At 41.8% G+C, this 144,179-nt stretch overlaps 1 protein-coding gene across 4 annotated transcripts; it reads left to right on the forward strand.

The window, feature by feature from the left end:
- Positions 1–33,883: 33,883 nt before the first annotated feature.
- On the forward strand, positions 33,884–119,940 carry ELAVL4 (ELAV like RNA binding protein 4). 4 transcript variants are annotated; one of them, XM_067726074.1, is made up of 7 exons: positions 33,884–34,158; positions 68,291–68,531; positions 92,877–92,980; positions 109,764–109,917; positions 111,849–112,074; positions 113,944–113,982; positions 116,969–119,940. In XM_067726074.1, the coding sequence occupies exons 1-7, from the start codon at positions 34,150–34,152 to the stop codon at positions 117,336–117,338; spliced, it is 1,143 nt and encodes a 380-aa protein (XP_067582175.1). In that variant the 5' UTR covers positions 33,884–34,149; the 3' UTR covers positions 117,339–119,940. The 4 variants fall into 4 exon arrangements, with proteins under 4 accessions (XP_067582175.1, XP_067582174.1, XP_067582177.1 ...); XM_067726073.1 differs by lacking the exon at positions 33,884–34,158 and adding an exon at positions 34,654–34,930; XM_067726076.1 differs by lacking the exon at positions 33,884–34,158 and adding an exon at positions 34,664–34,930 and having other exon boundaries at positions 117,011–119,940.
- The last annotated feature ends 24,239 nt before the right edge of the window (positions 119,941–144,179 follow it).

Raw genomic sequence — 144,179 nt, forward strand, 5'->3', positions numbered from 1 at the left:
AGACATGCCTCAAACTGAATTCAGTTTGTCTCTGGTGGATCAGATGGTTCCTCAAGAATGTTAGAATACCCAGCATGAAGGTTAATGAACAGCACAGGGAGAAAGAGAGGTTAAGAGAAATCTCTTAAGCTGAAGTGTAGATGCACACCAGTTTTCACTACCACATCTTCACAAGCTGAAGGAAGTACTATTAAGCAAGAACACTAAGTTCTGTTTCCCCTAGACCAGTGGCTCTAGCCATGCCCAAGAATCATCTGCTGAGCTAGGTTAAAACACTGATTTCTGAACCTCTAATCCAGATTCTGATTCAGTGAATCTGGGCCGGAACCCAGGAATATGAATTTTAATAAGTACCCTACATCTTTCAGTGGAGATGGGTTTTACACAGCCATTTACATGCTTTTCCACAACTAGGACAACTTTCTGTATAAGTCATGATCACATATTCTGACCCATTATTCCATATAGTGCGCTTTTTAGACCTTGTGCCCAGACTTTTGGCTTGAAAGACATGGTGGTATTCATTTCCATACATGGGGTTGCTAGTTAGAATTAGTATTTGATCTATGACTATAGGACAGATTTCCTATCTCCTTTCCTCTCTTCCTCCCTTCCTTTGTACCTACTTGCCTGTCTACCGGACTACCTATTTGCCTTTGTACCTGCCTACTCGTATTTATGAATCAACCTATTCTCTGTGCCTTGAAACAACATGAACCACAGAAAGAGTCAGCCTTTTGGAACAAGGGTTACCCTAGGATTTGGGCTTTTTTTTTTTGGGGGGGGCATTTTTGATAAGAAGAGGTAAAAGGAACTGGCCAGGAAATAACCTCCCCTGGAGAATAATACCAACTACCATTTCTTGAGCACCTACCTGGTGCCAAGCATTCTACAAGTCTTCTTAGGTACATTGTTACTAACCCTGCAAAGTGTTTCACAGGTGAGCAAACCAGAAACTTAAAAGAGATTATGTAACCATTTAAGTCATTCGGAGTCATGAAGGTTGAACTGTAACTTGAACCCAGGTGTGTCCTACTCCAAATCTCCCTGCTTGCTTTTTCTGGATGAACATATCTCTGGCTACCTGCAGGTGGGCACCAAAGCTCATCAGCCTTTTCTAGGTCCATCAGTCAGTTTATTTCTCATTAAACATAGAATTTTAGGTGAAAACTCCATTTTCAAGGAAGTAAATTATCAAATCAAGAATTTCTTCAGGGCACTGCTACTAACATCTTCCCAGTTTCTGGGAAATCTAAAAATCAGTTGTATTTAAGCAAAAAGAAGAATGCTTACTGTGATTTTTTAAAGAGGTTTCTGAAGGTTGTTTTAGGACCAAACTGGGCAGCCATGTTTCTTAATTTTGTATTTTGTAGAGAACCTGAGGCATTGTTGACACTCCTAAAAGGTCAGTAACAACTTGTTTGATATTTCAAGTTAATTGTGAGTCTCTGCATGTTTGCATAGCTGAAACTTTATTGCTAAAGGTCCCTTATAAATGTTGCATTGCTCTTAATGTTTGGGGTTGCCTTGAATGCCTTTTACGCCAATGGAAATGCATTTGTTGCAGTGGAAAGGCATTTGATTTAACACAGTGTAGTTCATTTTCCTTTAGCCTTCAGAACATTAAAAAAATAAAGTTTATATTTTTCTGATTATGAAAGAAACATGTTCAGGTGTTTAAAATCAGGAAAATATAAAACAGTATAAAAGATGAATCACCCATAATCCTCTTATCCAAGAGTAATGGTAGTAATAATAAAAATGCTCTTTAAGTAAGATATGCTTATTGTGTGTCAGCCACTGTTGTGAGATAGGTGAGATAATCCTAACTTTGTAGACTTGCTAACTAAGGCTTCGAAAAGTTAAATAACTGTCCCCCTAAGTGGTAAGTAGTGAAGCCTGGATATAACATTCTTTTTTTTCCTAGTTCCAAAGCCAGTACTCTTTTTGTGCCTCTCCCACATAACCACTGTTAACATTCTAGTATGTTTCTTCCAAGTCTTTTTTGGGCACATTTTTTTGTGGCTAAGATCATACTGTGAACACAATTTTCGACCCTCCCGATTTCACTTAACATAACGGCATAAGAATTTTTCCTACGTGGTCTGGCTGTGCCTTCCTCTCTGACTCCATCTCATACCTCCTTCCACCTTGAGTGTCATACTCCAGCCACACTGGCCTGTCTGTTCCTGGAAAAAGTCCAGAATGTTCTTGCCTCAGGGCCTTTGCACTGGCCACTCCCTCTGGATCAGCTGCTCACGTATCAGCTCTCAAATGGTTAGTTTTCTCTCATCCTTTAGGTCCCAGCTTAAATGTGTAGGCTTTTCCTGAATGTCTGTCTCAAGTAGGTCCTGTTCGCTTTCTTAGCCCCTTGTGGGTTTTCTTCATAGCACCTGTTACAACTTACTATTAGTTTATTTTATTTGCCTTTTTATTGTATCCTCATGTCACCTTCATCTTTGTAGGTCTAGCCTAGCATGGGCCTATACATGATTCTATACTGAACATGTTTGTATATAAAACAATTTATTATCCTGATGGTTTCATAGAAGTTCAAATACTGTGTCAAAATGTAGGAACAGGGGCTTCCCTGGTGGCGCAGTGGTTGAGAGTCCACCTGCCGATGCAGGGGACATGGGTTCGTGCCCCGGTCCGGGAAGATCCCACATGCCGCAGAGTGGCTGTGTCCGTGAGCCATGGCCGCTGAGCCTGCGCGTCCGGAGCCTGTGCTCCGCAACGGGAGAGGCCACAACAGTGAGAGGCCCGCGTACCGCAAAAAAAAAAAAAAAAAAAAGAAAGAAAAAAGAATGTAGGAACATTTTTAAGGCTCTTGCTTCATATTACTGCAAAAATTTCATCCCCACATTCCAAAACGTATATAACTGCAAGTTCTGTGTGAGGGTACCCTTGCTAGTGTGATCAGTTTCAAAAGTTTTAGCTAAGTATACATCTATAAAACGATCACCTCAATAAACTGGTTTTAAAATAAAGTGAAATAGACAAAAAAAAGAAAGCATTAGCTATTTTGATAGCTGACTCAAATGATGCCTGTACATTGTAGATGCCCAGAACATTTTTGTTGAATGAATAAAGGAATCTCACTTGATAAGGGGATAATATAAAGTTGACACATGGCCAGAGTTCCAAGAACACCTGAATCCTCTTCTGGGCCCATTTTCCTATAAGGTCACACAGAGACATGTAAGTGCGGAGGATGACGGCAAGCAGAGGTGCACAGCTAGGATCCACCTTCAGCCCTTGTAACCTGGGCTAGACCTTGAAAAGGATTACTTTTGCTGGGCCTAGAAGCAGCCAGAGCCTAAAAATAAGGTTGCCCCCTACCCCTTTTCCCTACATCTGCATCAGAATGGTGAGCAAAGACCTGTTCAGAGCAAAAGAAGAATATTTGCCCTATCAATTTGCCCTATCATTGCTGCTATAGACCTGTCCAAATGTCATTTCAATATCATCTCCTTAACAGATGAGGTTACATTTGTATTCACATGTATCAAATGAACAAAGACTTTAAAAACTGATAATATTTAATGCATGGCATAGTAAAAAATTTACCCTCTGAGACTGTGAGCCAATAAAAAGCTCTTGAACCTGACTGGATTTATTCCTGCAAGCCTCTTTTTCAAGAGAACAGTGAAGGGGGAGATAGATACTGAGACCTCCCCTTATCAGTGTTGTTTTCATGTGCATGCTTTTTAAACTAGTCATGAGGTTAGATATTTTTCAAATGTTTGTTAGCCAGTTTTATTTATTTTTTTTCTTTTCTTTATTTATTTAGGCTGCACTCGGTCTTAGTTGTGGCACACAAGACCTTCGCTGCGGCATGTGGGATCTTTAGTTGCGGCAATGCAGTCTTCTTAGTTGTGGCATGCAGACTCTTAGTTGTGACATGCATGCGGGATCTAGTTCCCTGACTAGGGATTGAACCCAGGCCCCCTACATTGGGAGCTCAGAGTCTCACCCACTGAACCATCAGGGAAGTCCCCTTGTTAGCCAGTTTTAAGTCCTCTTACGGGTAACTGTTCATGTGTTTTTTTCTGAGTCTATATTGATGTCTTTTGTAATATATTTATGTGAGTGCTTTAAATAGTAAAAGCAGTAATCCATTTTTATATCTGTGGCAAATGTTTGTCCAGCTTAACTTTCTTATAATTTTTACTGTTTTAGTCTTACTAAAGTTTTAAATTTACATGTAGTCCATTGTATCAATATTTTTTCCTGTTGGTTGCTTTTAAGCTTAGAAAAGTCCCAGATAAATGGTTACTCATATTTTTTTCTTATTTTACTGTTTGATAAGCATGTCTAGTTTAGAAGGTGCTTTTGGGTTGTATAAGGGAACGTTGACATTGTTTGAGTTGTAAATACCTGGTTCTGTAGTACCTTCCCCAAAACTGGTATAAACTTTTGTTCCAATTTGGCTTTGAAAAAAATAGATTTCAAAGAGAGGTATAACTAGATAAGCTTTAAAGGTATTTCTTTGTTTAGTTCCTGGGAGTCATTCAGCTTTTTTATGCTCTCCCTGCTATCTCCTGGAATAGTATATGCAGGGGAACCCTTTAGCATACTAACGTAATAAGGATGCTTTTCATGGCTCAGGAGATCTTGGGAATCCTTGGGAAATTGTTCATTGACTCTCTGCAATGGAATTAATGTTTTCAAGCCTGCATTCTGTGTAAGAGATACATTTTCAGAGCTGGTCTTGCTGTGAGCTCTCCCAGCCCCTCCCTCCTGCTGTCCTGGGAGTGGTGCACCCCCCAGATAATTGGATTGCGATCAGTGTTCCTTTGTTGCTTGCTTTTCAGAGAGGGGAGATTGTGTATTATCCCAGAGGGCTGGGGGCTGCTGTAGCGTGAGTGCATTGTCTCAGGGGCTCTGCAGATCCAAGGCCAGTCCTTCATTCTGGAGCCCTCAGATCACTCCTTGGTCTTGGCTGTTTGTCAGCTGAAAGGAGAGATTCCCCAATGCTACCGATTGTTCTTATCTATTTCTCCAAAGGGAGAATGCTAGTACCAAGGAAGAGGGTGGGTATAGAGGGGCAATCAATTATCGTATCAGCTTAAAACTAAAGAAAATGAGCCCACAATTTAAGGATATTTATTAATTTCTGCTTTATAACAAAGTGAATCAGTTATACATATACATATGTTCCCATATCTCTTCCCTCTTGCATCTCCCTCCCTCCCACCCTCCCTATCCCATCCCTCTAGGTGGTCACAAACCACCTAGCTGATGTCCCTGTGCTATGCGGCTGCTTCCCACTAGCTATCTATTTTACGTTTGGTAATGTATATATGTCCATGCCACTCTCTCACTTTGTCACAGCTTACCCTTCCCCCTCCCCATATCCTCAAGTCCATTCTCTAGTAGGTCTCTGTCTTTATTCCCGTCTTGCCCCTAGGTTCTTCATGACCTTTTTTTTTTTCTTAGATTCCATATATATGTGTTAGCATACGGTATTTCTTTTTCTCTTTCTGACTTACTTCACTCTGTATGACAGAATCTAGGCCCATCCACCTCACTACCAATAACTCAATTTCATTTCTTTTTATGGCTGAGTAACATTCCATTGTATATATGTGCCACATCTACTTTATCCATTCATCTGCTGATGGACATTTAGGTTGCTTCCATGTCCTGGCTATTGTAAATAGAGCTGCAATGAATATTTTGGTACATGACTTTTTTTGAATTATGGTTTTCTCAGGGTATATGCCCAGTAGTGGGATTGCTGGGTCATATGTTAGCTCTATTTGTAGTTTTTTAAGGAACCTCCATATTGTTCTCCATAGTGGCTATATCAATTTGCATTCCCACCAACAGTGCAAGAATGTTCCCTTTTCTCCACACCCTCTCCAGCATTTATTGTTTCTAGACTTTGTGATGATGGCCATTCTGACCGGTGTGAGATGATATCTCATTGTAGTTTTGATTTGCATTTCTCTAATGACTAATGATGTTGAGCATTCTTTCATGTGTTTGTTAGCAATCTGTATATCTTCTTTGGAGAAATGTCTATTTAGGTCTTCTGCCCATTTTTGGATTGGGTTGTTTGGTTTTTTGATATTGAGCTGCATGAGCTGCTTATAAATTTTGGAGATTAATCCTTTGTCAGTTGCTTCATTTGCAAATATTTTCTCCCATTCTGAGGGTTGTCTTTTGGTCTTGTTTATAGTTTCCTTTGCTGTGCAAAAGCTTTTAAGTTGCATTAGGTCCCATTTGTTTACTTTTGTTTTTATTTCCATTTCTCTAGGAGGTGGGTCAAAAAGGATCTTGCTGCGATTTATGTCATAGAGTGTTCTGCCTATGTTTTCCTCTAAGAGTTTGATAGTGTCTGGCCTTACATTTAGGTCTTTATTCCATTTTGAGTTTATTTTTCTGTATGGTGTTAGGTAATGTTCTAATTTCATTCTTTTACATGTACCTGTCCAGTTTTCCCAGCACCACTTATTGAAGAGGCTGTCTTTTCTCCACTGTATATTCTTGCCTACTTTGTCAAAGATAAGGTGACCATATGTGCGTGGGTTTATCTCTGGGCTTTCTATCCTGTTCCATTGATCTATATTTCTGTTTTTGTGCCAGTACCATACTGTCTTGATTACTGTAGCTTTGTAGTATAGTCTGAAGTCAGGGAGCATGATTCTTCCAGCTCCATTTTTCGTTCTCAAGATTGCTTTGGCTATTCGGGGTCTTTTGTGTTTCCACACAAATAGTGAAATTTTTTGTTCTAGTTCTGTGAAAAATACCAGTGGTATTTTGATAGGGATTGCATTAAATCTGTAGATTGCTTTGGGTAGTAGAGTCATTTTCACAATATAGATTCTTCCAGTCCAAGAACATGCTATATCTCTCCATCTATTTGTATCATCTTTAATTTCTTTCATCAGTATCTTATAGTCTTCTGCATACAGGTCTTTTGTGTCCTTAGGTTGGTTTGTTCCTAGATATTTTAATCTTTTTGTTGCAGTGGTAAATGGGAGTGTTTTCTTGATTTCACTTTCAGATTTTTCATCATTAGTATATAGGAATGCTGGAGATTTCTGTGCATTAATTTTGTATCCTGGTACTTTACCAAATTCATTGATTAGCTCTAGTAGTTTTCTGGTAGCATCTTTAGGATTCTCTATGTATAGTATCATGTCATCTGCAAACAGTGACAGCTTTACTTCTCTTTTCCAAATTGGATTCCTTTTACTTCTTTTTCTTCTCTGATTGCTGTGGCTAAAACTTCCAAAACTATGTTGAATAATAGTGGTGAGAGTGGGCAACCTTGGCTTGTTCCTAATCTTAGTGGAAATGGTTCCAGTTTTTCACCATTGAGGACGATGTTGGCTGTGGGTTTGTCATATATGGCCTTTATTATGTTGAGGAAAGTTCCATCTATGCCTACTTTCTGCAGGGTTTTTATCATAAATGGGTGTTGAATTTTGTTGAAAGCTTTCTCTGCATCGATTGAGATGATCATATGGTTTTTCTCCTTCAGTTTGTAAATATGGTGTATCACATTGATTGATTTGCATATATTGAAGAATCCTTGCATTCCTGGAATAAACCCCACTTGATCATGGTGTATGATCCTTTTAATGTGCTGTTGGATTCTGTTTGCTAGTATTTTATTGAGGATTTTTGCATCTATGTTCATCAGTGATATTGGCCTGTAGTTTTCTTTCTTTGTGACATCCTTGTCTGGTTTTGGTATCAGGGTGATGGTGGCCTCGTAGAATGAGTTTGGGAGTTTTCCTCCCTCTGCTATATTTTGGAAGAGTTTGAGAAGGATAGGTGTTAGCTCTTCTCTAAATGTTTGATAGAATTCGCCTGTGAAGCCATCTGGTCCTGGGCTTTTGTTTGTTGGAAGACTTTTAATCACAGTATCAATTTCAGTGCTTGTGATTGGTCTGTTCGTATTTTCTATTTCTTCCTGGTTCAATCTTGGAAGGTTGTGCATTTCTAAGAATTTGTCCATTTCTTCCAGGTTGTCCATTTTATTGGCATAGAGTTGCTTGTAGTAATCTCTCATAATCCTTTGTATTTCTGCAGTGTCAGTTGTTACTTCTTGTTTTTCATTTCTAATTCTATTGATTTGAGTGTTCTCCCTTTTTTTCTTGATGAGGCTGGCTAATGGTTTATCAATTTTGTTTATCTTCTCAAAGAACCAGCTTTTAGTTTTATTGATCTTTGCTATTGTTTCCTTCATTTCTTTTTCATTTATTTCTGATCTGATATTTATGATTTCTTTCCTTCTGCTAACTTTGGAGTTTTTTTGTTCTTCTTTCTCTAGTTGCTTTAGGTGCAAAGTTAGGTTGTTCATTTGAGATGTTTCCTGTTTCTTAAGGTAGGATTGTGTTGCTATAAACTTCCCTCTTAGAACTGCTTTTGTTGCATCCCATAGGTTTTGGGTTGTCGTGTCTCCATTGTCACTTGTTTCTAGGTATTTTTGGATTTCCTCTTTGATTTCTTCAGTGATCTCTTGGTTATTGAGTAGTGTATTGTTTAGCCTCCATGTGTTTGTATTTTTTACAGATCTTTTCCTGTAATTGATATCTAGTCTCATAGCATTGTGGTCAGAAAAGATACTTGAAACAACTTCAATTTTCTTAAATTCACCAAGGCTTGTCTTGTGACCCAAGGTATGATCTATCCTGGAGAATGTCCCATGAGCACTTGAGAAAAATGTGTATTCTGATGTTTTTGGATGGAATGTCCTATACATATCAATTAAGTCCATCTTGATTAATGTATCATTTAAATCTTGTGTTTCCCTATTTATTTTCATTTTGGATGATCTGTCCATTGGTGAAAGTGGGGTGTTAAAGTCCCCTACTATGAATGTATTACTGTCGATTTCCCCTTTTATGGCTGTTAGTATTTGCCTTATGTATTGTGGTGCTCCTATGTTGGGTGCATAAATATTTACAATTGTTATATATTCTTCTTGGATTGATCCCTTGATCATTATGTAGTGTCCTTCTTTGTCTCTTGTAATAGTCTTTATTTTAAAGTCTATTTTGTCTGATATGAGAATTGCTACTCCAGCTTTCTTTTGGTTTCTATTTTCATGAAATATCTTTTTCCATCCCCTTACTTTCAGTCTGTATGTGTCTCTAGGTCTGAAGTGGGTCTCTTGTAGACAGCATATATATGGGTCTTGTTTTTGTATCCATTCAGCCAATATGTGTCTTTTTTTGGGAGCATTTAGTCCATTTACATTTAAGGTGATTATCAATATGTATGTTCCGATTCCCATTTTCTTAATTGTTTTGGGTTTGTTATTGTACGTCTTTTCCTTCTCTTGTGTTTCCTGCCTAGAGAAGTTCCTTTAGCATTTGTTGTAAAGCTGGTTTGGTGGTGCTGAACTCTCTCAGCTTTTGCTTGTCTGTAAAGGTTTTAATTTCTCCATCAAATCTGAATGAGATCCTTGCTGGGTAGAGTAATCTTGGTTGTAGGTTTTTCTCCTTCATCATTTTAAATATGTCCTGCTATTCCTTTCTGACTTGCAGAGTTTCTGCTGAAAGATCAGCTGTTAACCTTATGGGGATTCCCTTGTGTGTTTTTTGTTGTTTTTCCCTTGCTGCTTTTAATATGTTTTCTTTGTATTTAATTTTTGACAGCTTGATTAATATGTGTCTTGGCGTGTTTCTCCTTGGATTTATCCTGTATGGGACTCTCTGTGCTTCCTGGACTTGATTAACTATTTCCTTTCCCATATTAGGGAAGTTTTCAACTATAATCTCTTCAAATATTTTCTCAGTCCCTTTCTTTTTCTCTTCTTCTTCTGGAACCCCTATAATTCGAATGTTGGTGCATTTAATGTTGTCCCAGAAGTCTCTGAAACTGTCCTCAGTTGTTTTCATTCTTTTTTCTTTATTCTGCTCTGCAGTAGTTATTTCCACGATTTTATCTTCCAGGTCACTTATCCATTCTTCTGCCTCAGTTATTCTGCTATTGATCCCATCTAGAGTATTTTTAATTTCATTTATTGTGCGGTTCATTGTTGTTTGTTTCATCTTTAGTTCTTCTAGGTCCTTGTTAAATGTTTCTTGCAGTTTGTCTGTTCTATTTCCAAGATTTTGGATCATCTTTACTGTCATTATTCTGAATTATTTTTCAGGTAGACTGCCTATTTCCTCTTCGTTTGTTAGGACTGGTGGGTTTTTATCTTGCTCCTTCATCTGCTATGTGTTATTCTGTCTTCTCATTTTGCTGAACTTACTGTGTTTGGGGTCTCCTTTTCACAGGCTGCAGGTTCGTAGTTCCCATTGTTTTTGGTGTCTGTCCCCAGTGGCTAAGGTTGGTTCTGTGGGTTGTGTAGGCTTCCTGGTGGAGGGGACTAGTGCCTGTGTTCTGGTGCATGAGGCTGGATCTTGTCTTTCTGGTGGGCAGGTCCACGTCTGGTGGTGTGTTTTGGGGTATCTGTGGCCTTATTATGATTTTAGGCAGCCTCTCTGCTAATGGATGGGGCTCTGTTCCTGTCTTGCTAGCTGTTTGGCATAGGATGTCCAGCACAGTAGATTGCTGGTCATTGCGTGAAGCTGGGTCTTGGCGTTGAGATGGAGATCTCTGGGAGATTTTTGCCGTTTGATGTCACGTGGAGCTGGGAGGTCTCTGGTGGACCAGTGTTCTGAAGTTGGCTCTCCCACTTCAGAGGCACAGCACTGACTCCTGGCTGGAGCACCAAGAGCCTTTCGTCCACACGGCTCAGAATAAAAGGGGGAAAAAATAGAAAGAAAGCAAGAAGGAAAGAAAGAACGAAAGAACGAAAGAATGAAAGAAAGAAAGAAAGAAGATAAAATAAAATAAAGTTATTAAAATAAAAAATAATTATTAAGAAAAAAAACTTTTTAAGTAAAAGCAAATGGACAGACCCCTAGGACAAATGTTGAAAGCAAAGCTATACAGACAAAATCACACACAGAAGCATACACATACACACTCACAAAAAGAGAAAAAAGGGAAAAAAGAATATATTTTTGCTTCCAGAGTCCACCTCCTCAATTTGGGATGATTCATTGCCTATTCAGTTATTCCACAGATGCAGGGTACATCAAGTTGATTGTGGAGATTTAATCTGCTGCTCCTGAGGCTACTGGGGGATTTTTCCCTTTCTCTTCTTCCTTCGCACAGCTCCGGGTGTTCAACTTTGGATTTGGCCCCACCTCTGCGTGTAGGTCACCTGAGGGCATCTGTTCTTTGCTCAGACAGGACGGGGTTAAAGGAGCCATTGATTCGGGGCCCCTGGGGGGAGGGAGGGGCACAGTGTGCGGGACGGGCCTGCGGCGGCAGAGGCCAGCCTGATGTTGCAGCAGCCTGAGGCGCGCCGTGCGTTCTCCCGGGGTAGTTGTCCCTGGATTACGGGACCCTGGCAGTGCGGGCTGCACAGGCTCTCGGGAGGGGTGGTTTGGATAGTGACCTGTACTCACACACAGGCTTCTTGGTGGTGGCAGCAGCAGCCTCAGCGTTTCATGCCTGTCTCTGGGGTGTGCGCTGATAGCCACGGCTCCTGCCCGTCTCTGGAGCTCCTTTAAGCGACGCCCTTAATCCCCTCTCCTCGCGCACCAGGAAACAAAGAGGGAAGAAAAAGTCTCTTGCCTCTTCGGCAGCTCCAGACTTTTTCCCGGACTCCCTCCCGGCTAGCTGTGGCGCACTAGCCCCCTTCAGGCTGTGTTCACGCAGCCAACCCCAGTCCTCTCCCTGGTATCTGACCAAAGCCTGAGCCTCAGCTCCCATCCCCTGCCCGCCCCGGCGGGTGAGGAGACAAGCCTCTCAGGCTGGTGAGTGCTGGTCGGCACCGATTCTCTGTGTGGGAATCTCTCCACTTTGCCCTCCACACCCCTGTTGCTGCGCTCTCCTCCGTGGCTCCAAAGCTTCCCCACTCCACCACCCGCAGTCTCCGCCCGTGAAGGGGCTTCCTACTGTGTGGAAACCTTTCCTCCTTCACAGCTCCCTCCCACTGGTCCAGGTCCCATCCCTATTCTTTGTCTCTGTTTTTTCTTTTTTCTTTTGCCCTACCCAGGTACGTGGGGAGTTTCTTTCGTTTGGGGAGGTCTGAGGTCTTCTGCCAGCATTCAGTAGGTGTTCTGTAGGAGCAGTTCCACCTGTAGATGTATTTCTTATGTATCTGTGGGGAGGAAGATGATCTCTGCGTCTTACTCTTCTGCCATCTTGAAGCTTCAAGGATATTTATTTTATCATCCATTATTTTCCTTATGTAGACCCCCCCTTTGGGGCAGGAGATTCTTTTCCTGATCACTATACTGATTTGAATCTCCAAAACAGCCACCCAGAAATGGAGCTCTGAAGCATGGTTTATTTTATTATTTATTTATTTATTATTATTTTTTTTTTGCGGTATGTGGGCCTCTCATTGTTATGGCCTCTCCCATTGTGGAGCACAGGCTCCGGATGCACAGGCTCAGCGGCCATGGCCCACAGGCCCAGCCACTCTGCAGCATGTGGGATCTTCCTGGACTGGGGCACAAACCCGTGTCCCATGCATCGGCATGCGGACTCTCAACCACTGCGTCACCAGGGAAGCCCAACATGGTTTATTTCAAATGAATGTGTTTTCTTATTTAAACCAGCTTGGTGTAATGAGGAAACAGGCACAGAGAGGGCTAGGGACTTAGCCAAGATGTAACTAACTAGACACAGATAGTTATGGAGTAAAGATGCTTGGTGTTCATGCCTTCCACTCCAATACTTTCCATTGCTTCTTTTCTCACAATCTCCAAAGAAGTATATTTTACAACTTTGGCTATGAACAACAAACAGAATACATCTCCTAGATTCTACTTTTAAAAATTCTTTGCTAAAATAACCCATTGAGGACAAATATATTTTTATTTTTGTGAATTTCACCTTAGTGATGTGACATAAATTGTAACCACCTGAGGTAGACGCTGAATTTTCTACATGAAAGTTGCTATGGACTGAATTGTGTCCCTCCAAAATTCATATGTTGAAGCTCTAACACCCAATGCGACTCTATTTATTTATTTATTTATTTATTTTCTTTCACATCTTTATTGGAGTATAATTGCTTTACAATGTTGTGTTATTTTCTGCTGTATAACAAAGTGAATCAGCTATATGTGTTCATATATCCCCATATCTCTTCCCTCTTGCATCTCCCTCCCACCCTCCCTATCCCACCCCTCTAGGTGGTCACAAAGCACTGAGCTGATCTCCCTGTGCTATGCGGCTGCTTCCCACTAGCTATCTATTTGACATTTGGTAGTGTATATATGTCAATGCTACTCTCTCACTTCATCCCAGCTTACCATTCCCTGTCCCCATGTCCTCAAGTCCTGTGACTCTATTTAGAGATGGGGGTTTTAGGAGGTAATTGAGGTTAAATGAGGTCATAAGGGTAGGGTCCTAATCCAATAGGATTGGTGACCTTATAAGAAGAGGAAGAGAGAGATTTTTCTCTCTCTGCCATGTGAGTCCACAGCCAACATGAAGGTGATCACATCTGCAAGCCAGGAAAATCACCCTCACCAGAACCCATGGCACCCTGATCTCAGGCTTCCAACCTCCAAACTGTGAGAAAATAAATTTCTGTTGTTTAAGTCACGCAGTCTATGGTATTTTGTTATGATAGTCCAAGCTGACTAATATAGTAAATTACTGTCTTACTAAATCCTGGTTCCTAGAGCCAGTAGACATGCAAATTACAAGATCATTGAAGATGATCCATGATTGATTGATTGAGTTTTATTTATTTTTTTGACCACACCACGTGGCATACGGGATCTTAGTTCCCTGACCAGGGATGGAACCCACACCCTCTGCAATGGAAGCACGGAGTCTCAACCACTGGACCTCCAGGGAAGTCCCATGATCCATGTTTTAGAAAAATTGTTCTGATTGTTCCTTTGTTGCTCTGGGTACCTTTTGTGGGTTTGACTTGTGAGTGCTTCAGAGCACTTGCTTTAATTGTAAGAAATAGCTTTTTGTTGACTGGAAATATCCTCACAAATGGGACTGGTGGGTAGAAGGTGGCCTATCCTCCACTAAACCAGGAGTAAAGGATACATTAGCATTGTGATGTCACTGCAGCCAGAGGTCTTTGCTACGCTGGGAACTCACTTCTGGGCTCCTGAAATCACTTAATTAAAGGCAAAAGCACATAATACCTGAACAGCATTACTGTGCTAGTTTTGTCTTTCCTGCCATGCTGAATTATTCGTTAACATTTGTATAAAATATCTGAATCATAGAATCCTTTCAGGAGGTCATTGCTTCTCTCTGTAGACCAACTCTAACTCAAGCATCTCTAACGAAATTCTGAGCCTCAATCTTCCCCACCGCAGATCTGGTGCCCTCACACAAATGGATCCAGCTAATGTCAAAATTGGAAACAAATATTTAACAATGCAACCTCGGACAAAGTATGAGATCTAAAAATGTACAACCTTATACCTCATAAAGTTCTTGAAATAAAAGAAAGCCAGCTCCTGGTCTGCAGGTCTTAGCAGAGTGGTAATGCTACTTTCATAATGTTAATCACCAAATGTCCTCCACCTCTGAGGACGGACAGGCTCCTTGGATCACTCAGGGTACTAGAAACCAGGGAACAAGAAAGAGCACCCACCCACATAGCCAGCGAGCACCTCGCACATTCTCCTACAGACCCTGTTCTCCAAATGCTAGATGGTAGAATAATCAGTTAAACCTTGGCGAGCAGCAGTGACACTTCAGATCCATTCAAATGACTGTATTTGGTTCCTACGCAGGGTTGGCAGTTACTCTGTGAAGCAGGCAGGGTGCAGCCATAGCCCTATTTAACAGCTGATGATGCTGACCCAAAGTGGGCTTGAGGACTCCATAGCAAAGCCACCCTGAAAACCAACTAGCTCCTCAAGGATTATCTGGCACTCTTCTGGGCACTGGGATAAACAGGAGAATTAGACATGGTCCCTGGCCTTGCAGAGCTCTCAACGTAGCGAGAAAGAAAGACCTATAAACCCATCATTACAGCATGAAAAGTGCTGTAATGGAGGAAAGGAAACGGGAGGCCATAGGAGCGGAGAGGAGGGTACCTAATGCAGGTTTTTAAAAACTGGCCAAATTAAGTTAAAGAGATAAGGCGTTTTTACCTTGGAAGGTTTTCCTTTTAGATTCCAAGATAACCTTCATAGTTTCTAATTGTGATTTTAAAAACACAAACTTTTGATATATGGTTTTTTAACTTTGATTTAATTTCAGCATTGTCTCAAGTGTTGGCTTCTTAAAAACATCTTTCTCACCCTTTCTGTAGTTAGAATGAACTGGAAGCGTGGGTGTGTGTTTTCAGTGGATGCTACCCTGGATGGGAAGGATGAAGCCAGGTGCAGGAGAACACAGCTGCTGGCTAAGGCCACCTGTGGAAGAACAGCCAAGTGGGGAATCCCAGTGTCCAAGGAACTCGGTTATTTGTTTTAAGAGTTATGTAAAAACCTGTCATTTGGGGTCCCAGCATGGAAAGCATGGCAACAAGGATTCTGAGGTTGGTGTTTGGGCATTAGAGAGGCAGGTGGAGATTGTGAGAAGGTCTGTCCACAGGAGGCAGTTGGAAGATTATGGTGCTGAGATCAGTGGAAAATGGCAGAGGCCAAGCAGGCTCAGTCAGAGGTTCTGTACATCAATCTGCATGAGTCTCCTTTTCCTCCTGTTTAAAATGGTGATAGTTCTGTCTGTCTCATTAGGATGTTATAAGCCAGGGGTCCCCAACCCCCAGGCCATGGACCGGTACTGGTCCACGGCCTGTTAGGAACCGGGCTGCACAGCAGGAGGTGAGTGGTGGACGAGCCAGCTAAGCTTCATCTGCCACTCCCCATCGCTCCCATCACCCCCTGAACCAACCCCCCAGCCCTGGTTCATGGAAAAATTGTCTTCCACGAAACCGGTCCCTGGTGCCAAAAAGGTTGGGGACCACTTTTATAAGGGATAAATGAAACTCACGTGCATAAGGACACTGGTCCTTGAAAAAAAATGTAGCCTTCCCCACCCCTCCTTCCTTCCCATACCCCCTTCCCCTGCCTTCCTGTGCTACTCCTTTTCACTTTTCAGGAGATAGTAGTACATGGAGCTATACTAAAATGTTATATACAAAATGTGCCACTCAGGCTTCTAAGGGAGGTGGCGATACAATAACTTCTGAGACACTTAGTGTGGTTCTGCCATTTGAAAAATGGAAGGGACAGTCTGTATTAGTCAGAATAGGTGAATTATTGTAGCAAACAACCCTCAACTCTTAGAGACTTAGCAAGGTTACTTCTTACTCATACCAGAGTTCAACATGGGTTTGCAGGAGGCTGTGCTGCTGTCATTCAGGGACCCAACCCCTCCCATTTAGTGGCTCTACTTTCCTTCAGGGCCTCGGAGTTCTCCCTTGTACCCTCTGCATCTACTGAGTAGGCAGGAAAGAATGAGAAGATAAAACATCATACAGAAGTTGTTTAGGGACCAGGTGTAGAAGTGATCATTTCTACCCACATTCCATAACTCAAGTTACTCAGCCCCACTATAGCCTAGCTGGGTGGCCAGGCAGAAAAGGAGACAGGATTTGGTGGACATATGATAGTCCCTGCCCCATGGCCAGAACATTGGGCAAATTATTGGATAAAAAGTGAATAAGATCCTCTCATTTAAGCTATATAAACAGAGCCCTGTGACCCTTTGTTTGGAATGTCCTGTTGGGGTGTGGTGGGGGGCATTCAAGCTAGAAGAATGAGAGGACATTTCTCTTTCTGAGCTTCTCTGATGCAGTAAAGCAGCAGAGAATTGGAGCTGAATTACCCAGCTGAATTTCTGGTGCCTTAAACTGAGTTCTTGGAGTAGAAATAGAACGTTGAATTTCATTTCATAGATTGTTCTTCCAGTTTGACGTATTGGAGATTTTTAGCACGCACGCTCACACCTGGCTGCCCGCCACCTTCTGCCATTGCAGATACGCTTACAGGAAGCCGTGAGTGGATCTGCTTTCGATGCTGGCAGCATCTTACTAAAATGCTTTTGCTGGCATCATGGAACAGGAGCAGAATTCAGCTGGGACCAATAATGAGGCTATTTAGAAAGTTCTTTCCTCTACCACCTGACAAGGCAGATGTGGTGGGGATTTTTCCACTCCCATTCTGTCGATGGTGGCCGAAATTAGTTCAAGGCCATCAAAAATGTTTAGACCTTGAGACCTGAAACCCCCAACCCATAAAAAGGATAAATCCTCTTTTTCCTATCCAGCAAGAGAAAAAGAAACTCACCCCAGAGACTGCCAACACAGAGGTTTGTCACCTATTTGTTCTCTTAACAGCCTAGAAAAAGCACAGCCATGTGTTAGTTTGGAAGGAAAAAAAGTATTGGCCTTCGTTAAAAATATCTCTAGATAACATTACTATGGTTGATGCTTTTTCCCCCGAAGTCATGTTAAATTGAAATAATATTTTTTTCTAAGCACTTTCACTTCTATAAGTGAAAGTTATATAATTGTGTCTATAATCTCATTTAAAACTCCCAGTCATTATTGTGTGAGGTAGGGATTTCATGATGTAACCCCATTTAATAGATAAGACTACTTAAGTTCCAGAGAGATTATTAAGTGACTTGCTTAAGGTCTGTGAGATATGAATTCAAGATTAGTACCCAATTATCTACACTTCCAAACTCTTTCACTAGACCACATGAGGTTATATCAGCTGATGCTTTTTCTTGGGGAGGGCGGTGTGCTCCAGCCCTTTATAACTGACTCCGTCTGTATGTTGACTCATTCATCCATCTGTCCATCCACAAACTCTGTACCAGGCATTGTGCCTGAGCTACAAAGATGAATGAGGGTCTTTGCCTTCAACAAGTTCACAGCTTAGTAGGGGAGATGGACACATAGATAAATGTGATGGATACAATTATATGTGAAGACCCCAGAGTATGATGGGTATGTATGTGGGAGAAGGAGCAGGATTGGACACACAGTGAAAGCATGGTTAGTTCTTCCTGGGAAGGTCAGGGATGGTGTCACAAGGGGAGTGACATTTGAGCTGAATCTTAATGACTGTCAGACACATTAGGGGTATTGGGGCATCCCAACCCAGGGCACCAGCTTGTGCAAAAGCATAAAAGTTTGAGAGGATATGGCCCGTGTAAGGATATTCTGGCATATTTGGGGATGGTTTTGGAGAGTGGCGAACCCCAGGGAGCACCTGGAAGCATTGCTGGGCTAAAAATGAAGGATGATATTCTGTAATGCTGTGTTCACCCTTGTCCCTGGACCCATAGCGACATCTCAATTCTCTGAACTTAGGGAATATTTTGGATCTGACCCACATGATCTAGTCCTTGATTATGTACTCTCTTGTCTTATTCTGTTCTTATTCTCATCAGTAAACCTGGACTCCTTAGTCTGATTGTAAATGTTCAAAGATCCTGAACCATGTCACATTCTTGCTGCATCCCATATCCCAGCACCAAGAACAGTACATTGTGGTGCCAAGGAACTGATTAGTGATTTTTAAATATTCAGAAATCAAGCAGTGAACTCTAGGGAATGTTCTCAGGGTGTAACATCATGAGAGGGGAGGCAAGTGGCCTTCAGTTCAATCAGGTAACCCCACACTGTGCCAGTCACGGGGACATAGATGAAGACTGGTTCTTGCCCTAAAAGAGCTAAAAGAGCTCACAGTCTTGAGTGGAAGGTGGACATGGAAGGCAGTAATTGCAATTCCATGGGGAATGGAATAATCTGAGGAACAAGTTCTGTGAGATGTCAAATAGGGAACTGTTAATTCTGTCTGGGGGAAATTGGGAGTCTTTACTGTCTGTTCCCAGTCCGACGTAAACTCTCAAGGCAGGGGATTTGTGTGCCTTGTTTAGTGTTGAATCCCTAGTGTCTGGCACGTAGCAGGTGGTCAATAAATATATGCTGCATGAATTTATGGAAATTAACACTTGAACTTGATTTTGTGGGGTGAGTACGTGTTCACCAAGCAGAAGAAGCAGGGGAAGTTATGATCCAGGCAGAGAGAATAGTTTGTATGAAGACACATACACAAGAATACGTTTTTATTTACCTAAATGTTTCCTTGAATGTAGTTCCAGAGAGTGTTCTTGTATAGCTTTCTGGACAATGGCCTGTCTTTTTTTTCAGTTTTTGACCAAATGCTCCTCACATATTGCTGTGCTAAGTATCATACCAAGGTTGACCATATTAGCACATATTCACCAGGAACTTTGTCAACATCATAAATAGGTATCAGGTTAAGTTGGTTATAGTAATGTGACCATGTAACCTGATTAACCTTGGACAGTACTGGTTTATGCCTGTTGTCTACATATAATTATTAATAGAGCCTCCTTGCACTCTCAAAAGTGTCTGGGTTTGACCAAGAGAAGGTGGGGTCCCTTCTCTCAAGCATCAGTCAAGGAAAGTGGTTGATGTAGAAAACCCCATTACCAGATTTCAGGAGTGCTAATTCAACACTTATTCAACAGATATTCACTGAATGTGATTCTATTCTGGATACTCCAGGAATCTCCAAGGATGACCAAGACATGGTTTCTCCTTGGCCCTTATTTCAAAGTGATGATTGTATATATCCTGTCTTTCTCATGGTTGGTTGTGTGAATATCAAAATAAATACTCTGAAAATGTTTGTTGAATGATTATAATGAGTTAATGTATGTGTACTTCACCTCTCTCTGCCTTAGCTGTCCTCATCTGTCAATGCAGGGATAGCAATAATAGTACCTACCTTATAGGATTATTGTGATATTAAGTGAGTTAATGCATGCAAAGAGCTAAGACTGGGGCTTCCCTGGTGGCGCTGTGGTTGAGAGTCTGTTTGCCGATGCGGCGGATGCGGGTTCGTGCCCCGGTCCGGGAGGATCCCACATGCTGCGGAGCGGCTGGGCCCGTGAGCCATGGCCGCTGAGCCTGCGCGTCCGGAGCCTGTGCTCCGTAACGGGAGAGGCCACAACAGTGAGAGGCCCGCGTACTGCAAAAAAAAAAAAAAAAAAAAGAGCTAAGACTGGTACCTGACACATTATTTATTGAGCATTTATGCTCAATAGAAAGTAGTTATTATGTGAAAGCACTTTGCAAATGAAACGGAGCTACCTATAGCTTTCTACAGCTTAAAAATGAGAAAAACAGCCAGTTGGAAGCTTTGCTTAAGGAAGGTTACATTTTTAAATTTATTCAACCATTTGATTATGAATCAGATATGACCCCACCCTTAAGGAGCTCAAACCTAGTAAGAGAAACAGATATGCAAAAGACTATGAACTTACCTGTATTTGTGTCATGAAACAATGTCCTATAAATTTGTGGAGTTTGTTAGAGGTCTGCTGGGTACCCCTTCGTAGACCACTCACTGAAAATCTCAGTAGAGAAGGGGATGGGCACAGTAGAAGAGGAGATGGACATTGATATTAATCAAGGAAGCAATGTGGTTAGATTGAAATTTTAGAAAGGTCACCGTGGTTGGTAAATGGGATTCAGTCAAAATTGGAGGTAAGAATATGTGGATAATAATCCAGGAAAGAGATGCAGAGACTTGAACCAAGACAGTAGCAGTGGGTATAAGAAAAGTTAAGGAGATATAATCTACACAACTAAGCAGTTGGCAGGACTCTTGAGAAACTTACAGACAGCTTTTCTCAACTAAAAGAGGTATAGCTTAAATGATAAGATCAAAACACCAGGTTTCTGTGACAAAGTGAGAAAGTGGCATGGACATATATACACTACCAAACGTAAAATAGAAAGCTAGTGGGAAGCAGCCGCATAGCACAGGGAGATCAGCTCGGTGCTTTGTGACCACCTGGAGGGGTGGGATAGGGAGGGTGGGAGGGAGGGAGACACAAGACGGAAGTGATATGGGAACATATGTATATGTATAACTGATTCACTTTGTTGTAAAGCAGAAACTAACACACCATTGTAAAGCAATTATACTCCAATAAAGATGTTTTTAAAAAAAAAAGACACCAGGTTTATTTTCCAAGCCCTCACTGGGTTCTTGTGAAACCTGTGTTGTCCCACTATTAATTGTTAAAGTTTGTGTCTCTGTAAGTGAAGAATAATTGGGAAGTGGATTAATTGTGAAGCTTTAATATAGGTAGATAGTATGAGAGGAGTAAGCACTATTAACCTGTGTGGTTGGGAAGCCTCAGAAGCTGAGACATTCCATTTGGAATCTTGGATAGCAATTACCAAAGGCTTTAAATTAGATATAATAGACGAGGAGGCTTGGGCCTAAGGGTGGTAGCATTGGTGTTGGAACCCAAGTCTTTTGACTCTCAATTCACCATTTACCCACTGCAGTATCATTCAGACTAGACTAGATTTGTTTCCTCACTGGTTGCTGAGTTCCTCAGAGTGCCCCAGGAAGTATGTGAGGGTGGGGTAAATGTTTAGTGGGGCCCACTCTTCCCCCCACCAGGAAACCATCATTATTTTATTTGTTTATACGTTAGAGGTTTGTCTAAGATTTTACTTCGAAAAATCACCTGCTGGAAAAAAAGTTTGAAAGTACATCCTCTGGAGTTACAAACTGGCTATAAATAGCATGATATTCCTATAGTGCAGAACTGTTTCTCTCCTTTTAAACTAATTATATATCTACCTATATGCAATTGTATAATGATTTAACTTTACACATACGTACATACACATATTAAATATTAACTAATGTTACTGCCTATATAGCTAGTAACATTAGTTAGATAATATTTAGAATACAGTATTAATTCTCTTAAGCACTTGCATTTCCTAGAGTTCTTCCAGAGTCGTGGTTTCATGGAGCGTGGGAATGTGGGCAGGTGATGAATTCATGCTCTAAGCTGCAACATCAGCAACACCCTCCTCTTTTCCATACCTTCCACATCATCCAGGCCTTATTGGAGTTCTCTGTGACTGAAGACCTCTCCAGCTACAGAAGCACGAATTCGGTGTGCAGACCCTCACATTATATTCACTAAAGAAGGTTGCAGCCAGAGCATTCCCCCCTCTAGCAATAAAACAATGTCTCTGTTGAAAGCTCATGGCTTCAGCTTGTGGGTTTGTTCTAAAGAGCGACTTCCACTTTAGAGTTTCTGATTTTAGTCACTTGAACATTTCTTAGAGGGAAAAAGACTGTCCTTTAGCAGAAATTTCTTACATCAGAAAAAATAATTCTGTGGAAGGGTGGATTCCAAAAGATTTTTCTTTTTGGAGTCAACTTTGGGATTCATCTATTTATCATTTATTTCTAAGAGAGGCCATATATTAACCTGCCATGTGAATGTATTCATTTTACTTGAACAAATATTTACTGAGTGCCAACTGTGAGACAGCCACTGTGCTCACCTGGAGGGAAACAAAGACAGACAATCCTTGCCCTGGAGTACCTTGAAAACACTCTGGGAGACAGACCTGTAAACAACTGTGGTAATACTCTGGCATGAATTCTGTGGATGCAGGAAGAACAAGCTGCTATAAAAGCTCAGATAATGAAGCAGCTAATTTTTCCTAGTGAGGTTGAAGCCTTGAAGGATGGGTATATTTTCCAGGGAGAGAAGTCATTCCAAGTGGAATGAAACTACAGGAACAAAGGCACGGGGTAGAAGGGCCATGTAGGAGAATAGAGTGGCATGTTTAGAGCAGTGTATATAAAAGGGAATATCCCAGAGAAGTCAGGAAGCTTAAGCGAAGGTCGGATTATAAGGAGGCTTGAACGCCATACTGCATAGTTGGATTTGATTTAAGCAGTGAGGATCATGAAGGTTTTTCCTGTAAAAAGTAACAGAACATAGATTGAATCATATGAAATTGACAGTATTTGACTGCTTTTGACCTGTAAAAACAATTTCATGTGTTCAACCTAATATAAAACATAGTTAACATTTTTGAGTACTTAACCGTATGCCATATACCCTGCAATACATGCCTTACATGCATTATCTCATTTAATCTTCACAACCCTAGGCATTATTGCTGTCTGCATTTTAAGTATGATGACACTTGAGAGCATCTTTGGACTTAATCAAGGTCCTAGTCAAAACTGTTGGTTTTATGATTTTAACCTACCATTTCCAGTTCTGTATTTTATTAAAATAACTCTAGTGACCAGGGTGGACATTGGAGGAACATTATACTAATCTGGCTCTTCATTTGTGGCAGATTTTAAAATTTCCTTCAAAAGCTTGATTTCCCTTTAGCCAGCATTCTTATACTGGAATGTCAGTTGAAAATCTGAGTTAGCCTTACCAAAAATTTTGTTTGCTAATTGAAAACTATTTATATATAGACCCTGACATATTAGAGCTGGCATCCAGTTTCATTTCTCCTTTACTCAAGAAGATTCTGGCCCAAAGAGAAGTGATTTGCCCAAAGTCATAGAATTATTAGCAGTAGAGATGGAACTGACTTTGAGATCTCCTGGCTCCTCTCTGTTTCCTTGTGATTTAAAATGGATCTTACTTTCAAGAACACACATTGAACACCTCCTGTGTATAAGAGCCATTGTTCTCGGAATGTTCTTCAGTAATACCCTTATACATGGACACGTGTAAAATTTCATGTTAGGTGGATGGCACAGTTTGGCTATATACTGATACCAAATAAAAGATATAGGGGAAAAATCTGTCCTTTACCTATCTGTGTCTTGTAACTGGCACACATAGTTTGTGTGGTCTTACTTGATAACAAATTTTAACAGTGAAGAATTCCATTGAAATTACTGTTCCATGCCCTTGTGGGGTTTGTTTCCCTGTACCCCAAGGTACCCATAATGCTGATAGACAATAAAGAACAAATTTCAAGCAGTAGCTTGTATATTATCTGAGTTGTGAAATCTTTAAGATGACAAGAGTTTCAAAATTCTTGAATAAGGTGGAAGTTTTAATAATATACATCACATATATGACCCACACAGTTTACATTCCTAGGGTTTTTGAAGGCTAGCAAAACCTTCTGCAAGCATTCTCATTTTATTGACAGTGTAAAAAAAAATCAAATGTGATGATTACTTGAGTATCCCATGATCCATTTTATGGATAATAAAGTAGGCAAGGTAAGTATTGAATAACAAAATCAGTAAATACCAGTTTTGGGGTAAAATTGGAATTCTTTTTTATATTTTTCTTGAAACTGTCCACAGAACCATAAGTTACATGTAACATAGTTTGTAAAATCCTGATGTGGGTTTTAAAACTGTGATTTTAGTTATTCACTCTTCTCAGGGAGAAAACTGAATAGTGAGGTCAATAACAATAACCCTTTTAAAAGAACTTAAGTATAATTTTCTGTAATTACCTAGAATTAATGGTGCCTTGATAAAATAAAAGTTATGTATTTGTGAATAATTTCAGAGTAGGACCAGGGCTTTTCCAGGCACTGAAATTTCACAGGAGCCCAGAATCTTTATGGTTACCACATAATATCATAGAGGAAGGTTAGCATGAAATAGGTATTTGTTAACCTACAAGGCTTTGGGGGTTATAATGTTACAACTTCTGTTCAAAAATCTTACATTAAAAAAAATACTCATCCTCGTTAAAGATGTGATCCTTTTCAAGGTGGTATTTTGAACTTGAAGCTGCTGTTGCTAAGGCGTTGCTACGGGAAATGAGCTACTCAGCACTAATGTGTAACTTTACTCTTCTGCCTAAAAGTAGTTAAATCATTCCTCCAGCTTCAGAGTCAGAGAGGGAAAGGACTAAAAAGGGTCAAGTGGAGAGTTGCCTTTTTCTGACAGTTATATAGCATGCCTCTCTTGTTTTTCACATTTTTTTCCTTCACCTTTTGTAGAGAAAGGAAATGACCTTCCTAGGCATAAGAGGGTTGAAAAGGTAAACTAGGCTACCGAGCAGGGCAAGGCTTATAATGAATGTAGACTGTGCCTGACTAAGGCAGAAAGAAGTGCCTGACCACTGAGAGAAATGCTTCTGCTGATGACCAGCCTCAGAAAAGGGCTTTTTACAATAACCCAGCGAACAGTAAGGGTGACTTGAAAAAGAAAATTATGTATTAATGAATGAAGTACCAAATCATTGTGCCCTAAGCATTTGGTTCAAAAGTTCTAAAATATTTGGAATCAATTATTTATGTTCTCTTATTGTGTGCCCATTATGTTCAAGGTACTGATATTCTACATGCTGGGGATATAAGGCAAATAACATACAATTTCTACCCTGCAAGCTCACAATACAGTGTGAGAGTAACAAAGAACTATAATTCATTGAGTACAATCTGTTATAGAATTGTTTGAAAATTGTTGAAGTTCAGAATTATGCTCACAGTTGAATTTTTGATAAATAAAATTTGGAAAATATTTGGAAAGTTTAATGTCTTGGGGTTTTAGTAGATGATTCCATCTGAAGATCAGGCACTCTTACCTTTACTTTCAGAGATGTAGGAGGGAATAGCACACACACAAAATAATAGCAGACAAAAGCATGACCCTTGTAATTTTCACAGGACCAGGATTCTATCATCACCTGGTGGCAAAATACTAAAATTACAGGTGTAAGTTAGGTGGATGTTTTTTTCTTTTTTTTTTATTTAAAATTATTGTTATTGTTTTAAGTGTCAGCAGATGGCAACAGCATTACTCTGAATGTTAGTTTCTGATTACAGACTAACAGAGAATAAGATTTAAGTTTTTTAGATCTACACTTTTCTATATAAGGTAGAATTTATAGCGAAAAGAGTGTGGACTGAGGTTAAACATATATAAGTTTGAAACTTAAATTTGCCTCTTACTAGCTGTGTGATCTTGAGCAAATCACTTAAATTCTCTAATCTTTAGTTTTCTTATTGGGAATCTCAGAGTTGTGAGATTAAATGAGATTTATAGGCAAAGCATCTAATGCAATGTTTGACACATAGTGGATGCTCAATAAATGCTAATTCTTGTTCTTTTCATAAAAGTACTTACTGTATAAGAGGTCCTCTTTCCCACAGTCATCATATCATAATATTCCTCTCTTTACAACTTTTAAAAATGGAATAGGTTGGGATAGATTCAGAGGAGACCTCAGAGGGCATCTAGCTAGAAGGAGCTGGCTGCCAGTATCCCCTTCCTGCCCCCCTCCCCGATCTTTGTTCCTGTATGAAATACCCTCCACTGTCCAAAACAAATCCTATCATTCTTTAAGCCTAGCTTCAGTTCCAGCTTCTCTCATGAAGCCTTCCCCATCACTCAGGTGGTATCCTCAGCATTGACTGCCTGTCAGTATTTCATTTTGATACTATTCTCTTTACGTTCTTCCTTATACTGTTAGGATTTATGCATAAAAATGAAGCTCCTTTCCTAGACAGATCGTAAGCTCCTTGGTGAGCACTATGACTTTTATTTCTTTTATTCTTCATGTTAAGATTTTAGCACTGAACTTTGCACATAGGACTAAGTAAATGTTTATCTGCAGCAGACATTTTTCATTAGAACGGGAACAGACCTTTTAGCCTTTCTTAGTTATTATTGTCTTTTTATGCTCTAATCGTTTAGAGAGGCTTTGAATTGTACTTTCTTCAACAAGATTGACTTATCTTGTAGCCAGGTACTAATTCATACAGTTTTTCCCTATTTTCCACGTTAATAATAATAGCTACCATTTAGAGTGCTGCCTCCACCAAGCCTATATCTACTTAATTCTGGCAACAAACCTTAAGAGAAGTATTACTGTGTCCATTTTACAGATGGGGAAACTGAAGATTAAGGAGCCTAGCATATCATTTCCCCCTGAGAAGGTGTTCAGCAACTGCTAGTTGAATCAAAACAAATAGGCCTTGGGATAGTATTTGAGGTGATGAGGGCAACTATTGATCTTCATTCATTCCCCATGACTGGAGTGCTGCCTGGAGCCATGCTCTGTATTATAAAGGGCGGAGGACAAAGAAGTTAAATGAATCAGTGTTTGCTGAGCAGATACTCTATGTAAGGAGTTTTGCCAGTTTTGGAAGAGGAAGTAGGGGATAGGGCTGGGGACTTAATCCTGCCTTCTAAGATTTTGTGCTTTGTAGTTTTAATTCTTTGCTTCTCTCTCACTTTGTTTGTTTTGAGAAAAGTCAAACACACCTTCCATCTTCCCTCTGCTTTCTCTTCTAGTCTGTGCCCATCTTTCTCATTTATTCAACACATATTTACTAAGCATATTCTTCTGTGGTATGAGGAGGGGAGATCTTACTTTTAGATGAGTCAAACACCTTTCTAGAAGAATTCTTAGTTATAACAATTGTCACTTGAGTGAGATTGTGCATGTCAAGTGCCTAGTACAGTGTTTGATGTACAGTAGACTCCTAGTAAAAGAGCAGTTTTTATTCACTCTGTAAGTCCTACTATTTTTCTTTCTTCTTGTCCTCGCTCTCCTCTCCTCCCCTTTACCTTTACCTTTCCTTCTTCCTTCTACTCCTCCTCTTCCTCCTTCTTCCACAAATTACCTTCCTTGCCTATACAGTACATCTGTTTATTTGTAGTTACAGAATTATAAATGAGTCCAGAGTTTTAAAAGGCCCTACATTGAATTATTTTCGGTACTGTATTAATCTCGTTAAACACTGCATCCTTTAGTGGTATGAGTAGCTACTCCATATTTCATTTATTCAGTGGCCTTTGATTTGTGAAGATTTATATCTATACTAAGGAGTTTTTTTGTTTGTTTCTTTGTTTTTTATTTTATTTATCTTATTTTTAGTAAAGCGCATCTGAACTGAAATGAGAAGGCCTCAAATCCCTTAATATAGAGATCTTCAGAAATCTCTGTGTGTTTGCACATTGACCCTGCTGAGTTTTCTTAAGCTATGCTGAAGAATATATCAGTGAAAAGTCCAGACAGGGACTCCCTTCAATTAGATTTCTTTGATAAATATGTACTTACCGGTTTTTAGAATTTTGTAAGTAAGGCAGTTTTCCTGTCCTTTAAATTTTCTTTCCCAGAAAGACACCCTAGTGCTTTAAGCGTGCGAGCAAAGGCACATTTGAAAAATCATGCATTGATTCTGGAAAGAAGCCTCTGCTTTCAACTGCTGTTCTAGCATAGGCTTAGGAGTATGGAAAGAAAACAGTCAGATCAAGTGTGGATCTACCCTTAAGTTAGTTTACCTGCCTAGGTGAACTCTTGGTCATATAAGTTGACTATACATCCATTTGTCATATTTCTCCACACAGTAGCACTCTTCTAGCCCTTTCCAACAATCCAGAGTAGACAAAACTACTTAGGAAAGAGAAAGGCGTGACACAGTCAGGTCATGTACCTCTAATAGCACATCAACAGTGAATTCCTGATCCAACTGACAGACGCCATGTCAGTCGGGCACATCGTTCTTTCCTCTGTGGTATGTTTGCATTTTCTTACAACATTTGATTTAATGTTTCTGCAGGAAAAAAAAAAAAAGGCAAAACCAACACCACAATTCATCAAAGGAAAATTAGGCTTTAAATTTTATCAGAAGCTCTTAAATATAGTATACCATTGTCTGGGCATACTGACTGTATTTTCCCTAAAAGAAGAAATGCCAGCAGCTCAGGTTTATTTTTCAAGGGAAGAGAGAGAGGATAAAAAGAAATTGAACCACAGGAAAATGTCAGGTCATAGTCACTGATGACGCTATTTAAATGGTGTGCAATAATCACATTAGGGCAGAGCACATGGAATTCCCGATTTCTGCATGACAGTGAAGAAGGGCCAGCAATTATCTGTGTGTGTGTGTGGATATGTGAGTGTCTGCTCACTCTACCTTCCCACCCCATTTTGATAATTCAATTGAGGGGCAAGAAGAGGTAATCCAGACACCCGGAACAGGAGGAAAAGGTCTGCAGCTGTGCTCGGAGGGACTGGTGTGAAGAGAGAGGCTCAGTCTGACTTGGAGTTTTGTGCTATTGCATGTGAATGCTCTGGAACTGCTCTAATCGACTGAAAATGAGCCGGCTACGGTCATATGGAACAGGTCTGTTTAGCCACATCGCTGGGTAGCATGGCAGATGGTAGACCGTCAATGGGTGGTATTGATTGGCTGGATTTGCCTTAGGGTAGCAAGACTATGGGTCCTTAAAAACCCGCTTCATCTTATTTTCCTTTGTGCAGCTACGTACAGTTGTGGTTTCTCTTCTCACTCCCCCAGTCCCCAATATCTCCTTTTTTCCCTTTACAAATCAAAAGCCTTCCTTGGTAACCAAAATAGAGAGGTTACCTTGAGATAAACACTCTTTAAATTATCACCAAGGCAAGAAAACTCGAGAATATTTTATTTACTAGGCTGATTACATTTTAATGTTTGAAGAAAGTGACATTTTAAAATTAGTGTTTAAGACATATGGTGAGTGTACAAATTAGCTTATTTCACACAACCAGAATTTGATGAGAGCAACTCCTCCTTCTCACTCCCCAGTTAAAAATTGTCACTTGGAACTTAATATATTTGAGGAGGTTAAATGGTATTAAGTGATGCAGACTGGACTTAAAGATGAAGGAGACAGTCACTGTTGTATATGGCTAAATGTTGCCGGATGGGCTGGACAAATACTAGTATCAAGATCCGTGTTTGCAAGAGGATGTGGAAGTTTCAGGGCTTTAATTTTGTCCAGCCAAGAAAACAAAATCCCAGGTATCTGTGTACGTTGGTTTCTCTTTTAGATACGAGGGAACATAGAATGGTGCATGCATACTCTGTGAGTAGTAAAAGCCTCCTTAAAAACAGGTCATATAATGATATGAGTGATGAGGTTTATTTTTGTCCAGGTGGTTCTTTATCCTTTTAACATCATCACTTGGGGCTTTCAACTTGAGACATTCTATTTATTCCTGGCAGAGGAGCAGATTAATTGGAATAGAACTGTACAAAGGAGACACCAAGTTAACTATACAGACAAAATTGTACACAACAGAAACGTTCCACTTTGAGGCAGATCTTAGGGAAAAAGAACAGCACTGGGGAAGTATATATCATTAGTTTGCTAGTAATAATTGTGTTTTAAAAAGAGGTGCTCAAGGCTTTTTTGTTTTTTTGTTTTTTGTTTGTTTGTCTTTTTCAGTGTCTCTACTTTTAAGCTTTTGGTTATTTCGTATCATGAAAGATCATATCAAATATCACTATGAAGAAAAGTTACACCCTTAAACTCTTGCCTCCATCTTGTGTGTGCTTCATTCATATGCCTACTTTTGAACTGGGTGTTTATCACACTTGTCAATATTTCTCTCCTTTTGCTAAAAGAAAATATCTCCATGAAGTTTTTGGTTTTCCCCCTTGCTCTGCGTTGATTGGATTTTCCTTTTGCATCCTTTGCTGAATGAAACAAAGCTTGTTTGTGTTTCATTCTTCACAGTTCTTATTAGAATTGGTGATGGTGTTTTGTTTTGTTTCCTCACTGTAAGTCAGGAGAGGGAATTTTATTTATTTATTTTGACAAGATACAGAGAGAGATACAAGACAGATGCCTGTTAGGATGCTGGCGTTTCTCATGTCACACCCTACACCCAAAAGCTGTTCCAAGGGAAAAAAAAAAGTCTTTTAAGATGGTTCATTTGAATCTGTGCACTCTACCCACCTGGTGGTTATACAGTGAACTGTTACTTTAAAGAGTAGTTGAAACACCAGCCATGTTTGGGGCAGGCTGCTCTTGCAAAGAGAGCAGTACATATAACAGGCGTCTACTGTGTGTGAGATAAGGGGAAAATTCAGCTCACTGACTAGAGGTTTTAATGTGCGAACTCTAGGGAAATAATATATTGACTGTTCCGTGGCACGCAAGAAAATTGAAGAACCCTTTGCAGACGGAGTGATTTGCAAAGGATTCTGTCTGTTTCTCTTAAAACAAAATCTGTGGCAAGATGTTTGAAATCAGCAGGACGCTTAATGCTGCTTTGTTAAATAATGAGGTAATATTTTGTCACTTTTTTCTGGGCAGCATCTGTTTCCCTCCCCCTTCATTTTTTTCCTGTGTTTATGAAGGATTCTATTTCTTTCTTTTCTTTCTTTCTTTCTTTCTTTCTTCCTTTCTTTTTTTCTTTCTTTCTTTCTTTCTTTTTCTTCTCACTGAAGTCAAGGAAATAGAATTCACGCTTCCATTTGTGTTCCTTCCTTTCGGTGCTTTTGGAGAATTTGGTTGTCTTTTTTTATTTGCAGTTTCAGCCGGCTGCTGTTTCCTAGCCCATTGTGCCACGTAAGGCTTCTCCACTGCGCGGAGTAGGTAGTTATTAACGCTGAATTGGCTTCTGGTACAGTCCATCTGGACTCTGTGTGGGAAAGCTGGCTGCCGGCGACTGATGCTGAGATATCTGCAACCTTTGGGATGTGTGCATGGTGGCGAGGGGCTGACTGATATGAGATTACTTCTTTTAAGGGAAATTGTTTTTAATGAGTCAAGAAACTGCTCATTTATGGTAAGAAGGATACAGCGGCACTGGCAGCCCCACAGCTCTGGGATATCATTTTTAGGTTGCCTTAGCTGCTTGAGTGAGACAAGTTTCTTTCTGTGGTGGTGGAGGATTGTGGCGGAAAAAAAATATCATGCATGACTGGGAGACTCGCCTGCCTGATTCTTGAGATAATATGTTAAGAATCTGTTGCTTTACAAATGTCACACCACTAATGTAGCGGTCAGCCCCTCACTCTGAAAGATGAATGGTACTACTGGAAACGCAATAATAAGGTTGACTTTTCCCAACAATAGGATTCTGCCTTTGTCTTTAGAGAAAAGGCCTCTGAGGACATTTGTGCATTTGTTTGAGGATTCCGTTGAAAGGCTTTAGAGTGGAGGTTTTTGGAAAAGTGATCAATATACAAACTGCATGGATTTTTAGCCTAGCAAAACCAGCTAATTGTTTATACTGTAATATACAGTTACTATTTTGGAAAACTGGCCAGAATACCTTTTGACATCCCTAATGTTAATTTATGGCTCACTAAGTGTGCTGAAATTAGTATGGATGGAAGAAAGGGGTTTTAAGAAATTCCGACTTTTAAAACCTCCAGAGAAATACACAGTAAATATTTTTGTTCCCAGTGAGCTGTTTTTATTTGTGTGTTAGTCAGCATTGTGTTCATGTTTACTTTTCACAGTATTTTGATATTGGTGAGATCGTACTCAGAGTTTCTGTTGTTGATTTGGGGCACCTGTACCTGACCTGTGTACGTATGTTGAGCTCTTTAGAGCACTTAACCTGTGAATTTGTCCTTCATACACAGTTCAAGGGATACTGTAGTACTATTGTGACTTGTAGGACTCTTTATACATTTGTTCAAGAAATTATTTTAAAAGTTTACTTAATTCAGTAGTGTTCCACTTGATGGGATCATAGTTTTAACATTTCTACTTTTCTATTTCACGTACTTTCATTTCTAATAGCTGAATTTATTTATATTCAAGTCTAAAAGCTCATGTTGTATACCCAACAGATACTGTTTTATGGTGTATCTGTATTTTTAAAGTGTGTATATATATGTATATTTGTATGTGTCTTCATGAAATAGTAGCTTGGAGAAAATAGCTTTAATTTTCTAATGTAAAGGTTGTTTTCTTTTATAATAATTTTTCACAGACCCATTTATTCTTAGACTTTGAAGCCTAGAGCATAGCATGATTTTCGGCCTATATTTCCACTTGGCCCAATCCCATCCCGCTGTCGACTCCAGCCAAAGATGAAAAATTATGATAAATTATGTCTTTAGTAATATGTGTTACCTCTGTGTATTTATTGAGGAACAAATTGACTAAATTATGAATTAAATAAATCGTGATAAATTAGCCTTTGGGGTTAAAGTAAAACATAAACTCCTCAGATAAGCCACTTCAAAACCCAAACTAGAACAAAAAACTATACTACTGAAGCCTTGGTAACATAGCGGTTATGAAATGTATAAAATGGGCAGACAAACTGTATACATCACCACACACTTGCTAAATGTCTCTTTGCAAGTCTTTTAAGAGGCCAAAGAAAAAAGACATCCTTGGAAGGAGAGAAGCAAAATCACGTGTTCAGTTAAGCAAGATGAGCACCCTGTACCGGTTATGAAATGAGGCTGTTGTCAAAAGTATGTTTTACCTTTCTCTGAAGCAGTAGAGAAAGCAAAGAAAGAATGTATTTTAGTGGATTTTTAAAAATTCAGATCATGCTCCTATCCAAGTTGAGAAATAAATTCATTTAAATAAATCATTCATCATTCTCTGTTTTGAAAAGCTCAGGCAGAAGGCAGAAAGGTAGAGGCTGACAGCTGCCCCCCTTCTCCCCCACAGCTTTTTTTCTTTTTTGTTTATTAGGAAGTAGTTTTCTGAAGCAAACTTGTATGAACCTAGTTAACAGAGCAAGCCTGATCTCAAACTTGCTTTCTTTTGAAACGCTGGCCATATTAGCTGCAGAAGGAGCATTGCTCACTAAAAATCAGCAATATTGGGGAATAATAAAGTTAAAATGTAGATATATTAGCACATTAAAGTGCTTTTGTTGTATCTTTAAGCCCAGAGGCAGGTCATTAAATATGCATTTTGCTAGAAAGCAACTGTCGAAAAAGATAAGGTGGTTGAAAACATTCTATAAGGGAAAAGCGCTCAGTCAGAGGGGTGGGGTGACACAGCCCTCAGGACAGGGGAAAGGGAGAACACTCCCACTGTTAAGGTTTGCAAGCCGCCAGTGACCTGCAGTTGTTACAGTACTTTTGAGCTGGGAGGAAGGAAAAGGTAAATATACAAGTATGGCTGTGTTGCTTCAGCCTGGCCTTAATTACCAGACACAAGAAGCAGTTCAGAAATCTGGTCTCTGTTGTTGTAGAGGTCACCAAATCATTAACATCGTCAATCTGGCAGTAGCTAATTTAAATAGCACCTGATGTTGCAACGCCTCCCTTCGTTTCCCCAGCCAATCAGATCCTGGCTTCAGCTGACAGATGGTCCCATAAATGGATGTAAAAAGGGGAAGCTTCGAGCCAATTTCAGCAAGGCTCTGTTCAGTTGTTCTTATCTACATCCTAGAATCAGGGGTTTCAGCTCACTGCTCCTTTTATTTCTTTTATTTTTCTTTCTCTCCCCCTACCCCCCCAAAATAATTGATTTACTTTACAGTCATCCACACTGTGTTTTGTGGATCTTTAAAAATATATAACAATAGTAGTCATTTTAAAAATATATTCTGAAATCTTTGCAAATTTTAACAGAAGAGTCGAAGCTCTGCGAGACCCAATATTTGCCAATAAGAATGGTTATGGTAGGTATGACTAGATTTATAATCTGTTGTTTGTGCCGCTGGAGGGGAGAAAAGCATATCCACCTTGACCAGTCTTATGCTTGCACAAGACTTCAGTTCTCTGCTGCTGTTTGGTTCCTACATTTACTATCTCTTTTGTGTAGAGAGTGCGGGTAGGTCCTTTTATTGAAAAGCAGTTGGGAAATAGATTGTCATTTTTAACAGGTCATTGTCAATTTTCCCTTCAACATAAAGGTGGGGGTGGGGAAGGGGAGGTGGGCTGAAATAATTGCTGGTTTGTTGAAATAGGTTATATTACCTGAGACCATAATGGCAAAAGAAGGATTTTCTTTTTGTAAGGGAGAGGGGGTTTGTCTATGTGCCTCCTCGGTTTTGTGGGGCTCGAGGTGGCTGCCGCGGGCTTAGGAATCTCTCCATTTCCGTGCTGGAAATTTAAACCTTGAGAGGCAGCTCCTGAATACTGAACGTTGACATGGGCAGTTGTGTTTCGGGGGGCTGCGCATTCAAAACGGCAAAGAGAGTGATTTATTTGGGCTTCAGTAAATGCTGCATCTTGTATTTCAAAGAGTTTCCTGTCATGACCTCATAAAAAAGAGGAGGCGGCTTGTATGTGTAGCGGTGCCTGGCGTGTTGAGTTGTTGCTTCCTTCTCTGGGCAGCAGCTCTGTAAGAAGGAATGTCAGCTTTTACATAACGTTTCTTTCCGCTTTTGACACACTGTGTGAGGGTCCATCTTCTTCTGATCACAGATGGAGTGGAATGGCTTGAAGATGGTAAGTGAAAAGAGGAAGACAGCTTGGAGGTTCCAGCCGTGTGTGTGTGTGTGTGTGTGTGTGTGTGTGTGTGTTCGTGCGCGCGCATAAGGATGGTGGACTGTGCATCGTAAATCACTGTGCAGATCGTTTGTGTGTGTATGCGTGTGTTTATTAGTGTCTCTCTTTTCTGAAAACCAGAATCCATCTCCAAGTATAATGGCACTGCACGCACACAAGGCACACACACTGCCTCTTTTATCGAACACACATTTTAGCCAAGCAAGGTTGGTGTCTTTTTTGACAATCACAGTGTCACCATCGCTGTTGGCTGGCGTGTCCACCGCCTCTGTGAGCTTTCAACAGAATTGCACGACTGTTAAAGTTAAAGGCACATTTCTTTTTTCAGTCTCCTACTCGGAGTGATGGGGAAGGCTGGGAATGAGGGGTGGAGGAGGTGAGGTTCAGTACCAGCAGATGCAATTGTGGAACAGGACTTTTGGATGTAGAAGGGGAAGTAGAAAACCTTTCTGCCAAAGTAGTAAATCTATTTTTAGCATCATCTTTTTCTGGAAAAAAAAAAGAAGCAGGGAAACTCCTTGAGTGCCGCTCCTGTTGCCTGATGTTGACCCTGAAGATATGGCACAAAATGGCACGATCAGATGCCACGAGTGCCCACTTTGACTTTGAATTTCACTAGCCATAGCTTTCACAGGGTTTCAAAGCTTGGTATGGGGGGAGGCTGTAAATTCATATCCATCTCACTTATTTTTTGCTAGAAAAGCCTGGGGAGGACTTTTCGCTCTGCATAGATGTTATAACAAAGCTGTGGTCTTTTTCCCATTCTTAGCGGATTGCCTTTGTCTGGCTGCTTGTTTTGATGGGTGTAAAACAAATAAGATTAGACCGAGCAGCCCAACTGAAAGCGATAGCTGGGAGGAAAACCCAATGAAAGGTTGCCGGGGAAACGAACAGAGGAAAAGCCGGGTAGGGAGCAGGTGGCTATCATGAGAACACACTGCAAACAGTGTAAAAAAGGCGGGGGGGTGGGGGGGACAGGACCTTGATTATCTTTGCTGTTCTTTGTGGCCGGCCCAACTTTAATTATTCTTTATAAATAGGTGTTAATTACATTTCTAACTCTGGTTTACAGTGATTTTTAGAAATCTATTTTTAAGCATCTGTTCTGTCTCCCCTGTTGTGTGTGTGTGTGTGTGTGTGTGTGTGTGTGTGTGTGTTTGGTTTAAAAAACAGAGCGAGAAGGAGAGGGGGAAGGGAGGTAGGGAATCTTGCTTTTTTTTCTCTCTCTCCCTCTCTCTCTTTCCCCCTTTTCCCTGCTGTGAAATTGTGCTGCAAAAATCGCAAGGAATCCTGTGAGGCCATTTGAAAAAAATGTAAATTATATTGAATGAAGTTGACGGAAGCATAATAGTGAACTCCCACAGCTGATACGTTCTGCAAATGATTTCTTAGAAATTTCCAGCAAATATCCATAGGAGAAATGTAGGTAGAATATATTTACCCTAAGCAATGATCGTGTGCTAGGTGGTATTGGTGTTTTTCCTAAATCAGATATTGATACTACAGTTCCGGGGAGTTCATTGTATTTCTCATTTTATACCCCGAGTAGAAATTACTTTTTAAAATAATAAATGGAAAGCTCTATTCTAGTCTTCTGCTTCGCCTCCCTCTCCATGCCTCCAGCCACAAGATCCATCAGGCTGCACCCTTGCAACCACTGCCTTCCATTCAGCATTTGGTCCTGGTCTTGGCATAAACTGAGTGAAAAGCTGATTTTTTTTCCAGCGTCTCTGAACGTCTGGGACCCATGTGTGCACGGGTGACAGGCATCTCTTGCTTTTTCTCTCTCAAAGTGTGCTTTGCTAGTAGTCTCTTTTTCTTATGATGGTGGGTACCAGAAGGACTGAAAGGTATATTACTTAGGTGAATAGGAGGTAGCATAGAAACAACTGAAACGATGATCTATTACGGTTTCTTCTGGAGAGACACATTAAGTATGTGATAATTTTAAGCCCCAGAATGAGAAATTAAAAGACACTGAAATATGCTAAAAGGTTAGGAAATATAATTGGCTTTATTGAAAGTACTCTTAATTTTTACTCTCTCCATTGCAAATCTCTGCACCCCTCCCGTTCTTTCTTCCTTGCAGATGCTTCTTTTTGTTTTGTCTTCTTATTGGGGGATTTTAAAAATTTGTTTTGACTATTGAAGTATTAAAAAAAAAATAAACTTATATTTTTTGTCATACGCTTGAACCTCTTACTCTCATATCTTGAGTGTGTAAACATATGTTGTTATTAAAAAATAGAATAGTTTTCTGATTATCTAAAATTTATTTTTTTCTGAGAATTTTTCTGCATATTTTAGTTAAGGGGAAAATAATTTCTGTAGGAACTGTCACCTTGGCTTGGGTTGTAAAAAAGACACGTGGTTCTACTGCTGACCTTTCTCGCTTCTTTGTCTTGAAAATATTAATACCTACTACCTGCATGTGGAGGTGTGTCTTTACGGAAGCACAAGGCTGAGTGTGCATTTATTAAGAAATGAAATCTGATTGGAAATATTTCTGCGAAAAACACCTGACTACATCGCAGTTTTAATGATCAGAATATTCTTGTATCTCATTGAAATATAATAGTTAAATCATTTAATATTTAAAATTTTGAATGAACATAGGTGGGGAAATAGCTGAAAAATTTCTTTGAAAATCATTGATTTATAGGACAATTTTAATATCCCGTTTAAAAAAACTAACAAGCAACTTAACCATTCATTTGTGATCTCAGTTCCATTCATTCCTAACTGCCATTCATTCAAGTCATCCTCCTGGCCAGGTATAGATGAACTTGCTTCTGTTTGATAGTTTTCCAAAGCCTTAAAACTTTTTTCTCTCCCTATAGCCCTTCCTTGGTCCTTTGAATATTCAAGGATTTTGTTATAAGAGGACGTCCAGATTGTTGTGAGGTAATAACAATAGAATTTTTTTTAAAGAAAGAGAAAGAAAATGAGCTACACACTTTAGTATTAAAACTCTTGAAATAGGGTTTGAGACATGTTAGACTTCACATATTTTAAACTTAGCATTTCTACTGGGGATAATCTATTTGAAATTTTAAATCTGGAAATCATTGCATGAATGGTGCTTTGTGTGTGTGTGTTTAATATCTCTAAAAGAATTTGTAAGTGAATCAAGGTGTTTTACTCAAATAAGAGTTACCACTGACAATGAAAAGGGTTTCCTCAGGGCAAGTTCTTTTCTTTGGTTTGATTTCTTCCCTTTGCTCTTATTTCCTTATTGTGGGTGGATTCTCCTCCTATATGTAGACCAAAAACTACTCCGTCTATGAGGAGATATGTTGATATGCTGCTTCAGTTAGCCCTTGGCTTCTTAATGCCTTATTTTAATTAAAAAAAGGCTGAAGCAAATTATCAGTGTGTGCCGCAAGTAAGGAATGGCGGTCTTGATAGAGGTCATTGTACATAGACAGAAGTCCTTTGGCCTTGACAAATTTCTTCATCAGTTTCAATGATCTGTGGCCACCAGGCACTTAATTTATATGCCTGGACACTTAATATGTACATTTGTTGGTGAGCTGGCCAGCGGATGCTAGACACATGAGTATGCACTGGCAAATGCTGCAATGCAGTATTTTTTCCCAATGTCATTGGGAATTTGGGGGGTATGAGGGGACATAAACAGTCTCAAGCTTTTATCTTACTATTTTCCAGTAGATGAGCTGTGTTGTACAGAGCTGGCCAATTCCCCTTTTGAAAGTGAAGTCAACCTTTCATTGCCCACTATCCATCTCCTATCCTTTTGATAGATACGTGTATGTGAGAGAGAGGGACTGTGTGTGTGTGTGTGTGTGTGTGTGTGTGTATCATTGTAAGCATTTGTGTTTCTGGAATCCTGCACCTGTCTTAGGTTTTCCTCTTTTGGTATTACCAAATGTGTATACGTACTTGCAAGTATATGCGCATCTAAAAATGGAAAGAAAACCAAACTGGGCTGTTTTCCCCTGAGAAGTGCCTTCTCCTCCTCACAAATTCCAAGTTCCTTTATTAGAAAAATACAAAAATTCATGAAAAAGATATATCTAGACCCCACAGACCATTAGACCAAACACCTTTCTTTAGTTGCCACTTGAGAAACCATAATGTGTAAATTCATAACAATATTTGTGAACTAGAAGCTACCCTTTCAATCAAGGGGTTGGGTTAAAATTAAAATATATGTATATGTGAAATGAGAATTTTGTTTTCTTTGGGAGCATTTGCACCTAATCGTTAACCATTGGTAAAAACAAGGAGGAGGGAGCGTGGCTGTGTTAGCTTCTCGTACTTCATTTTGTGAGTGTGTGTGTGTGTTTTAGGAACATCCTTGTATTTTTTAAGTCTCAGTGTGTTTTAAGGGTAGAGGGCTTTTTATAGGTCAGCAGCTTTTTAAGTGTACAAAGAAAGGTGATCTGTGGGTGGGTGGGAGTTGTCACAAGCAGTAATTGTCATAAGTTAGCCATCTAGAAGTGGAAAGAAGAAAGAAAGCTGGAGGACAAGAGTGGAGAGGGGTACCAACATGTGGACCTGCACCTTGCCGGTATAAGAGATAATAAGTGATAAATCTGAACTGGTGCAGTGTAGGTTGCCCAATAATTTCTCAGAACCTTGACTTTGCAGGTTCATTACTTCTTTGCTTGCTTGTTCACACCTTTAATTATATCCAGTTTGGGATGCTAGCTGGGGGCACCAAAGATGAGCCATTTTGTTGTTTAGTTCATTAAGCATTCAGGCAGTGTCTCACAATAGCTTTGGAGCATCAGCCATAGAAATCAAGCACTTTGGAAATGAAATTGTTACAAAAGAACAAAAAATGAGGAAGCAATCAGCCAGCTAGCTTGCTTTGGATGTTCACATCCACTCTGCTTAGTGGTAATATTTATGCTGTTCCTTGTACATTCATTAAGAAATAACTTATGCAGGGTCAGTGCTCCTAATAGGCTGCTGGCTTTCTCTCTCTCTCTCTCTCTCTCTCTCTCTCTCTCTCTCTCTCTCTCTTTCTCTTTCTCTCTCCCTTCCCCGTCTCTTTATCTCTGTCTCTCCCCGTGCCCTCTCCCAACTCCTGAGATTTTCACCTTTTGCCAGACCATTTTAGCACTGACCATTTTTGCTTTGGCCAAGAATGTTATTCACATCTTCATTGTATTAAACACCAGAAATATTTTCCCCCCAATGTGGATCCCCCTGTACAAGGATCAAGAAATGCTGAATGCCATAAAGGAATTCTTAAATAAATTTTGGTTGAAAAAGCAGTGAAATGTTGAAGAAATAAGGTCAGTGTAATTGTTGTACTTGAATTTTTGTTTTTTGTTGTTCTTGGAAAGCCTTATTTTTAACCACAGAAGTAAAACACAAAAATAGCATATGTGATTATTTTTTTTAATGGACAAAAATTACAAGTCATAGGTCTCTCCTGAAAATAACTTTCCTTGGACTCTCGGTTTGAAAATAACATTTAAAATCAAAGTTCACTTCTTAATTATTCATTTTGAAGCTATAAAAATGTAGTAATTCATAAGTATTTTTTCTATAAGAGGTTTAGTTCTTTTTGCAGGATATGAGGAAGCAGAGAAACAATTCCAGTCAAGATGGCGAATTCTGAAAAACACACCACAGCGTGGAGGTTTCCTCTGTTTTGCACTTTGTGGCATTGAATCTACTCCTGCTCATTCTGAGTCAGTTAAACCTTCTATTGTCTACTTTCTTGGAACAACTAGCCCTTGACGTTATTTTGCCAACTGTGTTCATAGTGGAGGCTGGCTATCATTTGTTGTTGGATGAAGAAATATTTGTTGAAGACTTACTATGTGCATTTCTTTGAAACACGGAACTCAAGTCACCATTTCTTCTGACACTAATCAAAAGATATATTAGAGGCTAAATCTCTGTAGGGATAAAATTGGGTGAGGGATTTTAAGGTTGGACGTCGTTCAATGAGGTTTATGTCAAATTATGGGAAAAGATCTGTTGAAGCATTCAAGTACATTAGTGTTTTTCCTTTTGTATTTATAAGAGTCTATGCATGACTCTAAAAGATAGAAATAAAAGCTATTCTGGGCATTTCTGTCTATAAGGTTCCATGTATCCAGATTTCACTCTTAGGAAAAGGTAAAGTTTGGACAGTTGAAAAGAACTTGTCTATCCGCCATCAGCTGCCCATGGAGCTTGGCTAGATAACCTGTTAATTTTACAGAAATAAGAATGCCTTGCTTCTGACAGAGATGACTCTTAGAATAACTTTTCCCATGTTACTCTCCAGGGACAATTTGAGAAGATAGCGACCTCCTTGGCATACCCCTGTGCAAACTTTTTTTAGTTGTGTGGAAGTACAGTTGATATAACCCCTGTGCAAACTTGACATTTGCTAGTGGAGAGTTACTTTGTCATACATACCTAGATACTGTGTGCAGTGTGTATACGTGTGTGGTATAGATAGACAGCCATGACCCCCGATGTGCCCTGGGAAGTAAGTATCAGTAATGGCTTCTCAAGTAACCTGTGCTTTCCTAAGCTGCCAGTCTAAACCCTTTAGAGTTTTGCTTTCTAATTTGTACATGAAAAATAACTGAGTTGAACTTTTTTTTCTAGTGCCCCCTTTGAAGATACAACAGTAGTAAATACAGCTTTAATGATAAACTTTAGCTCTAAGTGCTATTTAAAAGTCTGTAGTGGAAAGCCTGAGAACTTTCAATCTTTACTAATGAAACTTTCGTTAGGAAAGTGCTCACTTAAAATGGAGTAACCGACTAAGTCCCTGTAATTTGTGATTATGACCAGATTTGACTCATCTTTTCTTATGTTACTTTTTGTAATACAGCCAACCACACATCTAAAATTCTGGATATTGTACATGTCTTCAATATTAATTATCTCTGTTGATGCACTGGGTACAGACAGTACAATTCCCACAAGTCCAGATTCTTACTGTAACACTAAAACAAAAGTGATATTTATGAACAGTATTGGGAAAGTTGTCCTATAGTAACTGTTCCCCAAAGGAAGCTTTACATAAATATTCATTTATTATTCAGGATATTAAAAGGGAATCCTTAGCTTTTACTTTTTAATTTGGGCTAAAATATGTAAATTGGTTTTATTTTGGAGTTGCTCTGTTTTAGGTGGCTTTGGGGAAGGATAACTTTTTAGCTTGATTATATTTTAATTGTCTCTGTGGTAGAAAAGATTCCAGACCTGAAACCAACCTGGTTATTGTGATTAGAAACCAGAGGGCCAGTGTACAGATGGGACTAAAAACATATTACATCAACTGGTGCACGTGTAGAAAAATTAGATTTGTTTCTAACTAGATACCACTATTCCCATGTTCTTGTTAGCAGAGGCCAGGGAACCACAGTCTGCCTTGGGCTCGGAGGACCTTCACAGGGCGCCTGTACAGGCAAGCCTCTGGAAAGATTGCTCTTTGTCTTAAGAAACCAGGACGTGCAAAGGACTTGAGTCAGGTGAACTTGGGTTAGAATCCTGACTTTTCCGAATAGTAAGAGGGTGATCTCGGATGAGGTACTTGAGCTTCCTGAGCCTCCGTTACCTCATCTTTAAGATGGGAATGATAATGCCTGACTCACAGGGGTTCTGTGAAGATCAGATGAGAAACAGAATTTGAAGGCACCAGTCACATACAGGAGTTGAAAATTAAAGGTGCCTAGAGGACGTTCACTCTCTTTCAGTCTGTAGTCATTCTATCCTCCGTGCCAGATGTCCTGGGGAGAAGTGACATTGCATGCTACCCTCACGGTCTCCATCCTCTCCCCAGAGCTCATGGGGATGGGGGTTGTGTTTGACACACAGTGGTTTTTAAACATAGACAAGCCCTCAGTTCTTCCCTGGAATTGTGTGACTTTATTAAGTTTTCTATATTCTCCTAGGTTTTTGCAAGGTAATCCATGATCTCCTTTGGAGTTCGAATTAACTCGGGATTTAGTCATTAGAAAAAAGGTGAACATAAAATTAATTTTAATTGATGCTGTTTTCCCATTTCTTGATAGAGTCTGTTAGGAAATTCATAACTCATCCAGAAAGAAAATAAAAAGAAGTTAAGGTTAATTGATATGATCTCATCTTTGTTGTCTAAGATAGATAGATAGAGTGAGTGAGTGAGTTATTTGACTTTGGCACCGAAACCAACTTACTTTGGACCTATTTTTCCCCCTTCACCACATCAGCTTTTTTTCCTCTATCCCTCTTTTCCCCAGTAGGCTGAATTCTGAAGTTCTGTTTCTCAAGGAGTGGGGAAGAGGTTGAGGTAGAAACCGGCTTAATGAGGTTTTTCTAACTTGCCATCAGTTTTTCTTCTCCTGCTTGGTGAGGCAAGATGATGGATGGCTTTGGCAGTATAAACAGCTCTAGAAGTGATCGGATTGACTGAGAGGTGTGGGAGATGGGAGCGGAATGCTGGCCCTCAATTGATTAGCCTCCCATTTAAAGGAAGAAAAGAGAAAGGAGGAAAATCACCCCGAAGGCCTTGACATAGTTGTTGATCACACACACATGGGAAGGGGTATGGGCGGTGTCAGGACTGGTGTTAGGCCAAGCCTAATTTAGTTTATACCTTTCCCAAGGTTCTGAAGGGGGAAATAAATAGGCACATAATAAATTCACAAACTGTTTTAAATTGGGACCTGTTGCTGTCACCAGTGAGGATGAAGAAATAACACAAGTAGTCCCTTCCGAGGATTCAAGAATTAAACTGAAAACATAACCTTAGACTACTGTTTTAGTGTCGTGGATTTTGAATTCCACTTCATATGATCATAGGAAGGATGTGAAGGGAGCAATTTTCTTTCCTTCAATTTAATACTTAAAACTAGGGGAAGGGATTATAAATTGATCTGATCCCCCAGGTGCCATTTTGCAGGTCCTGTGTTTCTATGAAAAAGACCCTTTACTGTGAAACAGACAGACAGTTGAACTTTTTCTCTTTCCACATGTATCTATTTCAAGGCTTCAGCAAGATTCATCAAAGGATTTTGTAAGCAGCCTTGTATGTGGTATGCAAGCTCTCTGGAAGAATTCAGTTGATTTTTAGACTGTGTTTATATGGGCAGAAATATATCTGTGGAAGAAAGGGGCTTAAATTTGAGAAGGTAGAAGACATTTTCACATATTTTGTCCTAGGGAAATCTCATACCTATTAATGAAAGACCAAAAAGAGATGATTGGGTGAGTGATTTGAGCAGGTGAATGGGCAGGGAAGTAGCAGGTAGATATTCTTAGGATCTCCTTGCCAGATAAGGGTTTGCATTATTTAAAAGTGACCCATATTTAAGCCCATATTTGAATCTCAGTTCCTTCTTGCTTTACACCTCTGGCTTAAGGTTATCTGCAAGAAGATAAAAAAAGACTTCTAGCTTAGAAGAGCTTTAATAAGAACTCTTGAACAGGTGAACTTTGGAGACACGGGCTTGCAGTTGGTATAATCTTAACAGTACTGCTCCTGAACTATCAGTTGTTCAAGAATAGAGGAGCAAGTTTGCATTTCTAGAACGTCAGCTGTTCTCAGCACAGTTTTGCTGTAATGGATCTGTGACTATGGAGATCATTTCTCATATTCACTTAACATTGCATAATTTTGACCCTGTGATGGCCGCTTAATCTCTTTCATGTAGTTAGGGCAGGGACTGTTAACCCCTTTTTATAGAAAATAAAGCTCGGCCGCCTGCCTTAGGTTACATAGTTAGCAATATCAGCAGTCCTAGATCCAGAGTGTTTGGGAATACATCCAGCTTGGCCAAAGTTTACTTCTCGGGGAGCGAGGGGGAGCAATTCCTTTTTCAGATCAAGTTTTTCAGTGTGGAATCAGCAAACACAATTGTGTGTCTATTGCATATAAACCACACTCTAGGTGCCTCCTGGAATGTCACAGTATTTTAAATATACTCTAATATAATGGGTAAGGACATGACAGAATGTGAAAATTGTCTCAGCAGAGGAGGTACAATGTGCACAAGAGGGAGACATTCACTGTTGTTGGAGGAAATGCCATTGGAGTGGAGCCTGGAAAGATGGCTAGGCAGAAGAATTAGGACAAAGGGGATTCCGTGTGGAGGGAAGAGTATGAGTAAAAGCAAGAGGTGGGAAATTACTTAAGGAATAAGTAGTCTGGTATGAGTGCAGCATAGGATGTGTAAAGGTGAAGCTAGAGAGATGGGTAAAAGCTATGGTTTAAGGTGGTTCGGGTGTTTTGACTTGGTTTTGACTTTAATTGGTAGCTATGCAATGTCTTAGATCAGAAAACTAGAGTTTCCTGATGGTTTAGCAGGGTCAAGACCTGTCTTTATTTAATCATGATTTCTTAGAGGTTGAAGTCACCATAAAGATGCTTCTAAAATTGATATTTGTTATTTAGAGGGAATCGGCGTTAAAGCACTCTTCTGGTCATGGTGTGATGTTATGATGATACTACTCATTGGTACAGTCACGCTGAGAATTGCTTTTAGGGTTACAATGCCAAAGAGCAGTAGGAGGGAAAATATCGACTTTATTTCAGATCATAAAGAAATGTGCCATTAGAGGAGTTTGCTGCATTCTCTCATCAACAGGTACCAGTGCTCATTTTGTGGGATGTGTGGCCAGAGAGAGGATGGTGGTGGTTTTGGAATAAACTGATTTCCTCCAGAATAGAAAAGTACCCGCTTCAGACTTCCAAGTGCATGTGCCGAGGCATGCTTGTCTCCTCTGGTAGTCTGGGAGCCCTGGAGGGTGGAGATCACGTCAAATGCTCTCTTATTTCAATGTTGGGCACGTGATAGGTACAATAAATGTTTGTTGAATTATCATAATATTTTTAAAGAGTCTGAATTGCAGAGTTGGAAAACTTGTGAATCTTGGATCTGTCATCAATTTGTGGGAGTCTATTTAGTCCAAGTCACCTGACCTTTCTGTGTTTCAGTTTCTTAATATGTAAAATAGAATTACTACAACTTCATAGCTTGATGGGAGGATTAGTTAAGCTATATCCTTAATACACTTGAACAGACAGGATAACAATATTAGTTAAATTACGAAGTTCTACTTTGCCTAAAATTGTTTTACTGAGTCTTGACCAGAATTTTTAAAACTTAAAACAACAAATGAAATAGAAATGAAAATTTCAGTGGCCGGTACTTAGCAAGGGCATTATTTCATGAAACTTTTGTTTCAGTTACCTGTGTTCTGAGTTGTGATATGAAGTTGCTGTGTTTAATATACTACTTAATTTTTTTTACTTTGTTGGATCATGGTTAGTAAAACACTGTTCTAGATGATAACGATCTCTGAATTATCCAAAGGGAAAAAAACCAGTCAACTTTTTTCAGAGCTATGCAATGCAAATTCTCTAGTATTTTCCAAATTATTAAAGAAAGGATGACTTCTGATTATTTTAGATTTAATGTGGAACATTGTATTCTAAATCTTTGAAAGTTAATGTCTGCATGATGTATGTTGGGGCTTTCTATTAATTACAATATTTATTAAGTAGCAAATCTCATTCCTTTGTCGAGCTATTTTAGCTGAACCTGCAAAGTAATGATAATAATGACAGTAATAAGTAGTGGAGGTGACCTAGATGTGAGACTAGAAATAACGAAATAAGCTTTCATTTGTTGAGCTCTTACTATGAGTCAGGCACTGTCAGACAGCATCCCTTTTAATCCTTAGAACAACCTTAAAAGGTAAATGTTAATTTTCCTGTTTTATGGATGAGCTAACTGAGGTTTTGGAAAGTAAATTAAAGTTATATAGCCAATAATTGATTGGGCAAGGATTCGATTTGAACCCAGGTCTACTTCCAGAGCAAAATTTTAAAGTTCCATGAAGATGTATTAAGATGCCTGCTATGTATTAGCACTGTACTCCTCTACAAAGATAGGTGGTTCAATTGGTCTTTACCCTTGAGGGTTTGCTACCTGCCCTTGAGATTTTTCTGTGCATGAAAGTAAGTAAAATGTGATTTAATCATAAGAGGACAGGCATAAAGACTCTCATACTAAGTATTTTATTTTTGGAAGTACTGAGAAAAGTGCCTGGAAAATAGTAGGCATTCAGTAAAGATTTATTAAACTGAATTGAAATTGGATTAATTCTTACCTGGTGACTGGGGAGAGAATGGGAAAATACTGGGGAAGCTTTGTGCTAAAGAGTGTCTTTACCTGCAAAGTGGCAGATCTATCTGTCCTAGAGCCATTCAGTGCCTTTTGGAATTCCTAGAATGGCAGCAAGGAAAGCCAACTGGAGTTCAAGAACTCAAATTATAAACTTCAAGTTTCATTCAGGCAGAGAGAACTTTTTCCATTTTAGTATAAAAAGAGAATCCTGTGACAGAGACATTTGGAGAATGATAAGTGAAGGGTAGCCTTCCTTAGAATTTAAAATACCAATAATAATTGTTGTTGTTAATTTTACTATACCACTTACTAACCTTATAACCTCAAGCAAGTCACATTACCTCTTTGAGCCTCAGTTTCCACATCTGCAAAATATTTATCCCTCTCAGCGTTGTTGTGAGGATTAAATAGATCCATTTGATAAATATTTACTAAGCACTTACCATTTGGTGGTCTCTGAGGACTTAGTAAAGGAGACATAGCCCACTGCCCTCAAAGAACTGAGTATCTGGTGAAAGTGCTGTGAGAGTAGGATTCGGACTCCCACCATGTGAATAGGCCACCACTGAAAGAACGCAACACCCTGCAGTCTGCTTTTGCGTGCATGTTATGGTCATGCATGCCTCATTTGCATCATTAGAAGTTCAAGTTTATTGAGGGTGCTGTGACAGTCATCTTCTTATCCCCTCCTCCCCCTGGGATCCAGCCTTGCCCAGTGGTACAATGTTACCTTCTAGAGTTGTCACTCAATGAATCCAGCCCAATTCAGCAAATATTTACCAAGTTGTTCGGGTACTGTGCTGGGGAAGGGAGAGTAACATTTGCTGAACAGAGTTGAGTTTAAAATGACTTTAGAGCACAAAGGGGGAACAGTATCATGAGGTGGTGATAAACTACACTAGTGCTAAAAATGCCTGTGATCTATTCAGGAAGAAAATAGGGCCCCAAAGAAAATTCAGCAGGGAGCCTAAAAAAATAATGTATTCTTTCTGTTTCTCAGTGCTGTTTTGTTCGCATTTCACGGGGAACCAGTGTACTGCTACCGGCACAGAGTTGAGATGCGATCGCAGAGATGGCTACTTTAGATTAATGGCTCAGGAGCAAGCCCTGCCACCTTCACCAGGCCCAGAAGACCCTCCATGGCCTGGCCCCTGCCCTCCTTTCCAGCCTCCCATCCTGCAGCTCTCTGCCTTCCATTCATTCTCCACTGTGGAACTGTGCCATGCTCTTCTGTACTTATGCCCAGACGATCCCTGGGTCTCAAACATACTTCTGCTTTTCTGTACCTGACTTCATGAGACAAATCGGAGGTGACTTCTCACCCAGGAAAGATTGTCTGAGTGATGCAGGGTTAGAGCTCCTCTGTTAGCACTGTGGCATCCTTCCGTCATTGGTCTTCCGCATGGTATAATCAGTTGTTGATTTGTCTGTCTTACCACCACCTCAACAGTCAGGACTGGGTTTATCTCTCTTCCTGGCTCAGTAGGTGCTCAGTAATTAATTGTTAACTGAGTGATATAGTTGGATGTCTGTTAGATTGTCCATAAATGGGTCTCACCAGGTGCGCTGTTAACCTCTAGCCTATGAGAGATGTGTTGGACCCAAAGCCCCCTTATCAAGAAGACTGATTTTGACACTCCTGTTGCTTACCAACCACAGTCTGTGACTTTTAAGTTGAAGGTCTTGAGTATGTCTGTTTACGTGAAACTTTTCCTGAGCACCGTGACTCACCTGTGATTCCTCAGTAATTCTTCTTTCCTCTAGATTCCTTTGTCACTTGCTCTCTGTACCACGCAGTTAACAATGATATATCACAATAATGGCAGCCCTTTATTGTGTACGTGTCAGACTTTGCAAAAGAACTTTACTTAGGTTATCTCATTAAACCTCATAACAATTCTAGGAAGCAGGTATTTTTATTCCCATTTTGAAGAAAGAGCACCATGTAGCTTACATAACTTACACAAGGTCACATGGCTAGGAAATGTCAGACTTGGAATTCCAAGCCTACTCTGATTCCAAAGCCCATGTTCTGTCTCCCTGTATCTATTACTCACCTCTTAAAAGGTGGGGACTAAAAAGAGGCATTTAGCCTAGTGGTTATTAACATTAATAAGGACCATTTAGCCTAGTGGGACTTCTGATCAAGATTGCCAGGGTTCAAATCCTGGCTTTACCAGCTGTGACCTTGGGCAAGTCACTTACCCTCCCTGTGCCTCCATTTCTTCATCTTTTTTTTTTTTTGCGGTATGCGGGCTTCTCACTGTTGTGGCCTCTCCCGTTGCGGAGCACAGGCTCCGGACGCGCAGGCTCAGTGGCCAGGGCTCACGGGCCCAGCCGCTCCGCGGCATGTGGGATCTTCCCGGATCGGGGCACGAACCCGTGTCCCCTGCACCAGCAGGCTGACTCTCAACCACTGTGCCACCAGGGAAGCCCCATTTCTTCATCTTTAAACTAGGGTTCTTGTGAGGATTTGATGGACCAATGTATATTAAGGATTAAAAACATATAAAGTGTTAATATAAAGCATATAAAGTGTTAATGATCATTATTATTATCATACAATATTAATTTTTGTCCCATTCTTCAAATATTTGTTTAGTGCCTGCTCTAGGCCAGATACTGGTCTAGGTGCTGGAGATACAGTGGTGACTAAGACATGCCATCATGGAGCTTTCGTCTTACAGAGGGAAGACAGACTAACAGAGTAAATAAATAAGTGGATAGTACTAGATAATACATATTTTGTGATATCTTAGTTCACATAATGAAATGCTATTCTAGTATATGTGCTGCTGAAGCGAGCACTGGAATGCTATTTTAAAAATACAGGTAATGGAGAGTGGCACTAATGAGCACGTGTTTGTGGACACACAGGGAGAACACAACAGTTCAGCCGATGTCTTGCTTCTGCTTGGTGAGGTGGAGCAGTCCATGCCCTGCTCTGAAAGGCTGGGCTTTACATGTCCAGCTGATGATTCTTGGGATGACAGGCTCACCTTACCTGCACTCAGTGTGGGGTGGTCATCCCTGGAGTGGCAGGAAATTAAATGATTAGGTTGAGGTGTCTGGGCCTCAGGAAAACCCAACATAGAGAACTCATAAATAGGCCAGGGGTCTCCAGTCTATAGGGGAGAGACTCCACTCTCTTTCCCTACAGTTGAGGCTGTGAAATGGAATAAATGTCCTGAAATGATCAGAAGGAAATTTTGGCCAATCATTCAGCTAAAGACAGGGTCAGCTGGGATGTTTTGTCAAATAATTTTGTAAGATCTCCTGATAGCTCTTTGCAGGAGCCTGGACCTAAAAAGTGCAGTAGTCATTGACACTATCATAGGATTCTTCATGTTCGTAAGAGCATTATAGTGGTCAAGAGCATGAGCTTGGGAGTCAGAGAAATCAAGGGTTTTTTCCTTCCCTGCTTACTTGTAGTGGGGTCTTGTAAAGTCACTAACTTGTCTGAGCCTCAGTTTATCTATAAAATGGGGTTAATAATACCTACTTAAGTGGCTTGTTCAGAGGATGAATTGTTAGCATATGTAAAGAGCCTGGTTCAGGGCCTGGCTATGTAGTGGGCTTTTGATAAAGAAGAATTTTTTTTATTAAGTTCAGTCCCCTCAGGGTGTGCATTTTATGTATCGGCCGTTTATTGCGGGGCTCACAGGGGGAGATTTAGACTAAAATATGTGAGCTCCTTCCCATTGTATAACCTTCAAAAACGAGAGCAGGTAACCTCAAAACCGAGGATATATCATCTCAGAAGGATTGTGGACACCAGAGGAAAATAAGATTTGATTTGCTCCAAATCAGTATGGTGGAGACTGGAACAGCCAGTCTCTGTCACAAAGCTGTGTTGGCTGCATCCTCCTGGAGTCACAGGCCCTTAGAGGCCTGAGGCTCTGTGAAGAAAGGCACTTGATAAAGGGCTTTGGGATCTGAAATCCTGAGTCCAGTTCTTGATTCTGCTACTTTCTAGTTTTAAGTTTAAGTACTTACAAATGTGTGTTGTCGTAGGTCAAACACGTTCAGGCAAAGGATCCTATTCTAACAGGAATTATAAATAAATCTACTGGATGCTCCAGTGTGAGCAACTGAAGAATATTAGTTCTACAATATAGATAGACCCCTCTATATATTTTTATTTGCTCTCTCCATCGTGTATACTATTGCATAAAATAAGATTAAAATCTTAAGATTAAAAAAGAGAGAGATACAGCTTATTCTTATCCCAAAGCGCCTTTGTTTTTGTTAGCAATGTGTAGACTTAAAATTACTTAAAGCAAACTCTCCGTTAAAGACTTTTAACAGTAGAAAAATCCTTGTCTGCGCATCTGATAGCACACCTTTTGTGCAGAGCACCGGATGAAGCCCTAAATATTTTCCTCCTCTTGTGGTTAGTGGCATGTTAGTATCGTGATTCTCAGAGAATTTATTTGACCCCCCTGGCCATTAGTTCACATTTGTTTTGAGTTTGATGCCTGCACTCATCTAAAATAAACAGAGCAGGAAGAGTGAAGAAAAGGCTTAAGAAAAGGATTTAAAAATATAGAACTACACGTTCCTCTTACGGTTTTCTCAGCACACTGCAGTCTGGTGAGTCGGGGAAAAGGAAGTCTCTTCTGACGTCCTTGTGCTGTCTCCCTCTAAACTCTCCTAACACCCTACCCCTGCTTCTGATTACCGATTCATTTAGTGGGCTTTGGTTGAATTCTTTCTCTGTACTGCATGCTGGGAGCAGGAAGTCAAGCAAAATTCAGGCCCTGCTCTCAAGAAGCTCCTAGTCCGTGGAGAGACAGGCAGGTAGACTGTGACTGAAGGCAGGGTGGTGAGTATCACAACAGAGGACAGAGAGGAGGTTCCTGAGATTGTGTGGGTCAGGGAGTCTGGCTTCAACTGAATTTTGCAAAATGGCAGGGTTATTTAGATGGTGGTGGAAGAAGCATTTTAGCTGGGGGGAGAGAGAGCACACATGCAAAGACATGGAGGGGACATAACACGGAAGGGACATACAGCAGGAGGCATTCAGAGTAGGGCACTTGCCTTATTGCATTTTGGAACTTTGTTTACAGATCTATCTGCTAATCGCTCAAGACCTGAATTCCTAGAGGGCAGGTATCAAATGCCCTGGAACTCAATTATCTAATAATAATAAAATATTTAATCTTTGCCACATTCCTGTGAACTCTACCAATATTGAGAAAACTGAGACATAGGACTGTTAAGTAACATGCCCAAGGTCACACAGCACAAGAGGGATTTGAACCTGGGCATTCAGGCTCTGGTGCCTGTGTTCTTAACCATTATGCTATGCAATAGGTAAGTATTTGAATTGATTTGATTTGAATGGATGTAGAAGTAATTACATGATAATGTAGTCTCTCATTTGTTTAAAAAAAATAACGTGGCCGGCATGCCAGCCTCTGACAGTTGTTGCAGCAAAATGTTAAGAAGCCCCCTTGGCTTTGGCTTTGGCTTGTGTGACATGTGGAAACTCTCACAGGTGGAAATGTTCTCTGGGCTCTTAATCGCCAGACTTTAGCCAGATTCAAACCCAAAGTGAAAATGAAATATGAGTTTAGGCCTGAAACAGAGGAAATCAGAGGTCAAAGGAATCTGGAGGCGAAGAAACAGAGGCTGTAAAGATGGCCTTACACAGAAAATGGAAGATCCCTGGCCTTAAAAATACAGTCTTTTGAGACAGTTTGAAAGAAGGTGAGGGAAACAATAATGATAAGTACATATAGCTTTAGAAGATGAAAGTGCTCCTACTTTTAAATTGATTTTGAAGAGGAGAGAAAGAGAGATGAGAGAGGTTTATGATAAGAGCTGAATTGTGGGGAACAGAGCAAGGAAAGCAGATTTCACTATGGAGAGCAGAGAGCCATCCATTCACTTGTTTATCCTACCAACAAAACCTGGAGCTGGTCCCTGGGGTTACAAATGAATCAAACACAGTCCCTGTCCTCAAGGAGCTCACAGTCCAGTGATAGAGATAGGAAAATGGAGGGTCCCGATGCTATGTGCTAAATGTCCATGTTAGAAATGTGTACAAGGGAGAGAGGAGGGAGCCGTGATGGGGTGCTAAGGAAGGTTGTGTTAGGCCTGTTGATGAGAGAGGAGGGCCTTCCGGGCCAGCAAGAGTGTTTTGCAGAGTGTGGCATGAGAGAGAACACTGTGTGCTCTGGTTTGTCATTGCTGGCCGCAGAGTGAGCTTTCTAAGGGCTTGTGGAGGTTATGGTGGGTAAGAGAGGAAGATGGGAGTCAGTAACAGGAAGACCCCAGTTCCAATCCCAGCTCTGAACACTGTGAGCAGGGGCTAGTCATTCTACCCTCCGTCTTCTCCTTAACTCTTAGTTTGCTCACCTATAAAATGCAAGTGGTGGGTGGAAGGAGGACATATCCCATCCATCTCTGAGGATCTTCATGAAGATTAAAAGGGGTGTTGGGTGTGAATGTGCTTACCAACTCCCCTGCGTCTAGCATGTGATTTAATGAATTCTTTCCAGTGGCTTTGTAAGGGTTCGTCTCGTTTCTGCAGGGAGATGATACTTGCTGTGTTATCTCTGCACTTGCCACCACGCCTTTCCGACGGTGGCCTGGAAAATCCTCCTGAAGGGCATTTGGTCCATGTAGCTGCCCCTTGGGGTCCACAGGAGGGAGGAGCCATCCAAGTGGACCAAGAATACCCCCACTCTCTCACCCTGAGCAGGTCCATGTGGAAAGCCAGGAACGCCCTCCATATTCAGTATACAGAGCAGTGTGTCGATTTCCTGAAATATCCCGTGAAAACAAGAGGGTTTTCATTTTGAGAAATCAGAAACCCTAATGACTGCTTATTGCATTTGAAGTATCTAACTTTAACCCATTCACAGTAGAGAGTTTTTTAAAAGAGGAAAGTGTACCAGAAATTGTCTGTAAGTGTTAAAAATGGTGCTTTCATTATTCTTTTTTTTTCAAGTTCACTTACTCTCTCCTCCTTTGCTCTATATTTTCCTGACTGGTATTACTGTGAGAACTTATTAGTTAATGTTTGTGAAGCATTTTGAAAATGGAAATAGCCATCGACATAGTGACGAGTAGTAACATTTTTAAGTGTTCTTTTCTATTTCAGAAATTAAATTCCAGGGATAAATCGTACCAGCTCTCAGATTAGTCAACTCTGCCACCTGCAACACATTTTAATGGGCACATATTTTCAGTATGTTATGTTTTGGACCAGGAGAATGAACATGTATTAAGTGCTTACTGTGTGCTGAGCTCTGAGCCCAATGCCTTAAATTTGTTATTTTCAATCTTCACAGTAACCCTGCAAGGCAGACAGAAAATTGTTCGCATTTTTCAGATGAGTAAATTTGAATTGCACCTCAGAGAGTCTTAAGTGGCTGAGCCAAGGTCAAGGCTGGAGCTGGTTTTCAAACCCAGATCAGATAGACTCCAAACCTCATGCTCTTTCCATTATACCACGTAGAATTTTGAATTAAGATCTTTCCAGTAACAACAATTTATTTGGCAGTATTTACTGACTAATAGCAGACACATAGCCTAGAATGTTTTTAATCGGATTAGATCATTTACTTTCTCTGAGACTACTGGGTTGCATTTTATGCTGATAGGAATTCTTTCCTCAGACGTGGAGGTTTAGGGAAGGGCACAGAATTTGGTTTCAGACTTGAGTTCAAGTTGCGGTTCTGGCTGAGTGACAGTGGACACTGCCTGAAGCCTCATTTCTCCATCATGTGTAAAGTGACTTCACTTCTTCAAGCCTCAGTTTCCTCAGCTGTAAATGAGAGGAGTGACAATTACCTACTTTGCAAAGTTGTGGGAGAATTAAGTGAAGTAATGTATGTGGAGATACCTATTACCATTTATTGTGTGCTAACTGTTGGCAGTATTGGACGGACTTCGTGGTAATTGCTTGCCTAGACATTTTCCTGTGTAAACCAAACAGGATCTCCATTTATTGAGCCTTTGCCATATTCCAGGCAGGGACTTTGCTAGGCACTTTGTATGTGCTTCTCCATTACCATATTTATGACATTATATAATAATTACTTATTTACTTATTTATTTACTTCCTTGCAGGCAGGAACCTCTTTTATTTCCTTTATATCCCTGGCATTTAACATAATGGCTTTTGGCTCATGGAAGGAACTCATTAATGTTAAGGAAGTTAGCTTGGCTTTTGTTTCTTTATACTGCTTTTCTTCTTTTAAAAGATAACTTCAGTTGTGGGAGGGGCTATTCAAATGAAGCACTATATTATCATTAGTAAACTGTGACTTATAACTTGCTTTAAAATATGCCTGTAACTAAAGAAGTTTAGGTTGCACTGATTTGACAACAGCTGATTCTGAATATCTGTTAGTCTTTCACTCTTTTAAAAGGTAAATTTCTGGGATGAAAAGAATATATCAAGAGTTGGAAGAGTTTGCAAGCAAATTTACTTTGTGTCTGTGATTTCAAAGGAGATGGTTACCCTACTCAACTCTTTTCAGTAACCTTAGTGTATCATAATTTGGATGTGTCATATCTAAATTATTAAAGACATATTAAATTAGTCCTAAAAGGGTCTTATCTGAGAATTATATATTATGCAGTTTGAATTTTATTATAAAGGTAATAATTTTGAACTTTACCATGTGTTTTTAAAAGGCTTATTATTTCTCAATTTTTAAAATGCCAGTTTGACTCTTGCCCAATTAGTACGAATTAGTGAGATTTCAAAAGCGTGTTTTGATAAAGACAAAAGATTGTTTGTGAAGACAGAAATATTAACTTACTTATCCTCTGTTCTAATCCAAAATTTTCTGTTGTTATGAAGCAAATCATAATGCATACAGTAGGAGATTTTAAAAAATAGAACAATGAGGAGATTGAGATGAAGGAAAACTAAGAGAATTTTAAAAATAAGATAAACTCAGGGGTGAGGTTTGTGCTTAAAAAAAGAATCAAGTTTGCAGTGAGGTCCTGTGCTCTTTCTTTACACATAGAAGGCTACAGATTTGGCACTCATTTTCCTAGCAATATTACAAAGAGGGGACCCAAAGAATTACAGGATGCAGCGTCCATAAAATAAAAGTAAGCGCATCACACAGATAAGAGAGAATATTAGTGGTTCGTTGCCATAATAAAGTTATCTGCCTCAAAGCAGATAGAAATATTCTGATACTTGGTATTTGTGATTTTTTTTTTTTTTTTTTTTGCCTCCGCTTTGCTTCTCGTTCATGAGATTTTTATAAATATGTATTAGGAGGATCTCCGTATGCAGGAAAGAGAGAGAGAGAAACTCAAAAAGCATGGCGTGGAATGCTGCTTGACAGTGTCATACATTCACAAGATGTCCTTGAAGATGGAGCACAGAACAGAGATCAGGGAAATTTTGGCAGCTGCAGTTGGGAAAATAAATGGCTGTTGTGTGATTGGGCAGATCCTGAAAGCAGGCTCCTGCTCAAACCATGTAATTAAGAAAAGTGGGAGCTTTTGTCCAAGAGCAGAATGTTCATAATATCAGAGTTTGTCAGCAGGAGCTTTTAGAACAGATCAGTACTTTTCACTCCCTGATCCAGGGAACAGTTTTCTTATAAATCATCCACTCTCCTTGCTGTCTTCATGAAGGTTGCTGCCAGGAGATAAGGCAGTCTTAGATTGTAACCTCACTAATGTGCAGTGATGTAGGTGAAGGGGAGACCAAATCAGAGACTGTTTCAAGAAATGCGATTTTTATTCATTTGGGCTCCTATGTAGAAACAAGCAGAGTGTGGCCAAGGAGAGATCCTGCAGGACAGCTCTGGGAAGGAGATGGAATCATTTTTTGTTTGTTTGTTTTTATTTTTGTTTTGTTTTGTTTTTTGAATTTTTGAATTTTATTTTTTTTATACAGCAGGTTCTTATTAGTCATCCATTTTATACACATCAGTGTACACATGTCAATCCCAATCGCCCAATTCATCACACCACCACTACCCCACCCCGCCACTTTCCCCCCCTTGGTGTCCATACGTTTGTTCTCTACATCTGTGTCTCTATTTCTGCCCTGCAAACCGGTTCATCTGTGCCATTTTTCTAGGTTCCACATCTATGCGTTAATATACGATATTTGTTTTTCTCTTTCTGACTTACTTCACTCTGTATGACAGTCTCTAGAGAGATGGAATCATTTTTAATACTGTGGCTCCGAACTGGTTTGAAGGATTTGACATTTTCTTTATTTTTTAAAAATAGCTTCCTTTCAGATTATAAAAGTGCTATATTTTCATTGTAAAACAAAAAACCAGAAAACTAGGAAGATAGAGATGGAGACAAGTATAACAATCACCTATAATCCTACTATTTATTATTAACATTTTAATTTTTCCCTCCTATTCTGTGCATGTTTATATAATTGACATAGTCAATTTCTTTCTTTTTTTTTTTTTTTTGCGGTATGCGGGCCTCTCACTGTTGTGGCCTCTCCTGCCGCGGAGCACAGGCTCCAGACGCGCAGGCCCAGCGGCCACGGCCCACGGGCCCAGCCGCCCCACGGCACGCAGGATCCTCCCGGACTGGGGCACGAACCCGCACCCCCCGCATCGGCAGGCGGACCCTCAACCACTGTGCCACCAGGGAAGCCCGACATAGTCAATTTTTTATTTCACCTTTTTTCTACATTGATTACAAACCTTTTCTCATGTTATAAAAACCATTATAAACATAATTTTAACAGTTGTGGAATACCGTGTCATAAAATAGGTGATAACTTACTTAGTCACCCCTCTTTTGGGCCCTCAGGTTGTTTCTATTTTTTCACACTTCTGGGTATACTTTTCTTAATATACCTTGTTGTGCATACTTTTGGTCTACAGAATTCTGGATTCTTTTCTGAGCTTCAGAATGGATCATCAGTCCAAGAATATGAACATGAGGTTCAGAAAGGTTGTGCCAATTTATTTCCACCAATAATGATGAGAGAGAGACTATTTCACTGCCCTTCAAAGCTTGACACTTGCAAACTTTGAATTTCTATCTATGTTCTCTGTAAACATTTTGTCCACAAATAATTCACATCTACACTTCTCCCAGCCCAGGTCTGCATTCTCACCAACCCTGGTTTCCTAGAGTCCAATTTTACTTGCACCCACTTGCTTTCCCAGAGAGTGTCCCTTTTTCTAATGTTTCTTTCTTATACAAAAACAGAAAACGAAGTCAGTGAAGGAGGAAGTTATAAATAAAATTTCAAGTGTGATACAGGAATTTTCAAATTTAAAACTACCCTATCAGATTGTTGTTCAAGATCTTTTCACTAGTGAACATACAGATATAATATGAGGCTGTGTGAATCGTCCATGGGTCTAATTTATACATCGGCCACTTATACATGCACTGAGGTGCTGAGAACCTTTTTGTTTCTCTCAGTAACTTTGGCTTCAGAATGTCCCCAGATAATCTCTCTCCTTCGAATTAGAAGGGCTGTTGGCATTATACAATTCCTCTTAACAAAGAGAAGGTTGCTCTGTGCAGATTTTTCTAGATACTAACTCCCTCTACTCCCCTCTGCTCTCCTCCTCGTCTCTACCCCAGCTGTGTTAAGAAAACAAGGTTAATTTTCAAAAGAAAAAATATTTTAAGTAGATATCTGAAGAATTCAATCTGAGTGTGCACAAAACTTAAATTCAGAGAAGTGACCCAATGCTTTAAATCATGATATAGATACAGAAGAACATGTGGCTTTTTACAGCTGAATCTTGGTGAGTTTGCTCATACTCTGAGCCACTAGCCAGGCATTTTATAAATATACAGTACTTATGTTTACATGAATTGTGCCACTGGCTACTGTTTATGCATTTAATCAGAAGATAAGTCAGATTTAGTCTGTGGACAGTTTTACAAGTGACTCATTAATGTTCTTTGTATGGAAGATGAAGGTAACATATATTCCATCCCAACTGGTTCCCATCCCAACAGGAGCCCATAGCTTAATATTAGGCATTTTGGTTATTTTGTCTACATTAAACATTCAGAGTTTGGAGGCTTAGGGAAAGGATGGGAAAGGAATTGTTTTCCAGTTGATTTTTTTATTAGAGCTGATATTTTTGCAGGAAGCCTGAGCGCTTGCCCACGAAATTGCATTTATATTAAAATGAAAACATTTGTCTTTTTCAAATATGCCTTTAATGAAGAAATCCTATTGAAAGTTTGGGATTGTATTTACTTATTGGCCATTTTGGAAAAGAAGACTGAATAGGGGCGTGGGGGTGGGTGTCGTTTGAAGGTTTCCCTGTCTTTATAATGAACTGGATGATCAAGCCATCCCTCAGCTCTGGAGAGTTTTTTGTAAAAGTCTGTTAAAAACCAAATACTCAGGGGTTGTACCAGGACTGCCCCAGATGGGCACACCAGGAAATCATTTTAGGCCCAAACTGAAGCCCTAAAGAAACACTGTAAGATATAAAGGAGGCCAGTATTTATTTAGGAGGAGAAATGTATGTGATGTGTCTGGGGAAGAAGATTAAAAACTTGGATTTCTGTGAATTTGAGAATAATGCCTAAAAGACATTAAATTTTGATTATGCTTTTCATTAAATGCTGGCCCTGCTATTTTAAGTATTAATGCCTCTTATTCTCTCCAGCGGCGGCTGATTCTTTTAAAAAGCCCTGACTGTCAGCACTGAGAATACTTTTGCCATGCCTGGTGTTCATCTCCAGTGAAGAAGCTGCTGTTTCAAAGGAGTAATGCCTCAAGTTTACCTCATTGTTACAAATAGTCACTTGTTTAGGACGTAAGCATTTAGACCAGAAGCAGGATTGTCAGTTCAGTGTCAGAATGGCGTATGACTAGGCTATGTGTAATTTCATTTACGTGCTTTTGGTGAGGGGGTGGGGCATTGTTAGACAAAGTCTGAAGGGAATTGCTTAAAAGAAAGGGGTGTATATGATTGATTTTAATTATTTGTTTACCTCCCCTCCTTTCCATCCTCTCACCTTGAACCCTCTAAGGGCAGGGATCAAATTATTTTTCTTTCCCCAATTCCTCAAACAATGCCTTGGTCTATAATAGCATTCAATAAACTTGTCTTGAATTGAAAACACTTGTTTTAAAGATATGCTGAGAATTTATTACCACATAACTTCCTAGAGTAAATAGGTCTTTCAGGTTATTTGTGCATCTGCCCAAAGGCATTATTAAACTGTCAGCATGTTTTCCTCAGTTGGAATTAAATTTTTTTTTCTAGAGTTTTCTAGTTCCCGTCTAGCAGAATCTACGGAAACTTGGTACAAATGGTTTTGGGGGACCTGAGTGCAGTGTTCAGCCAGATTCCCCTGGTCCAGGGGTTTTGTGAGTTGGTTGGGGGTGGGTGTATATTCCCAAGTTCCCTTTTCCTAGAGTGATCACATCATAGATCTCAGCCCCTCCTCGTGGGCCCCATTAATAACGTATCTCCTTCCCAGTTGAATCATAACCAGGAAAATGTTACGTTAAAAAAAAAATTAATCTGAAGGGACTTGAGCAAATTAAAACCTCTTGAAAAGGAGGAGACAGCATGGAGTTTATGAGCTGATGGACAAAACTTTAAAGAAATATCAAATTGGGGGGGGGGCGTGTAAGGACATTTTTAGCATCTTTCAAGGAGCAAGAAGAGAAGTGAGGAATTATTCCTAAAAATAATATCTGTCTTCAGGAACACAGAGCCTGCTGTGTAATTTTCTAACTTTGGGGATTTGTTTTTCAGGCTTTTGAAAAGTGGGTGAGATGCAGTAGTCTGGGCTGCTCTACCAGAGTCTAACATAGTGCATGTCAGAATTTTATAAGGGTCAAGTGGGAAATGCCTACAAAGAGAATTAGGACTTTTATTTTTGTTCTCATGAATAATTTAAATCTATTTCTTTAATGGTTCGATTCAGTGACTGCCCTTGGTAAACATTATTCTTCATGCTCTTGGGAGCACTTGTTCTATTACATAAGGCTTAGCCTTTATACATAAATTTTCAAAAGTCCTTCCAGCATGGTAAAAGGAAACACCTTTAAATACTCATTAAAATATTTAATAAAATACATATGTGGATCGCAGATGTACACACCTGAAGCAAGTTTGCAATTAGTACATTCCTTTAGCATCTTTCTAGTTTGACATTTAGAGGGTGCTGAAAGTAGAAGGGCGAGTATTTGTTAAAGAAACATCACATTCCTGTGACCTTCTTAGGTTCTTTTCTCTTGATCCTTTTGACTGATGATGGAGTATCGAGGTCACCGCCCCACCCCCCAAGAAAATCAGAAGTTGAGGACAGCTGAGAGTGGTGTGATGGGCGTACAAGGGCCCTGCACTGGGCTCTCAGATGATGAATGTCAGTAGTGAGTTCTACATCGACACAGGTTCCTCTAATATAAAGTTGTAACCTTCTATTTGCCTTGTGAAGTAAATACTGAAAGTGTCAACTAGGTTAAGGTACATAAATGCAAGACCATACAATTTATTGTCAGAGTGCCATTTCTGTGGAAAATTCTGGAGCAAAACCATGGTGGTGTGGCTGACAGGATTGGTGTGAGGGCTATGGTAGGACCCCTGCTGTGCCAACGTGGGGTCTGGAATAGTGATGTCCTCAGCTGTGAGGAACAGGACCAGCCCTATAATGCTTACCTGACCCCCCCTCCAAGCCTGAGCACATGAAAGCCTTGTGAAGAGTGGGGGACAGAGGGAGCTGTAAGAGATTCATGAGCCGATGGAAGAAATATTAAAGGAGGCCTTACGTACTTTCTAGAATTTTAGAATGGGTCTCGCTTAATATACTTAAAGGACTTTCTGGCCACAGGATGTGCTTGCTCTCTCCTCTGACATGTGGACCCTTCAGCAATAAATATTTGTCTTAATGAATGAATGAATTCTTAGGGCAAGAAATTACATGAAAAGAGTGATTGGGGAAGGAAGGCAAGTTTTTGCCCTTTGATTATATTGCTACTCTTAGAATCAATTGGGAGATTTCAGTCTGAGACAAAGGATTGGCTTTAGTGTACCTAAAATGTTATGTGCATATATATTTTTCTGAGGAGAGAGAGCAAAGGCATTCACCGGCTTCTCTACAGGGTCCACGTCAGCCAAAGCTTCAGCCCTCCTGCTTGAATGAATGCCGCTTAGAATCTGCATTTGAAATAATATCTAAGTGTATGCCTGGCATATAATAGCAACTCAATAAGTATTCTGTCCTCTTGTTATATGTAAGATGGAGATGACATTAATAAAATTATTGGCTTGTACTTCACAGGGTTGTTAAGAGGGATCTAGCAAACTATTGGACTTTCAAGGACTTTCATTCATTCAGTAGTTCTTTATGCAGAACCTACCAATTCTCAGGCCCTGTCCTACATGCAGGAGATACTATTATAAACAAAACAGATGTGGTCTCTGTACGATGGAGCTCAGAGCTCAGGTCGCCATTCTTTGTGAACTGTTTAAAGTACTCTACTCAGAAAAGTAAGGAGGTAGACATGTCTCCACACCTATATTCAAGTGCATTTCTGTGGCCACCTTCACACCCTCCCCGAAAAAAAAGTAGAAGTAAACTCTCATCTAAGGGGCCATGTCTGCATTGTCACAAGAACACTCAAGTGAAGTAGCCTGTAGGCCTAGGCTTAAGTCCTAGCTCTGTCTCTAACTAGCACTGTGACCTGTGCAAGTCACTTCCCCTTTCTGGTCCTCAGTTTCCTCATTAAAGTTACAGGGTTGGGCTTGGTGGTCCCTAATGTTCTCTGATATCTGTCCTGCATCCACACTGTGAACTCAGTGAGGGCCAGCTCCTTGTCTTTGTTGTCTGTGTATCCCCAGGACCTAGCACAGTGCCTGGCACTCCAGGGCTCCATCTCCGTTCATCTAACATTCCCAGATCTAGCCATTGTGGAAATGAACCCTTTTTTAATGCATATAACCAGGCATGTCCAGGAAGTAGTGTAACAGATACCTTGGGCGGACGATAACAAAAGATGTGATTGAACAGTTAATTTAGGACCATTGAGAAGGACCCAGAATTGTAGTGACAGAGATGCCATGAAGGGCAGAGAGGGTTGGCTCTTATTTTCAAGAATATCCTGAGAAAGAAAGAAGCCTGGCGCCCAGCCTCTGCTTCTTACCCCCACTGCCTCCGCAGAGATAAACGACCCAGAGTGATGATCCAGCAGCTGCATGCCTGAGGCCTTCCCTCTCGCTTTTGTTGTATATTTTGCAGGAAAAAAAGGGGGGTGGGTGGGAGGAGTGAGGTTAATGCCTTGAGTGTGAGTAATTAGTCATTCAAACCATCAACATTTACAATGACAGGATTTGAGTGCCTACATTATTGTGCACTGCTCTAATAGTTTACCCCTGAAATTTTCTGCCTGTATAATGTTTCTTAAAATATATCACGGGAACATAAAAGATTTAATGCAGTGCTTTGTACAACCATTAGAGTTTGAAGTCAACTGAACCTCCTCAGTGCTCTATCCTGGATGCTGACTGTAATTCTGCTCTTAATTGCCATTCAGAGGAGGGAAGGAAGGCAAGTCAGGGGTTTGGAACCTGATCAGCTACGAAGTTGGCTGTGAGACCCGCACAGAATCCTTCATTAAAGTCCATATGCACACTTGAGTAACTGATATATTTATTTGCAATGACAGTTGTGCTGTTAGAATATCAAAGGCCTTAGAGTAGGGAAGCAAGCTTTCTGATTTTGCCGAGCCGGCCTCTGAATTTATTGAAGGATATGCTTCCCACTAATAGACACGTTTACCTCTGGTCTGTTTCCCAAGTAGAGATTATAAGTGTCCTCTCTTTAAGATCTATCATGTAACCTTCAAGTGCCACAGTTTCATATTCTTGCATTCAATATATTTACATCTTGGCAACTTTCTTATTTTCCAAGTAATGTTTTAAAATGCTCTTGGTTCACTTGTGTATCAGATTTGATTCTGACATTTTACATTTCTGATTCTTTTTTTAAGCCTGTCTTGCATCCTGGGATGCGTCATTAAGACCAGCAAGGGGTCTTATTACATGATGTATATTAACACATTTGCAAATGTTTCTCAGCTTTGAAGCTGTACGTTTTTATTGAGAAAACTCTGTGTGTGTGCATATGTGTATTTTCCTCAGTTCCTTCTGAGTCCACAAAAGGATAACTGTGTAGTATGTGTGCAGAGCAAAGAGAGCTCCATCTCCACGAGACGAGAAATGACCTAATTTATAGGTTTGTTTGGTTAAGGTACCTCAGTACCGAACATTGTATCTCATGATTCCTTGTCAGAGGTTTGGGCCCAGTTCGGGTTGTCGGATGTCCAGATGGGGCTCAGCTCCAGGAGTCAACATAAATTAGGAAATCCACATAGGATGTAAGGAGATCCAGAAAGCTGATTGGGGAACTGAAATTTCTTTGCTGCAGACTTGATACTTCTTAGGCCTTTCTGGAGCAGGGAGACCCATGAGATGTTCACAGAGACAAGTGCTGGCTTTCGCCACATGTGTCTGTGAGTCAAGCATCCAGTGAACAAACACCGAACACGGCTGTCAGGTAACAGCCTGCTTAGGTATGACTTATATTATTCTTACGCCATCATTAACACCCACAAAGCTGCCTCGCTGCAGAATATTTTCTAGGTGTTTGTGCAAGAGCCGAGCCGTGAGAAGGGTAACCTAGGAAAGTGGAGCAGCGAAGGTGTTATGTAGATTGTGGGACTGGCTTTTTTGCCACTAAATCAAAATGTAGTAGTTGGGCAGCTCTGTGGTTCTGCCACCCGAGCCTCCTGAATTGGATAAATCCTGTTTTGGTTTTTTTTTTGTGGTACGCGGGGCTCTCACTGTTGGGGCCCCTCCCGTTGCGGAGCACAGGCTCCGGACGCGCAGGCTTAGCGGCCATGGCTCACGGACCCAGCCACTCCACGGCATGTGGGATCCTCCCGGACCGGGGCACGAACCCGTGTCCCCTGCATCGGCAGGCGGACTCAACCACTGCGCCACCAGGGAAGCCCATAAATTCTGTTTTTTAAGTTCCTTATTGAGTTGGCAGTGCTTCTTGTGTTTGTTGCCTGGACACCTGACTCAGTGAAGCAGTGAGACGACACAGCAAACGGAGGCACTGCACAGGCCCAGGAGGCCGACGGCTTGGCAGAGCAGAAACCTGCCTCACAGCCAGCAGTTTCAGTGATGCTCCGTAACAGCATCTCCATTAGCGTGACCCCTCCCCTGGGCACGTCGCCCTCAGTCTTTCCTGGGCCCTTGCCTCAAGGGCAGAGCAGCTGAATAGGATTTACTGGGTGCATTTTCTGTCAGTGCTGAGGAGAGCTTGATTTACGATTCCTCTCAGGAACCCTTTGCTTTCTCCTTGCGGTTTGGACCAGCCTAACGCAATCCCATAGTTGACCTGAAGCCAAGAAAGTTGTGATGATTTAAGTGGAGCCACTTAAGTTATCTACATGATGGCAAAGAATCTTAGAAGCTTCCCACCTTCCTCAATCTGCCTTATTTCCACGACTGCTCTTGAGACTTCTTTTTTTTTTCTTTTGGTTTCATATCCCATTTGTGATTATCAGAAGAAGAAATGACTACAGCAAGGCTCACCTATGTAGGGCATGATGAGGAATAATACTTATGATGCTTCTAGCCACTTTATGTTCTAGGCAACTTATACATATAAATAACCTTGCACAGTAGGCTTTATTCCAGTTTACAGAGGAAACTGAGGCTTAAGAGTATTGAAATAACCTGCCTGAGATCACAGAGCTAATAAGTAATAGAACTAGAATTTTAAGTCAGCTCTTCCCTTGGCTAAAAACTCATTCCCTTTTTACTACCACTATGTTTCAGATGAGTAAATAAGCAAAAAAACAGAACAAAACAAAAGCAAAAAACAGTCTCTGAAGGTTGGTGAGGACGAACAGCAACTAGAACTTTCATACACTGCTGGTGGGAGTGTCAACTGGTACATCTACTTAGGAAAACTATTGACAGTATGTACTAAAGCAGAATATACCCTATGACCCAAAAAATAGACTTCCAGGAATATTCCCAACAGAAATGTGTGTGTGTGTGTGTGTGTACACCAAAAGACATGTATATAATGCCCATAGCAGCATTATCTACAATAGTTAAAACCTAGAAACAACCCAAATGTTCATCAAAGTAGCAGAGATAAATAAAACGTGATATTTTCATACAATGGAATTCTCTACAGCAAGTGGAGAAGAACAGCCTACCACTACACCTCACAGCATGGATGACACCCAGACATAATGTGTGAAAAGACATAAAAGAGTATGTATTGTGTGATTCCATGTATGTAAAATTCAAAAACAGATAAAACAAATCTATGGATTAGAAGTCAAGAGTAGTGGTTACCTTTGGGGGTGGTATGAATAATAGGGGTGAGGACACAAGAAAGGCTTCTGGAATGCTGGTCATGTTCTGTATTGTGATCTGAAAGGTGGTTACTTAGGTGTGAGTGGTGTTTACTTTGTAAACATTTTTTGAGTTGTACCCTTAAGATTTGTACATTTTGCTACATGTATATTAGATAAACATGCTTATCTCCCCAAAATTCTCTGAGCAGCCAAATGGTAGTAATGGAAGCTACTTGTAATCAGGTATCTGCTAAGCTTTGGTTTCCTTGTCTATAAAATGTAGAGGATATTAGAATATGGCTCACTGCTTTCTTGTGGGGAGTCAGTGAGAGAAGTCACATCAGGTGATTGGCAGAATGACTTCAATAAATATCAATGATTGTGGTTATGTTCCCACAACTATTCAGGCACTTTACATACATCCTGTCACCAGATCCTTCTTACCACCTTGCAAGGCAGGTGGCGTTGTTCTCCTCTTTCAAATGAGGAAAACTAAGTCTCCCAGAATTTAAATCCCTTACCCAAGGTCACACAACTAGGGAATGGCAGAGCATGATTCCATTTCCAAGGAGGTGATGGTCAATTTCATGTAAGACAGAAACCACACCATGAAGGATGAATAAGGGATGGTGCTAGGATAGAATGGAAAAGTGGGACTGATGAGCTGCATTTGGGGCCAGGAAAACTGGGTGCAGGCCCAGACTCTGCCCCACTTTCCTGTGATGACAGAGAAGTCGCTGGATGTCTCTGGAATTCATCTCAAACATGAGAGTTTTGAACTGAATTTTATTCCCTGAAGTGCCTTCTGGCTCTGTAGTTTTGTGATTCTCCATGTTTGTCATTCTATGTACAAGGCATCTTTAGGACCTGGCTCCATGAGCTTAAACCCATTTTTCATGTGAAACCTTATTCTATCAGTATCTTCTTGGGACTTTCCTGAATGCCCCTATCCTTTAAGCAGGTTTAATTGCTCCTCTGTTACAGGCCCATTGTCCTACTGTAGCCATTTGCCTTCTGTGTCCTCTGTGGACTATAAGCCCCTTGTGGGTAGAGACTTATCTCTTTTATTTCCATGCCTGCTGCCTCAAACAGTTCACACATTCGTGGAAATATTTGTTTTATTAACTGTTTAGATACAGTGAAAGTCCTTTTTAAGTAATGTGTGAGAGGACAGCCTGGGGCTGTGCTAGACTTAAAGTGGAGACCTAGAGAGAACTTTTCCTTCATGTTTTTAATTTTATTTGAGGTCCAGGAGAAATAGTAACAGAGGCACTGGGGAGAAGAATTATTAGATAACTTTGTAGCTCCCCAGCATGCCTTTATGAAATCTGAAGTTTGATCAGTATTAAGTATCAGTGAAAATCTAAACCCTTCCCATATGGAACAACCCCACTTAATTTAATGTCATTTTACTTTATGAGACAGTTAATAAACAGGTACTGTATTTAAACTTGTGAGCATAGCCCTCTATATTTAGCTTTTTCAGCTTTAATAGAACTATAATTTTAATCATGATTATTACTTTACATTTTAATTATAATTCGGTGTGGCTTAAGTATACATTTCTGAGAGTGATTGTGTAATGAAAACAGGAATTAGCTTTTCATTAACAAAATAATGGGAGAGTTCCCACTGCATTCTAGTCTGTGCTCAAAATCTACGGGGGGGGGGCTGCTGGCCTAAAAATAGCAAGGGGAGTTTAACATTTTGGTTAAAAACATGTTTCTAAATTGGCTGTGTTCACAACCCCATCTCTTTTGCTCCATCCTGCTTTACCTTGTTCTCTTTCTTTACAAAAAATAAAATAAAATCTTGAAAGAGACTCTGTGTCTTTGAGATATCAAAAGGTTTACTATTTTTATTTTTATTTAGATAATTAGCACCATGGAGCCTCAGGTGTCAAATGGCCCGACATCCAATACAAGCAATGGACCCTCCAGCAACAATAGAAACTGTCCTTCTCCCATGCAGACAGGGGCAGCCACAGATGACAGCAAAACCAACCTCATAGTCAACTATTTACCCCAGAATATGACCCAAGAGGAATTCAGGAGTCTCTTTGGGAGCATTGGTGAAATAGAATCCTGCAAACTCGTGAGAGACAAAATTACAGGTATGCTCTTCTTCGATATTCTAGGCTTGGGATTCACAGCTGCGTTGTTCCATTAGATGTGCAGATCTTAGCAGAAATGCATATGTGTGGTGATGCCTTTTGAGTGTCTGCAGCGTGTATCCTGCAGTCAAGGTCAGCGTGGGTACACAGTCATAAACTCATGCGTATGTATACTACATGAAACCGTATTGCAAACTGGTAGGACTGGGAAGCAGATAAAGATTTTGCAGCCTCCTCAGCTTTAGTTTATGTGAAATGATCCTTTGGCTGTGTCCTCTTTTATTCTTAATCAGCCACCCCTACCCTTTGTTCTTTAGTTCACAGTTCTGCCCTCTGCCCTCCCTATACTAGTTTTTATCTATTTATCCCTTTCCTCTCAAACATTTGGTTTGCGTGTGTCCAATGTATTTCCATGTATCTGAAACTGTCTTTTAAAGGGGGTCATTGTGGTCACAACTGCCCATTGTCCCTGGGAGAAATAGGCCCCAAGGATAGCAGATGATTCTGGAATAAAACTACCCTGTAGTAGGAGGGAGATGCTTGATGAAGGTATTTTATCTTATTTATTTGTTTGTTGTGAAGATACTCTCTGAGAAGTCACAGACTTTTTACTTGAAATTGAAACAATACCCTATACTTCAATACTTGAAAGTTTTAGGTTCTGATTTTTTTCTAACTGACAGCCATTTATTGAGGACTTAATGTTTGCCAGATACTGACGCTATTATCCTTTGGGGCTGGGGATGAGGGTAGTTTCCTTGTAATCCTTCTGGAAGTGGGAATGTTTTCTTAGAAAAATACTGGACTACATAGTGAAGGCAGTGAAGCTACTGCTCTCTGATGCTCCCGTCCTAAAATCATTCACACTCAGCTTTGAGTATTTGTCATTTTGGGGTGTTGACTTTTGTTTCCCTCTCTCTGGACAGTTTAATTGAAGAGCAGCTGGCCTATATAAGAAAAAGGAAACTCTAAAATACAGAGATACATTATCTTGATTTTTAAATCAGAGAATCCAGTGTATTTATGTGCATGTAGCTATATATATTCTCCATTTCTTCTAATTCACTTGTTAATTTGTCCATTTATATTAAGTATTTTGCAAAATCATAAAACTAAAATAACTGTCGAAAATATAAGTCACGTAACCCTCTAATTTCCTCTTCTGTAAAATTGGAAAAGAATACTTATCTCAAAGGGCTTATTGTGAGGATTAAATGAGAGACTGGATATATACTGCCTAGCACAATACCTATTGCATAGCAGTCTCTCAGTAATGGGGGAGCGTGTTATTATTATAGGTACAGTTAGTATGTTTCAAGGAGAATAGCTAGAACAGAGAAATTTTATCAAGGTCTCCACATGGGCCAGGGCTTTGGTGTTCTTATCCCAGAGCCCTGGATCATCTATCCTTTGACAGAACTGCCTATGCTCTCAGAAATCCAATGTTTAGATTCCTGAAGAATCTTTATATAATAGGATGATAATTCAAACCAAATTAAAACCAGTTAACCATATGATTCTTCCTCCCACTCCTGTATAGAAAATGTATTTTTGGTGTAGCCTTACCTTCTAAATAGGGACTCTGCCAGCTATATTAGTGAATATTATTAATTACCTTTTCAAAAGAGTTCCTTTAGAACTATAGTAAGATTTTTGAGAAGTACTGATTCGTGGTGTTGTTCCTTGTTTTCTAAAGACACATGTTTAAACAAGCAGATTCCTTTACTGAAAGAATGCTAATTTGGTAGTTCACTGAGTGTATTTGAATAAGAGTGACAGCTTCGAAGACAGCCTTTAATTTGGTATACAAAACCAAAATTGTCAACTTTGGTTTGTTTAGCACCCTCTCCAGCACAAGCAGAGACATAACAGTAGCATCTGAGCTTAAAGAAGAAGCTTAACGGGTTGAAAGCAGAAATACAATGCAGGCATAAATTTATAATTATGCTTTTTTTTTTAATTCAGGGGGGAAAAGAATTTTATTTGCAGAGAACTTACGGGAATGAGGCAGGGAAATATAGAGAGACCAGAGATATTTGCCCTCATTTGGCAGCAGTGTTTAATAAAAGTAGAACTTGTGGTTGTAAAGAGTGCTTATTAAATTCTTCATTTACACTACCTAATTAATTCTAGCATTTTAAATTAACAGTGAAACTGGTCCCTGCTGTACCATTCCATAGATGCAGCATATTTCCTCTATCCACCCGTTGTTCAGGTTTAATTGGCTACGCTAAAAGTCAGAGAAGGAGAGAGAGATAGGGCTGTAGGGAGGTGGGGAAGGAGTGGGGATCGCTCTGATGGAAAGCGCTCTGAGGCCTACATTTGGGGTTAAGTGATAACGCAGGCTGGGAGAGGTGAGGTTTCACACCAGCCAAGTTAAAAGGCTGCTGCTAGTGGTTCAGAAGTCAGGGTAAATGACATCATAGGTATTTTTGTTGCCCTGATTTTTAACATCCCCAGTCCCCCTTTTCCTCCAACACCTCCTACAGATCTCAATGCATCTTGATCCTGTGAAGTTTACAAGGAGTTCTAAATATCCAGTGGGAGGATTTGGGGGGTGGGAAGTGGCAAAGAGATAAGAATTCAAGATTAAGATTTTCCAGCCTAAACCACTCCCTAAGAGAATGTAATAGATTCCCTTAGAAGGTTCTGGCTTCTAAAATTGAGAGAGAGAGTAAGAGAGGGGGCGAGGTGGGGGGAGATAGAGAAAGAAGGAAGGAAAGAAAGAAGGAAGGAAGAGAGGGAGGGAGGGAGGGAGGGTGGGAGGGAGGGAGGGAGGAAGGAAGGAAGGAAGGAAGGAAGGAAGGAAGGAAGGAAGGAAGGAAGGGAGGGAGGGAAAGAGAAACTGTTAATGGTGTTGCCAGTAAGCTGGCTTCGCTCCTGGCTATAGGTTGTCAACGAATTCTCCGTCTGAATTTGGGCATGGACTTAAGTGTTGTGGTACTGAGGGCATACTTGTTATTATTTATCAAGTACTTACTCTATGCCAGGTACTTGCTAGGCACTGAACATACCTTATTTCACTTAACATTAAAAACAGCCTCCATTTTCTTAGATGAAAACACGGAAGCTTAGTGAGGTTAAGTAACGTCCCCAGACAGCACAGCTATTAGCAGGTGGTAGAACCGGGATTCACCCCCAATTTCCAAAAGCGTGATCTTATGTGGAAGCACGTGCAGGGTGCCCCTGCCTGTGGTACCTGAAGATCCCTGCTAACCCTCAGCCCATAACCCAATGAAACACTGGGTTCCTCTGAGCAGCAGTTGCTGGCCGCACTCTGCATCTAATGTGCCATGGCTTAAAACAATACTCCTGGGCTTCCCTGGTGGCGCAGTGGTTGAGAGTCCGCCTGCCGATGCAGGGGACACAGGTTCGTGCCCCAATCCGGGAAGATCCCACATACCGCGGAGCGGCTGGGCCCGTGAGCCATGGCTGCTGAGCCTGCTGAGCCTGCGCGTCCATAGCCTGTGCTCCGCAACAGGAGAGGCCACAACAGTGAGAGGCCAGCACACCGCAAAAACAAACAAACAAACAAACAGTACTCCTGTGTATACCGGGAGGCAAAGATAACAATATTTATCATCCTCTGGGGATATAACTCCGTCTTCAGTGGAGACCCAAATTTATGGAAAGTGCCAGGTTTAAGGTTCCCTCACAGCGCTTTTGGACATCTCTGTTAATATCTTCTCAGAGATACTAGATTTTCTTTTTCCAATTGGGAAAGGCTGCTTATCAGGATAATCTAGGTACCAGGGAGAGAAGACGTGTGTCCCAAGTCGCTTTAGTGTGCAGCTGTGAACACAAGGAGGCTCTGGAAGCTATGTCCTTTATTTTTCTCCTCCATCCACCTGCAGCCTCTGCTGCTAGAGAGGAAGGAAAGCGGCATGTGGCCCACAAGGATTCATGCAACTGAGGAACTCAGGCAAAGAACACCAAACCCCTGGTAAAAATTCTATTATTCCCGTGGACTGCAGATAATTGAATTCGTTTCTTTTTTTTTTTTTTTTATTTTGTTGCCTTTTTGATTTTCAAGCTTTGAGATTGCATTTCCAAATCCAGGTTCCTAGATGATCGGTATTTGAGAGGAGGAAACATATGGCTGAACCAGGATAGAGTTAGGTGGCTCAGGGTATGTCTTAAAGCCAGAACAGCTGGAATGCTAAACTGCATTTTTATAATTGTCCCTCTTGTTATCACTTCTCTCCAAAAGGAATAGAGAAAGCATGGGGGAAACTAACAGAGAAAAATCGCCAGAAATCAATCCGTGTACAACAACAAATAGTTTTGATCTGCCGGTCTAGATTGTGTGATTATTTGCATCATAGAGATAAAAAAAAGAATTATACTTTTACTTCATGTCACTCTCCATGTGCCCATACAATGCAGTTTTTAAGAGGAGTTTTCTATCCATTTCAGGCAAGTGAGAGCTCTGAAGCAGGGGTTTTGAGGACAGCGTGGTCCAAACTGAACACTATCGATTATAAAACTCAATCTATGGAGTGACCACTATATGGAATAGATTATGTGGGCTATGGATGTCTGAGAAAGGGTGAAGTCTGTATTAGTTGGAGCTATTGGCCGGAGTGGGGCGGCGGTGGTTGAAAGATGGGGTTAGGATTTAGGTAGAGGGAAGAAAAGCAAAGGAATGGAGCTAAAATTCCAGTCTAAGAACAAAAGACTTTTTTATTCCTCTGTGCTTTGGACAAAGGAAGCAGAGCTGGGGCGTGCCTCTTTGGAAGCAGTAGTCTTATATTGAAGCAGCATTGCCAAGTGAAGCTAAGCACACAAAAACATCAAGACAGTTAGAGTTGCACCCCAACGGACAAAGACAACACTTCCTGAACCCCACCTCTAATCCATCTCTTCATTTCTTCCTTTATAACACATCTTTGGCTTAATTAATATTATCATTTAGTGGAAAGAGCAGAATAAGGCAAAAAAGATGCCTCGCTACTGGAGACATCAGGGTGAATTCTTTGCCACAGGCTTTGTATGTAGAATCACACCTCTAATTAAAGGAACCATCTCAGTTTTGATTCAGTGACATTGGGTAACTTCTCTTCTTTCTCGGATTTGTGAAAGTGCTAATATTCCTGTATGTCCCTCTCAGGAGGTAAGATGTGGAGTGTGGACTACAGCAGTGGGGGGTTGGGCAGAGGGCTGTGTCTGTTAGAGCATCAAGGCCAAGAGGCATTACATGGGATACAGTCTCTTGGGTTAAAGAGGGAGAGGAGAGTGAGGGTTGTGGGTTACCTCATGTTACCTCATATACAGGGAACGACTAATAGGGACACTTTGAGAACTTAATTGTTTTGCTTCTAAGATAACTTTATAAACAATAAAAGGCGCTGAAAAAAATCCTAAAATATGAAAGTGCTTTGAATTCACTCCTGAAATGTGAATTCAGCCCTAGGGTAAGTTTTATTAGTATAATTTCTGACAGCACCCAGCAAAGATGAATAAAAATAATAGCAGCAGCGTTTGTATGTTTTTGTGTGCCTTCTGTGTGTTCTGGGCACTATATTAAAAGCTTTAAATATAGTTGCTCATTTAAATAGTAAATTGGGACTTCTTGGAGATTCATAATCATAGCCAATGTTTATTGAGTACTTACTATGTGCTAAGCATTGTGCTGAGATCAATAAATGGAGTTTCACATAATCCACAAGACAGTCATTTTACAGTCAAAGAAACTTGGACTTAGGAGCAATTGAGTCATTTGCCCAAGGTGACTTAGCTCCCAAGTAGGGGAGCTGGGACTTGAACTCTTGGCTGTCTGACTAATTGTGGGTTATCCCATTATAGTTTATCTCTGGCAGTTTCCCTGAAGATACTAAACTGACATCTCCCCTATACAAACCAATTCAGCTTATATTGCCTAGGGAATGAAAACTTTTAGTACAGGGAAAATATAATTAGAATTCAAAATCTTTTGTTTTGGAAAATAGCATGCTATGCATTGAATTAAATAAATGCCAGTGTTTTTCCCCTTTTTTCCTTTTTTTTTAACATCTTTATTGGAGTATGATTGGTTTATAATGGTGTGTTAGTTTCTGCTGTATAACAAAGTGAATCAGCAATACGTATATATATCTCCCCATATCCCCTCCCTCTTGAGCCTCCCTCTCACCCTCCCTAGCCCACCCCTCTAGGTGATCACAAAGCACGGAGCTGATCTCCCTGTGCTATGCAGCTGCTTCCCACTAGCTATCTATTTTACATTTGGGAGTGTATATATGTCCATGCCACTCTCTCACTAATGCCGATGTTTTTAAATTAAGCAGGTTGCTGCTTACCTGAACAAGGAAGCATAGACTTGGAGTGGTTTTTACCTTCAGATTCTCTCTTCACAAAATACCCCTCACTGTGTTCTCCTTTTCTTTATCTTGCAAGCACCGTATTGAAATGGATCCTGCCTTAAGTTTAAGTATACTTAAAACCCGGCCTCAATTATGCATATCCAAGAAAATCCCAAGATATTGATTAGCTAAATGAACTTTTCTACATGCATATCAGAGGGATATTCGTTAACGATGGGAAGAGTAGAGGAAATAGTAGCATTTATCAGCATATTTTGCTGCTGATTTTGAAAATGTACTTGGTACAGTACAATGTGCCTCTTGAATTCAGAGGAAAATCAGGCAGATTTGCATCTGTTATTTTATTTATCACCTCCCTGCAGTCATTTTATACGTATTACACAAAGACGAATAAAAGAATTTTGAATTGTTGACTTGGGGAGGGGGTTGATTATTATTGGAGGTGAATGGAAAATTTTTAGGTATGGAGAAGATTTGGGAAACTAATGCAGTTACAGAACAGGAGAATAGGGGTCTGCTTTATTAAGGGGAACTTAGAGAACGTCAGAACGTTAAGTGCAGACAGTAAGCCATATAATCATCGTGCCTCTTACATACCCATCAAGGGCAATCAGAGACCTCGCATCCTTTCTAATTAGGACAGGTTGGCAATTGAGTGGAGCTGTGAGGTTTAGAGTTTGTGCAGGCACAATCTTTTTCTTTTGACACATTTCTTTCCCCAGGAGGGCAATAGGCAGGATTAGAGACCAGGTATGGTTTCCTTTTGCCCCCTGGCTATCTTTCCCTTCATCTTCCCTTCCAAATCAGAGGGTTCTGCCCTGCTTCTGAACTCAGATAACCCGTAGGAAAATATTCTCACATCCCAAGAGAGATGTCTCAGAGGATTTTTACCTAGGATGTGAATCAGGACTGGGTATTTTAAGGATTTTCTATTTCTGTACTTTAGCTGACTGTTTGGTTCATAAGACCAATTCCTTGTTCACTAACCACCCCTCCTTCCCCCAACACATAAACACACCCGCCACACACACACTCACTCACTTCCCCCTTCTCTGTAAAATGACCTGGTTGATTGAGACTAGGAACTAAGCAGGAAGGTAATGTCAAACTGAAATTTCCACACATTATCTAAAAATGTAATTCGTCAGCTTCAGGGTAGGAGGAAAGTGCTTTCTGAAATGTGTTAATGGGAAATTCATTTTTTTCTTGTCTTCTGTGAGCTGTGGTAGTGGTGATTTCTTTTTTCACTCTGCCTCCACCCTGCCCCCATTCCACATTTCCCTTACTGCTCTTAATTGATGAACTCTGTTATCTGTCTTTTATTCCTTGTTAGAACTAAAGATCTTTTTAAGTTGCCTTTTTGTTTTTTCTACGGCCCCAAATTGAACTTTGATGGGAGAAGATATTTCTAGTTTGGAAAGAAGATAAAATTCAGATGGAGGCCATATATCTGTATAAGGCTTTTACATTTGTAAAACATTTTCAATCAGCCAATTATATTTATTTAGTGTCTGCTCCCTCAGGCCAAATAAATGTTATTTACTTTCCTTCTCTTCTCTTAAATTCTGTATCAGGTTCTGTGAGGAAGCTAAAAAGGGTAAGACATAGTTTGTGCCCACATGTTGCTGCTAGCAGGGCCAATGAGTGGGGGAGGCCAGGACAAATCACAGGACCCTACAGAAGCCTGCAGGTCTGGGAGGGGCTGGGAGCCTGCTTATGATGCATAAAAATGGTGCCACCTTGCTGCTTTGTGTGGGGGTGGGGGGGCGGGGGGGGTTGTTTTGTTTTTCACTAAAGCCCAAACTCACCTTTCCTGACCCTAGCTGTTAATTTCACTGGAAAGATAGCACAAAAGGATTCATAACAGAACAATGAAGTTGGAGGTTTGCCTACTGTGTGTCAGCTACAGTGCTAGGCACGCTGTATATGTTATCTCATTGAAGCTTTGTACCAGTTATGCACGGACAATGGTATTGTCCCCATTTTACAGATAAGAAAGCCAAGGCTTAGAGTCAGTTAGCTGGAGAGTGCAAAACCTATGGTCTTTTCTATTCCCTTACCTGCCTCTGCTGAATGAAGAAGAAGAAAACATCAGCTATGGGTGTTCAAAGGATAAAAAGATCACTGTGGGCTGGGGTTCTCAGAGCAGGTGTCAAATAAGAGCAAGCCTTGAACTTGGTAGAGAGTACATTGTAGTCTGTGTACACAGACCAGTACACAGCTGAGCCAAGTTTCAGAGATATCTTCAAGGGATAATGAATAGAATAGTCAGGACTGCTCTGTGGGGTAAAGTCAGTACCCCCTTTGTGTTTATGAAATAAGTTCAGAGAGTTTAAGTAATTTATCCAAGGCCATAGCTAATAAGTTCTGGAGCTATGATTTGAACCCAGGTCTGTCAGACTCCAAAGTGTGTTCCTTCTACTTCGCTAATAAATAACCTGACCTAACACAGGAGGTGGACAACTTTCAGACTTCCCATGGTGTCTGTGATTTGAGAATCATTGTTTTTCTTGCTGAGGTCAGGGCCATGTTCTCTGAGTGACTCTCTTTCCACCTACTTCAATTTCTTGCTGATTTATAAGTTTGGTTTTCTGCTTGGCCCTTGTTTTGTAGTTGGATGTCTGGTGAAACAAGGCACCATTTACACTAAGTGGATGCAGCTAATTAGGGTAATTACCCTAACTCCTATGGCTGCTAATAGAATTTCTCATCACAAACGTCTTAAATCAGATTAAATAGTTTTATTGGTAGTATGAGCATAAAATATATACTTAATAATCCCTGATATTTGCCTTTCATGTTTATTTTCAAAGATTTTTATATTCAGTACCTCCTCTGACCCTATTAAAGTAGCCAATATAGGCAATGTCTATACTTACTTTACAGATAAGGCCAGTGCACCCCAAAGAAGAAACATTTGGCTTCTTATTTTCCTTTCTTTTTCTTCCTCTCTTTTTTATTTTCTTGGCTTGTTTCCTGTCCTGCCTCCTTATTTATTTATATGCCATTTGATCCAAAAAGGATTTGAATTGGCTTATGAGATGGAAAAGAGCTAAAATTAAAATAGCCATCGATTTTTTAAAAAAAAACAAGGTAGAAGGGAAATGGGTGTAGAATGGTAAAAGGAGACCAGAGAGAAAATTTGTAAATTATATGTCACTAGGTGACTTGTCTGAGAAGTAACAGACCACCTGGCCCCCTAGTCTGTGTTTTCTTTATGTCAAGGAAATATGGATGGTGACAACCTTGATCCCCTTCTCAAATGGTAACCAGGATCTCAGCCCTTCTCCCCTTCCCACCACACTCACTAGAGCCTCTGATCGTGGAGCCCACTGCCAGCTCTACTACAGGATAGGATATGAAGCCTGAAATCACATACATAGAGTTTTCCTTTTTTCAAATTAAATCCATGTTGGATTGATTGACTTGTTTTTTATGGCCAGAGCAAGCAGCCACACAGAGAAGCTGCCTGAGTGGAGTCCCTGTTTTCATTAACATAGGGTGTAGACAGTGTGCCAAAGGAGGCGTCCTGAAGTGAGATTCTTTACCTGCTGCCCTGGACTGAGGTATTGGTGGCTTCTGAGTCTCTGCAGTCTTCCCCCTTCCCCTCACTCCCAAGGTTGGGCACACAGGAACGTCAGTCCTCTGCTTCCATCTCCCTGGTGAGGGTTCCTACACTGAATCCTGGCAGGTTCCCCATTGTCCGGGACCCTGAGCTGGACAAGAAAGAGGAAAATATGAATGTCACTCTCACTTCCTGGCCCTGACCCTGGAAACTGCAACTAGTTCTCAGCTGCCTTTTCTCTTCCCAGTGCCCCTCACCAGTCAGTGGAGGCTTCCCAATGAGACAGGCCACCCTTTAAGTACAAAAGAAATGAGCACTTACCCAAGAGCTCTACACTCCCCAACACACACAAACATACACACACACACCAACTTCCTGGTCAGAAATACCAGATGCAGTGCATTGGACTAACCAGAAGTGAGACAGATGTCAGTCAAAGTCCTACACCACAACCCCCTTCCTCCACACACACACACTTAATAGATGCAGGCATGACCTTGCATAAGTCACTGCATTCCCCTGGACCTCCATTTTCTCAATATACAGTAAAAAGATAAATCCTTACCCTACCTTCTTTGGATAGTACTTGTGAGTTCAAACCAGGTGACAGATAAAGACACTTGTAAACTAAAACAACCTGTAAATGTGAGGGACCCCTTCTATCCCATAACTCCTTCCCTCTTCTCTCTAAGTGTTCTACCACTGGGCCAACAAACAGACAAAAGGAGAGGAGTGGGAAAGTGGATTTCTGTCCTGGTTCAGTTCTCAGTATGTAATTCCAAGGACCAAGTAGGAGAAGGCAGGAGGATGGAATGGGAACTCAGATTTATTAAGTACTAGAAACCAGTCACTTTATGTGTGTTATCTCATTTAATCCTGACCTTGCCCCCAAGAGGTAATGGTGACCCCATTCTTCAGATGAGGAAACCAAGGCTCATGGAGTTTAAAATGACTGACCTGAAGTCACACAGTTGGCAGGTGGCTGAGCTGTCTGCGTACCTGTGTCTCTCTGACCACATGCTGCTGCCAGTTGGGATAGGAGTCCTTCACAGAGAGGGTTCCCTGCATTCTGCTGTTTCATCCTGAGTTGTGAACGTGGCTGTGTAGGCTGTATCCCCGTAAGCCTCAGAAATAGCTACAGTAATAATGCACTTTACTAATGCAGTGTTAGTGGTTCTGGAAGATTATAAATTAAAGCCTTTAGTTCAATATTTGAAAATATCAGGATGGTTTCTGAGACTGTTTTAAAAATCAGGCCACCTTTATGAGTGGCAACATGAAGAAATGGACAGATCCACCAAGTTCTCGTTCTAGCGCTAGCTCTGGGGTTTGCAGTGGATCAAGCCATTGGGTGCCTCAGGTTGTTGTGCATAAGATGGGGATAACACTGGCTCTTTCCACCTTACCTGTGTTGTGACATCAGATGAGCTGCTAATGTGTCATTAAGTCGTTAAAGTGCTATACCAATTCAGGATATTACTGTGGTCACCTGGAAGATAGGATATTGTAAGCAGGGGATTTCTGAGGGTAAAGTAAATACTAAAACTCCTGTGATAAGCTAGCTTTGCTTTCTAGTCTGCCTTCCAAATGTTTTGTTCAGTTATCTACGTACATCTCAACAAAAGCTGATTACCTCTCTCAGACATCAGTGTGTAACTGTTATTAATGCTCAAGCTGATCAAATTACAATGCCACAGATCCTACTTGCACTTTGATATTAGATTTTGGATTCCGGTCTATAATGAATGATTTTTCTCCATGCATTGGAAAAATTGGTTAGCAGAGTTCATAAGAAAGTTTAATTAGCAGGCTGTTTGTGAAAATAGCGGCTGTGAGTCATCGTTCAGAATGAACTAACATTTCTCAGGGTTGAATTTGTTCTTCTGTTCCTTGAGCAGCCACACAGGATCCTTGTGTTTGGGAAGCTGGTGTCTGCATGCTGCCCACTTGAACTGCATCGTGTAATAAACTAATGACAAAACCAGCAGATTTGAAAAGCCGGAGAGGAAGAGGAGGTGTAGGGTGTTTATATATTTGTGTATGTGTGTCTGTGTCTTCCAGGGGAATATCGTGGACCTACTATAATCCAGGATTGTGTGAGGCAGGAGGGCCTAGTGAGTAAGAGCTAGCTGCTCTGTATGCATCCCAGCCTCACCACTTACTAGCTGTATAGCAGGAAAATGTTTACTCTCTTTGTGCCTCGGTTTTCTCATTTGTAAGATAGGGATATTGATAGGATTATTGTGAGCATCCGTATATGTAAAACACTCAGAACAGCACCTGACATATATAATTCTCACAGCCGTTCTGCAAGGTGTAGGTATTATTTGCTCTATTTAACAGGTGAGGAAACAGAACTCAGAAAGGTTAAGTACCTTGTCCCAGGTCACACAGCTTCTAAGTGGCAGGGAAAAGTTGAACCCATGTTTGTTTGACTTCAAAAATCTCTATTTTTACCTACAGTACCGTACTGCCTCCCAGGGTTGTATGCCTAGTTAGTTAAATATAGATAGTGTTCATGTGTATGCCTGTATGTACGTACCTATAAGTGTGTGTTCCTGCTTGGGGTCCACATAGCCACACACAATTTTGTTTTGTTTTTCCTCTGGATCTTTGGTTCTCCTAGTGAAACACCTTGAGCTCGTCGCATGCTGACTACTGATACGTAGTGAGCTAGAACCAGACTTGTACAATGTGTACTAACATGTGAATATATACACAGATGTCTGACCCCCTCCCCACTGTGCATTTCTGTCCTGTGTCTAGATTATCCCAGAAGCAAGTCTGTGTGATGTCTTCTGAGAAACAGAATCATGGACTATCACAGTGAAAAGAGACCTTAGAGGTATTCTTTGGCTTGGTCTCCTTGTTTTCTGCTGGTGCCTCTGGTATCTTAGGAACTATAGCTCAGAATCGGGGTCCACACCCACCCACCTTAGGGTAATTATATCTTGAGACAGTATTCAGTCCTGTTTGAAAGAGTAATGTTCATTTGGAAATCCCATCTAAAAGTCTTTCCCAAGGGTATTTAATAGGTAATATGTTTTTTAAAATAGGTTATGTGACTGCATGAGTTTGGGAAACTGAAGTAAACCAAGTTATAAAGGAGTTTCTTTTTATCACTACTTCTCTGAGTCTGTGCTAATGTGTGTTATAAATCTTAAAAAGAACGGTATATAATATGTAACATTACCCAAAGAAGCTTTTCTTCTCCAGCAGTTTGTGGGCTGTACATTCTTAGCCAGGAGGGAGAAATGGAGCTCCATTAGGGATAAGTTTTCCGGGTAGAAGGAAAGCAGACAGTTTGAGCCAGTTACTACCTGATGACCTCATTTCTTTTGTTAAGAAAGAGGTGGGGTCATCTACTGCATGTGGATGGGCAAGTGGAGGCCTTGGTGTCCCAGGAAAGTGTTACCGACTCCCAAAAGGGACACAAGATGATACCATATGGGTCCATCTCTCTAGCACCAGCAAAGTCCCATCACATACTAGGCATTTTTGTTGAAAATTATTGAGTACTGGGTATGTTCTGGGAATTATTTAATTTATGGGTTCGTTTGGTCTCCTGACTGTCAGGGTGACGTTTCATTTTCCATCACCTGAAAGAGCTGAGCCATTAGAAGGTGTTTACATTTGGTGATTCTCGCACGGATCTCAGGCACTCCTTCATTTTCACCTCTCCCAGGTATTTGACTCAGTGTGATGAAGCTGGTCACACCTGCTTGGTGCAGCCATTACCCCAGAAGCCTTTAGCTTTTAAAAAAAATAACAAAAGAATATGACTTCCCTCCTCCATTCTTACTCCACAGACCCATTTCCGTGTGAGTTATTTTGTTCTTGGGTTTTGATTTCTTTATTTTGTCTTATTTCTTAACTGTAAGCTGAATGGTGAAGAAAAGGGAAAATATACTTTTGCTTCTTATTTCTTTTCTTTTTTTCATGCATCTGGGGAATTTCTTTCTTTTTCAACATTTGTTGGAGCCAAACTGAGCTTTCAGACCACAGTCATGAGCTTCCTGATGGTACTTCACTATCATTGAACTCCTTGATGGTAGGGACGGGAAGTTCCACACAGCCGTTAGCGGTTAAGTCCCAAGGCCAGAGAACCCCATGCCCTTAGTTCAGAGAAGACACTGGCAAAGGTTTTCAGACAAAATTCTTCTGCAACTCATATTTGACATCCTGACTTAGCTTTACACAGACCAGTTATTTATCTCACCTCCTTCGCTGAGAGCCATGAATTTTCTTTTACTTCGAATAAAGGCAATTTTAATAGATTTATATTCAGTTAGTACTTATGAAACATCTCCCTTGTGCCAAGCCCTCTCACATAACTTATCTTAATTAATTTAAATCCCAATATGATATCAGGAGCCTCCACCTGCCCTTTATAAGAATAGTGTCTGATGGGAGTTTTAGAAGTAATTTTCTTTGTGCCTAAATACAGCAATTCCTTTCACCCACAGACATTTCACCCATAGACAATCTCATTTTGCCCAAAGGCTGATTACAGTGTATATAATTAGTATTAACCTGATAACTTTTTCTGCCTCTTCTTCCTTTGTTGCTAAACCCTTCTCTGACATCAGCTGCAGTTCTGGAATCACCTGTTGGTTCACATCCATTCTAGGGGGAAGGTCTTGTCTGTCTGACATCGAGAACTCTGTTTCACGTGAGAGTAAGCCAACCGAGAGTTAAGAATTCTAGTTCATTTCTTTGGCTAGCTGGGAGTTTGCCAAATTCCTCCTCTTTTTGTTTTGACCCTTGTTAAAAATATTTAAATATGTGACTATTCTTTACTGTCTGTAAGAGTATTCTGAACATAATTTAATTTAATGTTGCTTCTATTAAGAATCTCTTACTGCCCCAGGGTCATCAGTCTGAACATTTCTTTTTGTGTGATAAATGCTGAAGGTAAGCTAGTTGTCACTGAGGCTTCTATTTTCCCTGGTACTTTACCTAGAATACATTTTCCTTTTGGTTTTTTTTTAACTAAGTCTAAGTACTTGATACTAGCTTTTTATCCTATGAATCGCCTTTCTTTCCTGAACGGGCAGAAGAAAAATAAGGTTCAGATTAGTTCAGTTTTTTCATTTATTGAGGCTTATTATTGAAGTGTATGTTTGAATATCTGTCATTTGGAGCAACTTACTTTATAGAACAAACCAAAAGAGTAAGTTTTTTAAAAAACACTCCTGGTTGGTTGGCTTTCTTTATGAAATAGTGTAGCTTTGTAACTGGTCCTTCCTGCTTTCGGGACTCCTGGAAATCATCATATATACTCTGAATTTCCATGTACCTCACCCCAGTAACAGAGGTATTGTTTTACATCTACTTGAACAGTTTGGTTGATATCGTCTCTGAAATCAAGAAACTCTGTTGAAAGCCTGTATGAGCTTTAGAGTCAGAGGGACTTGTGTCTTGGGATCTGAGGCCTCTGGACATGTCTTCTCAATGGTAAATGGCAGTGACCATACCTAACTTGTAAGATTGTTTTAGGGAGCAGATGAGATGATACAAATTAAGCAGTCAGGTAGAATTTAAATGTTCTCACTGCAAAAAAAAAAAAGATAAATATGTGTTAATTAACTAGATGGGAGGAATCGTTTCACAAGGTGTTTATATATATATATATATATATAAATCATCATGCTGTACACTTTATTTTATTTTTTTAATTTTTATTTTATATTGGAGTATAGTTGATTCACAGTTACGAGTGTACAGCAACGTGATTCAGTTATTCCCATACAAGTATCCATTCTTTTTCAAATTCTTTTCCCATTTAGGTTATTAGAGAATACTGAGCTGAGTTCCCTGTGCTATACACAGGGTCCTTGCTGGTTATCTGTTTTAAATATGGTAGTGTGTATGATCTTACAAGTTTATTTGTCAATTATACCTCAGTAAAGCTGGAAAAAAAGAAATAAAGCACTCAGTATACATAGTAAGCACTCAAAAAATGATAACTATATTTTTACTATTAATTTGATTATTGAATTCATACATTCATTCATTCAACATAGATTTACTGAAAGCCAGACATTGGTTGTACCAAGATTAATAAGACCCATGTCCCTGCCCTGAGGAACTTAGGGTTCACTGAGAAATACATTTAGATCGACAAGTTTATATTGAATGCCCACTGTGGACCAAGTGCTTTGCTTGTTATCATCTTGATGCCGCATGATGAGCTCTCAACTGGGAAGTTTCATCTGCTTAGGAAGCCAGAATGTAGCCTCTGGAAATAACCAAGTACTGATTCAATGTAATTTTAAATACTTTGGGAATTCAGAATAAGAAGGCTGGGTCCTGTTTTTTTTAATAGTGTTTGTTGTTGGCAGAGAGCAGAGGCACTCAAAATTTCAGATGTCTAAATGATTCCTAAATCAGTGCCAGAGGTATGGGGAGATCTCATGTATACATCTGAGCACTCAACTTAGAATCGATATTGACAGTTCAGGTTGACATCAGCTGCACTGGCCTCCTGGAAGTAATAGCTATAAACTGAATAGCAGTCTTCTCTCCTCAAGGGATAGATGCTTAAGCTGTCCCCTCCTCCTGGAACGCCCTTCTCTGTCTATGGCCTGGCTATCTCCTATCAATCTTTTCAAATTAGTCTCAACTCAGTTATATCCTCCAGAAAGCCCTCTCTCCTTCTCACTGTCACAACACTTAGCCACACTCTACTATAGCTGTTGATTCACAGTTCTGATTTTCTTACTAGACCATGAACTGCTTGCTTCTTCCTTGGCCCTCAGTTGCCAAATCTGTAGAAGAGACTCAAAGATGATTGATAGTTAAGTCCTTTCCAAGACTGTCATTCTATGACCTACCAGATCCAGTTTGACAGACACAACCAATGTGGAAGATGGGAAGGGGATACTTTGGGGTATATATTGAAATTAAATGGAAAGAATGAAGACTTGGAGATAGTACTAGAAAACCCAGGCTCTCTCAAAGTCTCAGGCACACTGTGCTGTGTCAGGGCAGGTGTTTAACACACAAATCAGCACATATTCAAGAAACCAGGGCACAGCAGAAAGTGCACAGGCTCTGAAGTCAGATGGGTCTGGCTACTATTCTCTAGCCAAATAACCCTGGGTGTGTTATTCCTCCTTTTGAAGCCTCAGTTTCCCCTTCTGTAAAACAGGGATGGAAATGCCTGCTTCAGAGGTTGTAAAGATTTAAATAATAATATATGTAAAGTGCTTAGCCCACAGTAGGTGCTTAATAAATATTCTCTATTATTTTTATTTTCTCAGTTAGAAATCAGGATAAACTGTGAGCATGGGGTCTCAAATAAATATAATTTAGAACCTTTGTATCTTAGCATTAGAAGGTATCTTATGAATTGATCTTGTTAACTGCTGCAACATCTCCTGATAAAATGTAGATCTGTTTGCATAGTTCTAGTCAGGGGGCCCTTACCACCTCACAAGGCAGCCTGTATCCTTATAAAATCATTAGTAGGAAGTTCTTCCTCTTATCAAGGCAAAAATCTACTCCCTCACTTTCTTCTATTGCCTGATTCTCATTCTCTCCCTTGGGACACCACATAGCAAGCCTACCCCTGACTTCCCATGCAGCCTTTCAAGTGTTGAGCACCCCTAGAATCTTCTCTCCTTCAAGGTTAAAGCCCACAGGTCTTTCAGATGTGTCTCATGGGATCTGGTTCCATACCTCTTACCACCATCCTCTGGGAACATAGCAGAGAACAAAAAATACTTGGTTTCCGCCATCAGTGAATTGATATTCTGATTGGGGGGTTAGGGAGTGAGACAAGTCACCTGAAGGCAGGAACAATTTCCTGGTTATTGGAGGCACACTCATAGTATCTAGCATGTAGTAGGTGTCAGTTATTTGTGGAATTAGTATGCCTATTGCATGCTATGTACTCCAATGTGAAAGAAAAGCATCAGAAACATTCTCTACCTTTGAGGAGGTTGGGCCTCATTCAGAAGATAGCATCCTCAGACGCAACAGTGTAGGGCAGTATCTACTGAGGCATGGGAGACGAAAGAAAAGAAACCAGCATCTATTGAGCCTCTGTTATATACCAGGCACTTTACAAGCATTATCACTTTCAGTACTCCTAATAACACCATGAAAAAAGTAATATTAAGTCCATTTTGCAGATGAGATTACTCTAGCAAAAAGAGGCAAAGTAAGAATGCAAAATCTGCGGATGAAAAGAAATAGCATATATTAAGAAATCCTTTCCTGTCAGAGCTTCCCTTCCCTGTGACTCTGAGTTAGATGTGTAGTTTTCTCAGAAATCAGGGTGTGGAGAGGTTCATTCAACTTAGCCTCGGTCACAGAGCAATAAGCTGAAGCTGCATTTCTTACAAGTCCCCAGTGATGCTGGTACAGGGATCACACTTAGAGTAGCAAGACTTTAAACCATACTTAATTTGAGGGAATTGTGTGAACTACCAAAAGAAAATAAATCCTCTGATTAGTTGGCTCTACTAACACTTGAGTTTGCAGGAGAAAATCCAAGACTCAGACTGTCCAGCAAGTGTAAACACCCACAGAGGTGGGCTGGGAAGGAACAGAGCCATGGATGCTCTAGCATCTCAAAGCATCCCAGTCACTGTGAAGAAGGGGAAGAGTTCCCAACACAAGGGGTGTGCATCCCCTTGAGTTCTTGCCTGATGCCAGACACTGCTGTGCCTTTGCAGAGAGACCAAACCCTGTGGGGAAAAGGCATGAGCTGGGAAGTCCCACAGACCTGAGTTCATTCAAATCCTAGCCTGGAGGCCTACTTCCTGGTTGACTTGGGGCAGGTTATTTAACATTTCTTAGCCTCACTTTCCTTATCTTTACAATGGGCCTAATGGTACCCATTTCCACAGGATTAAATTAGGTAATTTTAGTAAGCCACTTAGCAGAGTGCCTGGCACAAAGTAGGCACTGAATAAATTGTAGCTTCTGTTCATCCTCATGTTAATATGGTTAATCCTCACGGTGATCCTTTGATTGTGAAGATAAGGGTTTATCCCTGTTTTTCCAGATAAGGGAACAGGCTGGTGAAGCTTAAATGAATTAACCAAGGATATACAGCAAGTACAGTTTTGGGCCACACATACATGAGTACATGCAGTAACAGCCTCAGAACTCTCTGACCCTCTTTAGGGTGTGTTGAAGTAGATTTCAAGGCAGTGGACAACAGGGAATGTCATCTCAGGACTGGCAGGGAGGGAGTCCTAGGATTTGAAGTTGGCTGAGTTTAACCCAGCATGTGGATTACTGCCCTGCAGGTGATCTTGAGGTGACTGGGGATTTTATCATGTGCTTTGAGAACAGAATTTCAGCCTGAGCTAAGGGTTCCAACATCCACAAAAATTCCTTACTCAACGCAGAAGGTTTCATCAACAGCAGGTACCCATCTGGCTGCCCCCTTGGGGGCTTTGCAGATGAGGGGAGTAGCTGTTTGGTTTCTGGAGAATGATGGTTTTTGAAGAAAGAAAGAGCAATGTGTGCAGGTTGGCAGTGCAGAAATGCTGAGGCTCCTCCCGGTCAGCCCTGTGAGGGGACAGCTTCTCTGCTGCTGCCATCAGCCATAAGGATGTCGTATTTAGGGTCCTGCTGTCATAACCCACAGGACCCCAAAGGCAAGGGAAAACAACTTCTCTCCAGAATGACTGGGAAATGAGGGGTTATAATCAGCTATGATGGTGACATTTCCTAGCATTTGAATACAATAAAAGTGCTTAACACAAACTATTGAAGGTAATTTACTTTTTTCTCAGGCGGTTCAAAACAACTTCAGAGATATTTCAGGGCCTCAGTATAGTTGTCAACAACACTAGTTCCAGCGCAGTAACTGTGGATATGGCAAAGGGGACTAGATTTGGAGTCAAAAGATCTATACCAAGGGGTGAGCAAACTATGGCCCAAAGGCCAAATTGAGCCCATTGCCTCTTTTTTTCTAAATAAAGTTTTATTGGCATTCAGCCATGCTCATTAGTTTACATATTGTACATGGCTGCCTTCACGCTACAATGGCAGTGTCATCATGAAAGACTGGAGGACCCACCAATCCTAAACTATTTACTGTCTCACCCTAAACATAAAACAGTTTGCCAACCCCTGATCTAGACTCAGTTTCAGCTATTCAGGGATAGTAGAGCAAATCGCTCTTCTCTCAGAACTTCAGTTTCCACATCTATAAATGATGACTCTCTCTCCCACGGGGTTGTTGGGAGACTCAAATGTGACATAATGGGTGGAAAGGCACTTTGGAAACTCAGGATTTCTTTGGAAACGTGAGCCAGGATGGTTTTTATTTTTCACCTGATCTGTGCTGGAGGGGAACCCACCAGGACATTTTTTGTTTGTGTTTTCCAGTCCTTGATGTCAGCTTGTTGTCCTGTTCTCCCTTTTTCACAAATACGAAATGAATTCCCCAGGTGCCCGTCTCATCCTCTTCTCCCTCCAAACATAAACACATCCTGGTCATGTGCTTCCAGCAATGGAGAAATAGTACAAGTATATGTATCCATCTGTTCCCTTATCAAATATTTGTTGAGTACCTACCATGTTCAAGTACGCAGTCTTTATAAACTAGTTCTTGTAGGGAGAAGTGTTTGCTTTCTAAGGGGAGAAGTTAGGTATAGAAATTATTATAACAGAAGAGAAATATTGCCACATTGTAGTAAGAGGACACGTCGTGTCTTTGTGTGTATATATGCATATGTGCGCAGTTTAAAAAATAGAAATATTCAGGTGCAGATTTAAGAAAAGCTTGTTAAAAACAAGAATCTGTTTAATCCAAAATACACTGAAGCGCCTTAAAAATGTAGCCATTGTGTATAACAGTTTTCCCTTGGAAACTACATTCTAATTTTAAGTTTCTATCCCAAACTGCCAAGGATGCCCTTCTTGCCCATTCATGGCCACTGGGCCTCTTACCCAAGCCTGCTGGTCAGGACTGCTGAGGACTGGTCACAAGGAAGGGTTGTAGGTCTTGGGCATCAGGGAGCAGGCACTCACTATAGTTTCTGAATATTGGAGGTAGTCTTCATTTTATAATATTGTATCTTGTCTTTAATGATTTTGTTTTTTCTTTATTGGTGATTCAGTAAACATAACTTCAATGATTTCATTTGTATGCTTGGCTTGCTATCAAAATAAGCTCATACACTGGGAGCAAAATAAAGTTTGTTTTAATTTTCTGTTCTGAAATTACTGTTGCCATACCTGTGTGGTCACATCTTGCTGCTGCTGATAAAGGGAGAGAATGAAGCTATTTGAGAAGAAGAAAGAAAAAAACAAAAACCTTATGTATTTCTGGGATGCATATAGACACAGTTCTAGGCTCCAGACTGGGTCCCCTGGGCCTTCCCAGCATGGTGACTCTCTTGGTCCTCGTAGAAATAGTGTTGGTATTCTTTGTGAATATGTTTCATTTGTATTTTTCTATGTTCTGTGTACAATTTAAATACAGAAATGCAAATCCAAAACCCATCACCAAAATTAAAACATAAAATTCTTCCTCATTTTACTCTCCCTCACTACTAAAACAGTTTCTGAAAGAAATGAGGCTTGGGTTTTTATATTTTCTACCTAGGGATCTAATCCTCTCAAGAGTTTTTTAAAAGAACATGCTTAGCTCCACTGAGTATTTTTTATGAGACTTAGCTGTATTCCTTCCATGATGGCAAAGAAGCACGTAAAGAAGGCTGTTCATGAACCAGGCTAAGCACAGGTAGTTTTATTGTGCTGCCAGTTTATCTCATATCTTTCAATTCACAGGCAAGCCTTTCCACCTCTCTCCTCCTCCTGTTCAGTGCAGTGTCCTGTTTTAGAGTTTGCAGTTCATTATTTCATATCAAGGAAAACCTCTGATCTTTTATCCCTTTCCTTTCTGAAACGGTGTTCATCTAGGTTTTAGTTTTCCCCAAAGCATCCTCATTCTTGACATTAAATGCAGTCTCTCTCTAAACCTAGAGCAGGTGAGCATAACACGGTTGTGCTAATTGCAGTCAGGTACTAAGGTGATGGTGGGTTTGGGACTACACAGGCGTGTGGGTAGATGTGGCGTATCTTGCTGGGCAGGAGTCTTTCCTTCACTTGACCTTCAGAACCTTCCTAGAATCTGAGTGTGTTTTCCTTCCTCCTGAAGCAATGTTCTAAAATAAAGATAAAATATAGAATATAAAAATCATAGCCACTATATATATTTAAGATTTCCGTAAATATATGAATAACTGGAAAGAAAGGTAGTATATCAGGGAACATGCACCACTGGTAGGCATGATAAATTCTTCCACATATATTCCATCAGTACAATGAGTCATTGTTAAGTGGTTAAGTGCAGTTAAGTGGTGAGTGTTTTGTCTATATTTTTCGTATTTCATTTTAATTTTTTTTAAATTTATTTATTTATTTTCATTTTAATTTTATACAAATCAAATTTAGTTGGATAGATTGACTCTGACCTGTTTCCTAGAACTCATACATAAGGTTTGTCACTGAGATTATTACTTTAAAAGTGCCCTCCAAAGCCCCTCAGTTGGGTGCATGACTGTTTAAAAGAAATAACTGTAAGGCTTTTACAGCAATTTTTAAGGCTTCTCTTATATACAAGGTAAATAAGGACTGATAAATTTGCATGATGAAAATAGACTTAATTAGGTGAATTTAGCTGGGCTTGATGAGGTGAAGCTGAATTTAGGATGAATGATATTTTTAAACCAATGAATTAGTCTCATGTATTTTTGGATTTGCAAAAAATTTTCTGAGAACATGTAGCAGGGTCTTGTGTTCACACGCATCTTTTTCTCTAACTGTTACTCTCCTGTGTGTGTGTGCCTGCGTGTGTGTGCACATGTGCACTCGCCACTCATACACACATACCTCTCACACACCACACATAACCCAGTGAAATAGAAAGAGGAGGGCCCTGGTAGCTACAGCGTGCTCAACATTTTCTCCCCCTTCTTCAGTTACTAATTCTGGCTGGTGAAGGGCAGATCTGGCGAAGTTTGCGCCTGTCTTTCCTGTTCTAACCCTGTTATTCCAAAACAGAAGGAATATCCTAATGTATTGTCATTTGGGGTTTTCCATTTTGGGGACAAAAACGCAACTGAGTTTCCTCATGATTCTCTTTACTTCCACCCTATAAAGGATAATAAAGTCATCCATTTTCTGATCCGGAACCCAACTTGTTTTCCCAGGTTCCCTCCTACGACCAACACAAACACAGACATTTACCAGCAAAACAGAAGCTGTTGGAAAGATTTTTTGGCTGCTGAAGTGGGCTCCTGTCACCAGGACATGGCAGACTTTTTGCTGTATTGTCTCCCAGCCCTGGTCTGAGTGTACTCCAAAGAGAGCTTTATGTAATCAGTCTTTCCTGACATGTGATGTCCTGTCATTTTCCTCCCCTTCGGCTCTGCTGCCGCCCACAAATCAATAACATTGCCTGGGAAGTTCAAGCTGGCTTTGCAGCCACCCCAAGCTCTGTATTTCTTAAAGAGTATGTCAGAAAATGTAAAGTTTCCTAATGATATTTTTGGCTGATGACACATGGCAGAGCTGATGGACTATTTATAATCAGTGGCACGATCGCAAGCACATTATTTTTATTTCACTTAGTGGGGGAGCCCTGTCACTTGCTACCTCTCTTTTCAGACAAGTTGATGCCATCTTCACCTAAAGTAGCTAAATCCTCTTTGCAGAGTGTATTTGCACTCTGCAAAGTGTTAGGAGCTCCCCAGTTCTTTCCATTTTTTATTGTTCTTAGGCTGGGGGAATGATGAGGGCAATGAATGATTTGTTGCAATTGCTTTAAATTCTGGCCGTGCCTTCACTATAAATGTCTCCAGTCTTTGCTGCTCAGATCTTGCTACAGTCCTCTGAGTGTAGGCATGGATAGCATGACTGAGGCAGCAGACACAGCTACTGCATCCAGCACTTGTCCCAATTTTACAGGACTGAGCATAGCAGAGCTGTCTTTTGTTGAGCAGCTACTATGTTCTAGATAGGCATTGCATGCTCAATATCTCGTTAACCCTCTCAAACCTGTCTGTGGCAAGTGCTGGTATCTGCAGAGAAGAAATGTCTGGGGAAAACAGGAGATTAAGTGAACTCTCTTCAGAGTCACACAGCTGATAGGAAAAGCCCCAGGACTCCAGTTCAGAACTCTTCTAACAAACCACACCTGCTCTTTTCCACTACCCTGCCCTGCCTCTTCCCAATTAAGTGGACACTTGTGTGTATATGGTGTGGACGTGCATGGGCACTTACCTATTCCCAGCTGGGGCAGCTCCTGTGAGTTTAAAGCCTGACCAGAGTGAGAGATGGAAGAACTAGAAACTTCTCAACCTGGGAGTAAACCCTGATATAAAAGGAACCATGTACTAGAGGGTTTTGACGCACTGCGATGGGAAGTGTTACCTCTATAAAGATAATGAGCTCTCTCTCTCTCTTTTTTAAAAAATGTTTCCACAGGACAGAGTTTAGGGTATGGATTCGTTAACTATATTGATCCAAAGGATGCAGAGAAAGCCATCAACACTTTAAATGGACTCAGACTCCAGACCAAAACCATAAAGGTAAGAGGTTACATGTTAGCTCCTCATTTGGGAGGCACTGGTTAAATTTCATTCCTTTGATCTAATAAATTCAGGCTATGAGGGAGCTGGCAGTGGCGTTCTTTATTTATTATTCAAAGGACACTTACCATCCACTGTACTAAGTGAGGGACACAGATCATTACAGAAGAAAGAGGTGAGGGTTGAGTAGAGGGAGGGGACCACAAGCTGTGGGAGCTCCATTCCAGAGAGCAGGTAAGATGCCAGGGATGACTAACCCCATCAAGAATGCCTGTGTGGGCTTCCCTGGTGGCGCAGTGGTTGAGAGTCCGCCTGCCAATGCAGGGGACACGGGTTCGTGCCCCGGTCCGGGAAGACCCCACATGCCGCAGAGCGGCTGGGCCCGTGAGCCGTGGCCGCTGAGCCTGCGCGTCCGGAGCCTGTGCTCCGCAACGGGAGAGGCCACAACAGCGAGAGGCCCGCGTACCGCAAAAAAAAAAAAAAAAAAAAAAAAAAAGAATGCCTGTGAGCTCAAGCCTGCAAAGATGGTCAGAGCAGAGCCAAGGGAAGAAGCTGTTCCAGGCAGAGGGAACAACACATGCAAAGCTGTGAAAATGTATATAAACATTGTGAGTGGGGAACAACATATAGAACACACTATGGCCTAAGATTGAGCAGGGAGATGATGAAAAGATGAGGATAGGAGGTAGGCAGGGGGCTCACATGTGAGGCCAAGCATCTTGGTTTTACCTAAAGGTGAAGAGGACCCTCCTAAACAAGACTTGAAAAGGAAAAATCAGTTTAAAAGAAATGCACTGGTTGTAATAGGGTCAGGTACTATAACATCTGGGGAGGAATGAAAAAGTAAACATTCTAGCAATCCAAAAATAATCAGACTGGTAGATAATATCTCAGGAGGGGTTGTTTCAAGTCAGAAAAGAAAAACAGTCCCCCAGAGCCTGCTCCTCCAAATGGACATTTCTGTGGCTGGATAGTCACTCTCTCCGTTCAGACTTCACCTTGTGAGGATCCTTGAGGAGGTGGTGCTGTTTGCTTTCGGCCCCTGGCCCCTGACAGCCAGTGGTGATCTCCTGGATGGAGCCTGCCTCTTCCTCAGCCTCCCTCTCCCTTCTTCCCCTACCTCCAGGCAGCATCCTGTTTGGGGGCAGCTGCCAGCCGATTAATGAGTCCCATCCTTCATAGCCTATGAAACCATGGGGAGGTGTGTCCTGGGCGCTCTTATCCTCACGACAGCAGGTCTGATGCAAAGTAGGACAAAAGAGAAACCTCTCCCAGAACGGAAATCTACAGATGGCACCAGCTCTCAGCATTTGAAAACACAAAACCAGAACTTTATGGTTCAACAGAGCTACTTTTCCAACATCCAGACTGACAGGAGGCTACTGGTGTAAGAAAATCTTAGCTGGGAGGTAATCAAAACAAAACCAAAACAAAACAGAAACCTTCTCTTTTTGGAATATATTATGTGGTTATCTTTCTTTCTCTTTCTCTCTCTTTTCTTTTATATCTTTCTTTCTTCTTTCTTCCTTCCTTCCTTTCTTTCTTTCTCTTTCTTTCTTTCTCTCTCTCTCTTTCTTTCTTTCTTCCTCCACTCCCTCCCTCCTCCTTTCTTTCCTTCCTTCCTTCCTTGCTTCCTTCTTTCCTTTCTTTTAAGCCACTCTACTTTTGCAATTTAGTTTAGCTTATTTTCTAAAGATGATCGCTTTCCTGATCTCATGCAATCTGGGCTTCACAAAGACCCCAAAATGGGCTTGACACAGGTTGCCTCAGTCTCAGCTTAGAATCAGTCCCTGTGAGTTCTCTAAAGGAGAAATAATCGAGAGTTGTTTAATTATGGGGTAGTCCTCTGAGAGACAGGAGCATTAATTTCTTTCAAAGGAAAAACATACCTATTTTCAATGCTTTGAGATGGGATGCTCTTGTCACCTGATTCTTTGATGAGGCCACACCAGGTTGAGAGGTGTATTTGTGGGTTTGATTGATTTTTTTGTGTTATCCAGTTCAGCATTAGAATGTCAGACATTTGCTCTTCCCTTGATGCTCTTCCCTAATCTTAAACTGAGAAAGATGCTTTTCTTTCCTCTACAGTTTTCTTAAAACCCAAACCTCCCCAAGAGCTTAGGGTCAAATTCTTAGCCATCCATTCTGCTTTTTTAAAATAAAGTATTCCATGAAGCCATTGAAGATTCCCAAAAGGCTGAGTGGATCCGGCTTTTCTGATCTCAGAATGCAACCACCCTGGCCCATGATGCCATCAGAAGAAGTGCTTTGTCTCAGTGGATCTTAGAAACAAGGAACATTGATTATTTTCTTTCTGTGAAGAACCAGTCAGCCTCCTTCCCATCTCTATATCCCTTTCCCCACTCCCTCACCCACCCTGTGCTCACCCTGCATCAAAATGCTGCCAGCACATTTGCACCCAGCAGCAACGTGGGCTTCCGAGGCACTGTAGGATTCAAAATGCATGATGCCACGGCTGAATCAATAATTTCCATTCTCTACGATGAATGAAAATTTAATGTGCAAACCTGGGGATTTCAGCCCTTTCATTAAAGCGTTTATTTGCCATACTAAAAATTAAGTTTGAGTGATAGGTTCCTTTATTAACTTTTCTTCCCTTTCCTAAAGGGACACAGTGTTTCAGGTAAAAATCATATTAAAGGAAAGAAAAAAGCAAACCCTTTTTGTGTGCTGTTAATAGTCTCATCATTTATTAATTTTTTTTAAATTACTTTTCTGCCTTTCAGGCCACTATTTACTTCTTCTGCTTCAGTTTGCTTTGATAAGTGACATGAGATTTATCTCTTTGCTCTTATTCCCATGAAGGAATAAGATAACTTGCCTATCTGGAAAAAACAAGTATCTTCTTTGGAAGCATGCATCATAGAAATCTCCTCAGAATCATGTAGTACATGTTTGCAAACTTCGGTCAAGTCTGTCCCTCCTTTTGCTTCCTGCAAAACACACGACTTCAAACGTAATGTACAACATAGATGCAGGCAAACCAAGAGTTAATTCCTAAGCTTTGAAGGTTAATGATGAACAGCTAGATTCAGGGATAGTTCTAGAAAGCCCTGAGGGAGTAGTGGAGACTATAGTGAGCTGGAGAGCACTAAAAGGGGCAGCTGTTCTTCCGCTACTACTGATTATTTAAACCCAGATCATTGTCAGATCTTCCACTTATTCAATAGAAACCAAAAGCTAGATATTTTATGCCAAATCTCCCAATTTTTAAAGGTTAAAAACCAACTCAAAAAATTTTAGAGCATTATGTAGGCAAGCCAAACAAAACTTTTTTTTTTTAACATCTTTATTGGAGTATAATTGCTTTTCAATGGTGTGTTAGTTTCTGCTTCATAACAAAGTGAATCAGTTATACATATACATATGTTCCCATATCTCTTCCCTCTTGCGTCTCCCTCCCTCCCACCCTCCCTATCCCACCCCTCTAGGTGGTCACAAAGCACGGAGCTGATCTCCCTGTGCTATGCAGCTGCTTCCCACTAGCTATCTATTTTACATTTGGTAGTGTATATATGTCCATGCCACTCTCTCACTTTGTCACAGCTTACCCTTCCCCTTCCCCATATCCTCAAGTCCGTTCTCCAGTAGGTCTGCATCTTTATTCCTGTCTTACCCCTAGGTTCTTCATGACATTTTTTTTTCTTAAATTCCATATATATGTGTTAGCATGCGGTATTTGTTTTTCTCTTTCTGACTTACTTCACGCTGTGTGACAGACTCTAGGTCCATCCACCTCACTACAAATAGCTCAATTTCATTTCTTTTTATGGCTGAGTAATATTCCATTGTATATATGTGCCACATCTTCTTTATCCATTCATCTGTTGATGGACACTTAGGTTGCTCCCATGTCCTGGCTATTGTAAATAGAGCTGCAATGAACATTTTGGTACATGACTCTTTTTGAATTATGCTTTTCTCAGGGTATATGCCCAGTAGTGGGATTGCTGGGACAAACAAAACTTAAGAGATGACTTACGGAGAAGCAGTTTGCAGCCTCTGAACTCAAATTTAAATACACACACACTATTTTGCATTTTGAAAGTGAATGATTCATTACTAGGCTGCTAGTAGAAGGTGCCCACAAATGATGGCTCCCTGTTAACAAATGTTCGTTTCCCCTTTATTAAGGGGGATGTAATGTGATTGTGTGTGAATACTGAGGGCACGTGGAGGGAAGACCAGGCCCCTGTCCTCAAGGAGAATACAATCTTAGCATAGATACAGCATCAAAGCAGAGAAAGAGAATGCTTCTTTAAATAAGCCCCTCTAAGTAGTGTGGATGACTGCAGATAACTTGCCTATCTGGGGAAAAAAACCAAGTATCTTCATTGGAAGCATGCATTACAGAGATCTCCTTGGAACCATCTAGTACATGTTTGCAAACACATGACTGCAGAGGAATTATTCTTTGGATTATAACTTCTTTAGTGGGAGAAAGTGGCCAGGTTCCCACGCCTCTTGGAGATTAGGCTCAGAGATGAATTGACTTGTCCGAAGGCACACAAGTGGCCAGCAGTTGAATTGAGTTAGCATCCAAAGGTGCCGTGAAAGATTCTTCCAGAAGAGGAGCTCCTTAATATGTGAGCATGAGCTGGAAAGGAAATAATAATAATAATGATAGTAATGATACCTTATATTGAGCATTTACTCTGTGTCCAACAGTATTCTAACCGCTACGCATGTTTAATAACATTTAACCCTTGAAGCTTCCCTAGGGCTAGATGCTTTACACACATCAGCTCTGATTCTTAAAATAGTGATTCTTTCCTTTATACAATTGAGGAAACTGAGGCCCAAAGAGGTTAAGAGACTTATCCAGGATCACACAGTTAGTAAGTGAGATTTGGAATGAGAAAAAAATGTTTTAAAAATAACTCTGGCAATAGGTCGTCAGTGTGGGAATGTCTCACTGCCTGCTTGCTCAGCGGCACATGCATTCTGTGAGTGTGTGGGTGTGTATTTGGTTCTGTGCACACATGGGTTATACTCCCTGGTGAGGGAAGATATATAAAAAGCAAACAGATGAATTGCATGGCTCCTCTAGGTTCTTCAGTAAACAAACTTGTGGTTCGGGGCTTCTGCCATCAATCAGGAGACAGACCTGACTTCAGATCGTATCTAATGAGACCCCTGCTTTCCAGGCCCTGAGCTAGGTCCTAGGACTTCGGTGACCTAGGGATGGCAGTGCCCTGGAGATTCTTCCACCCATGTGAGTCAGAGAGGCATGGGGGGCGCTTCCCTGGTGGCGTAGTGGTTGAGAGCCCGCCTGCCGATGCAGGGGACATGGGTTCGTGCCCCGGTCTGGGAAGATCCCACATGCCGTGGAGCGGCTGGGCCCGTGAGCCATGGCCGCTGAGCCTGCGCGTCCGGAGCCTGTGCTCCACAACAGGAGAGGCCACAGCAGTGAGAGGCCTGCATACCGCAAAAAAAAAAAAGAGAGAGAGGCATGGGGTATGGACCATGGGCTTACACTGACTAGGCTGCCAAAGACCCAAAATTGGGTCTTTTCTCAGCATTTCAACCATAAACCCAGTGGAGATTATTTGCCCTGTTTAGGGCCTTGGAAGGGCTGTTTAGCTTCCAACCCCCCGTTTGTCTCCAACAGAGATCACTTTAGATGCTGAGAAGCACTGAGCAAAATGGCTGTGGGTTCTGGAAGATGATCCCCAGTACTCCTGGACCCCGCAGTGGATGCCTGTCGCAGTCCTGAACCTCTGCAGGGCATCTACAAGAGCAGCTCCTGAATTCCAGCCTCTTTCTAAGAAGCACTCTGTTGAATGCAGTTGCAGTAGTCCAGCTCTGTGTTGCATTAATTAGGAACAAAGAAAAGTAGATGGTTCTGTAGTAGCTTCAAAAGAGGGATATGTTTACCGGAAGTTTGGATTGATATACAAGTTACACTGAGAGCCTTCAGTAAAAAGTGATCCAGAATGGGATTTGAGGATGTAGGATCCTAACCCTTTCCGTGCAGTGGGACACCTGTTTGGGTTTTAACCTGAGTTTGAGGACCAGGATTAGAGAAGTGTTCACTGCACTGCCTCTGGAAACTCATCTCTCATGGGAGCCACAAACATGCGAAGGAGCGCCTCTAATGTGGTGAGATGGGGACTGCCACAGGGCTGCAGGGGTTCCCACTTGATTGGGGTAGAGGAGCCGGAGTAGGGAGCTGTGCACAGTTTGAGCAGGAGAGGGATCTGATCAAAGTAAAGCTCCAAGTAGGTTCATCTGGCACTGGTGCATCACTTAGGTTGTTTGACGAACGAAACCAGAGGCTTGCAGGCTGCTGTGCTAGGTTTTTGTCAGCCTTAGACTTTGGTTTTCCTCAGCTCTATTAGGAGCTTTTTTGACTCATTTTAAAAGCAAAACAGGCTTATTTATAAATAATTCGGAAAATTCATTATCATGTAATGAAGGCAATGTCAGACATTCCCATCTCCATGCTATTAACGTTTTTATATTTTTCCTTCCTTTTCTCATTGCATTACATTTACAAATGATGTTGTGGCTTTTCTTTTCCTAATCATTGCATTAAACTATTACTCAAATTATAAAAATATGAATTTAAAGAAAGCATTCCCAGAGCACGGCTCTTGTGCAAACTGGAGGCGTGAGTGATTTCAGGATTAGGTCGGGAGGAGGGGACAAAAAAGCTGTTCCTGCCACTGTGGCCGAACCCAGGAGGGTTGGCGTTCAGTCAGGAGAGGAGGTGAGAGAGTAAAAGAGAAGCTTTATCGCGAGGCAACAGCCCGGTTCCGGAGGGAGCAGAGCTAGAGGAGGGGAAGGTGCGTGAGTGAAGGCTTTTCGGAAGGGGAAAAAACCCTCGCTTCTCCGGAAAGGAGAGCAGCTCCTTTATTTCAGCCTCTTGCTCTGATGTTGCTTAGCCATTTCTCCATTTTCGCGTTATTCTTCTAATAGCACTAACGGTGCCTCCGGGGGATCTTTCCACACTTGAGTTTTGCAGTTTCCAGTTTGCCCCTCCTGCTTCTTTCTCTTGCCAGGGGTCATCAAGGAGCCTTACCTCCCTCCCTCCGCGCGCCCGCAATCCACCTGCCTTGCTAAAGGCCTCCATTCCGCTGAGGCATCTTTTCTTTGCTCTTGGCATAAGCAATTATTTCTCCTATCACTGCTCTTAATGCTTCCCGGAGAGTTAGCAGATCATTTTCTGCTGGCAGATATCACCCCACCCAGAAATGATAGACTACCTCCCTCCGTCTCGTTAATAATAAAAAGGCATTTTCTCTCCTCCCCCATTATGGCTGTAGTCAGAGCCGGTGTGGGAATGCTTCCCTGCCAAGGTCAGCAGGGCAACTGGATCACTGAATCCCCGAGGAGGGAAGAGAGGGGGTGGCAACACCAGTGGAAACGGGAGACCCGTCTACCCCAGTTGTACCAGGCACTTTCTCTCCTGTGACACATTCCGTTTGGCTGCTTTGCTTCCTAGCGCCCTGTTAACTTCCATTGAGTGATTAATTTCAGATACAGGTGTAGGAGTTTGAGAGATGGAAATACAGTTCCCTTACTCTGCCCAGTGAGGCTCTTATGTTCCCAGTATCTTAAAGGTCATCCACAGTGTCCTGTGTCTGGGTTACAAAAGAAAATTGGTCAGGCGCAGGTTACAAGGACACTTCAGTTTTCAGAAGTGTGTGGAATGAGGCTTGGGGGCTTTAGCTGTCTACAAGTGTAAAAGATCCCACAGTGTGATGTGAGCTGCTTAAAAAAACATTCAGCACACCCCAGGTGTCCTAGGAGAGCTGTGGACTCCAGATCCCAGGAAACAGTGGTCCTTTCTTGTCCACTCTGGTCAACCCATCCCTGGTATCTTGTCTCCATTTCTCAGCTCCACGTTTTGAAGAGACCAGATGCTGTAAGGGTTGTCCAGAGGCAAATGAGGAAGATGGCCAAACAGTGCTGCACTCACATATTCACTCCACAATGGTTGCTTTTCCATTCTCTAGAGAAAAAAAAAAGTGACTCTGAAGCTCAATCCTATATGTCAAGAATCTGGAAAGAGAATCTATGTGTCTATCATTTGCCTTGGGTGGTAGTGAGTCCCTGATTGTCAGACACATGCAAATGGAGTCATTAGGGGTGACTTAGAGGGATTCCTATACCAGACTGGAGTCTGACTAAATGATCTAAAGTTTCCTTCTAGCTCTGAGATGCTATAACTTTGTGTTGTTCCTGGGCCTCGAGCTGTTCTGTCTAGTAGCCACTAGCCATATATGGCTCCTTACATCTGAGTTTAAAATAATTAAAATTAAATGAAAAGTTCAGTTCCTCAGTCACACTAGGCATGTTTGAAGTACTCAGTAGCCACCTATAGCTGGTGGCTACCATGTTGGACAGCACAGATCTAGAATGTTTTCTCGATCCCAGAAAGTTCTGTTGGACAATGCTGGCCTAGAACATCAGCGGCCCTGGGGAATAAAGGATCACTTCTCCATGGTTACCATGAAGCCCCAGAGCAGATCAGCTGGTCTGTCAAAGGTCAGAGAGCCACATCCCTCTCCCCTTTCCCCTTGCTGTCCATTCAAAAGAGCTCTGAGTTCAGATGGAGAGTCTGGTCCAGCTCCGTTAGAAACTACTAGGATGACCTTGGACAACTTAGTTGATTTCTCTGGACTTACTTCCTCATCTACAGAATGGTTCCTTCCAACTTTAAGTCTAACTAATAAAATATTATAGCGCGATCTCTCCAGCTTGGTAACTTTCCAGGGAAAGTAGCAGTTTGTGCCAAGTACACGGCTTCTATTTCACTGTCCACGATAGCCTGGCATAGCAGAAAGATCCCAGAACTTAGTCATATCCAGCTTTGTCTTAGTTCAGCTGTGTGACCTTGGACAAGTACTTGAGCTCACTGAGCCAGAGTTTGTCGTCTGGAAAATGGAACTAAAAATATCTCACTTATAGGTAGTCCTGGCTTATAGTGGATTGCTTGAGTAAGGCTCCCCAGCATGAAGATGATAGTGAATAGGGTTACCCCTAAGATAAAAATTACATGGGGAGAAGGGAAGACTTTTTCCATCTGCATGTTTCAGAGATACATAAAGAACGAATCTAAGTCTTACTTTGTGTAGTGGAAAGTGTCATGGAGCTTCCAAGTGGCCACAGCAGTCTTACCAGTATAGCAAGATTCAGGAGTTGAAGTTTAGTGAAGAGACTCGGTATCTTACACCCTGAGTCTGAGACCAGCTCTTCCGCTAACCAGGCCATAAAACCTTTAGCACATCTCTCCCTTCTGGGGGTCACTAGACAGACAGCAAGGTCCTGATACCAATAATCCCCCTTCATAATTAGATGGACTTTTTAAAAGAAGTTTTAAGGCACACGAATTCTATCACCACACCGTTTTTTTAAAGAATTATTTATCCAGCCTACTCTGTGCCAGAAGTACTCTCATGATATTCTTGGATTCGCTTCAGATCTGTGGTTCCCTCTAGCTCCTTCTCCACGTCAGAGTCAGTGCCTGGGAAAGGAGCTCAAATGCATTACATACAGTATATTACACATTTTGTTTCAATTCAGAGAATGTTATTGCGCTCCTGCCCTATGTAAGGCTTTGAGCCTAGATGCCACAGGGGGTCTGCAGAGACCGCTAGAATGCTCAGACTATTTGGGCAGATGAGGTGTTAGCCCAGATGGCTGTGATGGGAGGCAGGGTGTGATAGCTGCTGCCACTGAAATGTGTATCATCTGTAGAGTCCAAGGAGAGAGCAGTCATTTGTGCCTGGGTTTCATGGAGGAGGTGGCACTCAGGCTGGGCCTGGAAGGATGGGCAGGAGTTCATTTTGCCACGAGGATGAGCAGATAGTAAGAACCAGAGACATTTTGTTTGAATTGAGGCAGAGGGTGCTTAGAGGGGTTAGCAGGAGATGAGAGGCTGGGCCAGATCCCAGAGGGCCTTGGATGCTCAGGTAAGGGATTTGAGCTTCTATCGCAAGGTGCTGGAGGAACACTGAAGGTTTTGAGCAGCAACAAGTAGCACAATCAGAGCTCATTAGAAACATTACCATCAGGTTGCCCATGATAAAAGAATATCATATCAATCATAGATCATAGATCAGGTGGTGGGTGGGGGAAGTACGAGGAGTGGGGCCACGTAAGCAGACACCTGTCCTGCCTGTGGGCAGGGCTGCAGCCACGGGCACAGGGGTGAGCTGATCCTCACAATGAACACTCTCGTTTCTAGGAGCCAGCTGGCTTCTTTCTTCTTTCCCAGCTCCTGGTGGTGGGATCAGAAGTCCCAGGGAGGGTGTGCTCCTAGAAGGCCCTGGAAGCACCAGAGTCTGTTCTCTGCTGCCATCCTCCTGGTCTCTCTGGAATGTCTGTCCCCAGGGATCTGTTTGCTCTAGGGAGTTTCTGCTCACTCAGAGAGTACGGTGTTACAGCAGACAGGGGAAAATCTGCAGCCTGATCTTCTGAAAGGAGTGTGTCTCCTCTGCTAGACTAATAGTCCTATGTGTCAGGGACTGTTGTATTCATCTTTGTACCCCCAGTGTCTGACATAAGGCCTAAGTACACAACAATTGTATCCAAGCCACTATTTATTGAGCACTTACTGCGTGCCGGGCATAGTGCCTAAGAATCGTATACGCATTAGCTTGTTTAACGCTCTAATAGCTCTATTAGAAAGCTTCTCAACTAGGTTATTCAAGTGATACAGCTCAGAAAGTGTAAGTGACTTACCTCAAGGCTTACCATTTATAGCTAGTAAGTGATTAGGATTTAAATCTACATCTCTTTAACCCCAAAACTCTTGCTCTTAACCCCTGTCTCCATTCCAGAATAGATGCTCCATTTCAGTTAAAGTAACATAAATGAGAAACTCCTTGGAGTGACCTGTCTCAAAATATAGTTGACTGATGCTCTGTCACCTATCAGTGAGACCCACAAGATAAGGGGGTAGAGGACAGGAAGGATGCTCCTAGTGTGTGGAGCCAGAATAGAAATAGGAGAAGGTTGGAAGCTACAGGGGAGACAGGTCTGAACTCAGCAGAAGGAAGAACTTTCCAATAATCAGTGGTGGCCAGTGATGGTGTAGGATGCCTTGTAAGGTACTGAGCTTCCTGTCTTTGGAAATGTGTAAGGTGGTTGGCCAGCTGTCTTACATCCTGACCTGAACTTTTTTTTTTTTTTTTTTTTTTTTGCGGTACGCGGGCCTCTCACTGTTGTGGCCTCTCCCGTTGCGGAGCACAGGCTCTGGACGCGCAGGCTCAGCGGCCATGGCTCACGGGCCCAGCCGCTCCGCGGCATGTGGGATCTTCCCAGACCAGGGGCACGAACCCGTGTCCCCTGCATCGGCAGGCGGACTCTCAACCACTGCGCCACCAGGGAAGCCCTGCCCTGAACTTTTGAGGTCACTTCCAACATCAAGTTTCTGTGAAACAGATTTCAAGGATAATGCTTTCTGCTGAGTTCACCAGCGTCACCTGTCACCCTTATTTCCACTTGCCATGAATTATGGTTGTGGAGATTAGCAGTTTTGTGAATAGAATGCCTAGCTCGTGAACACATCCAGTTAATGGTAGACATCCTTGTAATTCAAAAGGGCCCAACAAATGACACCCCTGTTTTGTACATCCAAGTTTTAAACCAATTGAAAGATAAGACAAAAAGAGAAAAACTTATGGAATCCTAAATTCTTTATTAATGATTAAGGCCCAGATGGATTCCGTGGACGCAATGGGCTCCCTAACATGGAACCCCACACTTTGACAGATTGACATACTGTGTCACAGGTGCTCTGGACCCCATAGGCCTCCCCACAGGAGAGCATAGGCAGCTCCCATAGCACTTAGAGCCTGGAGTAGAAAGTGGGCTTCCGGCTGGCACCTGGCTCCCAGAAGGGAGAAAGCAGGCAGAGTCTGAGGCACACCTGCTCATTTCCCTTGTTGAAGCCTATTCAGAGCCACTGCTCCACTTCCCCAGAGAAGAGGGGCTGCAGGGGTACAAAGAGGCCTGGAATGTTACTCCAGGGGGCATATCCTCCGCATGGGAGGAAACGCCGGGCGTGGGAAACGAGTCTCCCCCTGTCAGGAGCAGCCCTCTGTATTACACTCTCCACTTGTTTGATTACTTCCCTCACCAGACTGTGGAACCCTTAAAGCAAAAACGCTCCCAGCACAGGGCCTGGCACACAGTAAGTGTTCAAGAAGGGGAGGAATGAATGAACTCTCATCTTCTAATACCAGTGTTTTCTTAAAGAAGCCCCTTTCCTCTCATCTTACCCTCCTCATAGCACCCAAGATCACGTCTTTATCATGCTTTCCAACTGCTCTCTTTTTCTGTACCATGGCGGGACAGACAAGGACCAAGGTGTTGCCCGATGACTCAGGAAAGCTTTTCCCCAGGCCGTGCTGTTCCTCCCACCTTGCCAAGCCCTGGCTGTGAGCAGGTGAAGGAACCTGTGAGTGCTGTGTCACAAGGGGCAGCCCCAGCCCTGGTCCTGCTGCCCCATCAGTGATGAATGACAGTGCCTGCCTTACCGCAGAGAACAGCCTTGTAAAGTCATTTTGGAAAGTGGAAAGTACTTTGTGGATGTGGGGCAGTGGAATCTGTAGGAATGTGCTAAAGGAAATTCATGGCTGTGAAGTGATAAAGGATGATCCAGACCCCGACCAGTCTGATGGAGGAGGACGGTGCTTTACAGGTGCTTACTGATAGTGTTCCAGATGTTTGCTTGTGTGGTAAAATTGGAAGGTGTGTCCCAATGGGGGCTAGTCCCAGACTGACCCACAAAAGCCTATCTGAGTCATCACAGAATAATATTTACCAAGTTGATACTAAATTCTAGGTATGTGCTAGACACATTAAGTGTGTCGTCTTAATTCTTTACAATAACCCATCAAAGGAGAATTGTTCCCCTTTTTACCAGTAAAGAAACAAACTTATCGAGATCAAATTACTTGCCCAAGGTCACAAAGCTAGTGAGTACTGGAGCCAGCCCATGTCTCATAAGCTCCGTGCTGTACTGTCAGCCTTGCAGACAGTAGAGGTTACTGTGAGCCTGCAGGGATGGGGAGGGATAAGGAGTTTGGAGTGACTGCAAATCTTCCATCAAGATCATTTGTACAGTCACCTGCCTTTGGGCCACCCTTACCCAAAGAGAGAGGGGTCATCTCCCCACTCCAGCTCCTGAGCTCCAGAGCAAGATTGGTGCGGACGTAGAAATACCAGTCTTGTTTTCAGAGGTGCTGGATGAAAGAAGTGAGCAGGATCCTGATGGTCTGAGGCACAGGGTTCTTTAGGGCACTTCTAACAGCATTGGAAGCCTCGGGCTCTAGTGGGGTTAATAAGCCAGCAATGGCGGACTCTCTGGAGGGGCTAAGAGTCAGCGATGTTTTTAGAAATGTTTCAGCCTAACAAAGGGCATGACACCTGTAGTCAGTCAGTTAGGGTTTAATAAATGTATGAAGAAACTTGAAAAGTTTCGACACTGGGGCAAGCATTTGCATGTTGAATGTGGGAAGATCCTTTTCCTGTTGTTTTTCGCCCACTCCCACTTCTGCAGGTTTCCTAGACAGGGAACGAAGAGAACAATAGACCTAAGTTTCCAAATAGAGGAGAAAAACTAAGCGGGATTTAGGCTTGGTGAATGGTTGAGGTACTGTTCACCCTAGGGATGTGTCACTGCTCAGTGGCTGGGGTCTGTCACAGTAATTCTCCCTCTCTGAGATTCTGCCTCTGTCAGAATCCTCTTTTGGGGAAATGGTTTTGACTTTCCAGTTCCAGCTCCTTTTCCCTAGCAGATCTGTCCCAGGCCTGCTCTCGCCTGTACCCCAGCTCTAGCTGCACAAAAATAAGGGGATCAAGGTCATTACTACGCATTGTGCATTTATTGGGTGCCAGGCAGGCACTGCGCTAAGCCCTTGACCTTCATCATCTCTTTTGTCCTCACAACAGAGGAGGGCTATCATCAGGCCATGGCTCCCTGACCCCACCACACACTGTGATACGACCTGCCTCACCACCAGTCTCACCTCAGCTCTGTCTCCTTCCTGGCCCTTTTAACCCTTAATTAAAAGGGAGACTAGCCTCCCCTTCTCTATGTTCCAGCCCCAAATATACAGCCCTGGAATGGCACACATCTTGTGGCATTATGATAACTGGTCCATATATGCACCATTCTTCCATTCAACTTATTTATTGAGTACCTGCTGTGTGTTGTCTGTTGCCCCTGTTGGACTTGGAAGTCCTTTAGTGCAAGAGACCATGCCTGGTCTTGCTTGTTGTGTATCCCCAGCATACAGCGCTATGCCTGGCTCATGGTAGATCCTCAGGAAATGCTTGCTAAGAGAGGCCTCTAAGTCTAGTTCTTGAACAAGATTTAGTCCTTCCAACCCCAGATACTGGAGAATGGGAAACATGTCTCTTAGCTCTTAGCTTCGTAGGAAAACACAGCTATGACTTAGTAGGAAAACAGAATGCTTAACTCGCAGCGATCCCCTTAAGTGGAGGAATCCAAGCTGCAATTAACCCAAAGAGCCATTAATGCCCAAGTCATTCATTATGATCCATGGGTGTTCATTCACTCTTTCAGTGGGTGTTAAGCACCCTGCGAGTATCGGGCTCTGTGTTGGGAGCGAGAACCACAGAGATGAATAAGACACACATACACAAGCCATGACCTCAAGGAAATCAGCAGACTAGATACATGGAAAATCAAGGTCAGATGGCTTAAGTGCCATGGGTGCGGTTCATCGAGAGCACTGCGAGGGGGATTTTTAGCAGGAGGTAAGATTAGGAAAAGCTGTCTAGAGAAGGTAGCATTTGATCTGGGCCTTAGAAAGAGTAGGATTAGGACCTGAGGAAGTAGGTGGAAAAATGTTCCCTGTGAACAAAAGCATAGAGGTGGGAAGGTTTGTTTTGGGGGAGCATGAAGATCATTCAGACAATTAATTTGTCAGTAATTGGCAGGGGTGAGACAAGGGTGACCCTCATTACCATAGACATGTCGCTGTGATGTTTTTATTTCCCTCTTCCTACCGTTCCCTCCTCATGCCTAAAAAATAGTTCTGCTAAGTTATAACCTGAAAGGACAGGGGGAGGAGAACCTTGTGTAGAGTGATGCCCTGTGCTGGCAGTCACATGGGATTCTTGGTCCTTCAGTCCCCACCCCCTGATACACACACAGGGACCCTCCATGAAATGGCCTCTGTGCGTGTCATCCGTGTGCTGGGAAAGAGCCTACAGAGGCCACCCATGAGTTTCTAGAAGAGGTAAATGCTCAGACTGGCTGCCTTGCTCCATTGGCAGGAGGAGGCCAGCAAGGCAGATTAGTCACTCACATCATTTTATCTGTTGAGTCAACATCTATTTTTAGGTGTGGAACCCAGAAAGGGACCTGGCATCTCTGCATGGAAAGGGAGAGAGTGCCATGGGTGAGGGGGTCTGCTCATCCTTCACGCCTCTGCGTGATCCGCTGCTAGACCCATTCTCAGATGCAAGGTCTCCTTCCCTGCTGGAGGTTTAGTTCCTAATGCCAAAAGTCCAGTTTAACATGTATAATTCCTTTTGCAAACATGCTTTTGTGTATGCAGAGCACACACACACACCTACTCACTCACTCACCCCTATAGTCTTAGCAGGTCCTGTGAATTGGTTATACAAATTAAATAAAACTAAAAAATGCTAATAAGGCATATAGGTCCCTCCCTGTCCAACATTGTCAGATGTGCTCTGAAATGACTGTTTTCATCATCTATTCTGAGCCATAACCGCCCCAGAAATAGCTTTAGCAGGAAAGTGCTTTTGTTAGACTAGCTGTAAATTATATTTCAAATGTCTGATGTTGTTTTCTTAAAAAATAAATAAATAAGTAAATGAAAGTCTAAAATTAATGACTGCTGGGGTTTGCTTTGCTTATGTGTACTGCTACAGATTTGGCTTCTTGCAGATGGAATTTCAGATCTGTTTACACTTCTGTGTTAGCTTTTTGGGGGAAAAAAAAAAGCAGTTGAGAGATCCGGGAGGACAGATTTACAAAGTCGAACTTATTATAACCATCGGTGAGGCTCACTTCTCTCTCCACTGCCCTCTCCCTCCCTCCTTTCCATCGTGCCCTCATTTTTTTTTATTGTGGTTTCATCTGCTCCGCCTCAAAGTTAGAAGGCAACTGGTTCTTGCAGATGTTATGACAAGGTCATATATCCAGTTTCGCAAGCAGATGTTCATTCAGCCCCATTTCACCAGCACTTTGTCATTCAGCGAGAGCAGACCTTGTGGGAACAGATTGGATCAACGCAAAGTATGGGACATAAAAAAATCTTGCAGAGAACCTGATCGCTTTTATGTGTTCAAGAAGGGGATGGGGGTGGGGTGGGGTTGGCAAGGAAAGAAATCTGCAGAGCAGAATTTCATGGGGTTTTTTTTGTTTTGTTTTTTCAAAGATTATTATGTGTTGGATACAGTAAATCATCTATACACCCACATCCAGGAGGTTCATCTTCAGAACTCCATGCGTGGGTAGTTCTGCATTTAACAGCTGCCATACAGTAGCTATTTCGTTCTGCACTTAGAGACCCTTATCTGTGCATTTGTTTTAAGTTATCACCAGCTCTCCTCTTGTTCCTCTATTGCTGTTCTCCTGGTTCTCATTACTATTACAAAAGTAGCTAAACATCTGAACTACAGAGTTATTTGAACTGACGCTGTGAGTTAGAATGATAGACGCGGGGCTGTCATCTCAGTTGTCGACTCAGTCTCTACTCAGAGGGTGTTGCCTGTAATGGATTTAGCGCCTCTTGCCTTTTCCTAGGTCTCATATGCCCGTCCAAGCTCTGCCTCAATCAGGGATGCTAACCTCTACGTTAGCGGCCTTCCCAAAACCATGACCCAGAAGGAACTGGAGCAGCTCTTCTCACAATATGGCCGTATCATCACCTCACGAATCCTGGTGGATCAAGTCACAGGTTAAGTATTTTTTTGCCGTTATTTTGTGTCTCAGTGTCACCAGCCAGTGCCTTGTGACCCATAAGAGCAGAGAGGTAGTGGTTACTTGGGGAAAAGGATGTGGGTCATGAGTAAACAGATTTTGACCTAAGAGAAAGACTTTTTGTCAATCAACTGCCGAAATTTAAAATGGGCCATCTTGGGAAGTAGGAGATCTCCATCGTGGGAATTGTTCCAGCAGCAGCTAAACTACTTGGCAGAGCTGTAAAGAGGATTCAGCCATCAAGCTGGGAGTGGGGTTGAATGACCTTCAAAGTCTCTTTCAACCCTCAACCAAATAACATTACTTTTGTATGTGAAAAGAGCCTATATGTATAGCTCTGTCTCCAATGATAGCATTGTAAAGTTAGGGGCAACCTCACACTGCCTCATTTCACACATGAGAAAACAGAGGTCCAAAGTGGGGCATGTGACTTCTGTCCAGTTAGTTAGCAGCAGTGCAGGGATAACCCAGGATCTGGTGCTGTGATACTTTGGCCATCATAAAGAAAAGCAACCGCGGCCACCACCTGTCAGTAAGAGAGGCACCCAGGTTGCATTTTTTTTTTTAATTGGAGTATAATTGATTTACAATGTTGTGTTAGTTTCAGGTGTACAGCAAAGTGAATCTGTTATACAAATACATATATCCACCCTTTTTTAGATTCTCTTCCCACATAGGCCATTACAGAGTATTGAGTAGAGTTCCCTGTGCTATACAGTAGGTCCTTATTAGTTATCTCTATAACATATAGTAGTGTGTATGTGTCAATCCCAATCTTCCAATTTATCCCTCCCCCCACTTACCCCCAGGCTGCATTGTTGATGACAGAAGGTTTTCACCTACTCTAATTTAAAACACCCCCTGGGAGCCATTTAGCATGTGTTTATCATTTGACTATGCAACAAACCCTCACTGAAGGCAGCTCTGCCCCAGACGCTGCGCAGAGGGACACCAGCGACCAGGGATGACGGTGGCACAGTCCTGCCCGTACAAGACTCCAGTGTGATGAGTACCTGCTAGGGCTGTCCGTTGCCCAACGAGAGCTAAGGAGAAGGCATGCTGTGCCTGGTGGGCACTGTTGGGAAGGAAGTTTCCATCAAGGAGGTGATGTTTGAACAGAGTTTTGGAGGATGACTTGCAGTTATCTGGCAAGAAGGAGGGACAGAGCATGCTAGGTGGATAGGATGTATCCTGTAGAATAGGTGGATAGGACATACCCTAAGGCGTGGAGTTGAGGCAGAACATAACCTGTTCAAGGAGTATCTGGCAGTTCAGCATGGCTGACATGAGGTTCAACAGGGGGTTGGGGCCAGATCATCAGGGACATTAAATGCCTCGCCAAGCAGTCTGGAATTCATCCGTATGCAGCATGGAGCTATGGAAGGGATTTTTGTGGGGTTTTTTTTCATTTGTTTTTCTGTGTTTGGAATAGGGAGCAATGAGGAATGGGTACTATGCACAAGGTAAAAAATTGAAAAGGTACAGAAAAAGTATAAAAGATGTTTTTAACTGGTATAATATGGTCAGAGTTTGCTTTTCAAATAGATTATTTAGTTGCCAGGTGTGGTGGACACATTGGAGGACTAGAAACTGGACAGTGGGTGATCAGTTACAGCAACTAAAGGGAGACCTGAGGATTGAGCAGGGTGGTGGGGGGGAGCTGGAAGGGACAGATGAGAAAGATGCCTGTGTTCTGTGGGTAGGAGTCACAGTCCAGGGCCATGATGGCAGAAATGCAGGCAGGTGCATTTTGATGGGTGAAAAAGATTCAGGAAGGCAGGCTCAGCCCTGGCCCCACAGGTGGGCTGACTCCCCAAGGGAATCCATGGGACCCAGCGCATCTCTTCCTGGAGATGTTTACCAGTTTGGTTTGTTCACTCTTTATCAAGGCTCTTTCTCTTTCCCCAGGAGTGTCCAGAGGGGTGGGATTTATCCGGTTTGATAAGAGGATTGAGGCAGAAGAAGCAATCAAAGGGCTGAATGGCCAGAAGCCCAGTGGTGCTACGGAACCAATTACTGTGAAGTTTGCCAACAACCCCAGCCAGAAGTCCAGCCAGGCCCTGCTCTCCCAGCTCTACCAGTCCCCCAACCGGCGCTACCCTGGCCCACTTCACCACCAGGCTCAGAGGTTCAGGTAGGCGTGCCCACAGGGGAAAGAGCCCTGCTACACGAGTGCTGGACAAGAGCCAGGGAAGCCCATGGCCCTGAAGCATGGGGCGGGGTGAGAACCTCTGCCTCTAGGAATCACTGTGGGAAATTGCCCCCAAATCTCAGTTTCCACCGCTGTAAAATGTGATGATTGGACTTTTCTAAGCTTTTCTAAGCCCCCTTTCAAACTACCGCTGTGACCGTGATTAATCTTCAGATTCTTTGATTGAAACAAAATTTCTTCATTTAACCAAATAAGGAGGTTCAGTTTCAACGAGAGTTAATCACAGATAAGTGACCACATTCAGCAGTTTAGACTTAAAGCTAAGGCAGTGGCTTTTAATAAAGTCAAAGAAAAGAGTAGCCCAGAAGGCACATCCTTGCCAAAGGGAATGGTTTGGTCTCTGCCCTCCTCCTTCTTGTGCCGGTAACTGTTGGGTTGGTGGGGGTAGAGGGGATCCTCTCTTCTGTGTTACCTTTACTCTGACATTGTCAGCAGACTCCGGAAAGACAAGGAGGAAGACTTTGTCCAAGCCTTACTAGTGTTTCCTCTGGGTACCCAACCTCCAGGAAGCTCCAGGTGCAACGGGGCATTCCCCTTCTCCTGGGACATTTCTGAAAGGCAGATTTCTCTCCATGTAGGCAGTCCAACCTTGACCATGTAGGTAGTCCGACCTCTGTTATGCAAGAGATAAGAATATTCTTGGGCTTCCCTGGCGGTGCAGTGGTTGAGAGTCCACCTGCCGATGCAGGGGACACGGGTTCGTGCCCCGGTCCGGGAAGATCCCACATGCCGCGGAGCGGCTGGGCCCGTGAGCCATGGCCGCTGAACCTGCACGTCCGGAGCCTGTGCTCCGTGACAGGAGAGGCCACAACAGTGAGAGGCCCGTGTACCAAAAAAAAAAAGAATATTCTTGACCTACCCATAATAGTTCTAAATAGTTATTTTATTCCACCCAGGTCCCAACTTCCCTTTAACGAAAGGGTCTTTCTCTTTTTCGAACATCACATGGGAAGATAGTAGGCCCTTCCATCTAGCCACAAGGAGGAGAAAAATCAGCCTCTGGAGTGTACTTCCACATGCCCCCTGAACATGAAAGGGTTAATGATTTCACGAAGAGTCCAAGTCATCTAATTTTTATTTTGTGTGAGAGTACATGCAGTATTTGTGTAAAAAACCTTTCCAGCAGGCTTCTAATGGTGGAAACTATGGTTACTACTGCCCCATGACGTGAATAGCTTATCCCCAAGGAAGATACTGAAGGTGAAGGAGATTATAACAAAATGGCAGTTTGCTGGGAGGTGCTTTCAGGTTGTAAAGAGTAAGCTAATTTTTTAAAAATCTGAACCCTCAAACCTCCCCCCCCATCAAAAAAAAATGGGTGTGGTAAGAAGATTTAGTGAAAGTAGCCAGGCTAAGAGAAGAGATCCATTCCGATATGCAGGACGTGTGTGCTTATATTGTTAATCTGGAGCAGAGACCTTTATTCATAAATTTCATTACAGTAAAAGGTGAACAACTTAAGATGCCACCCCTCTTTGAAAATTTTCACAGCACAACGTAAAATAAAATCCTCACAAATGTTCTGAGAGGTGGGGGGGGGGGGATTAATTGAGACCTTGAAAGAAAGGAAGGTTCATTAGACACTTGCTTTAAACTCCGGCGTTGACCTGAACATGAATTACTTTAGTTGGAGGCAGGAAAAGGGGGAACTACCAGTGGATAGACTCCTAAGCACTGGGGAAAGTTTTTGAGCTTTTCTTCTTTGAAAATGGAGCATTCTTATTAATAGTTCCATTGAGCGATCTTGCCATCTGTGAGGCATTAACCCAGAGACCCTCCTTCTCTTTGCAGGCTGGACAATTTGCTTAATATGGCCTATGGCGTAAAGAGGTAATTAAAACTCCACAGATTGCCAGATGTCCGTGTTGGCACAGACTGGGGCTAGAATTTTTTTTTTAATTCACTAACTTTACTTTTTTTTTTAATTCTTCCTTTTTCTTCCACCAGCATGTCAAATTCTCTTTTACTTTCAGACCTCAGTTGGTTTTGTTTCTTTTAGGGCACACAAAGTGTGTTTGTGTGTTTCACTTTTTCTTTTATTTGCAGGTGGGCTTCTCCTATGGTTCAGGTGCCACAGCTACCAAGCCTTTAATAATCTGGTCCTCTGAGCGGCTCCCCTAAGAGGGAAGGCTGTGACTCTTTGCCAGATGATTTTGCAAACTTGCAAAGCAACTGTTTTACATTAGCAATGCCAAGATTCAGTTAAGAGGGCAGATTCCAGCAAATGAAAATTAGAACATTTTGCTAATCATCTTATGATTGTCAGTGGAAAAATTAGATTTCGGACTACCAGCCCTGGCCAAAGCATGAATAAGTGCATGGATGACCTTATGACTCCCGCCCCCAGCTCAAAGTGCATTTCAGGGCCCAGCCTGAGAATGAAGTGTATCTGTGTGCACCTCAACCAGGGGTTTCTTTCGTTACAGGTTTTAGCAGTTATTAGCAATCCTCCCTTGGTTATATATGTATGTATGTTTTAAACTTGCTGTTTCTTTTATTTAAAACCTTTTTGTGGTGTTAAGGTTTGGGGGACTTTCTGAATGTAGTCACAAGGGTGTTCCAGACCTAGTCTGAAAACTGAATCTCGGGAGGTTGGGTGCTTTATGTCACTGTGTCCATGAGATTCCCACGTGTACTTTTGATAAGCCCCACTGAGCTGCTAGGGAGATAGCATCTTCATCATCCTGCTCTGTAGAGCCGCACACTTTAATTCCCCTTCCTGCGGTCAAGGGGAAGAGATGTGGTCTTGAATAGTCCAAGTCACACTCCCTGTATGAGGCAGGCCTTTCACCACTTGCGGTGCATGGTAGGTACCCTGCTCTGGAAACTGGCATGCAGTGGAGAAAGTAACTGGACTGCAGACTTCACTGTCAGGGTGCCAGCCTCTTGAATCTCAATCCCAGCCCCCATGAGGGTAACTGTGAATTATCTCCACATGTCTAGCATACTGCTTGCCTGTTCCCATGCATTTTACACTTTTCCCCAGCTCTGTCCCATACCTTTGCTCCTCTTGAACTTTTGTGAAGTTGCACCAAATATTGTGAAGAGAGTGATGCTTATACATAGGTGAGGTCAGGGAAGACACTGCAAGGCAGCGTGCACACTGCCATCTCCTCCAGTTCCCCACCCACAGCAAACTTCACAAGTTGATAAGAGCATTCTCTTTCCCTGTTAAACCCAGATTTGGATCCAGAGTCCTTCCTACCGAAGTGCTCCAGGTAACATTACCATCTAGAGTTGAGGGTCTCCTTGAAACCTCTTTGCTGGCCCTGACTTTGGCCTTACCATATTTAGCCGTTCTCCACCTATAAACCGAAAGAGGTCAGTTGACTCAGTTGGAGGAGAGAAGGTTGAGAAGACAATGTTCAGAAATAATGCAAATAACGATTAGACATGGGTTTGCCCTTCTAAGAATCTGTACCATGATGTTTTTGGTTTTGTCCTGTTATTTGTTTTTAAGTAAGAGGGAAGACTGACGTAGTGAACAATACCAAAAATAATATCTGTTGAGTCGTTATGTTTAGCATATCTTCAGCGGCCATTGGATTATCTAAATTTTAGTTAGATACACAACTATTCTTTCATAGGACTTTTGAATCTCTAATAATATATGCATATTTTTAAAACATTCCTAAATGACACTTTATCCATTCACTTCCCCAGTTTTTGCTTCCTCTCCTCCTATCCCCAACTTCAAAAAAAAAAAAAAAAAAAAAACACTAACCAAATGAAAAGCAAGATACTAGTCAGTGTATAGAGTCAAAATACCTGTATGAGTTTGGTATAAAGTAAACTGTTAATAAATATTTCTTCTGCTGTAGGCACTGGTAACCTAATTGTTTCATCTGATGCATCCATCATGAATCACATACATATTTTATCAGACGTGAATAGAATCTAAAGGATTGTTTTTCTTTTCAAGATTACGTGAAAACTAAGAAGATTTTGAAGCCTAATACAAAAGTAGTTGTAATAGGACAAAAAACAGTTTTTTGCCTTTCTGATGTACAGTGATTCAAGATATATAAGTGCACACACCACTTGAAATCTCACTCCTGTGACGCTTAGAAATGAATTCCAGATAATATAGCATCAAGGAGTGATACATCTTTATTATTATTGCTCAGGGTTGTTTTTGGAACTCTTTTGAATAAATGCTAAATGAAACATAAGCCACCCATTGGATTAATAACAATGGGTGTATCTCCGTGCCCCATAATATCTAGAGATCTCATGTCTCTCCATGCCTGATAATACTGAGAGATCTTTGACAACCGTTAAGTCAAGGGACTGCAAAGATGGTAGACTTGAGCACTTCTGGGCCATCTCCTAAACTGCCTTAAAAAATAAATGAAATGTCCCGAGCATCGACATCCACCAGTGTTATTCACCTGTTCAATCAATAAGCAGTTATTAAGTGTTTTCTACGTGTCATGTCTGTGAGATTCCCACATGGGCTCCACTGAATAAATAAGTAGAGCAAAAGGATGAATGAAGTGGGGCCCCTTCTCTGAAGAGCTCACGCTCTATTGTGGGGAGGGAGGGTGAGGGGCAGAGTGGGATACCCTATGAACATATACTTGATAGTATGACAGAGACTTGCTCTGGGAGTTCTTCGTGGTTCTTAGTGGTTGACCTAGGCCTTTCTCTTGGCATATACGTGCCTTAGCCAGTCTAACTGTTCCCATTAGAAGAAATGCCACAGACATTAGTCTTTGTATTTTGGTTTTCAAACCCTGAAGACTCTCCTGCAAACACTCACTCAGGCCTCTGCCCCGTGTCTGTGTCTGTGCATCTGTGTGTTATCCACGGTCAGACTGATGTCTGGACCAGTCCCCCCTTCTGCTTGTCCCCCCAGGTTCTCCCCAATCACCATTGACGGGATGACAAGCCTTGTGGGAATGAACATCCCTGGTCACACAGGAACAGGCTGGTGCATCTTTGTCTACAATCTGTCCCCTGATTCCGACGAGAGTGTCCTCTGGCAGCTCTTCGGCCCCTTTGGTGCGGTGAACAACGTCAAAGTCATCCGTGACTTCAACACCAACAAGTGCAAGGGATTCGGCTTTGTCACCATGACCAACTATGATGAGGCAGCCATGGCCATTGCCAGCCTCAACGGGTACCGCCTGGGAGACCGAGTGTTGCAAGTTTCCTTTAAAACCAACAAAGCCCACAAGTCCTGAATTTCCCATCCTTACTTATTAAAATATATATATAAATATATACGAACAAAACACACGCGCGCACACACACATACACACGCACACACACAAAAGAGAGAGAAACAAACTTTTCAAGGCTTATATTCAACCATGGACTTTATAAGCCAGTGTTGCCTAAGTATTAAAACATTGGATTATCCTGAGGTGTACCAGGAAAGGATTTTATAATGCTTAGAAAAAAAGAAAAAAACACAAAAAAATACCTTTGATGCATTGAATGTTCTTTCATAGCTGTCGTTGTTGACTATAATATACATAGATAGCGACGTGCAGGGATTTTTACCCAGCCAGCTAATTTTACTACCTTCCTTGAAGGTGGGTCTTTTTAAGATGACCATTCGCTCATTTGAAGAAGAAAAACAAAAAACAAAAAAAAATAATAAAAATAAAACAATTTTTACAAAGTAATGGGATTCAAAGAAAGAAAATAAAGATTTTTCTTTTTTGTCAAAATGTTGATCCAATCAGATTGGTTAAAAAAAAAAAAACCCACACAAATTAAAGAGGAATAATAAAAATTGCAAAAATTAAAGAAACTTTTGCAAATTTTTTTATTTTTCCTTTTTTCTTTTATATCATGTGAACTAAAACAGTCTTCTGTTAGGGGATGGGGGCGAGGGGGATACCTGATGACATTAACAATTTAATAACATTAACGTTGCCAAAGAGGTGGTCTCTTTGCTGAAAATGGGTTTCAAGAAAAATCTATTTTTATAAAATATAAAGAATTTTTACAAGAGAATCTGGATTTGAGAAAAAAATATTTTGACTGGCTAATTTAGGGGAAATTGACAACTTTGTCGCGTTCATACTGCACTGGTAACTTTTTAGAGATCAAGATGTGTGTTTTAAACTGGATTCGTAGACTGTTTTTTGAAGGATGGGCTATAAACAGATGATCTTCATATCTTTTCATAGCATGTAATAATAATAAAAAAATTATTAATTACTAGGGGAAAGGAGTGTTCATTCTACCCAGGGTACCACAGTTCCCCACAGTCAAAACCCAAAAGCAAGGAGATGAGTTGAAAGACAGTTTTTCTTTAAGTCATCAGTATGGGATGTCAGCAGAACAAAAATTAAAAAGATTAATTTTTCCTTTTGATCTAAAACTTCCTTAGTTTGAGCAGTAGGTGCTACGAAATTATTTACATATCTTAGTATCATAGTTAAATGTAATGTGTTTAGGAGAGGAAAACAAAAACTACATTTGCTTTAAATTCATTAAGGAATTTTCAAATTCACTTTGTAGCCCATGCTGATAGAATTGGGCTGTGTTGGTACATTTGAAACACTGTTTATGTTGCTTGAAACACTTATTTATTTAATCGCAGATGTGATGATGCCTATGGCCGAGATCAAATATAGCTAGATTGGCTAGACTACTTATTTGTTTACTTAAACTATGGGAAGAAGCATATTATTGTGTCATTCTGTTGTGTGTGTATGTGTATATACAATATAAATATATATATATAAAGTTATTTTTTCTTTGGGTTAATTTATTATAAGTTGTAACACTTGGCTAGTTTTGTTTGTATATGTCTTAAAATGTTTTCTTATGATATTTAAGTGACAGTTAAAGAGGTATCAAGGTAACTTGTGTAGAACTATTGTTTGATATATTGTCATGTTTGTTGTGAATATTTTTTCTTACTGCACAGTAGAAAAATAAAAACAACTGGGTCTTTATTTTAACGTAATTCAGATTGGGGAAAACAAAACAGAGCTAAGGGAACAAAATGACTGAGGGAGCATTCTCCCACGTCCAGTGCACTGATCATTTTAGTATATTTGTGCTTTGTACGGTTATATATTTAAAACAAAAACAAAACAAAAAAATACAAGGGTTCATGCTCTTCCCTGGGTAATAGAAACAGTTACTCGCTATGCATAATCTAGTTGATAGTTAAATTTGCTATTGCTTTTCTTGTCTTGTTATATACAATCTTTTCAATACCAGTTTAGTCTTAATGGTAATAAAACGTTATGGTTATTTATAACTTGTGCTTATTTTGTGCGTTTTTTCTCATGCTGAACCCACTAAGTGCATGTAGACAGAACTGTTGTTTTCACACTGAAGAGGCAAACTTTGTAGTAGTAGCCGTAGTGGTAGAGAGGTAACGAAAACCACGGCTGCATCATAGACTCCTCCTTTAAATTTTTTTTCTGTTTTTTTTCCTCTTTTCGGTTTTGAGAAAAAAACACCAGATTTCAGTTCAGAGAACACTCATTCAACATTCAGGGAAACCTTTTAACATCACCTGCTATGAATGAACTCAGTTTGCTGGCAAAGTTTGATGCATTTGCTAAGCATTAGTGGGAAAGGCATGCCAAAATCTCTTCTCTATAAAGTGTTCACTCTTGGGGGGGAAAAAAAAGGAAAAAAAATCTTAGGACCAGGCAGTTGTATACTTCAGTTATAATGAATGACTTCATGTTAATCTTGCTAGTTTAGATGATTTCTGAGGGAAAGTATTGTAAATGTTTTTTTTTCATAATCTTGTTGTGTTTGAATTATTTGTACTTTGTCCAGACAATAAATGAAAGTGTGTAGAATGGATTCGAGCTTCCCAGATTTTTAAATGTGTTCACTCACACTTTTTTTTCTGTAGCATCTTCCGATTTCCCCAATATTTTTACCATTAAACAAACAAACAAAAAAAGTAGAGTAAATTTCTGTTTTGCAACTTAGCCCAGTCTCTCAAAGTCAACTCAGTATTCAAAAGTCATTGCCCTAGTTCCACACTACTAAAGGTATGGTCTCCAGCCAGCAGTTTAAGTGTCATCTGGGAGCTTGTTAAAATGCAGAATCTCTGGCTGAATGCAAAGCTATATTTAACCAGCTCCCCAGGTGAATCACTGGTACTTTAAAGTGTGAGGAGCACTGTCCTGGTTGATAATGAGCCGACACATTTGGCATTGTGTTTGGCATTATGATCCACTAGTGTCTGTTATTCATTTATAAGCATACTTGTGACTTGTGCAGAAGAAAGGGAGTCACTAGTTGCAGAGCTTCTATTATGCGTCAGACAGGCTGCGTGGTGCCTTCTACGTTCTCTCTCTTGGTCCTGCAGCCATCTGGAAGAAGGAGATAGCACGATCCTCATTTCACAGATGACAAGACTGAGGCTCAGTGCGATTAACTTGAAACAGCTAGCAAATTTCCAGCTGGGATTTGAATCCAAGTCTGATACAACTGCACAGCACCTCAGCATTGAGGTGGCAAAGCTTGCGCAACAGTAAGGAAACAGACCATTTTGTACTGGAAGTGAAAAGAAAGGTCACCTCTTTATTTAAACTCATTTTTGCTTAGAAGTGTCAAGTATCTGACTTTCTTACCTTTGAACAGAAACCTTAAACAAGGACTTTTTCATACTGCGTAGAAGAACGTGATTCAAGCTCAGCCTAGGGGGAAAAGACTGCCTAAGGTATCATGAAGTCATATTAAAATATGCCCTGAACTTTACAGATGAGCTTTTCAGTGATTTCCTGATATGATCATTCATTGATGATCTACTGTCTGTCTTTTTCATCTTCTCACTAATTGAAAATTCATAATACCCCATAAAACATCACATCACCATCCACAAACTGACACTTGAAGAAGAAATGCCCCCACTGATCCAGATGAAGGAATAGTCAGAGTCTCTTCCATTTCTCATTAGCTCCTTTTTTATTATTATATTAAATTACCTCAATGGTTGGGATAATTAAATTCAGGGCAAAGAATAGGATTTAATTAACCAAGCTAAATATTAACACTCTAAGTCAGCCTGAACTTCACATACTTAAAGATTCTCCTTTTAGTTTTGTCTTAAAGACAAGCTGCTATGTTCCTTTTCTGAAGAGAAATGGGCATTCAAACGAATTACTACCCCCAGGAATAACAGAGCTTCGCAAATGTGTACATAGGGTCTAAAAATGTTGCTGCCAAACCTATGATAGTTATTACCAATCATCACCACCCCTGCTCGTTAAAGGGTCATTTTAGTGCACTTTAAACAAATGGATACTTATTTGGGAATATTGGAAGTTGATGGAATCTCACCAGTTCATGTAGTTCATTCCCCAGCCTCCAACAGATCGGTCCTGAAAGTTTCACAGTTAGCTGTAGGTGTTTCAATAGATCTTTAAAACATCCAACGCAGGACATTCTACATACACTCTCTTGGCAACACTTCCCATCATCAGCACAACTTGTCTGCCTAACATCTAATAAAAAATCCGTCTTGCTGCAAGTGTAAGCCTGTTACCTCAAATCTCCAGGCAAACATTGTATAGTTTCTGTAGGTGTTTGTAGGAAAGGTCTAACAAATCGCAAGAATGCAGAGATTATTAAATTTCAGGTCCTAGGTACGTTATGTTTTGCTTGGATGAAGAATTGGCATGCCAGAGAAGGCTGAAGGCATTTACTTAGTGTTATTTCTGTCAAAGTGATAGGAACAGAAGAGGGCCAAAAACACGTGCTAGTATCTATAACCACCCCACATCATCACCACCAGCATCAAAACTACTTACATCCACTACCGAAGATCAAGCACTGGCCAAATGATGGTTGCAGCCAGCAGTTTTTATCAACTTGAGTCCTGTTTAAATTTCCTTCATCAAAATTAATCATTATTTATTGAATAAAACATTTAAACCCCAAAGAATAACATTTAAGAGTACATTTGACACTCACAAAGTCTCTTGGGGCCCCTACTCAGTCAGTATTTGGGTTTGGCTACTTTATCCTTGTCAAAATTTGGCATTTAATTGCCTTTTACCATAGATGATTCAGGAAACTCCCAGTTCCTGAAATTGTTTTGTCCTGACTTTCCGTAGGCACTATGCATTTGTTCCCTAACAGACATACACATGCAAACACACAGAGGCAAACATTTGTACAGTTGGATAGGAAATGGGGTTTTCTACTTTCACCTGCAAAGTCAAAAATCAGATCTAACAAGACAGCATTAAAAGCAAGAGTGTGATTTCTAAATGGAAGAGCCATTAAAATCTTAATTTGAGGCCATCCTTCCTGGATCCATTCCACAGCCTTAACAGGAGTTCACAGAACACAGCTGTATAATATCCTTACACCCTTCACTGCCTTTGTTCTACCTGAAAAAGAGAATGATAAAAGGAAATTACATTTTATTTCCATGAGCTAAAATCAAGTTTTAACATTGTCCAAAAATGGCTCGTACTGTTCCTTTATCTTATTAACTTTTTGGCATATTAGGTAATAAGATAATTTCTCATGGTACAGTATTTATGTTAGAATCATATTTCTCTCTGTGCAGATCACTTACAGAAGTGTCTGTTAACAGGAGAGAATGATGCATAATCGGCACTTAAGATTAAAATAGACCTGAGAACATAAAAGTGTTCCTTCAATTAAAGGAATAGCATTTCTCCAGTCTCATCTTTTTTTGTTTCTGCAGCAGGATGAAAACTGGCTTAAAATCACCCAACCCCGGGTTAATTACCAAAAAGCTTCCCTATGCAAGTCCAGCTTGATCTACTAGTAGTTCAAATACAAAGTGGACTCACATGCCACTCCAAGATGCCATGTAATTATTTTAAAGAGTTTCCAGCAAAGTCCTCGAGGTTTAAGAAATGTTTTCTAGAAAGAGCACTAGCATTTATTATCTTTCCAATATGCCAGACACTATACATTTAGCATTCTGTCCTTCTGCCAACCCAGTGAAGGGTAACATCACCCGTTAACATTGAACACAAAGAGATTCAGAGAGATTTGATATCTTTTGCAAGTGAGTAGGTGGTGAAGACAGAATTCAAACCCAGGCCTATCTGGCCCCAAAGCCCCCGGTTATACCACCCTGGCTATGATCCAATTCTGTCACAATTAGAGCTTCATTTCAATTAAAGGTGGAGATGAGTCCTGTTATGTAACGAACAAGGGAAATAACATTAATGCCCTGTGCCTGGGGCTAACCTTCTCCCCAAATCTTTAATGGAAAAACAGATCCAATAATATTGGTTTATAAGCAAATTGACAAGGAAAAACTAAAAGTAATGGTTTTTAAACACAGTTTGCTCAGCAGTGCCAAAAAACAAGATTATTTGTTGATAGATCTATTTAAACCACCAAAAGTCATTGAGGTAGAAAAGAGTCAAGGATAGGATCAGAAGGTAAGAGTGTTTACAAGCCACCTTAGCTGCCCTTGGAGCTGGCCCTATGAGTCTCCCTACAAACTAAAGCATTGTGTGAACCAGTATTACTGCGGTGGGAGCTCCTTCATTACCTGTGTTGCCCCCAAATCCTCAAAACAATCCTGGGAGGCACATAACATAATCCCCACTTTACATCTGACAAAATAGACTCAGAGACGTTAAGTATCTTGCCCAAGGTTGTGCGGAACTGGAATTTACACCCATGCCATCTGGCTCCAATCCAGTGTCTTTCCACTAAAGCACACTGACGGTCTTTTAATGTGACCACCACCATCAGTTGAACACCCACCTACCTGTGAGATACTGCAGGGTGGTGGGGGGCAGGGAGAAACCCACCTAAGCCTTGTCTACATTAGAATCCTTACCCTGAACATCTGCCACATGCCAGGCACTGAGCTAGGGGCACACGATGAGTAAACATATGCAGCCTTTTTTTTTTCTTCCACCTATTTCGTGCATGACACTGTGCAGTAGGCTATGACAGAAGACAAACAAGAAACAGGAATGGAAGTTTGGGATTCTGTTACAAAGACAAGACATATGAAACAATTATTTAGCCATGCCAGATAGTTTCTGTGCTGAAAGGAGAATTACAGGAAATTTTATAAAATCTGTGGGGAGTGAAAGGAGTATTCCGGGGCCCAGAAAGGGAAGAGAATATGGCCTGGAGGTAAGAGGAGAGTTCTGGTGAAAGAAAGTTCTGGGTTTGAATTCCCTGGCAAATTGTTTAATGTCTCCGAGATTCCTCATCAGAGAAGGAAGAATTAGAGATAAAATACATCAAGTCTCTAGCACTCAGTGAAGAATAGTAGGAATTAAACTGTAGCCAGAAAGATTCCCAGAGGAAAAGACCACCTTGGACAGGGCCGACTGGCCAGGTTGGTGGATGCCCCTGGATGTAAAGAACAGAGAAACCCTGAAGTAAAGGAGGGACAAAATAGTAGGGATGCGTGTGGGAATAAGCTCTTGGAACTCTCACTTGGTCTCATTGCACTTCAGCTGCTTTCGAAATACAGTAACTCCAGCCGCACACCAGCAGAGGCTCTGATTGTTCCTCAGCCAACAGAGAACAAATTGGTCCGTCCTCTGGAGCCCGGCCACTACAGTGACTCAGCCATTTCACTTCCTTACTCACTGTGGCTTTTCAATGGTTTCTCTTTACCAGAGGTCCACTTCTCCCTGAATAAACAGTTCAAATTCCAGAGAGTGGGACCGGATTGGCCCTGGTTGGTTGGTGTTTACAAGTTGCTGGTACCATTAATTCACCTTCTCACAGCCCAACCTGGTCCAAATAGCTGAAGCCAGGGCTGGGGTCATGTGCTAGACAACATGGCCAGCTGGTAAAGAATGGCTTGGGCAGGGCAGGCAGCTTGAGCAGCCTGTGCAGGACAGTGGGGAGTGGTTGGGCAAGGTGGAGCTAAGACAGGCCTTCCTGGGGATGGTGAAGGGATGACGGCAGGTACTGAGGAGCTTAGGTAGGCAGTGGTGGGTGGATGGCAGCAGAATAACAGAAAAAGAGTTGAATGCTCAGGCTGAGGCAGGGGACTTCTTTAGAAAAGCAGGATGCCAGAAGGCTTTGGAGCAGAGAATGAGGCTCTTCCATTCACAAGCAAATACCTGGGAAAAGACTGTTATCCCCAAGCCCTACTCCTCTTGGCTGTAGGCACAAGAGTCATAAGTTCTGTCTCACCCAAGATGATCCAATCAGACTATCTGTAAAGGGAAGCCCTCCCCAACTTGTCACACAATTGGTCTTGGCCTTGCCTGCTTTGTTAGCTATGGAAAGTCCTTGGAAGTCAGTTCAACCTCCTTATTTGAATCCTTCGGAGAAAAGGGGCTTTGGGTTGCCCCCCAACCCACCCACCATGTGAATATCTCATTATCCCAACTCACAAATATTAAGATTCCCCTCCTTAGAATGCCCTGCCCTCCACCACCAGGCCCCATTTCACTCAAAGCACACACATACACACATGTACCACCCACATGGCTAATCCAGCTTGTTCAGCTCATGATTCACTGCCTCCAGAGAACCTTCCCTGACCCTCAGGCTGGGTTAGGGATTCCTGGACAATCCCACCTCTCTCTGCTTTCCTGTATCACAGCACACTTCACACATCACATCTGTACAGAGGAATCAGACACAGTGCTTGCCTTGGAAGAGCTCAAATGTAAGCTGAGGGCTTCCCTGGTGGTGCAGTGGTTAAGAATCCACCTGCCAATGCAGGGGACACAGGTTCGAGCCCTGGTCCGGGAGGATCCCACATGCCACAGAGCAACTAAGCCCATGAACCACAACTACTGAGCCTGTGCTCCAGAGCCTGCGAGACACAACTCCTGAAGCCAGGGCGCCCGGAGCCCATGCTCTGCAACAAGAGGGGCCACCTCAATGAGAAGCCTGCACACGGCAATGAAGAGTGGCCCCTGCTCACCACAGCTGGAGAGAGCCTGCGCGCAGCAACAAAGACCCAATGCAGCCCACAAAAAAAAAAAAAAAAAAAAAATGTAAGCTGAGCATCGCAGGGTGAGATCAAAGCCAGAGGGTGTTTGGGGAGCACAGAGAAAAGAGCAGTCAATTCTAACTTTGGCAGGGTGGGATGAAATTGAGGTGTAAAAAGAAAGGCATCCTAGAGATGTTTAGGAATCAGCTATATCTTGAAGGATGAATCATACTTGGACAGGCAGACATTGGGGCAAGGTCAGGTGCATCACACTGGGAACCATGGAAGTAACCCAGAACCAGGGGTCAGAATCTTCAGCTCTTCCTCTGACTTACTGTGTGATATTGGGCAAGTCACTGCACCTCTTTGGGCCTCAATTTCCCAAAGATTTAAAGAAAGTGTTGGACTAGGTGCTGTCTGACAGTCTTGCTCCTGTTTTTACTCCTAGACTCATCTTCCCCTATATTTTTTATTGATTCAGCAAATATTCATTGACCCCCTACTATATAGCACTGAGAATACAATGAGGGGACAAAAGAGATGTTTGAATACAGTAGGGGGTAAGTGCTGTTAAGGTTAAGTGCAGGCTACTCTGACAGTGAGTAACAAGGACACCTGCCCCGCTGAGGACAGGAATGCCCTGATACTGTGGCATTTCAGCTGAGATCTGAAGGATAAGGTGAGTATGTCCCATCCTAGGCAGAGGGTAATAGCCTGGGCAAAGGCCCAGAGGTGGAGAGGAACGAGGCTCTGCTGAAAGGAGCCCCCAGTGACTCAGCATTGGAGGTGGGGATGGGTCTGGGATGGGAGTGGTAGAAGGGACCTGATCACCAAGGACCTCATGAGTCGTGGAAAGACATTGATATTTACCTGAAGAGTAGTGGGAAGGGGGACTTCCCTGGTGGTCCAGTGGGTAAGACTCCGTGTTCCCAATGGAGGGGGCCCAGGTTCGATCCCTGGTCACAGAACTAGATCCCGCTTGCATGCCACAACTAAGAGTTCGCATACCTCAGCAAAGATCCCACATGACACAACTAAGACCCGGCACGGCCAAAATTAAAAAATAAATAAACAAATATTTTTTTAAAAAAAGAGTAGTGGGAAGGACCTAAATTCCAGCTGATGGATCATCTTCTCAAAGCCTCAGTTTACTCATCTATAAAACAGCGATGATAAAGTACCCACCTTACATGGTATAGAGAGGATCAAATGCGTTAACATGTGTTAAGTGCTTAAAACACAACCTGGCAGATAGCAGTAACTAATAAATGTTTGCTTTTATTATTATTATCATTATTATTCATTTGGTTAATTCTTACACATTCCTCAAAATTCAGCATGGATACTGTCTCTTCTGGAGCTCCCTCCCCCCATCGACCACCCACACCAGGTTATGTACTAGTCCTCTGGTTTCCCAAAGTCCCTGTTCTTCCCTCTCTCACACTGCACGGTAATTTGCTATTGACTTCTCTGCCTTTGGCCCTAAACCGTGAGTTCATCAAGGGCAAGGATTGTGCTCTATTTGTCAGGCACAAGGCTGAGCACAAAAAGAATGAAGGTGCTCAGCTGTGGTAGGCTGAATAACGGCCCCTCCAAAGATGTTCACATCCCAATCCCTGGACCTCAAGGGTATGTTACCTTACATGGTCAAAAGTACTTGGCAAATGTGATTCTGTTGAGATGGAGAGATTATTCTGGATTATTATATCTGGATTATCTAGATGAGCTTAATGTGATCACAGAGTCCTTATAAAAGGGAGGCAGGAGGATCAGTCAGTAGTATAGGAGATGTGATGATGGAAGCAAAATGTGCTGGTGATGTGAAGAAGGGCCCACAAGCCAAGGAGCACAGGTGGCCTCCAAAAGCTGAAAAAGGTAAGGAAATGGATTCTCCCATAAAGACTCCATAAAGAACACAGCCCTGTCCTCACCATGATCTTTTTTTTTTAATATTTATTTATTTATTTATTTATTTATTTATTTATTTATTTATTTATTTCTGGCTGCGTCGGGTCTTAGTTGCCGCATGCGGGACCTTTCGTTGAGGCATGCAGGCTCTTTGTTGCAGCGCATGGGCTTCTCTGGTTGTTGCTCGGGCTCCAGAGCGCGTGGGCTCAGTAGTTGCAGTACGGGCTTAGTTGTCCCATGGCACATGGGATCTTAGTTCCCCCACCTGGGATCGAACCCACGTCCCCTGTGTTGGAAGGTGGATTCTTAACCACTGGACCACCAGGGAAGTCCCTCACCTTGATCTTAGACTTCAGACCTCTAGAACTATAAGAGAATAAATTTGTGTTGTTTTAAGCCACAAAGTTTGTGGTAATTTGCTATAGCAGCAATGGGAAATTAACATACAAGCCAACCATGAAGCAGGGATTAGAGAAAGAATAGTTGTGGGGAGAAGCTAATGCTCAGTTCAGGCCCTCCCTGATCTCCAGCATCAGTGAGAGCAGGGCTGGGGTTTATGGTGGCCCCATCTGCCCACCCCCTTAGCACATCCTCGTCAAACTGGGCCCTCCAGGAGCAAGGTGCTACCATCATATTAACTTCATCTCTGGACTCTCATGACTTGGTGAGTAGAGAAGGGGGAGAAGAATCAGTGTATCCAATGACATCAGTGGACTGTTTTTCCTGGCTCCAGAGGATAGAGGTTGGAGAATAGAGTAATGGAAAGAGCACTGGCCCAGGAGAGCAGGACTCAGTTCCTAGCTCTGCCACCAACGTCCTGTGAGATTTTGAACAAATTACACAGTTGACCCTTGAACAACTCGGGGATTAGGGGCACCAACTCTCCTGGCAGTTGAAAATCTGAATATAACTTATAGTCAGCCCTCTGCATCCCGGATTCAACCAACCATGGATTGTATAGTACTGTGGTATTTACTATTGAAAAGAATTCGTGTATAAGTGGACTCATGCAGTTCAAACCCATGTTGTTCAAGTGTCAACTATATATTCCAGACCTACTTTTTCTCTTGTATTCCTTATCCCAATAAATGAGGGAAATCCAGGGGTATTTCTAAACTCCAACCCCCTTCCCCTAACTATACAATCATTTACCAAACCCTGTCATTTTTACCCCTGAAAATTTCTCAGATTCTTCCCCTCCTCCCCCTCCTCATGGCTGATATCCTAGTTTAAGTCTTATCATCTCATTCAGAGATTAACTGGAGACCTTCTATGTATGTACATGGATTATGGTACTAACCTCATAGGAGACCTCTCCTCCTCAACATCTGCACTCCTTTCATCCCCTTAGCCAGAATGATCTGCCAAAAACACTAATCTGACCAAATCACTTCCCTGCCTACATCCCATTAGTGGAGTCCCATCACCAAGGTGTTATGGTCCAGAAGCCTGAGAATGACTTCCAAGGCCCTGCATCACCTAGGCTCTGATGGCTCAACTAGCCACATCCTTCTCCTCTTCCTGCCTCACAGTTTGGGGTCCAACTAAGCAAAACTATGTACTGTTCCCTGAATACATGCAACATTTGTCACAGGCCTACCCACATTTCTTCTCCCTTTCTAACAGAACTCTGATTTTATTGGGGCAACAAAATGCTTAGCTACATTCAGTTTTCCTTACAGTTAGAGGTGGCCACATCACACAGCTCTGGCCAATGAGATGTAACAAGTCCTTGGTGAGGCTTTCAGGAAAGCTCTTTAAAAGATGACACAGGGCTTCCCTCATGGTGCAATGGCTGAGAGTCTGTCTGCCGATGCAGGGGACATGGATTCGTGTCCCGGTCCAGGAAGATCCCACATGCCATGGAGCGGCTAGACCCGTGAGCGATGGCCGCTGAGCCTGCGCGTCCAGAGCCTCTGCTCTGCAACAGGAGAGGTCACAGCAGTGAGAGGCCCGCGTACCGCAAAAAAAAAAAAAAGATGACACAATGTTTTCCCTTTGCCATTGCCCTCCTTCCCCTCTTCCTTCCTCCCACTTGGAATGCTCATGTGATGTCTGGAGCTGCAAGTGTCTTGTTGCAACCATGAAGGCAATAGTCGAAAACTATGAACAACAGATTAGAAGCACATGAGGTGCCTAGGTCCTCAGTGGTATCTCTAAGCTGTTACAGCAACCCTGGATTATCTCCCCAAGACCTCTTCTTACTTGAGAAAAATATATTCCTTACTGCAGAGCTTCCCAACCAGTGAACACATTCTTATTGATGTGTTCAGTTTATTTCCTCAACCCTCTGAGCAGCCAGGGGGTTGGGCTTTTACAACCCAAGCCCTGGGCTCTTACAACCCCCAATCCATTCATCTCTGGCCCCAAACAGTCTGTCCCTCTACGCTACTGGGACAAATAAATATTTTTGTACATACACCACTATGTGACAAAGATTAGAAAACTTTGTCTCAGTGGTTTAAGTTTGCTTATTACTCTGTCCCACTTGGCCGTTGCCTGCGTCTCTCAGTTTGACCACTTTGATGAAGCCTATATGGGACTTCAGGTTCACCCCAGATGTCCACTGCCCCTACTGTCTCCACTGCTATGAGTTCCATCCCAACTCACCTCCAGATTGTCATTGCTGCTTTGCTGCCTGCCTCAGTCTGCCGTGCAGCCAGGGCTCCTCTTGGGCTACCCATTCAGGGGCACTGACCTACCTTTGACCTCTCATGCTCCGTGTGAGCTCAATCCCTGCCACCCCACTAACTCAGCATCTTCGCTCACCTCCAGATCCCCAGGGCTATCTCTCTTTCTCACCTGCTCTCTCACTCTTGCTTATCATTAGGGGTGCACCCTTTATTTCTCTTATCCCACTTTGCTGGACCCCGAGTGTCTTACTGAAATAGTTTTTTGGCCAGACCAAAGTGGGCTAAGAAGAGCTTTACACTATGCCCACAACTAGTGCTTCTTATCTTCAAGCCACTTGACTAACCTGGTCCTCTGTGCCAGCCTCCCTCCACACTTACAGCGATGTTTTCTCTCGGGACCCCCTTGTCTCCATTGTGATCTGGCTTCCAATGCCTCCTTTCCCCACAACCTCAATATCCATCAGATATGCTTATATACATCTGAACCTCAGATATGAACAGTCCAAGTTCTTACTTGTGGAGCCTGTGCTACCCTGGGGAGGCAGCTAGACACCGAAAGGGCCTAGAATATGTGCAGAGTCCTGAGCCTCCTGTGACAGAATGAATATTTAAATTCTCTAGGCCTCAGTTTCCCCATTGGTAGATGCAGGAGCAGGACTATCTGATCTTAGCTTCATCAGTCTGATAGCAGGAAGAACCCCAGGGGCAGGCTTGAGGCCCCAGAATACATTAGAACAAGCCTAGGAGCTGGGGGAGGGGGAAAATGAGGGGGAGAGGAAGTTTTCAATCAGGTGCTGGGCTTTCACTGCCAAAAAATTTCCCACAAACAAACCCACCCCAGCAAAGGAAGCTACTGTCGGCTGGCACACTGCAGAAAAGAAGGCGGGCACGAGGCCTCATTAATCCAGCGACTGTGGGATCAGCTGCAGATACCCCCAGCCCACCCACTTCTCACCATCTGCTGCTGCCGCCGCGGAGCTGAAGGCGTGCGGTTCTGGTGGGAGTCCAGCCTGAAGCCCGCAGAAAGGCCTGCACCCTAGACTACGGGGCAGCCTCGCAGCAGGGACCCATACATTCCCTTGAGGGCAGGATCGTACCCCAACCGTGTGTCCCAACCCCCACCCCAACCTGAAATGCAGTGTCACGACCCTCCACGGGGCCCTCCCTTGGAAGCACCTGAGGGAGAAGCCCCAGCGCCCTGAATAAATATTAAGCAAATAAGTGATCAAATTGCATTGATTGAGAACCCACTGTGTGCCAGGCATACAACTTATCTCCCATAAATATTCCCCAAAACCACACTAAGACTCTCCAAAACTAATCTGTCATAATTCTTGATGATTTCAATATGCACATAGATGATCCTTTCAATATCCTAGCTTCTGAATTCCTCAACCTCTGCTTCTCCTTCCCCTTCGTTACTCCCTTCCTGCTCATACCTTAGGCCTTAAGACCTGAATTTCAATTTCAAGCATCCTCTTGTCAATGCCTACTTCCTATCCCACTCCCTTTAGTACCCTGACTCAAAATAACCCTTCAGCCCACTGGGACCTTCAACTCACTTTTTACTGTCTGTCCCCCTCCCACCCGCCATGTCCCCAATTCCCTTCCTATTCAGTTTAAGTCCACGATCAAACATATAATCCCATCCTTGCAAACATTCTTTTTCTGGGCCCTCCCTCATTTCACTGTACTCTAGTTCATTCGTACTCTCTCGCTCCTAGAGGATGTCTTCCTGCTTTCTCCTCTTTCTTTCAAACCTCCAATACCTCCTCCCTCATCTTCATTCTCAAGTGAAGACTCTGCTTCCTATTCCTACCTTTCTGGACATCAATCAATTTCTTCCTCATCTCTTTGAACTCTAAATATTGGAGGCTCTTGGACCTTTTCTCTAACTACGTTCACTTCTCAGAATCACTCATCCAGGATCATGGCTTTTAATATAATTAATGTTCAGAAGATTCCCCAATATATTTCCAGCCCATATCTCTCCCCTTGACTCTGGAGATATATATACTATTGCCAAGCTGACATCTCCACCTTACTGTCTAAAGGGCATCTTAAAATTAACATAGCCAAAAAGCAATTCCTTTTTACCTTCTCATCCACTCGACCTACTCTTGTCCCCATTTTAGCAAATGGCAGCACCATCCTTCTAGTCTTTCAAGCCAAAACCCTTGGAGTGACCCTTAACTCCATTTGTTTTTCTTCTCTTCCCTAGACATTTTCCCCATCGTGCAGAGACTTGTATCTTTGTTCACTATTGTAACCTCAGCTCCTGAAAGAGTGGCCCTTAGTAGGTGCTCAATAAATGTTTGCCTAATAAGTGAATAATAAAATTAATTGAATTGAATGACTTGGGTACCAAGTCATTAATCCATCTGTTCATTCAATAATTAAAATAATTACAGATTGTGATAAGTAAGGGCTGGGAAGGAAAATACTATGCAATAAATAGCAGAGGGGCTCTACCTAGGCAGGGTAAAAGTCTTTTCCCTGAGAAAAGGATTTCGAAATAAGACCTGAAGGATGAGAAGGAGTCACTGTGAAAGATACAGGCAAAGAACATCAGTGCGAAGTCCTGGAGGTAGTGAGAGCTGAATAGGTTCTAGGAAATAACAGATGGCCAGAGGGGCAGAAGAGCAGAGAGGGAAGCGACAAAGATGCCCGAAGACATTGGAGAGCTGGCCAGATCATGCAGGCTTTTGCAGACCTGAGTAAGGACTGTGGATTTTACTCTAAGGTCACTGACTTCATATGTCTTGTCAACTTTCTAAATTAAGAGTATGGAGTAATATTAAGACCTGAGGATTTGGATCCCTGTTCTGCCAGGATTACACTATACGACCTCTACCAAGTACCTCTCCCTCAGGATAACCATTTCTGACCTGCTTACTTTGTAGCATTGTTTTCAGGTTCAAGTGAGATTAGCCAGGGATCTTCAGCGTTGTCATTGCCAGAGCTTGTAGGACATTTTAACCAGATTGTTAAAGACACAGACCAAGCAAAACAGAAAGCTAGAAATGGATTGCATTTAAAGAGGTTAAATATAGTTTAAATGAGCAAGGACTGTTCTGCTATGGTACAAGTTAAAAGGCATTATCTAGCAATGCCTGGGGATTTCCAGCCAAGATTCCAGCTATGTTCCTGGCATTTGAGAAGGCAGGTTGAGAAGTGACCGACTGACAGGAAATGACCTGGAGCCTGGAGTTCTGTCCTGTTAAGGCCACAAAGTTGGGGCTTGCTTTGCCTATCCCCAGCTCTGGCTTGGCCATAAACCCTCACCCCACAACCTTCTCCCTCTGCAAAGACTTGTTGGGCCCCATCTCTGTGTTCAGGGAGAGTTAAATATAAACCTAATTAAACTGCCTTGAAGTCAGGACAGCCCCAAGAAGAATTATAAAAGGATTAGGACATCTGAATCAGGCTGGCCAGACCTATGTGCACTGGCGACCTAAGAGAGCCAGGCTGGAGTTCTAGCTCAACACCGGTTGGACAGGGTGGTGGCTAAAGGTAGCTACAGCTCCTCCCCTCTGCCTTCATACAGTTGCCCACAGGTGTCCAAAGGAAACTGAAGCAGTTCAGGGAAAAGGAATAGACTTGCATACACTAACATGCCAGGCCAAGCCCAGGCATGGGGTCTGGGAGCTCGAGCAGACTTAATAACAATGATGCCTTTTCCTGAGTACAAACCAGGAGACAGGAGCTTTAATACATTCTCTGTCATCTTCTTACAACCCTTTGAAGTACATAGTATTTTTCCCACTTTACAGGTGAGGAATCTGAAATGCAGAGGAGTCATGTGACTCTCCCAGGATCTACAGGCTATCCATGGAGAAGTTGGGATTCTAGCCCAGTCTGACTCCAAATTTTATGTACTCTTTCTGCTAAATCTCATTACCTCTCCCAGGATATTTGCTTCCTCCTCCTCTTACAGAGCCTGAGGGAGGGGACAGCTAAGGCACTTTGCAACAGAAGCCTTTGCCCCTCAACGGTGGAAATTTAAGAATACTTACTTTATCATATTGTCGGGAGGATTTAATGACTTCGAACACAGGCGAGCACACAGTGAGTGCCTAATGAATGTTGACCCTAGTCATCATCGTCATTGTTTTCATTATCATCATCATCTAACCAAGATCCCTTCCTATGCAGCTGTGCCTTTACTCTCAGGAGACCTCAGGTTATTCCTCTCTCATTGGGGTGAAATCCTTGAACCTGGTATAAGAGTTAAGGCAGTGATTCTTTTTTTTTTTTTAACATCTTTATTGGGGTATGATTGCTTTACAATGGTGTGTTAGTTTCTGCTTTATAACAAAGTGAATCAGTTATACATATACATATGTTCCCATATCTCTTCCCTCTTGTGTCTCCCTCCCTCCCACCCTCCCTATCCCACCCCTCTAGGTGGTCACAAAGCACTGAGCTGATCTCCCTGTGCTATGTGGCTGCTTCCCACTAGCTATCTACCTTACTACGTTTGTTAGTGTGTATATTTCCATGACTCTCTCTTGCCCTGTCACAGCTCACCCTTCCCCCTCCCCATATCCTCAAGTCCGTTCTCCAGTAGGTCTGCGTCTTTATTCCTGTCTTACCCCTAGGTTCTTCATGACATTTTTTTTTCTTAAATTCCATATATATGTGTTAGCATACGGTATTTGTCTTTTTCTTTCTGACTTACTTCACTCTGTATGACAGACTCTAGGTCTATCCACCTCATTACAAATAGCTCAATTTCGTTTCTTTTTATGGCTGAGTAATATTCCATTGTATATATGTGCCACATCTTCTTTATCCATTCATCCGATGATGGGCACTTAGGTTGTTTCCATCTCTGGGCTATTGTAAATAGAGCTGCAATGAACATTTTGGTACATGACTCTTTTTGAATTTTGGTTTTCTCAGGGTATAGGCCCAGTAGAGGGATTGCTGGGTCATATGGTAGTTCTATTTGTAGTTTTTTAAGGAACATCCATACTGTTCTCCATAGTGGCTGAACCAATTCACATTCCCTCCAGCAGTGCAAGAGTGTTCCCTTTTCTCCACACCTTCTCCAGCATTTATTGTTTCTAGATTTTTTGATGATGGCCATTCTGACTGGTGTGAGATGATATCTCATTGTAGTTTTGATTTGCATTTCTCTAATGATTAATGATGTTGAGCATTCTTTCATGTGTTTGTTGGCAGTCTGTATATCTTCTTTGGAGAAATGTCTATTTAGGTCTTCTGCCCATTTTTGGATTGGGTTGTTTGTTTTATTGACACTGAGCTGCATGAGCTGCTTGTAAATTTTGGAGATTAATCCTTTGTCAGTTGCTTCATTTGCAAATATTTTCTCCCATTCTGAGGGTTGTCTTTTGGTCTTGTTTATGGTTTCCTTTGTTGTGCAAAAGCTTTGAAGTTTCATTAGGTCCCATTTGTTTATTTTTGTTTTTATTTCCATTACTCTAGGAGGTGGGTCAGAAAGGATCTTGCTGTGATTTATGTCATAGAGTGTTCTGCCTATATTTTCCTCTAAGAGTTTCATAGTTTCTGGCCTTACATTTAGGTCTTAAATCCATTTTGTGCTTATTTTTGTGTATGGTGTTAGGGAGTGATCTAATATCATACTTTTACATGTACCTGTCCAGTTTTCCCAGCACCACTTATTGAAGAGGCTGTCCTTTCTCCACTGTACATTCCTGCCACCTTTATCAAAGATAAGGTGTCCATATGTGTGTGGGTTTATCTCCGGGCTTTCTATCCTGTTCCATTGATCTATCTTTCTGTTTTTGTGCCAGTACCATACTGTCTTGATTACTGTAGCTTTGTAGTACAGTCTGAAGTCAGGGAGCCTGATTCCTCCAGCTCCTTTTTTCGTTCTCAAGATTGCTTTGGCTATTTGGGGTCTTTTGTGTTTCCATACAAATTGCGAAATTTTTTGTTCTAGTTCTGTGAAAAATAAGGCAGTGATTCTTAAAGTGTGGTCTCCATACAAGCAACGTCAGCATCACCTGATAAATTGTATAAAAAATACAAGTTTTCAGGCCCCATCTCAGGATCTATTCGATTGGAAATTTGGGGTGGGGCCCATTAATCTGTGTTTGACAAGCTCTGGAGTGATTTGGGTGTATGCTGAAGTTTGAGGATCACTGAGTAAAGGTATCTGCTAGCTACTGTAACAGATAACCTCACCCACCCAGTAGCCTAACACAGGGAAGTTTATTTCTCATTCACATAAAGTCCTAATGGGTGTTCCCGATGGGTAGGAAGCTTTCCTTTAAGTGGAAATATGTAGACCCAAGCTCCTTCCGTCTTGTGGCCCTGGACTCCTCTGCATCTAGTCAGCCAACAGGGGAAGAGAGAGAGGATCACAAGTTGCAGGTTTCTGTGGAGCCACTCTAACTGCAGGAGAGGCTGGGAGTGCAGTCAAGCTCTGCTCTCTGGAAGAAGAGGAATCACGTAGAGATTTTGGTGACCCCAGCAATGACCGCACTTGGTATTTGAGGCCCTCCGTGACCTCACGCCTGGTTATCTCTCCAGATTCATCTCCTGTCTTGGCCCCTTTCACTCTGGAACCCCAAAGTCCTCAAAGTGTTATGATACCCCAGGAATTCTATGCCTTTGTACATACGGTTTCCCTGCCTGGGATGCTCCTTCCTCACTGGCCCTCTCCACCCACATTCCCACTCACATCAGCAGTGAACCTGCTCAGGGTCTGGTCCTCCCTCACTCTAGGCCCTGGAAGAGGCCTCCACACCACCCACCACGTATGCCTTAGAGTCATTCTGTCTCCTCACTGCAATGTTAACTCCCGGAGGGAGCAACAAAGTCTAACACACTTGTGTGTCCACAGAGCCCAGCAAAGGCCTGTCATGGAACTGGCCTCAGTAAATGCTTGCTGAATGAATGGAGGAGGGAGGGAGTGCCTAAGAAGAAACTCTGGGCCAACAATGGCCAGGCAATTTCAACAGCAGAATTACACCTGCAAACACTGGGTAAGAAAAGCATTTCCATTTGCAAGTGCCACTTTCTCTCCTGTCACTGGAAGGAACAGCTGAAACCTGCAGCTAAACTTGCCCACTATGAGGTATGTGGGAGATGTGTGCTGGAGTGGCACTGGTGACAGAAGCAGAACTGTCACTGGAGCCTCTCCAGGGATCAAAGGGAATGGAAGTGGTAGATCAGAAGCAGAGAATCAGAAATGTGAGGTGTAACTAGCGAGAGGGGTCATGAAGTTTGCCATGGTAGAACTTGACCATATGGAAGGACCCCTGGAACTTGGTAATTTGCCCACCTCCATAGCAGACCAACACTTCTATCCCTTTCAATTTCCCATTCCCTGTACTAGCCAGTTTCCATCTCTTCCTTCATCTTTTCTAAGAACCCCTGACATGCTGCATAGCTGCCCTTCTCCCAGCTCCATCCCACATACATAAACCAACGCTCCTCTAAGGTAAGACACAGGCACTGTGGAAAGAGCATGGGTTTGGGATCAGACCTAAGTTCAAATCCTGACTGGGTCACTCACTGACTTTGCAATGGTTGGTTTCCTTGTCTAATAAAATAGAGATAAAAGTATTAACTTTAATGAGTTGCTGTGAGAGTTAAATGAGAAAATGTATGTCAATCACACATAGTAGATAAGAAAGCTATCTTTGTTATGTTGATCTTATGACCATGTGTTAAATCTTCCCTACTAGACTAAAAGATCCTCGATAGCAAGGACATGGCTTCTTGTGAACACTGAATCCCTGGCGCCAGCATCTAGGGCAGTGTCTGGAACCTAGGAGATGGTTAAGAAATACTTGTCAATATAAACTGTTTTGTTAATATAAAAAAAATATGCTGATACATGACAAGTAGCACAGATACACAAATCCAAAGCTTGACCCATCCTCTGAAACTGGCATCCAGTTGTCATCATTCTTATACACAGCAAGAATTGGACTCATTATTAAAATCTCTCAAAGTAACTTCCCTACCAGCTGTCCTTCAGGCTGCAATAAGATGACAAAGATCTGACATCTTCATCACACAATTACTAAAACATCCTTCCTGAGTTGCCATTTTAAAATGTTTGCCTAATTTAGCTGAAGTTTGGGTTTAACTACAGGAAGAATGTGGGCTTGAATTTGGGAAAGGGAGGAACAGATAACTAGGTCCCTTTCACTCGCTGAAAGACTTTTGTTAGAGAACTCCCAAGTAAGACTCACCTAGTCAAATAAAACAAGCAACACAAAAAAAAAGGAACTTGGAAAGAAAGAGGTCTTGGAACAGGAGTCTGAGAAGACCTCACTCCAGCAAAAAATCCTTCAGTGTCTCTCTAGAGCCTCAGAACACAGGTCAAGATGCTTGGTCTGGCATTCAAGTCTTCCAGGATCTGGCTACACCTCCAATCTCTGCAACCTTATCCCATCCTCCCAACTGTCATCCCCATCACTACGCACCCAATTGATTATGTGGATCTTAGGGCTCTTCCAGCTTCTCTCCTGACCAGGGGCCAGTTTTATTTCTTCTGTGCAGTGGGGCTGGTCTAGTCCATCAGCCAACAAATATTTATTGGAGATTTGCTATGCACTCAACATGATTCTAGATGCTGGGGATAAAGCAGTTAACAAAACAGATAAAATTCTCTGGCCTCAAGAAGGAAACAGATGATTAAAATGACCACATAAATAAACAATACAGTCATTTAAATGGTGATAATTGCTTATGATATTAGTTCCTTTTTCCTGTTTGCTGGCACTGGTGAGTGAAAGTGGCAAAACAAAACTTGTGCTTGATTCAATGTATAGTTGGTTTGGGTTTTTTTTTATGGCCACACCACACAGCTTGTGGGATCCTAGTTCCCCAACCAGGGATGGAAACTGGGCACACAGCAGTGAAAGCAACAAGTCTTAACCACTGGACTGCCAGGGAATTCCCTCAATGTATAGTGTTAAACATCTTTCTTTGATGTTCTAAAGACTAAAGGAAATGCTCTGTACCTTCTCCTAGCACTGCATTGAGGCCCATTAACTCATATTTACAGCACATTATCTTGTCCTTCTGACTAGATCGGTAGCTGCTTGAGGGCAGGGACAGAGTTTGATTTCCATGAAGGCACCAGAGACTACCTGCTGAATGAATGAGAGAAGGATTGCGACAACCCTGAGCTGTCTTTCCACTGACGCCCTAGTCGTAAACTCTTCTCAATACTTTTCAATCCTTTAATTCTTTTCTGCCCTACAAAGTTTCTGCTATTTTTGCAGTGGGCCTGTCTTTGTTTCTAAAGGGGTCTACTGGGGATAAAATCCCTTGGAGCTGAGACCCCTGCAGACATTAAATAGCATCGTGAAAATAAGCATGGCTATTTTCTAACCCAACTCAATGAAAATAATGATTGCAAAAGTCATCACCTAGTGAGCATCTTCTATTGCCAGGCACCATGCTAGGCCCTCGACATAGAACGTCTTTCTAATAAGTAAAAAATTCTCCCTGGTAATCCTCACAGCGCCAATAACCGTGAGAAATACATGGAAATTACTAGCTGCTAGCAATATTACTGTGTCTAAAACTACCGTTTTCCCCTGCATTAGAACAATCTGAACATTGTTAGGCAAAGACATCTAAGCAATTTTAAAATTATTTGAGTCATGACAGAGAGACTCACAACTGAAATATTTACCTTTCAATTTCAGGTGAGGATGTTCCCAGAGATGGAAGATGTGACAAGTTCTTGCATCGTGTGAGCATCGGAGAAAAGTTCCCCTGACAAGTCACGTGCAGAGATGGGAACTGCTGATTAAGGAGAGGATTAATTTTATCTTCCAAGTATTTCTGCCAGGGAAATACTCTTAGATTTGTAGAATGGTGAGGCTGGAAGGGTCTCTTGAGGTCTCCTGCTCAGCCCCTTTGCCTTATGGAGGGGGGAACAAAGGCCCAGCAATCAGAAGGGCATCCTAATTGTTCAGACTGCCTCTTTACATGCCCCACTCCAACCCGTATCCCACACGTATCCTAGAGTTCACTGCAGGAACAAATGGATAAAAATAAAGGGGGAGTTTGGACCTTGAGTTATCCATTAGTTATCCATTAGTTTACTTTATTTATTGCGTATTTTCCAGGCATTTTTCTGTTCTGGGCACTGGAAATATAGCAGTAAACAAAGCAGACAAAAATCTCTGCCCTCATGGACCTTACATTCTAGAAAGAGGAGGACACTAAAAATATATACATACAAACGTAAATTGCAAAGACTGTTAAATGGTCATAAAAACTAGAGAGAAGAATAAAGCAGGAAGGAGATAGGAGGGCCAGTGGGGAGGGGGCAGAAACTTAAGTAGAATAGTCAGAAAAACCCTCACTTAGAAAGTGATAGAAAAAGGAAGGGAGCCATGTGGATATCTAGTGGACAAAATACAGACAGAAGGAACAGCAAATGTAAAGGTCCGGTGTGTCCAAAGAACACTGAGGAGGCCCATGTGGCTAGAGCACAGGGAGTGAATTGTAAGATTTTGGACATGAGTTCAAAGAGATGATAGGGGGCTGGAGAGGGATGTACCATATCCTGAGCGTGTGTGCCATCACTGGCTGGTTTCCTCTCATATTCATCCTTCTCTGTACTTCTCCCTTGCTCTCTGGCTTCTGGCTAGGTTTGGCCAGTGGGAGGCACTGGCAGGAGGTTAGAGAGAGAGGGAAGAAAAGCCAAGTGTATCTCCCACTCTTCTCTGTTTCAAGTGGTATATCTAGTAGGGGCCACAGCTTCCCATGGCTCCAGCTCCCACCAGACAGACCCACCTTGGTTCTGGCTCCAGTGGGGCAGCTCTAGCCCTTGGGTTCCCTTTATTCCTGCATCCCTAGGGGAAGTTGCATTCCCCTGCAATTGCAAATCTCAGGGTTGCCTCACCTTCCCTTTGTTGCCCTTTTAGCTCTTCTAATGCCCTTGTAACTAACTCCCTATATTAAACAATCTCTACTAAATTACCTGGTGTGGGTTGTTTTCCCAGCTGGACCCTGACTGATGTAGGCTTCATAGGCCCCTGTAAGACTTGAGCTTTTACTCTAAGTGAAATGGGCAGCCATTGGAGGGTTCAAGCAGAGGTTCATGAAGGGCCTGCAAAGCCCAGATGAAGCATTTGTGCTTCCATCAGTATTTCTTGTTGAAGGCACCTGCCCAAAGTCACACAAAATTTGTGATTGAACAGGCCCCTGGTGTCTGCTTCTCTGCTCTCCACTCAGTGTTCAACAAGTGGCATTGAGGAGCCAGAGATTTCAAAGACAAGGAAATGTATTTGCATAGTTTTAAGCAGTTTTGCCCAAGACTCCAAGCCTTTGAAGTCCTTTGGAGGTCAGGAGGGGAGACGACACTGTGCAGAGGAAGGCTTTTCTCTATTTGATTTCCCAGGAATGCCAGCAGAGATGAAGAAAAGCTAACCCTTATAGGGAGTCTCTGCAATATCCTAGGCACCCTGCCATGCAATTTCACATCCAATGGCTCATTTAATCCTACAAGGACACTACTCAGTAGGTGTTATTATCTGTATTTTGCAAACACAGCTTTTGAGTATCAGAGAGGTTAGGTAACTAGTCTAAGATCACACAGCCTCCTATTCCATTGACAAGTAGATGAAGGATTAATTCAAACCTTCAATGTGGCCATCAGAGCAGTGGAGTAGGGAAGTCTTTAGGGAAAGTCATTGGACAAGAGGCCAGATCTTTGGACTAAAAGTCATTTTGCCTCCCTGAGTCTCAATTTTCTCATCTATAAAGTAGGAATAATATCAGTGATATCCATTTCAAAGGATAGTTTTGAAGGTTAAGATAGGCTACAGCATGATAAAGACTTTGTACATTTTAAAGCTCTATACCAGGGACTTCCCTGGTGGTGCAGTGTTTAAGAATCTGCCTGCCAATGCAGGGGACACGCGTTCGATCCTTGGTCTGGGAAGATCCCACATGCCATGGAGCAACTAAGCCCATGGGCCACAACTACTGAGCCTGTGCTCTAGAGCCCACAAGGCACAACTACTGAGCCCACATGCCACAACTATTGAAGCCCATGTGCCTAGAGCCTGTGTTCCACAACAAGAGAAGCCACTGCAATGAGAAGCCCACGCACCACAATGAAGAGCAGCCCCTGCTCGCTACAGCTACAGAAAGCCCACGCGTAGCAACAAAGACCCAATGCAACGAAAAATAAATTTAAAAAATAAATGAATAAAAAATAAAGCTCTATACCAAAAGCTCTGAACTTGAGGTCCATGCCTGAGCTTTGAAATCCATGAACCCCTTGAAGTTGAGGCCAAAATTTGTAAGTACAGGCAGAGATCTGCTGATCTTGCAAAAAAAATCTGACTTTCTTCATACCTCTTCTACAGATAAGCATCTTGTTATATGGGTGGTGATTCTGTTATTTAAAGAAAGGCTTTGAGCTCCCTCTGCCTTCCCCAAATGATCATACAAGAAGTTGGAAGTTGAGGATTGGTTCAAGATGGCAGAGTAGAAGGACGTGCGCTCACTCCCTCTTACAAGAGCACCAGCATCACAACTAACTGCTGAGCAGGAAGCGACAGGAAGACACTGGAACTCACCAAAAAAGATACCCCACATCCAAAGACAAAGGAGAAGCCACAATGAGACAATAGGAGGGGTGCAATCACAATAAAATCAAATCCCATAACTGCTGGGTGGGTGACTCACAAACTGGAAAACAATTATACCACAGAAGTCCACCCACTGGCATGAAGGTTCTGAGCCCCATGTCAGGCTTCCCAACCTGAGGGTCCAGCAACAGGAGGAGGAATTCCCAGAGAATCACACTTTGAAGGCTAGAGGGATTTGATTGCAGGACTTCGACAGGACTGAGGGAAACAGAGACTCCACTCTTGGAGGGCACACACAAAGTAGTGTGCACATCGGGACACGGGAAGGAGCAGTGACCCCACAGGAGACTGAATCAGACCTTTCTGCTAGTGTTGGAGGGTCTCCTGCAGAGGCAGAGGGTGGCTGTAGCTCACCGTGTGGACAAGGACACTGGCAGCAGAAGTTCTGGGAAGTACTCCTTGGTGCGAGCCCTCCCAGAGTCTGCCATTAGTCCCACCAAAGAGCCGGGTAGGCTCCAGTGCTGGGTCACCTCAGGCCAAACAACCAACAGGGAGAGAACACAGTCCCACCCATCAGCAGACAAGCAAATTAAAGTTTCACTGAGCTCTGCCCACCAGAGTAACACCCAGCTCAACCCACTACCAGTCCCTCCCATCAGAAAGCTTGCACAAGAGGGCAGACAGCAGAAGCAAGAAGAACTACAATCCTGCAGCCTGTGGGGAAAAAACACATTCACAGAAAGATAGATAAGATGAAAAGGCAGAGGGCTATGTACCAGATAAAGGAACAAGATAAAACCCAAGAAAAACAACTGCATGAAATGGAGATAGGCAAACTTCCAGAAAAAGAATTCAGAATAACAATAGTGAAGATGATCCAGGACCTCAGTAAAAGAATGGAGGCAAAGATCGAAAAGATGCAAGAAATGTTTAACAAAGATCTAGAAGAATTAAAGAACAAAAAAATAGAGATGAACAATACAATAACTGAAATGAAAAATACACTAGAAGGAATCAATAGTAGAATAACTGAGGCAGAAGAACAGATAAGTGATCTGGAAGACAGAATGG

Source organism: Pseudorca crassidens, chromosome 2, assembly GCF_039906515.1.
Source record: "Pseudorca crassidens isolate mPseCra1 chromosome 2, mPseCra1.hap1, whole genome shotgun sequence".
NCBI classification, from domain to species: Eukaryota; Metazoa; Chordata; class Mammalia; order Artiodactyla; family Delphinidae; genus Pseudorca; species Pseudorca crassidens.

What these genes read in the sequence shown, in the direction of transcription:
- ELAVL4 (XM_067726073.1), top strand. Translation starts at nt 34,907, where the DNA reads ATGGAGTGGAATGGCTTGAAGATG. An exon ending in CGTGAGAGACAAAATTACAG is followed by an intron (nt 68,532 to 92,876) that starts GTATGCTCTTCT and finishes ATGTTTCCACAG; the next exon opens with GACAGAGTTTAGGGTATGGA. An exon ending in CCTGGTGGATCAAGTCACAG is followed by an intron (nt 109,918 to 111,848) that starts GTTAAGTATTTT and finishes CTCTTTCCCCAG; the next exon opens with GAGTGTCCAGAGGGGTGGGA.